Source organism: Primulina eburnea, chromosome 2 (genome assembly GCF_022965805.1).
Source record: "Primulina eburnea isolate SZY01 chromosome 2, ASM2296580v1, whole genome shotgun sequence".
Classification (NCBI taxonomy): Eukaryota; Viridiplantae; Streptophyta; class Magnoliopsida; order Lamiales; family Gesneriaceae; genus Primulina; species Primulina eburnea.
In genome coordinates, this window is record NC_133102.1 from 44,109,743 (window position 1) to 44,221,178 (window position 111,436).

A 111,436-nucleotide genomic window follows, 5' to 3' on the forward strand; every position below is an offset into this window, starting at 1 on the left:
CACTCCGGCACCAAAGACACAATGAGTTAGTTGCAGATCATGTCGATATGAATGAGCGTCCCAAGCTACAGTCCAAATGGCCAATGGAATCTCAGATGGTGACGGTTTACACGAAAAAGAAATGGTTGGAGTTTCTAGAAGAAATGAGTCAGAGTCATGGTTATTACGTGCAAACAGAATCTGTGGGAAATGAGTTTGGGATTTACAAGGTAATGAATTTTCAAGCTTCTTCTTCTTCGAAACCAAGAGTGCTTACACATGTCATACAAGGGGATGATATATTATGCAGTTGTATGAAATTTCAGTTTGAGGGCATTCCATGCAGGCATATGTTAGCATTTTTTCGTATAAACCAAGTCTTTCATTTGCCTGATAAATATATACTGAAACGTTGCACGCAAGCAGCAAAGAATGTAGAATTTTTTCCTACAGATGAGCCAAATGTGGTTGAAGCTCCAGAAAGATGTTTGATGTCAAGACATTTGAGGTTATCCTATAAAGCTTCTGCATTAGTTGATATTGCATCATTGACTGTTGAGGGAACAAATTTCTTGAATGCACAGTTTGATTATATTGGCAACAAAATGAAAGATTTGAATATGACTACAACAGTAAGCGGTGGAAGTCAATGTAGAAGAGCCACAGATAGGGCTGTTGATATCGTTGATCCTCAAAAAATTAGAACAAAGGGATGTGGGAAGAGATTAAAGTCATCAAAGGAGAAGGCAACCACACAGGGAAGAAAATGTCGTGGGTGTGGACGCCGAGGTGTGCAGCATGACAAGCGTAACTGTCCAAATTTGCAAGACGGGTATGTGTTTATCAACAATGTAAATTTTTAGTATTTTTGTATATATTTGGTTAATCATCAAAATTAATATATGGTGGCATACTCAACGTTCTTCAGGTCAACTATTAATAATAAAAACGAAGAAGAAAGCTCAGATGACGAAGATTTTGGATCGATAGATGGTAATTTAAATCTCTAAATATATGTTGTTAATCATCAATATTTTTTTTATTCATAACTGTTTTGAATTTTACAGGTTCTAACAACTGGATTTGATAAAGGTTATTATTTTATCAAGTTGAATATGTGCGATGGGGTAACCATTTTATAGTGCTTTATCAAACCTCTGTCGTGGATGAAACATCGAGCTTTGAGGTTTCTCTCACCATGAGAAGGATCCTCTGCTTAATTCAAGAATTAGCATTGTAGAATTTTCAAATTCAATATGATAACCATTCTCTGTCAAGAAATCTTGGTGTTTTAATTTTCCTGCTGCCATATTGTTGTATCGTTCTCTTTCATATGACTTATGGAACATGTATAAAAACCCGCTGTGGTCGACGTAAAACATCATGTTTGTGTCGCGTAGTAAATTATTTCTAATTTCCACCTGTCTAATGCATTTGTGGGCTGTTGGGCGAAGGTGGGACACGAAATTTGAGAACGCCCCTCTGTCCCCTCTTTTCTTTTTATAAAAAAAATTTGACGTTTTGCGACGGTTTGTTAAAATCCGTCGCCATTTGCGACGGATTTTTAAACCGTCGCAAAACGTCAAATTTTTAAAAAAACATGTGGGCTTCGCGACGGTTTGTTAAAATCCGTCGCCATTTGCGACGTATTTGTAAAACCGTCGCGAAACGACAAATCTTTAAAAAAAAATAAACTGCACATGTGGGCGACAGCTCAGCTGTCGCCCACTGGGCGCTCACCAAAGGGCGCCCAGGGTATCAAAATTTTATATATATATATATATATATATATATATATCATAAATACTTGGTGAGCTGGTGAGTTAATTAATTAGTGTGTCAGCTTCTCGTTCACATACACATGATTTCTGAAACCTTCCCTTCTAATCCATAACTTTTCCCAAATATAATATATATATGGGATTTTGTGATCTTCTTCAGAGTTGGGACCCAAAAATGGGAGTGTGCGGCATATAATCGCTCCCACAAAAAAATATTATTTAAATTATTTTCGTACTTATCGGGCAGTTTTTTCCCCTTTGATGAACTAATTAAATTATCAAGACAAAATATATCGCACCCATTGAAATTTCGTATAATTTTGTGGATAGATTGATTGGACTGGCAACTAACTTGGTAAAATCTTGTGTAAACCCGTTCGTTCGTAAAACTACGTATATTCTATGTAGTAATTCTGGTTTGAGTCGGGTTATCGAACAATCTTTCCAGTCATCTGTTTTATTCACAGGAATTGAGAAGAATCGAAATACTTACTACTAAGATTGAACAGTTACTGCACCCCAACCCTTCTGATGTAGTGAATATATATATATATATATATATATATATTAGCTATTTGATTTTGGGCTTTGGCTTCAGCACAAATGCTTGACCCAAAAAGCATGCCAAGTCGAATAATCGCAATTAAATTTCTGAAAAAGATGTTGAATTAATATTTTCGATCTTTGAAAATAAAGTTTTTGTTGTTTTTTCTTTTAATAGATGTAACATATATTATATAAATAATAATTGTTACAAATTTTTAAATTCGACTATTTAAAGCTCTTTAATTAAAATAACTCTCAAAGGAGGAAAATCATACTCAGCTGGAACTTGAATACAGATATTCAACCAGCTGAGAAATATATATTATAGATGTTTAACACAAATTAAAATCTACATATGTCATTTAACACAAATTAACCAACACAATTATGATTTAATTATGAATCCGAGCATTAAATTTTTTTTTTCATATTCGACTAAATTCGTAAATATATTGTACCATCACTTATTAACAACGTTAGCTAGTCTATTGGCAATCGTAGTTCCTCAACGATAAGGTAGTTTTGAAACTCAATACTTAAATATTATTCACTTTGAGCAGATCGAACTGTTTTAAAATATGTGTTCTCGTTGAAATAGTCCCCTTGAGATTGAAGTTGTTTTAATACATAGAATCCGTTTATAAACTCATTTATAAGTAATCTGCTTGATAAAGATAGATTTCTTTGCCTGTTTGCTAAAAATGTTTGCAATATTTACAAGAATGATTGTTTAAATATTACAATATGTGAATTACAAAATGATCTCTATAATTCAAAAATAAAATATATTAATATGTTATCAGCAGCAAACAAATTAAAATAAAACTAGATAATCTCAAGACTATAACAAATTTCTTAAAGATTGATGCATAAGCCAGTGAGAGAGGACGTGTTTGGCAAGTCGAATCGAAAAATCTCATAAGATGGAGCAAATCCTGTTTAGAATCAAGGCAAGCAAAGTTCTGGATACCAAAATGTACGACAATGAATTTCCAGACAATATCGAGTTCACTACTTCACATAATACATGATGAACAATGATTTCCTCATTGTAGCGACACCGACAATGAAAGGCTACTAGAACGCGACGCGGGCGCCTCAGGTGTCTCATCTGCTGGAATCCTCCTAGAGAGGAATCTCCTTCACAAAACTGTAGAGAATGAGCAATTTAGTCCAATAGCTAGGAGGTGTAAATGAAGAAAGCACATTGGAACTATGCTTCAACACAAGTTTGTTGTCCAAAGACTTTGAACTTGTTCATGCACTGATCAATATGTTAGATTACATTGATTTGAGTAAAGAGAACAAAAGAGTTTTATAATATCATTGGATATATTAGTTCTATATAAGAAAATTGTATTTTCAGTCTGATACATTTGTCTTTTTGCGATTTTGGTTTTCTATGTTATTTATATAATAATCTTAGTCTGTTTTTTTCCCCATAATTTTAGTCTCCGACGTGACATTAATGTGACATTAATATGGCATAGTGCTGATGTTCCAATAATAAATAAATAAAATTACCAAAAATTAGAAGATGCATAAATAAGATTTATATTTGATAACACAAAGTACCAAAATTGCGGATATTCACAAGAGTTTTCATGTGTGTCTCGTGTGTGTATCTATACACTATATAGACACGCACGCATCGTGTATGCTCAATTGCAAATAATAATTAAATCCTCTCTTTGTTTTTATAATTCAATTATCAAATTAATAAAGACCTGATTTCACACTTGGAAACAAACCAAATTAATAATTGACAAACCCCAATTTTTCATCAAAATGCAAATAATTTCACATACTAGCTGATTCACGAGAATTTTCTTTTGAAAATTAGACACTGGCATCGTTTGCAAACTCCTTATCTTACCACTCATATATTGGTCCTATTTCATCATCCTATACTTTTAAATATATATTTAAAAAAATACAGAGCACAAACTACCTCACAGATCCACCATCATTGATACTTCATGACGTGTCGTTTGAAGTTGAGGAGGAATACCCCGACACCCACTCTACCACCACCACGCGCCGGCGGAAATTACGGTGGCAGCCACAGGTAGCGCAGGTGAACTCATCCACGATAAATGGCATGAATTCTCTGCACCCATCCACGGCGTATCCTCCGATATCTTCTGCATGATTTCTCTGGCACTCTCCATATCTCACTGTCCTCATAGCGAAGGCTGAATTCCCAGAAGACTGGTCGTGTTCAATGATTATCGACCTCGCATGACGCTTCTCCATTTATTTTTTAAAATTTATCCTTTGAATACTAGTGTATTTTGAGAGAATTTTGGTTAAGGGCGCATCTGAAAGACGTGAAGATGGAAAATATTAGTGGAAACCCTAAACCTAGTGTTGTTGGTCACCTAGCTACGAGGCTTATATAATATATACACCTAATGAATTTTAATTATTCTGAAATAATATTAATAATTGAAAATTTTGACGATGAAATCCGTAACGCGTTAACGAACGAGAGGAAATTTATATATACACACATACATACTTATTGTATATGTATGTATGCATGTGCATGCAGAGGCGGAGCTACAGCCTATTGTACCTGAGCTTTAGCCTGGGTGGTTCATTTTTTCAAAAAAAAATTATATGTAAATTTGTATAATTTTGGATAAATTTGATATTAGATAGATAAATTTAAAATATTAAAGGAAATTAGAGTTTAAAATTCTAGCTTGGGTAGCGTCAGATTCCTGGCTCCGCCACTGTGTGTGTATTGTATGTTCGGATAATACCTCGAGTTCGGTTCGGTGAGCAAAATATTCTACACTCGGGGATCGAGTCTGTAAGCACGAACAAACGTCAGGAGCCACGGTATTTATAGAGGCTGAAATTGCTAATTCCTTTATCGAAGAAGCACTCCAGTTAGGATAGTTTCCTTTGAATGGCATTTTGTTACGAGATTAACAATGATCAGGACTTATCACTGGATATTCTTCATTCTACAAGAATATACGTACAATGCATAATTAATATTTTTATTTTTGGCAAGTAAATCTTATATGCAACTAAATTTTTTATACCAATTTGTATATCAATAAATGATATACAAATTGGAACAGATGGTTTCTTTCTTTTCAATGAAATTATTGCCTAAAATATACCATTTCGAATTTAAAAACTTTCCAAATTTTATTTATCGATTTTTTAGAAAATATTAAATAGTTCTTTTAATAGAGTGGGTCTCATGTGAGACCGTCTCACGAATCCTAATCTGTGAGACAGATCAACCCTACCGATATTCATAATAAAATGTAATTCAAGATGCTAGGGAAGCATCGACTTCAATAGTAGAAATGACTATCAGTGAACATATCAGATTTCGGATTTCTAGAATTTCTCGCTTGAAATAAAAAAAATAAAAGACAAGACGCGTACTATGCATTATGAAATGATTTAATTGATAATTTATGTGATGAATATGGTCGTTCAAATATTTGAAGTTATATTTGTAATATGTTATTTAATTTAATGTCATGTATTAATTTTATTTCACCATTTTTAATAATTTCTATTTCAATTTATATAATGTAGATTTCAATAATATATATATATAATAATTAAATTAATCCTTATAGTAATTAATATTATCGCAATTATTAATAATATAATATTAATTATATCTAATTTAAAATGTAATTATAATTATATCACAAAATTTAAAAATACACATTTAATAACTAATAATAAAAAAATTAAACAAATCAAATAAAAAAAATATTCTTACCTTTTTTTAAAAACAATATTCTCGCCTTTTTTTGTAATAAGATTTAAAATTGATAGGTTGAAGATAAATATTGTATTTGGTTCAGAAACTACACTATTTAAAATAGGATTTTAGGTTGGAGATAACCTTATCTCGCCTTTTCACACTCAAAACCTAGTCCACGTACTTAATTTTAGGACACAAATTCATTCAACAATACAACATAATGACTTTGTTTTGTCATATATATATATATATATATATATATATATATATATATATATATATATATAAAATTTATAGATTAAGTTCAAGCTTACCACAAATTAAATTATTGAATCCATGGGTGGGCTCAATTGTTTGGTCTGGGCTTTTTTATTAGACTAGACCCGTCCAGGAAACGATTGGATCCTTAATTATTTATTTTTCTCGAACAATCTCCAGTCTAGTCCATTAGCATCGTAAAAGAGTGTCTCATAACCGTTTTTCTTCTTCTTCTTTTTCCTTTCTAACTTTGATCGATAATTATTTTTAAAAATGTCATTTTCTGTATTGTATATACTTGGAGAAGTTATTTTTTAAAAAAGAATGGTTGATCGGGTCTATTTTCCCAAATATATATTTTTTTAACATATCCTAGGTCTTTTTCCTCTTCTCATGGTCTATTTGATATCAAAATCTTAAATTTGGGACAAAATATCATTTGAGATTCAATTCTAAGGCATTGTTTGGTACATGGGATAAGGGTGAGATTGATAAATAATCCTCCTTATCTCATGTTTGGTACATTTTTAAAAAGCCCATGATATTGATAAATAAATTTTGAGAAGGATAAAACATCCTTGGTAAGAGGTGTGATAATTTTAATAAAATACATTACAAATTACTTAATTACCCCCAATTTAAATACATTTAAGTTAATGTTAAATGTTTATTAAATACATACATACATATATATATATATATATATATATATATATATATATATATATATATATATATATATATATAAAACGTAATTTAAGAATTGAGATATGCAATTACAAGATCTTGATAACAATGAAATATAAGTTTTTGTGATAGGGTTAATTTTGTCATTACAATTCAATATATAAATTTAATCGCTCTTATTATAATCATACCAAACATTCAACATATTATCTTATCATTATATTTATCCTTGATTTATCCTTATATTATATATCCCTTACTTATCATATCCTATGTACCAAACTGTACCTAAATATACAATAGGAGAGGCATATGGTTAAAAGAAAAACAAAATTTTATAAATCATTAATAATCCGTGATAATATAATCTTAGTTTACTTTGAAAATATTGTTTTAGCTTAATTCCCTGATAACTTAGTTGAAAATAAGTGTGTAAATAATCGATGGGCAAGTTGCGTTGCTTTGCAGGCGAAAAAGGTTCAAACACTGCACATGTTTGCATTTATGTCTAATCCTGGATTCATGCAATGTATGTACGTACGATCATCCATCATGCATGTGATATATATGATACCAATTACTACAAAGGAAGAGATTTCTGAGCTGCCATTTTACTGCTCGCCACTGCTGCTCTTTATCCATAATAACAAGTAAATTTCATTTTAAATATCAAAGAAAGAAACAATATGAATACAAAATTATTGTACGTACAATATGTTATATCAAAAATAAAACTAGCGGGAAGATGATTGAAACGAATCATATCATCTCGATTAATTACATTGATTTAACGCCAAAAAAAAATGAAGAAAGTTACGTTGAAGTTAAGTGCTAAAATTATATTATACCTTGATCTTCATCAAAATCGAAGTTTGTCAAATATTCCTTAGCTTGATCATCGAACAGCCAATTCTCCAGCACTGCGAATTGATCCGGGTCCGGTTCGCTATCCGAAACGGATCTTGAAAGTTCGGGACGTGATGATTCATAAGCCAGACCGAATCCGAAATGGAATAAAATCACATTTGGACGAATTTGGAGTACTTGAAGGCTTGGAATGATTATTCTCCTCAGCTTTTGGTGTCTTTCTGACCCAATCTTTAAGCAATCTGGCGATGTTTTCAGTGCTGGATGCATAAGAAAATGCCTGGCCAGGACAAGAATGGCTGGCATTAGTACTCTCGAATGATAATGCATCAAGAAGGGCCTTCTTGGCTGTGTTTATATCAGCTTGTAGCCTCCTCTCCCACTGCCCTCTCGAGATGGAGTGCGAAAATTCGACGAGGGTGGACGGATCGCCGGACCCAATTTCGAGTTTCCTGAGTTTCTTCTTTAAATGAGTGTTCCAGTAGTTTTTGATGTCATTATCTGTTCTTTCGGGGAGATAAGAAGCTATGGCAGCCCATCTGCACACAGAACAACATGGTTGCTACAAAATGTAAGGGAAATCCAATAAAGATTTAATTAGTTTTTGTGGTCGATATATATTACTAATGTAGCATAGCATACTTGTTTCCCAAAAGGGCTTGAAGCTGAATAATCATCTTTTCTTCGTCATCAGTGAAGCTACCTCTCTTGATCCCTGGCCGAAGATAATTGGTCCACCTTAGCCTGCAACTCTTGCTGCATCTCTTCAACCCTGCAAAAACAAATTTCCTTTTTCAAAAGTTAAACATTTTACAAAGTATATATATTCTTGCTGCAAGAAAAAGAATAGAAACAGTGGGAAAGATCAGCCGTTCATATGTAAACTTTCATCTATAAAATTTTCATAATTCCAATGTGAAATTTTGAAGGAACACTACTTTTTCCAAGAAAAAATGAAATATATACAACCCACCTGTTTTACTGGGAACAGCCCTCCAATTTCCGGGGCCATTTTCTTGAACAAAAGAAACCAATATGATATCTTCTTCAGGAGTCCATGGCCCTTTCTTCACTCCAATTTCATCACAGCAAGGCGGTCTTCCCATTTCCCCCCGCCACTAGTTATATTTTCTTTCTGAATCTTCTTCTAATTTATAATATTGTTTTTCTTTTTTGCCTCAACTTCTGCAGTTCTTTAAGAACAAAAAGTGTTGGCTCTTTAATCAAATTTTCCGCCCTATCTTTTGAAAAAATCTCTCTCTTGTTTGAGACAGCTGAGACATTTTGTATGAGACCGCTTGTATTTGACTTGTTTAAGATTGACAGAAAATCGAGCTCGAGTTCGACTTGTCTTGAAATTAATAAATTAGCGAAAAGCTTGATCTTGACTCGTTAAAGGCTTGTTTATCATGGTAATCAAATCGGATCTCAAGTTTAGTTATTCAATAACTCGATTATCATTTTAACTCGTATATATATAATATAACAAACAAACTTTTTATAAAACCAAACTCTGACTAACTCATGAACCGTTTGATTTGTTTACATCACTGACCGTGACGCATTACTCTAAAATCACATGAAATATCCAATAAAAAATTTGACTAGAAATGCATTAACTCTAACATGGTGAAGGTAAAGTCAGCTTTGCCCACCTTCTCTTTTCTGCTGGTTCTGCAGAAGCCTCGATACCCAAAAAAACGTGTGGCATTCAATGCGAGCTTGCCCCGCTGCCCAAATCATAAACCCTAATTTTGCCACCTTCTTCAATTATTTGCCCTAATTTTGTCTCCCTTATTCAATAATAATTAACAAAAATACCCACACTGAATTATATATCTACGTTGAGCATTCAAGTTTTGCATGCTTACTGCAGTAATTGTTATGTCTATTTTAAATGGTTAAGATTGAAGTCTGGAGAGTTTGTTGGTCTCGAGTTTGAGTACCGCGATTGTGAGTAATTTTTCTAATTTTATTTTGGTATATTTAATTGTTTCTTTGTACTCTTTTTTTGTCCGAGATAAGCAAACCTCGTCAATTGTGCAGACAATTACATTATATCTTTGTACCTTGAAACAATATATCATACTTGAAGCATAAAAAAATTTATGTGTTTTAATTGAAAAGGGGAACACAAAATTGGATTATTATTCCCTCCGTTCCATATATAAGTCTTTTTACATATATATAAATGGATTATATCAATTTTCTCACAAAATTAATTTTAAAAAATGATTTTAATTGGGGAAAATTTTAACTAATAATTTCTGCTATTCCAATTATAATATTTTTTATCATTAAAAAAATAAATTATGAAAAAAATAAAAATTTGTTGATAAATCATATCATTTGTGAATTTTATGTCGAACAAAATACTCGATTCTGCCTCACATGAAATCTGCCTGTACTGGGAATATTTCATCCTGCCCCTGTAGGCAGTGCCTGCAGGGGCAGGTCCAAGGGCCAGAATTTTTCTGGCCCTTATATATATATATTTTTTAAAAATTTCCCCCCATGAAAGAATCTTGGCCGTTGATTGGGTGTGGGGCAGGATCGACCAAACCCCTGTACTGAGACTGTCCTTGTAAATATTCCATCATATAATGTCATCACAAAAATTTATAAAAATTTAATTATACAATTAAGTGTAGGAAAAAAAATCCAAAAACCATGATAGGACTTAGATCTTTTCATTATTCAAAATTTGGTCGTAAACTCATAATACATTAAATTGATTTTGTTTTACAAATTTAGTTAAATTTGAAGGAATTAATAATTACATTACACTAGACATTGCTATTATGTCAACTAGTATTTAACCCGTGCGATGCACGGGATGATATTATTAAAAATTAGTGAAAAATGAATAGATATTTAAATTTAAAAAATTAATACAATTATAAAAAATAAAAACTATTTTTTCGCTAATTTTGAAAAGTTTTTAAATACAACGCATGTTGATTAATATTTTTGGCTAATAATCACTATCATATATCAAAATTTTAGATCGTGTTAGCCTAAGACAATGACATGATGCTTATCGTGTCTAGTGTATTGATATCGGCCACTCAACCTTAATATCTATTTAATTCTTTACTTTTCGAGAAGTTATATATTATTATTTATTAACATGTGATACAAAAATATTTTAAAATTACATTCAATAAAATTAATGAGAAATATTTTTTAAAAAATTCAGTAATTTCGTCTAAATCCACATTCACAAACAATTTTGTGACATGACACGTGTTTGACACATTTGAATGATAACAATAATTTTTTCATCAATATTTTTATCCAAATGAGTTGTGATTTAATTTACAAAATCTCTTCGTAATACACACAACAGCCTTATTCCGAAAGAAAAATGAAACATGTGATCATAAGATTATGTATAAATCAGAAAAGTTATTTTATTAACATTTACTATGTGTATTCCCAAACAATGTCAACAAATTTTATAAGGTGTCTTCAGATGCTTGCTTTCTTTAGAATTGGTTTAATCATTTCCATTACGGGACATTATACAATCATGTATCCGTGAACTTCGTAATATAGAAGAAAATTATCACATTAGTAATACGTAATAATTAAAATTTTATACAAATAGAAGAATAATATTTTTTACTTCTTGATAATAGAAGATAGATTTCAAACTTAATGTCTCGTTGTTTCTATATGTAGGTATTTCATAACAAAGAACAAATCTAAATTTAAATGAACATTACATCTTGGAATGATTCAACTCATATATGGTGCTGAAAAGAAGAGTCATTTCAGAATTCAATTTTGGAATAGATAAATCTAATAAGATAAATAGAATAAAATTGGTTTCTAATATAATATGCAATATTGCATTATTTATAATTTAAAATTCAAATAAGACATCTCAAGGGACAAAAGTATACATTGGAAGCTTTTGAAAAAATTATATCATACATGAACTCTTTCCAATTATGGAAATCCGAATTGCATGCATTGAGTGTCAAACATATCTGATTATTGAGGGTAATATATATGTTTATTTAAAGTAATTTAATGTTCATTTGAAACTCTTTTGAATCTATTTATTTTAATTTTCTTGTGCTCTCTTATTTGAATTTTGAAGAAAAAAATTCAAGATATACAATATACATAGTTTTCGAAAAAAAACTACAATGCATTAATTCTTTTGAATTAAGATAATTTCGAAATAAAATGTATTTGGGATTAAAAATTATGATTATTAAATAGTAAATTAATGTCTATTGGAAAACTTTGTTGTAATGATTAAATTAAATAATTAAATATTGTATTTTTTTTAGTAAGTAATTTGAGCAGTAAATTACTTAAAATAACAAAATTTATTTTTGAATGATTTACCCCATAAGTGATACTGAACATTGCAATAATTTTTATTTTAAATTTATTTATACAATTTTTATTTAAATTGATTGATATAATCAATACAAAATTTTTTATATGATTTACTTTTTCAATATAGTTTAGTTTTAATTTGAGTAAAAAAATAAAAAAAAACATATAATGCATAAATTATATTTGAAATAATATAAACATTAATTAAATTCAAAATTGAAGTAAATGAATTGATATAATCAATGCAAACAATAATTGAAGTAATCATTTATTGCAGTGCACATATTTCAATATTGATGATAAATCTTTCCTTTTTTAGAAATATCATTTTGGCGGGAAATTACTATTTTTGGCAAAAACTCTGCTTTTATATATATATAGATATAGATATAGATATATATATATATATATATATATAGATTTTTAATACTCAACCAATTTTATTTTTATAAAATTTAAATAAACTAATTAAATATTGTATTTCTTTTTAGTAAGTAATTTGGGCAGTAAATTACTTAAAATAGCAAAAATTATTTTTGGATGATTTACCTTATGAGTGATACTGAACATTGCAATCATTTTTATTTTAAATTTATTTATACAGTTTTTACTTAAACTGATTGATATAATTAATGCAAAATTTTTTAATATAGTTTAGTTTTAATTTGAGTAAAAAAATTAAAACATATAATACATAAATTACATTTGAAATAATATAAAAATTAATTAAATTCAAAATTGAATTAAATGAATTGATATAATCAATGCAGACAATAATTGAAACGGTCATTTATTGCAGTGCACGTATGTCAATATTGATGATAAATATTTCCTTTTTTAGAAATGACATTTTGGCGGGAAACTACTATTTTTAGCAAAAACTCTGCTTTTATATATATATAGATATAGATATAGATATAGATATATATATATATATATATATATATATATTTTTAATACTCAACCAATTTTATTTTTATAAAATTTAAATAAACTAATTAAATATTGTATTTCTTTTTAGTAAGTAATTTGGGCAGTAAATTACTTAAAATAGCAAAAATTATTTTTGGATGATTTATCTTATGAGTGATACTGAACATTGCAATCATTTTTATTTTAAATTTATTTATACAGTTTTTACTTAAACTGATTGGTATAATTAATGCAAAATTTTTTAATATAGTTTAGTTTTAATTTGAGTGAAAAAATTAAAACATATAATACATAAATTACATTTGAAATAATATAAAAATTAATTAAATTCGAAATTGAATTAAATGAATTGATATAATCAATGCAGACAATAATTGAAACGGTCATTTATTGCAGTGCACGTATGTCAATATTGATGATAAATATTTCCTTTTTTAGAAATGACATTTTGGCGGGAAACTACTATTTTTAGCAAAAACTCTGCTTTTATATATATATAGATTGCTATTATGTCAAATCGAAAATCGAGAAAACAGGAAAAAAAATTGAACAAAATGTGAAAAAAAACAAACAAGTTTTGTAAATGAAAACAAGTCTTTATCTTTATGGGCCTAGATGTGAGATCAAATTTAGAATTTTTCCTTAATTGTATTGAGATAAAAATTGGTGTGAGATGGTTTCACGGGTCGTATTTTGTAAGACATTTCTTTTATTTGGGTCATCAATGAAAAAATATTACTTTTTATTATTAATATCGGTAGAATTTACTCATCTCCCAGATAAAGATTCGTGATACTAGGGGTGTGCAAACTTTCGGTTAAACCGAATTAACCGACCGAACCGAATTATTTAGAAAAATCGGTTCGTTTAATTCGAAAGTTCGGTTTTGAAATTTTAAAAAATCAATTAATTATGTTCGGTTTCGGTTTTAATTGGAAAATTCGGTTAAACCGAATCAACCGAATTAGTACATATATTAATTAAATTCTATATGGTCATTAAAAATACATTAAAATGAAACTCAACTTTTCATGCATTAGAAGGAAACTCATTCATCCGATTATTTTATCTTCAATATTTTTATTTGTTACTGATATATTTTGTTCAATGTTTCTAGTTATTTATAAGCTCTCCATTGTTTTCTTCTTTTTTTATGTGTTAAAATTCACATATTTTAAAAATATCGGTTATTTCGGTCGGTAACCGAAATAACCGATTTGAAAATCGGTTCGGTTAATTTGGTTTCTACGAATATTTTGATCGGTTCGGTTATTCGAAAATTAAATTGGTTAAATCGGTTATAAGTCTATTCGGTTCGGTCGGTAACCGAATAAACCGATTGCACACTTCTATGTGAGACCGTCTCACAAGATACATATTCTTGGATTGATTAACCACAAAAAATTTTAAAATATAATTAATAGTTAAACCTATTTCTGATTTTTTTAGGAAATTTAAATGCACTTATTAATGCCGGCTAACACGGAATATTATTAATAAACGCTTTGTAATAATTGTATTTGAATTGGTGCGACAATTAATGTCAGACGGTCAATATGTAATTATGGATATAATAAATAAAAAAACAAAGTAGCTTTGTATTAATCCAGAAATAAATATTCATCTTTACATATACATAAGTTGGTTTAATATGAAACGGTCTTATATATTGCACTTGTGAGATGAGTTGATCCAATTAATATCTATATCAAGAAAATCATATTTTTTAATGAATTAGATCGAGTCGGAAATCTGTGTCATGAAATTGATTTGTGAGACAATTTAACAAAAAATTATATACCTGTGTATGTCATTGCTAATGAATTAAATCGAGTCGGAAATCTATATTTTTTAAATTAGTGAATGTTAATGGAACATACCATATGCTTTTTATGTTTAAAAATATTTTATGTTTCTAAATCACAGGCACAGCTATCCTATTCATAGTTCATTTTTAAAGGATTTATGTTTATTATTTTAAAACATAGGGTGAATTAAAAAAAATAAATGTTTTTTTAATAGAAAAATATAAAATTTTAAATTATTGTTAATGGAATTTAAAGTTTTGTATGATTTTGATTATAATTACTTTTCACGGAATAATAAATGCAATTTGGGCTAAACGTACAGTTTATGGCCCATAAACGAATCAGTGCAAAAGGCTTGTTCATAAGGCCCACAGCACCATTTATTCTTATGGGCCTGGGATACATTAAACAAGTGGTCATCTTAATATCCATTTTAATTAGAAAAAAACCTTAAGGAAAATGACATTTTCTCGCATAGTTTTTATAATATTTGTAGAAAAATGTAAGCTTGAGATATATATATTGAGATATTAATTAATATCATAATTTCTTAAATTAAAAATATAAAAAAGTATTATATTAATGTATTTGTAATATTTTTCGTCAGTTGAACTAAAATAATGAAATAAAGTTATTCTCATTTTCCATCTCAACTCTTAAATCAGAAAATTAAAAATTCACCTAAATAAAAAAATGAAACATTAATTAAGTAATGCATTGGAAAAAATTAATTTTTTAAAAAAATTAATTAAATAATTTAACAATTAAATAAATACATGAGTTTTACGTGCACCGAAATTGAGCTCTACAAAATGCGTGATCAATCAGTCACATTATTTAATATAAAATATTATTCGATTAATCAGTTAACTTATTGGAGAAGATCAGTTATGTCAGCAACTGAGTGACCAGTTATGGCTGAATCATTTCAGTCAAGGATCAACTGACTATTGTCTTCTCAGTTAACCGTTTATATTCGACATTCCCCCTCAAAAAATGCATAAAATAAAAGAAAGGTAAGAGAAACTTAGTCTGGATCAGTTAAGTATATTTTGGTAACTGATCACTTTTCGTCTTCCTTCTATCTCTTTAAGGGGTGTTTATAAATAATACCATTGTTATTCGATAATAACATCTAACCACTGATTGATTGCTCAAGCAGTTCCAGCGGGGCTTAAATGATATAACTATAGTATGAAGCAAATCAAACAAGGGGCATCATTTTGACGGTTATTAAATTTTTTTGGTATGATGTCCCTATATTTTGTAAGAGCCAAAAATTCAACTCAAGCAACAACCTCAACTATATTTTCATACACAGTATTACACCATATTGTTATACAAATACATATTCTCATATACATGCATACTTTGTATCATCATAAACATCGTAAAACTTGTTCAAACCCTGACATATTTTAGTACAATACATATGCGGAAGCTATACAATAATAAGTCCCGGTTCTTATCGAGGCACGTCACAAGCATCCATTGACGAACCATCATTCTATGTCTCTTCACTACCTGATCCTGTAATACATGAGCTACGTGAGTTTATAAAACTCAATAAATTGGCATTTGTACGTATCAATATGCGTCGAAGGAACATACATATCAAGTCGTGACAACAATGAATCTTTAAACCTTGTCATATCATAGCATATACTCATGTTCATTTTTTGTATTTGAGCCTCATTAGTTGACCTGTACTACCGTGCTTGCTTTATTATATAGCTACTAGTGTGTTGGACGTCAAGGAGCAACTTTTGGCAACCCTACGCCCCATGAACATATATTGGCCAATAGGTTTGGTCAACTTAAAACCACCCATGATGTCAACAAGCTCTATATCATGTAAAAATCAATCATTTTCATTTCATGTTCATGTTCATAACATAGCACCAATCTTCAATATTCATGAGTTTATTTCATATTTAATACATAACAATGAAATATGGTGCTATGTTTTCATAAGATCCTAACAATGTACATATAGCAATAAACAATGAGAAGTATTTGAAATCATAATATTACTCATGTATTACTTCAAGAACATGCCAACTTACTGTCCAAGCTTAAGAACACTGGTTTGAGACGGTGTTTCTCGCTCATATACTGTCAAATACATCAATAAACCCACCACTGTGTATATACTAGGTGAAAATCACTTCTCTACATGTATAACAACTAAAAAAAAAGAAAATTTACACCTCTATGATGTTCTTGTGATGGAGAATGAACTTCTAATATCAAAATGACGAAGGAGAAGAAGAAATAACTTTTTGGGAGGAAGGTTTCTTGTTTCTCTCGAGTTTATGCTGTAAGGAAGTGAAGGAAGCTGATGGCATTGCTTAGAATTTCGAAACTTATCTTCTTATGAATGGGGCGGTGCTTGGGTGGTAGTTTTATACCGCTCGAGCGCGGAACATTTTGGTGTGTAAAAGTGTAACTAAGAAAATTCACAAATCAAACTCATCTATTTATAGGTATATAGATCTGCTAACTTTTAACTCCTTACGGATTTTGTTTAACTTTCTCTGTTTTTTTTAGAATACATATTATAGATAGTTAATTTTATATCAGAATGGATCATTTGTAAATTAATATTGATGATTAATATTTTATGGTATATACATTTTTTTAAATAATATCAATCAAATAAATATGTGTAATAAAACACATATATAAATAAAATAATAAGTAAGACAAAGTTAAAAAATATTATATTTAAAGAATTAATTTCTAATAAATGAAAATAAATTATCACTATAATTAATATTTATTAAAAATTATCTTCGTTAAAAAATTATAAAGAATATCTAATAAATGTAATACAAAAATAGAAAGTAATTTTCACTCTTTTTAATTTATCATTAATTTTAATGTCTAGTTGAAATTAATCAAACTAATCAAATTATACGTAAAATAAAATATAAGAAAAATTGTAAAAGAGCATATAGAATTTACATGGTTTCAATGTCCATTTTCATTGGAAGAGTACCATAAAAAATGACATTTTCTAAAGTTTGATATGTGTATCAAGACATTAATTAAATATCACAATTTATGAATTTAAAAATAAAATAAAGTATCTTATTGATGTGTTTGTAATATTTTTCGTCCATTCAACTAAAATAATGAAATAAAGTTATTTTTATTTTCAATATCAATCTTTAGATCAGAAAATTGAAAATTCACATAAATAAATAATAAAACATTAATGAAATAATGATGAGTGAAATGATAACTAAATAAATTAACAATTCAAACTTATATCTCATCTAAATGAATAAATAAATAAAATATTAATGAATTAATGGTGAGTGAAAAGGTAACTAAGTAAAACATTAATGAAACAATGATAAGTTAAAGGGTAACTAAGTAAATTCACAATTCAAACTCATATATACACACAGATAGTATAGATTATGCATGTATATACATGTAATGATCATAAAAAATAAAAAAATGCAAGGTAGAGAATTCCATGCCCGTAAGCAAGCAAAGAAACGAGTTTTAGAGCCCAGTCGTTTGCAGGTAACCATCTCCCCTCATTTCTTGCTGTCAAAATCTCGTCTTCCCTCCCAATTAGGTCTGATTTCAACTTCTTCAGACTCTGATTTACGTGTCTTTTTTACTCAAATTCGAATGGGTTTCATTGTTTACAGGTGCCAAGTCCATTCATAATTTGAAATATTCAAAGGAGTCATGAATCGAATCACCTGCCTTTTCATTGCTTCAGACTGAATCTAGAACCCGTAAAACTTGATCCTTCTTTCAAAAATCAGTTCTTGTCAGTAAATCTTTTTCAGTTTCCTGAAAATGGATTGTGTCTCAAGCTTCATCTGCCAGAAGATAGAGTCTTTTATCCAAGGCTTTTTGTCCTTTGTTTCCATTTATTTCATCCCACTTCTCAGTCTCGTCTTCGCGTGGTTTTCCAGGTTCGTGCATGTCTTTTTCTCAAGTGTTACGGATTCGTTTCCATGTCAGTTCTCTGTGTGTTGTTTATTTCATAGTTTTCGACACAGGCTGCAGAAAATTGGCGGATCCCCGATCAATTATCAAGAGACTGAAACAGAGGGAAATGGCGATCATCATGAAGAAGAAGAACATGATTCGGAGGTGTTTTTGAATTTTAAATTCCCAACCCTTGAGGAATTTATTGAATTTCAAAAAGATCAATGTTTCTCGTTTCGTTCTGAAGTGATCCCTTGTGCGAGTATCGGTACCTACGAAGAAACCGAGACTTCACAACACGTGAATGAAGTTGATGGAAATGGAATCCGTAATACTTCTGAAGATGCAGAAGGTCTTTTCGATTTAAATCTGGAACAGGTTGGTGATGTAAGTGGAAAATTTCAAGATGAAAATTTGGCTGAAGAGGTTCCGACAAAGGAATTTCGTGCAAATCAAGAAGATTTTCTCAAGGAATCCCTGTTTCAAGATGACAAAATTTATGTGTTGGAATCTGATACGGACTTGACCAGCGACGAATTCCTATCCGACAAAGATTTGGGCGGTGGATTCGATATCGAGACAAGTGATCCAAAGAATGAGTTGTCGGAATTCAACGAGAATCAAGAGTTATTGCAGCACTTTCATGTGACGGATGACGATCCAGGTAATCTTAAGACATTGAACTCGAATTTCCTGTCACATGCCGATTTTTCCGACAAGAACGACGACACAGAACTTAGGACGAAAGACCAATCCAAAGAGCCCGAATCAAAGGACTCGCCAAATTCGCATACATATGATGCAAACAAGCTGGAGTCGTTGTGGGAACATCAAGAACTGATTGAGCAGTTGAAAATGGAGCTAAGAAAAGTTCGTGCCACGGGCCTGCCCACCATTTTCGAAGAATCCGAGTCGCCAAGGATATCGGAAGATTTGAAGCCATGGAAGATTGATGAAATGTTCCAGCATGAAGGCTGTATAGGGGAGCTTCACAAGTTCTTCAAGAGCTACGGAGAAAGGATGCGCAAATTCGATATTTTGAACTACCAAAAGATGTATGCCATAGGTCAAGTCCACTGCTGCCATATTTTTTTAGGACACATCCCATTCCCCAGAAAATTAATAATAAAACGAAATATCCCATATAAACCCATCGTTTTCTAAAATCTTTATTTGAACTTTTTTTTTTGGTTTCAAGAATACTTTTATTTTTAAAAATAATATGAAATATAAACGCGATGATTTTTTTGGTGGTGTTTTTCAATTCAACATAAACGGATTGAACCTTCCAATGTAACTTGTGTGCTCGACCACAGGCTTCTTGCAGCTCAAGGACCCTCTCCACTCAATCCCACCATCGCCACCAACGCTAAAATCCCTGGTTACCCAGAATATGTGGCGGTGGAAACACAAGATCCATGGCAGCGACCCCATGAAGAAGTTCATAAACGAATTACATGGCGACATCGAAGTCGTATACGTTGGCCAGATTTGCCTTTCTTGGGAATTCTTGCATTGGCAGTACGAAAAGGCCTTGGATTTGTGGGATTCAGATCCTCGTCCAGCCCAGCGATACAACCAGGTCGCGGAAGAGTTTCAGCAGTTTCAGGTGCTCATTCAGAGATTTATTGAAGATGAGCCGTTCCAAGGGCCTAGAGTTCACAGCTACGTCCAAAATCGATGCGTTCTTCGCAACCTTCTTCAAGTTCCTTTGATAAGAGGTAACATTGAACGTTGTTTGTGTACTTTAAATAAATGCATGCTTCTTTTTTGGTTTGAATTAAGACGTAGCTCGTGTATAATTTAAAATATTTGAGTTTACAGGTTAAAATAATCACAAGAGACGCTTGTAGTAAGATAAATGATATAATTTGTTGTGGCAGAGGACAAAATGAAAGACAAAACGGAGAGTGGGAAAAATGATATTTTGGATGAATATGGTGTGACAAGTGGTATGTTAGTGGAAATAGTGGAAGAATCGATTCGATTGTTTTGGAGATTTATTGGAGCTGACAAAGATTGCAACGTCGCATCCATCAAGAAAATGGCCCAGCAGGTTTCTAACTCTGAAGACAACAAGCTGCTTCTCCACCTCAAAAAAGATCTTCTCCAGGTACTTGCTTTCCTCCTAATTTATTCGGTATCAATCTTCTGTATGTCGTTTATTTGAGTTGAAGTATGGTTTTGTGAATATTCATGTCACATTCTATAATTTTATATTGATTTAAATTAGTGTTTTCATACATCTTAACATGTTGAGTAATGTACTTGTTCATTTAATCTTGGAATGCAGAAGGAGAGGAGAATCAAGGATATCATAAGGAGCGAAAATTGTATTCTCCGGAGATTTCATCGGAGCACGGATGAAGATGAATGGGACGAAGTCCTCTACTTTTTCTCGCAAGTAGATATGAAATTAGTGTGTAGGGTATTGAGTATGTCGAGAGTGACGAGGGATCAATTGGTATGGTGTCATAATAAGTTGAGCAGGATTAGTTTTGTGAACAGAAGAAAAATGCATGTGCAGCCTGCAGCTTTCTTGCTGTTTCCTTGTTAGCTTTGTTATGTATGATATATAAGTTAATTAATAAAGAAAATATTTCATTTCATGATTTTTGGATCTAAATTTTACTTCTATTTTAGTATGTTTCGAAAAAATATGAGCCTCATTTACCATCTTCCTCCAAAATAACGGGCACCTCCACATCCTGATTGCTCCTCTTTGTTTTCAGTACTACTTTATCTCCAATATTATACTAATCAAATGCTCTGAACAAATCTGCTCTACTCCTCACCTGAGACCATGTGTAAACCAAAAATGGTCATCCCCTACATTCGAATTATTATCAGAGAGAATCGCTAAAGTTTCACAGCAAGTTATTCAAGTAGCAGAATAAATATTGACTAGAAAAGTGCGTCAATGATTCCTACTCCAAATGTTCCCCTGAGTACCTGAAGATCCACTTTACTACCTCCCAGTGGTCTCTGTCTGGTCTACTAATGTAAAGGCTCACCAAACTCACTGCATAAGCTAGATCAGGTCGAGTGCAAACCATGGCGTACATGAGACAACCCAATGCACTTGAATAGGGGATCTTTTCCACGTCCTGCATCTCTTCTTCAGTTCAGGAGAATTCCTTAGTGACAATTTGAAATGTTTAGCCATAGGGGTTTGCACTGGTTTAGCTTGATCCATTTGGAACCTCTTTAACACCTTCTCCATGTAAGAACTTTGAGATATAAAGAGTCTGCCAGAAACTTTATTTCTCTTGATTTCCATACCAAGAATCTTGCTTGCTGGCCCCATCTCCTTCATCTCAAATTCAACCTTAAGTAATTCTTTAAACATCTCTACTTCAGGTTTGCACTTGGATGCTACTAAAATATCATCCACGCAGAGCAATAAAAAAGTGTCTGATTCCCGTTTCACTTCTCTTGAAGTAAACACAGTTTTCATACTCACATCTAACAAAAATGGATTTAAGCATATAATTGTCAAATATCTTGTACCATTGGCGTGGGGATCGCTCAAGTCCGTGCAAAGACCTTTTCAATCGACGCACTTTCTCCTCTTCACCTTCTTTAACAAAACCTTCAGGTTGTGTCATGAAAATCTTCTCCTCTAAATCTCCATGCAAGAAAGGTGTCTTAACGTCAAGCTGTTCCCACTCCATGTTTTCTTGTGCTACCAGGGGAAGAATAATTTTTATTGAGATGTGTTTAACCACAGGGGAAAACACTTCGTTGTAATACACCCCTTCACTTTGTAGATATCCCTTAGCCACAAACATAGCCTTAAAACTTACCTTCTCCACCTCTGGAATGGATTCTTTCACCTTAAACCCACCTGCAGCCTATTACTTTTTGGCTTATTGGTTTTTCAACCGAATGCCAGGTTTAGTTTTTTTCCAGAGACTTCATCTCATCCTTCGTTGCCTCTAGCCATTTACCAGAATTGTTACTGCTCAGGCCTCTTTGAAGGACATTGGTTCTTCTTCATCAAGCGAAGAGGCTGCCACAAGAGCAAAGGCAATCATATCAGCGTATCCAAATCTCTGGGATGGTGTAATGTTCCTCCTGGTTCTATCCCTGGCTAACAGATAATAATCATCTTTGACTTGTATATCAGGGCACATATGAAAAGAACAGCCCGAGTCTAATACCCATTCCTGGCTTACCTTTTCATATGCTACACGAAGGATCACTGCACTCTCATACACCTAAGGCTACATTGCATCTCCACCATCATTCTTCTTATCCAGGTTGTGTTTCTTGCGATCTGGACATTCTCTCTTAAAATGTCCCTCTTTCTTGCACAAAAATCACTTCCTCTTATCTCTAGATTTCGATCTAGTTATATTTCTTAATTTGAATTCCCTTTTCTTCGGTCTTCCCCTAACATAAAGCCCTTCACCTCTTGATTCATCTACTTCCTCTTATCTCTTTGCGAATAGTGCAGACTGCACTTCTTCAAGCGTAATTGAATCTCTTCCATAGATCATTGTGTCCGAAATATTGTCGAATTCGCTGGACAATGATCGAAGGAGGAGGAGAGCTTAATCTTCATCGTCAACTTTGATTTCAATATTCTCAAGATCCCACATGATCTTATTGAAATCATCCCAGTGATCTTCCAAGGACATTCCTCCAGCCATCTTGAAAGTACACAATTTTTGCTTCAAGTGTAGCCTGTTAGCCAAAACAAAACTAGTAAGATTGGTCAAATTTACCAGCAAGCTCTCCGTTTCTGACATTTAGTTGATGGCAAAAACTTATGCGAGACGATTTCGCGGGTCGTATTTTGTGAGACGAATCTCTTATTTGGGTCAATCATGAAAAAATATTACTTTTTATGCTAAGAGTATTACTTTTACCGTGAATCGGTAGGCTGACCCGTCTCATAGATAAAAATTCGTGAGATCATCTCACAATAGATATTATCTTAATTGATTTGCAATCAAGTATGGGGTAATTTTGTGAGCTGGTTAATTCATTCATAATTATTTTTTTAAAATGAATTTTATATTTTAGTAATACATGAAAATCTAAGTGAAAATATATGTTGTTATTGATTTTTTTGTTAAGTTTACATTATTATATGATAGGATAACTTATTTAAGTAATCAAATATTTGGTAAGAATTAATACGGTTATGTGGTTGGGCAACATCTCATTGTCACAAATTTCGACATTTTACACGTAATAAGTATAATACACGTGCCCCTTGCACTTGTATGCATAAACCTTGAGCCACTAATCTAATTGGACCATGAATCCAACTTTTTGTTTAATAATTATTTCATTTTAGAGTTTACTAAACCGTAGTTTGTGTCACAAGTAGAGTGTTTAATTTTAAAAGAGTGATTGTTGTAGGATAGGGTGATATTAAAAATTATAATTAGTGGTAATTGTGCAATTCAAATCTTTTAAATTGTATAACAGTTAAGTCTCGTGATTGGATCGCTTTATTAATAAGGGACAATTATGACATTTTAACAATTTATCACCCAATAATTAAACTTATTGCCATCAATGAGAATTGAACTAATGATCATAGCTCTGATAACAATTATAGGACCGAGTATTTGTTACTTTATCAATTACTATAGTCAGCAGCAATAATGTAACTCAAATATTTTAAATTACATGACAACATCGCAAATATGGTAATAATTATTACATCTCAAAAATTGTTCTGATCTTAAGCAGAGGTTTGACAAATCACATATAGAAATTAAATAACGAAAAACTCATTGAATATGAATTGACCGGCAGATCCCACTATTTACCAATAATATTTAGGCACGTTTTAGAACCCAACAACTAAACAAAAGTTTATATCATAAATCTTCTGAGCTATTTTTAAGATCCTTCTGTATAATTTGTTCATTTATTTATATAAACTTTTCAACCGACACCTACCCAGTCGATTTCCCAAAAATGTTCTATTATATATATATATATATATATATATATATATATATATATATATATAATAGAACATTTTATAGAAAATTCATAATTCCACAAAAATACATTTACTTTCCGCATTCTCTTAGCCATACATTCCTTATTTCATTATATTGTTATTTTAATATAGTAAATAAGTACGAATAGAATATTGTTCCCACATATATTGAATAAGCGACAAATTTACTTGAAACACAATTCTTTACTTAACTAAAATGATAAACAAATTAATTAAAAATTGTAATCGCATTAACAAACCGCGAAATCCTCTGAACTTTCGATTTATGACCATCAACATGTACTAAATATCATATACATGCAAGTCGTAGATTCATAGATTATTTAACTCTATCATGTCACACAATTTCATCTCGATTTCAATTATAACATTAAAATCATTTGATCTCGTTTCAAAGATGCAATATACACAATAATATAATCAAATATGCTTAGAAACACAAGTAAGATATACACGATGAACTATTGGACTATATTTTGTTTCATATATAGAAAAAATATATGAAATATTGTTATTTTTTTTTTAAAGAAAAAATCTGGTCAAAGGACACGCGTGGAAAGCCCGTATGGCTGTTGATGTCGCCATGGAAAGAGCGTCACTCAACGGGAAGCTCGGCCAAGCTTGCCAAGTATTCTGCACACCTCACCCCAACACTCAATTCACACACAAATATCACACGCAATCTACATCCTTCCACCACTCCCACATATGATCTATATATAATAACAAAAACCAGATTTGTCTACCTCGTTCTCCATGTATTGCAGCGTCCATCAGAAGATCAGGGTATTCTATTGCCCAGAATATTCCGGTTTAGAATCCGGGACAGCGGCCGTGGATATGGATCAGGAGAGTTGTGGTTCTTCGACGGAGGAGGTGGAGTCGCCGAGATCGGTGATGATGATTATGGCGGCGGATGGAAGAAACGATCGGAAGAGCGGCGGTGAGAAAGTGCGAGCCCATAATCAGGTCTTGCGGATCAGAGCCGAGGATTTGCATCTGGGAGACGATATTGGGGAGGGGAAATTGAGTAAATTAGGGTTTCGGGATTTTGTGATATTCTCAAGGCCTGTTTTACCAGCTTCCCCTCTCGGTGGCAAGACTGATTGATTGATGGCCACTGAATTTTTGCCTGGTTTGTAAATTAAATTTAAAATAATAATAATAATAATAATAATATATATATATATATATATATATATATATATATATATATAGTTTTTGATTTGATTTTCTTCTGTATAATTTTGTGTATATATTACTGATATGAATATTAAAATTAAAATTCAGTAAAAGTCTGTTTTATTTTTTAATTAAGTAAAAGTCTGTTTTGTTTGGCGGAAACATTAAGATCTTTGGCTATAAACACTTTGATAAAAATTCGTTGTTTATAAACATTAATTAATTACATATTTTTGTTTTTTCAGACGTTTCGTTCAATTTTTTTAATAAATTATTATATTTTATATATTAATTATCTAAAAAGATTACTCTGTTTCCTAGTGTGAGAATTATTTGGTTTAATCACTCTTTTTTATCAAGTACCATTATATTCCGAAGTTGACAACATAAAGTTCTCGACTTAAACATTAAAAAATGGATTTGATCACGACATAGTTGTAAGATCATCATCATTTTATTAAGCCAGGGTATGAATCAATTTGTAAGGGATCATTGGCCTCGTGTGAGCGTGTCAGATACGAAATCGTGTTAAATACGAAATCAGATTTCTAAAACCAAACGATGTTAGCATCGAATTGGTGTTAGTACTGACTCCTTCGATAAATCATCACGAATCGGAAATTAAGTTTAAAAAAAACAAAAGAAATAAAAAGAAATATTCATAAATAACAAAAAACATTTATGATGCTTTTATGAATCGATATTTTAGTAACTACAAACTAAAAATAAAAGCTGAACAAAAATGAAATAGTTAAGGAAAATTATAATCATAAAAACTGAAAATGAGTAAACGAAAATGAAGTATAATTAAATAATGGATATGCGGAGCATTTTTTATAATGATTGTTGCCGAATTGTTGTGAAATCTTTTTGTAATGACTCATGTTTGTTTTTGTTTCATTCTTCCCAGCAGTTTAGTCATTTTGCATGATCATTTATCATGGATCGTGGGTCAATTTTCTCCATCGAGTGCCTTCTTGATCGAACTACGGTTCTAGTGGACTTTGACATCATTTGAGTTTTCATATCAAATGAGCATTTATTATGGATGATCTTTTTTTCGTAATTTGGGTCGAACAATTAGTTTATTGTCATGTCAAATTTGTTAATGACTATTTTTGTAGTTTTGGGGTGAGATTGGATATTATTTTTAGGGCTAATCACACAAAACGGTTATACACGAGCTTCAACGTAAAATATATACATATGTACAAATAGGGTCGAGACTATGTTTTTGGAGGATTAGGAAAATACCAATTCAACTTATTTTTTTTATTTTAGATGACGAGACAAACTGACTTAAAAAAATTTGTCGTTATATATATAATTTAACAAGTTGAAATGGACTCACCAACGGACAACCTAGTTTGACATCTTGAAAATATCGTTAGATTAATGTTCAATACTAAAGCCACGTGTTTAATTAATGGTCCAAACGAAATATAATGTCGATGAAAGGTGCACAAAATAATTAATTATACAAGGTTTTTATTTTAGAATGTGTATAAATATTTATGTTATATCAGCTGATTTATGATTTTAAAAAGATTTTTTTGTAAAATAATATAATGATGAATCTCAAAATTTTGTTATAGTATAATTTTTTCCATAATTAAAATAAAGGATAATATTATAAAAGTTATGTAAATAATTATTTTCGAAATTTTTCAGAGGATATATTTGAAATATAAAAAAATTAACACACATTTTTCCAGACCAGAGTTCAATTTAATTAAAGTCTCCGTGAAGATTCAACTTTTAAAGTTTCATGCGTAGAGTAGAAGAAAACTAGTATAGCTCCAATGAGTAAACTCCATGCAAGAATCTATAGAGCGTGCCTCTTCAGTTGCCCTTTTTTTTATGGAAAAGAAAAAAAGCAAATATAAAATGTAGTTTTAACTCTTATATTTTCCGTGTCACAACTATATTTATTTATGTTTTTCAACGTAGATCAATAATATAATCGAAAAAACTAATTACATAAATGAATTCTTGTTTTAATCTGAATTTATCGAGTTATGAATATAACAACAATTCTATAATTATAATAATGTAAGTTAAATAACAATATATTAGTAAAGAATATATAGAGTAGAAATACCATTATATACATATCCATACTCTATCATTTAGACAAGTGAAAAAGAGAGCGCATAAATTTATTAATATCTATGAACATAAATGTCGATTTTTTTAAGTTTTAGGTGGGATTTCTGGATTTTGAACCACGCCCTTTACTAATTTTGGGATAGGATGATGCCACTCTACCAAACAGTGCGCAAATTTATGATATTTAGAATTTAAAGTTTCGAATTTACTATAATAAAATATGATTATTTACTAGCACAAATTTCATTTTATGATTATATTATTAAAAAAAGTTCCCGCAATTAACCCGACAACAAGATGAATACACAAATACATGGCATCACAAGTTTTGCGGCTACAAAACACGAGCACACACAAGAATAACAAACACGAGAAACACAAATCACAGAGAAAACAGAAAGACAGTCGCAAGACAAATGCTTGATCGGATTTAGTTGGGAAAGAAAAAATCTATTCGTACTCATCTTCATCATCTCCTTCAGGACCCTCGGCTCCAACTTCCTCGTAGTCCTTCTCGAGAGCAGCCAAGTCTTCCCTCGCTTCTGAGAACTCTCCTTCTTCCATACCCTCACCGACGTACCAATGCACGAACGCACGTTTGCAGTACATCAGATCAAACTTGTGATCGATTCTTGAGAAGACCTCAGCGACACTGGTTGAGTTGGAAATCATGCAAACGGCCCTCTGAACCTTGGCCAAATCCCCACCAGGGACGACAGTGGGGGGCTGATAGTTGATACCACACTTGAACCCAGTTGGGCACCAGTCCACGAATTGAATTGTCCTCTTGGTTTTGATGGTTGCAACAGCAGCGTTCACGTCCTTGGGAACAACATCACCCCTATACATTAAACAGCAGGCCATGTATTTCCCATGGCGAGGGTCACACTTCACCATCATAGACGATGGCTCGAAAGCAGTGTTGGTGATTTCAGCAACAGAGAGTTGCTCGTGGTATGCCTTCTCAGCCGAGATAACAGGTGCATATGATGAAAGCATGAAGTGGATTCTTGGGTATGGGACCAAGTTAGTCTGAAACTCGTTCACATCCACGTTCAATGCCCCATCAAATCGTAAAGATGCAGTCAGAGAAGATATCACCTGGACAAATTTCCAAACGAATAAATTCCGAATTAGGACCATTGATACACAGTACCGGATGCATTATTGTATACCCTTGACCGATGAATTACCTGAGAAATTAGCCTGTTGAGGTTGGTATATGTAGGCCTCTCAATATCAAGTGATTTGCGGCAGATGTCATATATAGCCTCGTTATCAAGAAGCACAGCAACATCGGTGTGCTCCAGAAGAGAATGGGTCGAAAGCACAGAGTTATATGGCTCAACCACAGCAGTTGAAACCTGAGGAGAAGGGTAAATTGTAAATCCTAGCTTCGACTTTTTACCGTAGTCGACAGAGAGTCTCTCGAGCAACAAAGATCCAAGCCCGGATCCGGTGCCTCCACCAACAGCATGGAACACCAGAAAACCTTGCAAACCAGTACAGTTGTCTGCAAGCTTCCGGATCCTATCAAGACAGAGATCCACGATTTCTTTGCCAATAGTGTAATGACCTCTAGCAAAGTTGTTGGCGGCATCCTCTTTGCCGCTGATCAGCTGCTCCGGATGGAAGAGCTGGCGGTAACCACCTGTGCGGACCTCGTCGATCACAGTAGGCTCGAGATCTACAAAAACAGCACGTGGGACGTGTTTCCCAGCACCTGTTTCACTGAAGAACGTGTTGAAGGCATCATCTCCTCCACCCACCGTGGTATCTCCGGGCATTTGCCCATCAGCCTACACAAGGTAGAGCATGAAAATATTTGAATAAAAAATAATAATTCAATTTCCCGATCAACCATAAGATACCACACAAGACGATAAGAACAGCGAATCTGACAGAAGTCCATTCAGATCTAAAATTGAACTTTTGAAATATTACAGAAAACAGAATTATAAAAAAGCATTTAGATCTACGGTTTCTGATGCATTCATAGATCACAAAAAAATGAATTAAATAAATAAGATTGCATAGATCTACGTAATCATATAACCCCACAAACTACAACAAATACGATCGAAACCAAACTTCCCTCCTGACCTACAATTACACACACAAAATTGACCACAGAAACGAAATCTAAAAAGAAACCAAAGTCGGACCTACGACTTATGATAAATTTTCTTTCTGTCACAATCTCCTCCAATCATTTTCAAAAAAATACAGGATGTTGATGTGAGATCTTCGACACTCTCATTCTGAAAACCAAAATAACAATGAGAAATCTCCCGAGATCTGAGAAATTCACATCATCATGTAAAAAAAAAAAGAAATTTAGAATCACCGAAACCACAGATCTAACACAAAAGAATAAAAAAAATCAAAAATACAAACCTGGATACCATGTTCGAGGCAGTAAAGCTCCCAGCAGGCATTCCCGACCTGAATACCGGCCTGACCAATGTGGATCGAAATGCACTCTCTCATTTTGTCAGATATTGGATTTTGTGGAGAAGGAACTGGAATGGCCTGAGGCGTATACAAAGACGTCTCCGGACAATGTGCGATGCAGAGTGGGAATAGGAACACTAGGGCTTAGTGTCCAGCCAATTTATAGGAGTGGTGCGCAGTAAATTAGGGGCAGTTTTCTTTTTTACTGTGCATCATTTTTTTTTCTTATTTTATTTTCCCTTTTTTCTTAAAAAATAGTAAAAGATACAGTTGGATAGTTTATAATTACAGTTGGCTCCGGATTTAATTTTGAAAATTTGAAAATCTGGAACCGACAGGCAACCCGGTTCAAATATAGGTCGGGCGAATCTGGTCCGTGTATCATGGGTTCTTTCATCCGGTATTGCCTTTCACTTTCTTTTTGTATCACAACATTGTCAACATTTAGGGATGAAAATGAATCGAGTTTAGGTTTGATATCATATTAAACATTTCTCGCTTGTGATGTGTCAAACCCGATAAAGAAGATCTTTAGATTTAGTATACGTGTCCGGTCATTATATATACTAGCCACCGAGGCACACGCGTTACGTGTGCCATGAATATATGAGACTAATATTTTATATATATATATATATATGTATATATTACAAATAATATATTTATATATTTTCTTATATTGAACAATGAAAGCCTTAATTCATAATTTCAGCTAACAATAATTGGAATTCAGATAATTTTATTATATGATGATGTGTTTGATTTTTTTTTTTTTTTGACGAAATGATGATGTGTTTGATATGAAAATATATAATTATAATTTTCTTTTGTCACTAACTGAATAAATAAATTGATAAATTTTAACTTGTGATAATAGTTTGTGTTCTAAATAGTATTAATACAAAATTTTAATGATTTATTAATTTTAAGACTTTTTATTTTGCATTTAATAAAAGATAAAAATCATATAATTTTTGCAGGTCCAATGTGTCTAACCCAAATTAGACTAACATGGTTCACGAGGTGATCGGGTTTATCCAAACTCGTCCTACACCCACCCCATTTTCATGACTAGACAATATTTTTCGAACGAATATGTCACACAAAACTTGCTAAACTGTCAATCATCCAATATGTATAGACATACAGACAGTAAAGCTCCTGGTTAATTTACTGAAATTTGGATCGGGTTCCCAATAAATTCAGGCCCATTATGTTTCAGCCCATTTCATAAAACATAAAACAAATTCTAAATGGCCAACTTTCGGTATTTAAGTATTTGGATCGGATATTTAAACTATATGTTCCGTTCAAGTATCAATTTCTTTTAGAAAAGGGATTGCTTTCAAAATAGTTTGGATCGCCGTAATTAATATCCTAATACATAAAAATAAATATTAGTACATATGGTAACTTATTAGACTCGCATCCGACAATACAAGTAATTGATCAAATAACTAGTATGCCTATTAATCTCGTCGTTTTTAGTCGAACAATTAACTACCGCCTACTCGAGATGGAGTTGACTTGAGTCGAGTCATGACACACAAAACTAAGTCAGTCTTTAAAACAAAAATAAGTTCTCACGATAAATTCGTGACAGCCAGACACAATAAATTAAAGAGAACGAAGAGTATTAATCCAACGACTATTCTCGTTTAAGATACTCATTATTAGCGTCTGTGTTGTGGTTGAATTCACATTTTCCCCGTATTTGATTGTTACAATCGAGTTTCGAACTCGATATGTATTTTTAAACATGTGATTCACATTTTGTTGAAGGTATTTCATTTCTACAAGTTGATGTTTATGTTTGGTGGCCACATGGCTAGAGTAAAAATTCCAAAAAAAAAAAAAAATCGCAAATATGGCCCATAGGCCTACATACTATTGAACAGAAATCCCTGAGCTTTAGATGGACCAAAGAAGGAGTTCAGGGTCCAGTCCAACACAACAGGTCTTGAAATAGAAAAATAAGCCCAATCCAAGTAGGCCATGGCCCGCTTATATTTTGAAAAATATTTATTGAATAAAAAAATTAGAAGTGATACTTGAGTTACGGTACGGATTAAATATTTGGATTGAACAGTTATCATCAACTATATTTTTAAGTAAAACAACAAACTTTTAATAATATAATTTGAATGAGACTCAAAGTCACGTGATTGATTATCAGAAGTTGCATATTAGCAAACTGTAGCCAAGATCGAGAATATTGGCGAGCAAAGCATAGATAGAACAAATCGTGATATTTGAACTGATGTACTCTACCATCCAACAATCTATACAGCTTAATGTTTAGGAGTGAAATTGGGAGAATTTAATGTGAGGAAGTGGGATATTATGTTGGTTGGCCATATGAGGTGGGGTCATAAAATTTATATAAGACATGTGAGGGGGTCGGCATAGGGATTTGGTTGCCTCTTACAAGAAAAAATCATTGCCTTAATAATATAAACGTACGGAGCCACGTGTCGTGTTTTGAATGGATCTGAAAGACATGTGACTTCGTATTTTCACAATTAAACACTCTCGTGGTCATGTCTCCGATCTAATTTATTGGTGGAACCTTCGTTCCTAAATTCGTTGCAAAAATCCTATTGTTGGAGATGAGAGTAATTGTAGCTAAGGAAACCTGAATGTTTTTACGTTTGTGTAGCTTTTGTTCAAAAAATTTAAATTTATCTTACAAGATGCACGATAAGTCCGCCAAAATATACGGGTTAGTTCGATCCATGAACTTGGTCCTTCGGGTCGGATTTATTTCAGAAACGTTTCCTAACATTTACCTATCGGTGTCCAATAGTCAAGAACAAGAGCCTTTGTTGTTAGGAATGAAGAAATAGAGAGATGGGCGAAAAGCTCAAGTCGTAGTGTTGTAAAACTAAATAATGAATACAAAAAAAATATGTTTATATACCTAGGGTAACCACAAAAATAATAAAATGAAGCATTGTGCTCGAGAGACTGAAGAATTTTGGTTTCATAAACGTTTATTATAGTTTACATAATTCGAATAATATTAAGGTGGTGTTTGCAATTATTTAAAAAATATTATAAAATTTTCATTTACAAAATTTTGTAACAAAAAAATCAATAATAACTTTTTCATACATTTATAAAAATAATCCAAGTAACGCTCCATATATATAATATACTTTATTTGAAATGGTTTTAAATATAGAGATCATGTGTAAATATGCGAATACATAATATCTATCTATCCATATTATAATATATAATATAATATTTGAAATGGTTTTTAAATATAGAGATCATGTGTGGATATGCGAATACATATATTTATCGATGAATATTATATTAGTACTCGAGGAGACATATTTAAAAAATTTTGCATACGATTGTCGACAAACTTGCATACAATCTTAATTACACACACATACACATGTATACATACATATATGTGACACACAAACAAAGATATATATGTACGACTAGGTCTAATGTAGATGCTCTTACGGATTTATATCCGTAAAACAGATTACTAACTCTGGTTTATATATGCAGTGAAAAATAATATTTTTTAATGAGTCGGGTTGGATTGAATAATCGTGTCACAAAATTATTATGTGAGATGGTTTTGTGATATTTTTGTGTATATTATATAAGGAGGTTGTTTCCACACCTCCTACTTTTATTTACAATTTAATTATTCCGGATATGACTTAATAATATTTCTCCTGTATTTCAAAAAATAAAATAAAAATACCTATACTACAATCCGGAATACAAAAAGGCCTTTTCCAACAGGTTAAAAAAAGCGTTTTCTTTTGTTTTCATTTTTTATATTATTGATTGTATTAATTATCATTAGATATAATTTCATGAATATTGAAAAAAGTTGTTTGTCATAAAAGTACTAAATAGGTGGATATCGTGTAAATCAAATGTAGGTGTTGTGTACAGTATTATACTATATTAATATAACATGCAGTATAAAAATATAATTTATCATACAATTAAATTTTGATGAATAAAATCAGACATAATTAATCATGTACATAGCAAAAGATTCACTAGAAAAAGTTGTTAGTTTAAAAATCAATAGAAGTGAACAAAGAAAAGTTAACTCCCTTAACAAAATGAGGGAGCATAATATATTCAAAATAATTATCAAACCAAATAACCAAAACTACGGATGCAACATTTGTGAAATCAAAATTCTATTTGATGAACAACACTGTCATTAGCCATTGTGTCTGCTTGTCATCAACGAACAACACTCTAATCAGCACTGTCATTAGCCGTTGTGTCAGCTTGTCTTCAACACTCAACGACAATACACAATACGTCTCGGCTTGAGAACTTTATCTCTTCAAATTAAATCAACAACTCTCGTGCTTGCTCTCCTGCTGTGTCTATATTCATCCATCGATCCCGGTATCTATCTTTGATTTTTTATAAGTTTCCTTTGGCCTAAAACTTATTCTTTAATAGAATCTTACAAGATATGGAAACAAGAGTTTCGTTTGGAACTAAATTCTTAAAAATAAATCTAAGATATTTTGAATTTATCAAAGATCTCAACAATATAGAAGACAGAACTCTATATGACAATATTATCAAAAAATAAAATATAATTAAGAAATAAATTATATTCCTTTCGAATACTTTGAATATTTGATTATATATTCTAAATAAATAATTGTTTGGAGCACTTTATTTTAACAATCAGTCAATTAATTTTTTGTTATATATAATTGAGAAAATTATTTAAAAAAAATTAATTTGTCATTATTACAAATATGAAAGTATGTAAATTTATTTTTTCACTTTAATTTTTTTTAAAGTAAATTTGATATATAAATAATATATTTATGAATAAATAATTGACAGAATACAATAACTATAGTAATTGAAATAATGGGTAGTATTCGAAGAATAAAAATGTTAGAGTAAAAGTTGACGTAAATAGGTAAGAACTGAGTTTTATATTTGACATAGAAACTACACTATATTATTGGTGAATGACTTGTGTGTTTTCATATATTTTTGTAATATATGTGGAGAATTGTTTTAGGTCAAATGAAACAACAAATGAAAATATTTATTCATATATTTAAATCTGAAATCTTATTTATTGACAAATATTTAACTTCTGCAGAGCCTTCAGTTCGAAATTTGGGAATTCTGCATGGTGATTCTAATGCCAAAGTCAAAGTTTAAATATAATATATAAATGTTTACTGTCATGTAACCAGGTGAGCAAAATTCGGGGAACTTAAAGGTATGCGGAAAGCATGCATGGTCTAGTGGATCTATATATATATATTGTTCATATATTGTATTGGTCTTTATGTTTATCAACGAGGTGACGTCATCTACTGAATATGATGAAGCATATCAAAATTGTATATTTAATATATGATTTTCACATCATTAGTAGACACATATATCACCCACCGTGTCCACAAATGAGGTGGTCCGTGGTTATGATGAATTATATATATATATATATAATAAATTGATCATATTAACATAATGATTTTTTTCAGAATTCTCAGTTTTTAGTTGGGCATATCAAATGTGAGATCATGTCAGCACATCGACGAAAATTAGCCAAAAAATATATATATATACTTATATTGAAACCAAAAGTTGACTAATCGCATAGGAAAAACCTAAAAAAAATCAACTAACATGATGAATTTTGTCTAATAATAATAATAATAATTGTAACGAGAAAATTCAGATTGTTAGTAAGTGTGGAATGATCACATGGTGATGTATATATAGACAGGCACACGAAGGCCCACATTGTTGGTACCATAGCAAGCACGATGCATATGCTCAACTGAAACCACGAGCATGTCAAGCAGTAAAAATGGAAGACGAGAGGAATAAAAAAACTATATTTTATCGCAAGAAGTAATGAGATATGTGACTTTCTGTGTCAAATTGTCGATGATGCTACATTTGATCTGGATGGCTTGGTTAGTCGTAATAAAATAACGTCGTATCAAAACTGTCTCTGTTGAAGACATGACTTACCAACAACAAGATCGAGTGAGGCACGTCACTCTCCAAACTCATGAGCCTAGCAATCCCATCACATTGGCACACAATTAAGCCGGTGCAATAGTTCATGTGCACCGTTCGTTTAGCATTTTACTCTACGCTATCACGAATTTAAAAAAATAAAGTTGTTTTTTTTTTTAACTAACAATTACTGTAGTTTGTAGTATATAAACGTTTGATTAGCGACGTTTTTTGAACCGTCGCTGATTTTTGAAATTTTAGAAATAACATTGACGGCGTACATTGTACGTTGCGGATAATTATATTAACGCACGCTGCGGATAATAGTATTTACAGCGTGCACATTTACACCGCGAATAATATCGAACTTTTAACAGTTTGCAGTTGTGCAGCGTGCAATATTCATCGCAGAAAGAGAATTTACGCGTTGCGAAAAACCATTTTTTTGTAGTGTCTAAAAAAAAAGGTAGTAAGCATTCATTCAGCCACAAGCTACACACACAAACAACTATCATTTAGTAATTTTTTAATACTCCATTGACTTTGATAACTCACCAAGCAACAAGCATTTTCTACCCACACGTACGTAACTCAATTATTCTATGAAATTTATACCTCACTGCCAAACTCACCGAACCCCTAGAGTTTAGAGTCCATCAATTTAATAATTTTTTAAGATTATTTTTCTCTCAATATTCAAAATTATGGGAAAAAATAATTTTTTTTTACCATATAGTTCTTCCTCCCAATGCACTTGTCTTTTTCACACCCAACATCAACATCTTAATTTATTGCACTAATTAATCCCCCTTTTTTTTCTTGATATCTCTTTCATTTATGGTCCTTTCCCACTTCGCAAACTCTTCCAATTTATACTTTTCTAACCCTCAAAATTGTATTATAAATACACTTGTCTTCTTCTTCTTCCTCCGGCCACCTCTTCCTTTTGATACACTAAATTTTCTTCTCTAAAAGATTTCTTTTCTAGCTTTTCTTGCATTATATGTACCAACTTTTAATTAAACATTTATTTGATTCCAGAAATAAAGAATTAAGTTTGTGAAATTATTATAGTAATTTTAAGGATGTCTAGTAGAAGGTCAAGAACACAGTCAGCAGGGAGTTCAAGAATATCTGATGATCAGATCATTGAACTTGTCTCCAAATTGCACCAAATCCTTCCTGAGATTAATCGAAGCAATGGTCGTCGATCCAACAAGGTACGTACATCCAACATATATATATATATATATATATATATATATATATATATATATATATATATATATATATATATATATATATATATATATATATATATATATATATATATATATATATATATATATATATATTCATGATGTTATTAGGTTATACCAAAAAAAACTTACATTTATTGTTCTTCAATGTATATAATGAAAATTTTACTGGAGTGGCTTGTGAATTTATTTTTAAAATTTAAATGAATTTTTTTTCTTGTAATAAAAATGGAAAAGCCATTTTAATATTTTGGATAAGCAATTCAAAGTCCATGCAACCGTGTTAGAATTTTTTTTAAAAAAAAATTAGCACATGCAACTATATATTTAGTTATTCCACTTATTTTGACATAAATGAGACTTGTTTTTAGTAATATCATAAAATTTGAATAAACTTTTAGGGAACACTTTATAAATTATACCTGTGGAAGTATTTACCCAAGTAAGGTTTGGCCTGTGGAAGTCAAAGTTCATTAAATTTTCTTCCTTTGTAGGGAAAAAAATGTTAGCATAAATTCTTTGAGATTAAAGACATACATATATATATATATATATATATATATATTAGAGTGTCTGAATTTTCCACTCATCAATGCCATAGTCCACATATCCACTGGGTAGTTCGCAATCCCTAAATCCGAGAAAAATCAAAAGAAACTTGTTATATAAAATCACTACTCTGTCAAAATTCACGTGACACCGACTCACGTATCTTTATCTGTTATATATATCGACCCAACTCATATTTATCTTAAAAAATAATATTTTTTAATGTTGACTTGTACATAAATGATATACCAAATAATTAAAGGGATTTCATTAATTAATTTTGATGAAGCAGACATCGGCAAACAAAGTTCTTCAAGAAACTTGCAACTACATAAGGAACTTGCACAGAGAGGTGGATAATTTGAGTGATAGGCTATCCCAGTTGCTGTCCACCATAGATGCTGATAGTCCCGAGGCCGCGATTATTAGGACTTTGATTTAATCATGCAATATTATTAATAATTAATTATATGTTAGATATATCTTATTGTATGAGGGGCCTCTTAATTAATAGGCCTATCACTCATCAGATCTAGCTGGGAATATTTAGGATAATGGACCTGATCAACTATTTTTTTTTTAAAAAATGATATCTTCGAGTGTATTTGAAATACGCTAAAGACTATCTTTTTTTTAAAAAAAGAAAATGATTGACTGAGATTAGATAACAAATTGATCTGGGATATTTATTTATGAGTCGTTATCATATATGTGATGTAATTATAAATTAAGTTGTTTATTGTAAAAATGTGATTGTACTTTGCTAAGGCTGATCTTAAATGTGATTTTTGTATTAATTTAAAGTTCAAATTGAATTTCAAATACCTTTTAAAATTCAAATCTATTATCCAAACACAACCTTGATCTCAAATTGAAAAAAAAAAGTTTGATTTCGATAATAAATAGATTTGTGAAATGAAATTAAGGCCTATATTTTGAATAATTAAATATTCAAAATCCAAATAATGGTAAAAAAAAAATTAGAATTCCTAATAATTGTAAATCGAAAGTTATTCACACAAAATTATTTATTTTATCGCTAAAAATTTGGTATGTCTTTCGGCGCAAATGATAAAATCTTTCGGCGGAATAGATTTTGAGTGTACAAAAACTCTTGTGTGACGGTGTCACTAGTCAATTTAGATATTCTATTTGGTTCACGCATAAAAAAATTATTTTTTATGCCAAAAATATTGATTTTTATTGTAAATATGGACAAAGTTGACACATCTAACAAATAAAGATATGCGAGACAGTCTCATACGAGACGTACTCGTTTCTTGCATGTCCTCATATTCACACATTTCTTTTGAATAATATCAAATCCACGACTAACAAGCTTAATACAAAACGAAAATGTGTTTAACTACCAAATTAAGTTTAATTACATATAGAAATCTGCTCTCTAAGTGGGGAAGAAAGGGACATCGCTTTATTGGTTTTAATTCTTGTCTTCGACAAAATAAGTACTCGTAATTAATATCATTAATTAGAGTTGATGGATTCACTAACTAATTTTCGACCTTTTAAGCAAAAGGGATTTATTAGAACCACGGGCTTGCTGCTGAAATATATTCATTCTGTAAATTTATTTGCCATCGTGTGTAAAATGTCATTTTTGTCTTATTAACAACAATTTCTTAAAATCTTACCCTCATTTTTTTTTAAAAAAAAGTAGGGAATTTTGTTTTTCATGTATGTTTATCTTTTTACGATTTTGGTATTCTATGTTGTCAAATTCAGTTTTAATTTGTTATTTTTTGCAATTTTAATATTTTTTTTACCAACATTGACATGTATGAATGTCACGTCAACATTCTCTATGAAATATGAATAACATTTGTAAAAAATCGGAAGATACAAGAAAAAAACTAAATTTTGATAATATAGAGGATCGATCGTTAAATGACAAAATTACAAGATCAAAATTCCGGTTTTCATATGTGTGTGTGTGTTTACATAAAGTGTCATGGTGTGTGAGAGGTACTATTATTGCCTCTGCAAGAAGAACGATTGAACAGTTGTGCTTGCACAATTATATGATTTAAAATATTTGATTTACTGCAGTTAACACCAGCTATAACATTTGGTAAAACATCAAATATTGTTGTTTCATATAAACTAATGCACTTATTTATACGTTGCACCTTAATACAATTTGAATAATTATCTAAACACGATCATTTTTATTATTGCACTTATGAATGCGTTGCTGTGCTTAATACCGTTGGAATAATTGTCTAAAAACGATAACTTTTGTTATTTATCAAATTAATTATTTTTCTTAACATTAAATTTTAAGTTTTAGATAAACATGAGATTGAATTTAAAAATGACAAAAACTTGTGTGAGACGGTCTCACGGGTCGTATTTTGTAAAATGCGTCTCTTATTTGGGTCATCAATGAAAATGTATTACTTTTATGCTAAGAGTAGTATTTTTTATTGTGAATATCGGTGGGGTTGACTCATCTCACAGATAAAGATTCGTAAAACCGTCTCACAAGAGACCTAGAAAGAGATATAGATATGATTCATTGCAAGATTTAAAAAGAAAGTTATATAATAAAGTGATATAATGAGATTATTAATGTAATCTTAAATAAAATTCAACTCAACTTCAATATATTGTAACGAGAGTTGAAATTGGGCCAGGGTAAGTTGACGAAAAATTCGGAGATTGAAATCATCTGCAATCTTGAGGCCTTCTAACTTTGTAATGGGTTTAACTTCAGCAATCCCATTCAGATCATTAGAGATAGTCCATTTTCTCATGGGCCCATTAAATAATTAAATAGTAAAATTCTTTTATTCATATGCATATACAATATTGAACACCATTTTTTTTAGAAGAAAATATATTATGCAGGAAATGAATATATATATATATATTTCATGCCCCCCTCCTCTCTGTCTCTCTTCAACTTTGACGTGCTACGCAATATCTTCACGGGTTTCTTCGATATATTCTTAATTATATATATATATATATATATATATATATATATATATATATATATATATATATATATATATATATATATATATATACACACACAGAGACACACGTATGTTTGGTGTGCATGATACGACGGGATTGATTTTTAATCCTTCACTTATCATGTGTTTGGTGTGCATGATTAAGATTATGATAGGCCCGTTCAGCCCGCACCCGGCCCGCACTATATGCATTATTATCCTCTTGTGGGTGATTATATAATCCTTTGGGGGAGAAGGGATTATGTTTGATTAATTAAATTTTCTTCAATATTTTAAAGTTTAAAATAATTATAAATTCAAAAAATTTAATAATATTTAAATATAATTTTTAATTTGACTAATATTATAAATAATTTATTATATTATTTTTAACTGTAATATTATAATTTTGTTAACCATTTTTATTATTCAAATTTGTATTAATATTTTAATTATCACAATAAATGCATATTTTTATTATTATCAAAATTTAATTATTTTCTATAATATTAATCGCTTTTTTAATTTTTTTTCGGAAATTGGAATTATTGAAAATTTAATAATTAATATAATATTTTAATTTTATTTGTAATTTTTTAAATCAATTAATTCTAGAAATTTATTTATTTATTCAATCATTTTAAGAATATATCACTAACTAATATATGATGAGGACATTTTAGTAAATAATTAACAAAAATAATCAAGCAAGTTAAACTCATGTCAAACATCATATAATTTATCATAATGTATTGTTTATCCTTACTTTTTATTTTATAATCATTCTTATTATATATCATTTACTTATCCTATCACACGAACCAAACGGTGCCTGAATGCATAATAATTCAACAGTAGGTTACCTCAGCGGTGGGTGCTTATATAGATATTCACAGTATGTGAGAACAATATACTGATAGCGTGCCAAGTTTATTCAATTGAGTGTGGTGTTGCTAATATGCTTTTGTGTTGATGAACCAATATTTGGTTTTTTATTCAAAAGATTTTGTTGTGAATGTCTCTTGATTTTAAGTACGTATTTTCTGTTTTTAAAAAAAAAAATTCGGTTAATTCGATTGGGGACAAAAATATCGGAATTTTGATGGAGTCGGTTTTGATGAAAGAATCAGTCGGTTTGATGATCTGCCTAAAATAAATTGATTTATTCAGATTCAAAATGTCTTGGTACAAAAAACATGTCAAACAGTATAGCATCTTTAACTATGTTTAAAGTATACATGGCATAACCTTTTTCTTACACACATTCCTCGGCAAAACGACCAATTTCTATACAAGAAAATCACAGCAAAAGAGGGACAATTTCTATACTTTAAGAACAATTGAAACTCAATCACAACATATCGGACACCGTATAAGCCCATTTTCATTGCAATCGGGACATTTATGAAAACCACATTCGTGCTCGACTCCATCTTCGTCGTCGTAGTATATTTTACAGCTCCCCGAACACGTCTCGCACGGCACAAATCTTACATCTCCACAAGCTTCACAAATGTCACCACTCCCATTACCTCCTCCTCCATCATCTACCATTTCACAACATTCGAGTATCTTTCCGAGCTTCCCCTCATCCTGCAACTGCCGTATTTCCTCAGCCCCACCGATATAATTTGTGCCGACGAAAATTCTAGGCAGGCCACTCCCACCATATCTGTCTCCTAACAATTCTTTCAACTCTTCCTTGAACCCCGAATCCATGGATACGTCTCTTTCGTCAATCTTGACGCATAATCCCTTTAAAATCATTCGAACATGACAGCAATCCTCGTATGTCTTTCTCACGCCTCTTAGGCTCGTAAAATACACAATCACCTTGTCTGTACCACGTTGCACGATCTTGTTACCCGAACCAAAGCTATTCGCATACTTCTCATCTGATGCTTCCAATGCACAACCCAATGGGTGGAGGTAAAATGAATTGTCAGGTGGGAGCTGCTCTTCTAGTGCCCTTCTGAATGAAGCAATCACTTCAGGATCAAATTCAGATACTATTGAAGCATCGTTCGAGTTCGAGTTTGAATTGGAATCACTATCGGCCAAATCTAACCACATTGGCTTAGGCGAAGCATCGCCTTTCTCCTTCACATTTTGAGTTGGTTGATCATAAATCGAAGATAAGCTAGAGTTGAACGGAAGGTGAAACGAAAAGCTACGAAATTTATTGGCCGACCTAAGAGGACTGTTGTCCTCAAGACCCTCCATCATTTCCCAAGCATTGATCATCTCCGGCTCACCAGGAGGGGTTCTAACCGGAGTTCTAGAAACGATTTTCGGGATTTTTCCGTCGATCATTTTGGACCAAGTCTTGGCCTCAATCATCCCCATTTCAAATTGCTCTCTGGTTGCCTTTTCTTTATTATTTCCTCCACTTTCATACACTGCCTTACCACCATCGATACTGTGATTCTGATCCAAAGAAACCTTGTTGTTGCCTTTATCTTCGATAAGATGATTCTGAATCGACGGATCAAGCCTCAAGGAACCCAATGTGGATGAAGTAAGAGCCACCACATGGAGGCTATCCCCCGTCCTTCCAGGATGGCGGCGCGAGTGAATCGAGTAGCTCCGCCTCTCGGGCGAATACGATGCCTTGCAATTGTGGCATACTTTTTCTTTGGACGAAGCACAACCCATTTTCCAGATTCAATGATCAAATACCAAAGCCAGGTAAAACTTTTACGAAAAGTGAGCACACGCACACGCACACGACAGCAAATGTAAAGCACCTCGAGCGTCGGAGCAGAGCAGGAATTGGAGTGGACTAGCGGAACATTCTCAAATGAAAGAGCTTGTCAGCAAAATGGATTGCTTGGGGAGTCCAAGATTTCAAAAATCCAGAAATCTAGTAATAGCTAAATAAATGGGAACAATTTGGGTCTGCTTCTCTAAAACACAAGTAGCACAAATAAAATAGTAATAAAGAGATAAAACAGCTTAGACCAATCGACGAAGACACAATTGGGTGTAGAATTATCTGCAAAACATGGCACTGAATGACGGATTCTCCGAAGAACACCAACTCGAAGCTCGTAAAATCATCTGCCAAATAAAGACACCAAAATCTGAACGGTTGGAGGAATATTAACAAAACGACAACTGTTGAATAACAAAGATCCCTGATTTCAAGAACAGAAAGTTGACCCCCCAACTCTCCCAAGAGAAATTTGAATCTGTGGAGAAAGAATAAAACAAGCGCACGGTTACAAAGAAAGAAAAAAAAAAGACCCTTTTTCCCCGTAGCTTTTGCTTCACCAAAATCTCTCTTTCTTCCCTTTTCTTTTAATACAAACGGGAAATGGATCAAATTTTAAAAGAAAACATCCAAGAAAAGATTTCAAATTGGAATGAGCGGTACACAGTAGCATATTAGAAAACCGAAAACCCCTTGTTTATGAATGGAAATATGTCACGTAGGGGTGATCAAATTTTTTTATTAATCGTCCGAATCGAATTGCACCGCACTGTTTTTCATAATATTTTATAAAAACTGCGATTAAAAATATTAATCATAAACCGTACCGCAAACACGGTTCGGTTATTTTTTTGCCAAGAACCGCACCAAACCGCACCGCCTAAACCGCTTGCCATAATATTTGGTCTAGAATTATAATAATTTGTAAACAACATATTCAAATAAAGAAGTCATCATTCATTATATTCTAACTCTCTTTAAAATTATTATTCTTATAAATAAAACTTATCTTTTTCTTAATTATTCTTCATATTAGTCATTTATTAAAGTATTTATTTTTTTTGCTACAATATTTTGTTTGTAGTCTGAACGTAAAAAAATGATAAAATAATGTAAATGTCATTTTTGGTGTGAATGTGTTGTGTTGTTAAATTATTAACTTAGTTTTGAATCTTGATTATTGTTTAATCTATTTTAATCTTTATATGCTTTGAACTATATTTTATATTTAAAAACAATATATATTGTTGTTGTTTTCAAATAAATTATAATATATGTTCTAATATTTTTCATTTAAAAAACCGTAAAACCGACCGCAACCGTATGAAACCGCTCAAAACCTCAAGGATGATTTTTTACGTAAAACCGCGATTAATTTTTTCAAAATACTAACCGACTGCATATGGCAATTTGGTTTGAATTTTTTAAAAAAACCGCAAAACCGCACCGTGATCACCTCTAATGTCACGCTAGCCTTTTAATGGGAGTGTGAAAATGTATTATTATAGTTAATCTATCTATATCGAGAGTGTTTTTTCCTTATTCTAATTTTATTACATGATGTCGGTTTTTCGTATTTTATGAAATTTGACAAATGACTTACATTTGACTTCACGACGGAGTCGAAATATTATGTGAGATAAAATAATCCGTATTATTATTGTATGCGCAAAAAGTTAGGGACGGGAAGAAAAAAGTCGGCAATGCAGGAATTATTGCTTGAGTGGCTCAAACTCCGCACAATTGTATGCAGGAGTGCGCTCGCACGAACATAATGGCATATTCAAACTCCAAAACTAACATTTTTTTATTTGTTATAATATTATTGATAATAAATATGTTTTGTTTTCCTTTCGAAGAGAACATCTCCTGAAGTTTTAAAATCATAGCTAGGTCCGAATCTTTTAGGTTGCATTTGGATCGATGAGTTATTAATATATTTTTGTAGTTTTAGAGAAATAAGATCATAAACTTCAAATTCAACCCTTGCATGTTAAGTTAAATATGATTGATTTTAAATTAACTTGATAATAAATACATTTGAAATTCATTCTACTTTCTTGTAACTAATGTGTAAATAAGTAAGACATGAATTTAAAATTTCATCTATTATTTCATTATAATAATAAAATATAATCGAAAAACAAATACAACCTTAATGTATTCACATTTTTTCTTGGAACGGTGAGGTTATAGTCATATAAAATAATCTTTACATACGAGTAATAAATATTGAAAATGTTGTTGGTCCTACATGCGGTAACTTGAGATAATAATATGAAAATAAAGTAAAAACTGGACATCGATATTTACGTGAAAAATCTCTTAAACTTATTAGGGTAAAAATCACGAACAAGATGAAAATAATTTCACTATATTATTTTATGGTCAGTCACTTTGTTTCCAGATAAGATACACACTCTCTTAATATAGGACAACAAACACATCACAAATATTATAGAACTAATCATTCAAATGCTATAAGATGAGAGATAACTCGATGAAGGATGATTTCAGAATGGTGGGAGTGAGCTATATTTAGAGAGCTCATCGTCTGTGTAAAAACGCATATAAAAACACGCCTGCAGTAAAATCTGAAACGTGTTCTTTGAATTTAACAAAATGCGTTCCTCATTAATAGATAACTCTGAATTTCCGCGGCAATAGATGAACATGTCTTTTTCTTACAATTAATGCATCCATCTGCCGAAAAATGTTGGCATTTGTGTAAAGCGAGTACCAATCGTTGTCGGACGTGATCGTGTATGATATCGTAGTATACAGACATGGATGCATAATAAAAACATACGATACCGGGAAAAGATTTGGCCGTATGCAGAAACGAATCGGCCGGGCCGATGATGAATATCAGTTAAACGTTAGAATCCAAATAAAACGGTAAAAATATGAGTTGATCGATAAAGACAAGCTCAATGAAAGAGGCGATTGGCATTGAAGATAATCTGTCTTAGTCACATGTAACATGTGATGTCAATTTTCATTCAAATTTAAAATATTTACACTATGTAATATTGTTGTGATACGAGAAAAATGATTACATAAAGAATATAATATGTGTAATATTTTATGCAGAAAATACTCACGTCGGCATTCTTTTAACAATAAAATGAAGTCAAATATGAAATGGTATTTATGTTGTTCGGTTTTGTCAAGGCTATGTTTGATTGCCAAGATAAAGGAATAATTATTTAATAATCACTTCTTATCTCGCGTTTGGTTCGTTTTTTTATTAATCTATAGGTCCTTGATTATGATTGAAAGCCCACACTTAAACCCACGGGATACCCTCAGCAAGCCTGCTGGATGATTGATTACATCCTACATGTAGCCTATGGATATACGCAACTGAAATTTGACATGCAGTAATGGTCTATAAGAGCGATTTACAATAGCGTTTGAAGTATTAAATGGTTAAAAAAGATTTGAATTGCAATGTAGTTATAATTTTTTATAAAACGATAAATGTTTAAATTTATATAATTGACGTAAGAGTTAATGTCACTTGTTCGATTTTTATGAACCGCAAAGTGTAATTATTGAGAATGGATTTCTTTAGAAACAATAATTTTCCTATTAGAATATTGGCTGAGATGTGATGCTCGGATGATTTACGATTTGAATATTCAAGTTGCACTATTATCATTATATATAGTTTTTTTGAATGTACAATATTTAACGTTCGATTGTACGATTGTTATCAGAACAATTGGCATATACTTCATTCACATGGATTGCGTGAAGTACAGTTATTATGAGAGTGATTTTTGGATAACAATAATTGTTCTTACAAGTAGAGCAATTAAAATGTGATTATCGAACTGTTGTATAATTTATAAATGTTGAGTTTCAACTATAACTTCTTTAGTCGCAATCGTTGCAAGTTCTATAGATTGTAAGGAGTACATTTTTTTAAGAAAGATGGTTTGAGTGCAATAATCACGCTATGCTAGAAAAATGATCGACGCGTTACGCATGAACTGATGTATAATTTAAAAATATTTGAGTTACATTATTATCATACACACATATTTTAGTAACATAATTCAAATTGATTATTTATTATTTTTCTATGAAAAATATTAAATAGCTAATTAATTTATACATATATAAAATATAAATTGATGCATTCAATAAATTGCTTTTATAAAACATTCATGGCTATTCACATGATATAACCTCATCAGTCTCTTGAACCCCAATTTAAGGCCATGTTACTATCTCGTAGTTTATTAATTATTTTCTTGTATAGCCTTCAAAGCTGTAGATATACGTAATTTTCAGTAATAATTAATGTTTTTTTTTTGAGTAATTATATTTTTCTCATCGATTTCATAACATTTACCAAGCATTAATTAAGTCCCTTGTGTGAGGAGGTGAATATTCGCTTTTATTTTCATATTAATCACCCGTTCAATTTTTATTCCTCCTAAATAAACATCACACTTAAGAATATTTTTTTAAAACATAACTATATATCTTTCTATTATTAAGCTTGTCAGATATACATTTTGATAAAGCGATAAGCGTTCGATCCTACAATTTGTACTAGATTTAAGGTCATATGTTCGATCTCATTGATTGCAAGGCGTGCAATCATTGAGAATGAGATTGTTGATGAAGGTCATATGTTCGATCTCATTGATTGCAAGGCGTGCAATCATTGAGAATGAGATTGTTGATGAGCAATAATTGTCCATGTTAAGTAGAACGGTCGAACCATAATGTTTTCGCTACTATGCAATTTAAAAGATTTGGGTTGTATCATTACTATCAATTATATCTTTTGATAAAGCGGCAAATGCAAGATCTTACTCTGCATAGCAGGTCAAACGTCGTGGTTCGACTACTCTACCTAATAAGGATAATTATTGATCATCAATATAGATGATTAATGTCACATGATATATTGAGCTAAATACACACACAAAAATAATCAAACATAATGATATATGCCTTGATGTATATCACAATCCAATTGACACGTAATGCACATCGAAATGTAATGGATGGCTGCAAATTCTCGCTCATTAAAAAAATATAATTGTCACTGAATTAAATGATTTACACATACTAAAAAATATAAAATTCGTTCGCAAAGTGCGAAAATAATATATAGTAAATATATGTTGCAGGAGAACCAAGGAATAGGACGAGAAAACATTTCACTGAGGATGCAAGTTCTAGGATTTTTAGGTTGTAAATCAAATATAATTAAAAAAAAAATTGATTTTATGATATATGAGGATAATATATATATATATATATATATATATATATATATATATATATATATATATATATATATATATATATATATATATATATATACAGTTGTCATTGTAGGCTAATATACAAAGAGAGAAAATCGTGGCCCATCATAAATTTATTTTTTCACTTTCTTAATGACAAAACAATATGTATTTTCCAAACCATAATTCTGAAAAATGAATGAAATAATTTCATGAATAACTCGACGAGCATATTATTACAATATATCATATCACAAATTTTTTATTCAAGTTTGATTTTTCTAAAAAATGAAACTTTTTGAAATGAAAAATACCAGAAGAATTTCATTTTTAATTTAAATTAGTTCATAAACACCCTTACATTGCAAGAACAAAGATTTAATCACATTACGTTATATGAACTTAAATTCAACCCTTCTACAATGGCTAATCTGTTTGGATGGATCACAATCAGTATTTTTGTGTTTATCGATTTATTCAAATGTATGTTAGTCCGTCATATGATTACAACATTTCTTGATTATCGATGAGATCTCGGTCCTTTATAATATAAATCGATAGCATATCCATGCTCGTGATATCGGTAGAACAGTCACCAGTACATCGTTGACGGTTTTTTTGTATACATATTATTTCTTCAAAAAAATTTCTTCCTTGAAATGGGTATCCCTTGTGTTTTCATATAGCATTAACTTCCCTTTATCATATGAAAAGCTTGTTGCTCTTTATTGTGTATCATGAGAGTCTTTTTTAGGTTATAACTAACATGTGCCAAACATATAGGCTGTTCGCTTTACAGGTCACGGATATCCAACTAATTGCATTAAGAACCCCATATTTCGAGGATTTTAGTGAAATGACATTTACGCCCTTTATCGAATTATTATTTCATTTTTGTAAATATAAACTTTGAGGAGTGAGTCTCATGTGAGACCGTCTCACGGATCATAATCTGTGAGACGGGTCAGCCCTATCCATATTCACAATAAAAAGTAATACTCTTAGCATAAAAAGTGATTCTTTTTCATGGGTGACCCAAATAAGAGATCCGTCTCACAAATAAGACCCGTGAGACCGTCTCATACAAGTTTTTGCCAACTTTGAGGGACAAATCAATTTTGTCGGGAACAACAATCATGCTTGCCGAGATAGCAAAAGAAACATGGTGTTCAAGGGTCTAAAAAGATCTGAGTTGAACTAATGATAATGAATTGTTTATATTTGATTTGAGTTGCACAATTTGCACAAGTGACAATAAATCATATCCATGATTTTCTTGTATTCATCGTATTGTATTCTTCATATATTTTAAATAATAAGAATATTTAATTAATTGATTCTGAAAACTAGTTTTGAACTAAACTTAGAATCCTGATCAAAGTCTTCTCTCTCTCGGGTCCAAGCCCTTTCTAGTTGGACTTCATTAATCGTGAGGCCCAGTTTACAATATCCAACTTTTTAAATATAATTTTTGGCTACGTCTATATTGTAAAGTCGTTAGATCACGTAAACGTTACGTGATATTCAGTTGATTAAGCAGCGGTGCTGTGCACAATGCTAGATCCAAATCGCTTCGAGTAAGGTTTAAAAATATTAAATTTAAGATTTTTTTTTAAAAAAAACTAATTTTTCAAAAATAAAAAATAAACAAATCGAAAAAGGGGCATAGCCGGTTGGACTAATTCTCGACATGTTTTGACCACTAAAATAATTTTTGAGGGTGTTTCGGACCGGACCAATGACCGATTTCTAGTCGAATCGGCCAGTCCAATCCGATTTTGAAAATATTGGGGAAAACTAAGCCTATTTGATTATTAAGTTTTGGATTATGCTTTTAAAATATGAAAAATAAAGCTTTTGTTTCCACTCACTTATCCCATTTCAAGTTTTAGTTCACTAACTCATCGAATTTTGGAAATCAATATTTTTTTTCACCATGTCACACTCCAACAACAACCAATAAAAAACAAAAATGTAAATTAAAAATCAACTTTCACAAATTAAATAAAGAAAATAAAATCATGACAACTGTTTACAGTTCACGAATCTTTACCTGTGAGACAGGGTCAACCCTACTGATATTCACAATAAAAAATAATACTCTTATAAAAAGTAATACATTTTCATGGATGACCCAAATAAGAGATCCTGTCTCACAAAATACGAGCCGTGAGAACGTCTCACACAAGTTTTTGTCTAAAAATTTGACCAACCACATATCTCTCTCACCTTGGGTTTCAAGCTCATGTCTTCGCTTATTTTTCCATCCATCTCTGTAATTTCTTCTCAAAATTTCGTGTTTGCATTCTAAACCATACTCATTATTCCTCGTAATTCAAGAAAACTTGTACAGTTGTACTAAATTCCTATGTTCCAGCAATCATAAGAATTCATCCATGTTCAGAAATCCCGAAGATGGCGGTTATTTGCCCTCAGCTTCATCCCGTAAAGCTTCCAATATGGTAGTCGTTATCACATCTTAATTACTTTCTTAAAAAAGAACAACGTTTTGAATTCTCGAGAATAATGAGTTTCAGGTATACCCCAGTTCTTCATAAGGAGATTCTCCGGGCTGGAAGGTGGCGATGAGGATTTTCATCTCGACGACGACATGTCAGACGACGGGTCACAGATGCTGGGACAGATAAGAGGAGGAGGCTGAACCTGGAACAGGTGAAGGCCTTGGAGAAGTGCTTTGAATTAGGGAATAAACTGGAGCCCGAAAGGAAAATGCTGTTGGCTCGGGCATTGGGCCTGCAACCCAGGCAGGTTGCGATATGGTTCCAGAACAGAAGGGCCCGTTGGAAGACTACGCCATTGGAGAAGGACTATGATGTCTTGATTTTGAAGAGACAATTCGAATTACTCCAATCGGATAACAATGCCCTCGATTCTCAAAACAAGAAACTTCAATTACAGGTTCATTAACTTTCACAATTATAATGTTATCAAGAGAAAATAGCCGTTTTTTCGTCTTATAATTTGTCAAAGTCAAATGTTAGTTCTATAACTTTGTTTTTTAAATAGTTTTTAATCAATAATGTTGATGTGTTGTCGGATGGAAGAGTAATTTTCTGGTGTTACGTCAGTATTTCCGATATAATGTAGTACTCGGACGAAAAAAGCAAAAAAAAAAAAAAAAAGAGTTAATTACATGACTTCTAAGACCCAATGACGTTGTCAGTTTTCCATGTTATTAATTATATTTGTTTTATTATAATCAAGGTAATTAAACCAAGTTATATATATTAGGTTTCATTTGAATTGACAGATTATAAAAAATCTAAATGTATTTTATTATTTTAAATAAGCATGACCACAAACTTAAAACGAACTCTCCTATGCTTATATAATTAATGTTTCATGTTAATTATGTAGAAACATTTTAACTTCATTTTACGTAACTATTGTGTAAATAAATAAGATATTTAAGATTTGATCTGTTGTTTCATTGTTAACAATAAAACAGTAATCGAAATTCATGGACTTCTAATTTATCGATCCGAATACAACCTTAGTTTATTTAGTTGTTACTGTTTTATTGCAGTCATTAGCCTTGAAAAGCAAAGAACCCCGTGCTGTCTCAACTGCATTAATTTGCACAAAGAATTCGAAGCCTGTTGGAGCAATGGAAGTGCCAACAACCTCAACTCAACATCGACAGACACCAAATTTTATGTCAGCGGCAACAACAACAACAAAAACATCGTCATTTTCCCATCACTGACAGAGATTTCATCATCGAATCTACCGGATCACTTTCAAAATCAGAAGTTAAACGATGATCATCACCCCCCTTCATCGAACCACCAAATCTTCAACCTTCGGAAATATCGACGAAAACCAAGACTTTTGGCCATTGCACGAACAACAGAATTATCAGTAATTTTTCTTGATCATGTGCAGAATATGTTGCTGCGCCATGTGAATGTCAGAAGTCAAAATTGCAAAAGTTTTATAATTTCACACCCTTTTTTTTTTTCCTTTTTTCGCTTCTTGTTACAATATACATAAATATATATATAAATATAATCTGATCACCGTGTCGTATCATGAACTAATCATGCATCAATGTATATAATAATGAGATCCATTTTACATGCAAAATATAAAATAGAAATCTGTCATACATCAGTAGGGTTGATACTGATCTGTCATGGCCATAATCTGCGTTGAAAAAAAAAGATCCTTCCTTCTCCACGTTTAACTTTGAAATAATATTGTCGAATTCTTGCTAGCTAAGCTGTTGGTAGTTTACTCTGTATACGAAAAGGGTCACGATTTTTTTAAAAAAGAAACAAATTATTTTATTGGAATTTTCGGATTAATATGAAGAGGAAAAAGAGGATTTGAAATACAAATTCCAGTGGACGAAGCCACGGAGATGGGAAGGAGAAGAAACAGAATCAGACTTTTGCTTCGGGAAATTTTTCCTTTTTTCTGGGAAAAAATTAATTTTAATCGCGTAACTTAACTTACATTTTTTTTTTTATTTCAGTTCACTATTTTATCAATTAACTTGTATTCTTTTTTTTTTTTTTTTCAATTTTAAAGTTCTTACATCACATTGACGCGTCAACAATAATATATAACACGCCAATATTTCATCATTTTTCGTTATTATGTCAATGTCATATTAGGATTCCGATAAAAAAGAATCAAAATTGAAAAAAAAAAATGTGAGCAGACTAAGGTTGTTAATTGATCAATAATATGACTAAACATTAAAAATTGTAAATTACACTACTAATTAAATTAATCGAAAAAAGTTCTTAGTGCAATAACTTATTTTTTTTTTGTACTTTTAGTCATTTTAATCGTCAAAATATCGATACGATGGCAGAGAAATATGCTAGAGTTTGATACAATGTTTGGTGTCATATACTCATATTAATAATATGACAAAAAAACAAAAAATGCCAAATATATATATGACAAATTATCGCATTAATACGTCAATGGACGAATGATAGGATCAATTTTCCTACATAATTAATTAGATTTTTATCCAACTAAAAAAATAATTAAATAAATATTAAAAACAACTCATACCTCTATAATCTAACCTTAATCCTCGTGTAATAAGTCAAAATTTCAATGAATAAAGTTCCAGGTGTAATAATTGTTTATGATGGGTAAATCAATTGAATATTATGACGTTTGTGGTACCGTGCGGTTTAAAAAATTTGAGTTGCACAATTGCCATCAGTTATAATTTTTTGTAAAATGGCATACGTTCTCCGCTAATCTAGTTACCATTTTTATATTATTTGAAGTGAATATGAAGAAAATGATGAAGATTTAAAATCCGCAAAGTTGATATATGAATTTTCAAGTTAATTAAATATAATCGAGTACGAGGTCCGATAATACCTTAATCCCGAAAAGATTAAATGACTAAATGAGAAATTCTCGATTAATTAGGAAAGACGGGGATGGGAATACAAGTTCCAAATTCTTTAGAATTCAAAGTGGATCCAATCGATGGCTCGTGTTTGAGAATTATTTATTTTTAAAATATAATTAAATATATTTTTTATAGTTAAATATAAATAAGTTTTGAAATAATTATTTATCTTTATTTAATTTGATTTAAGATTCTTATGTTTTTTTTTTAATCTAAGAATTATTTTTATTTTATGATTCTAATATATTCTTTTAAGTTTCTTGAGCTTTTATAGTTTGATGATGATGATTATAATTTTGTACAAAAAATAATTAATAAAGTCTCTAAATAAATGAGTGGCAATCCGGTGAATGCGTTTGGGTGTGCATTAATGAGTATTTTTGTATATAAAAATTCTGAGTCAATAATTTATACATGAAAACTAGAGAGACTATATTACAATTTAAAAAGTTGGAGATTTTTTTACAAATTGTTTTGATAATCAATTGAAAAATTATTTTAGTAGAATAATTTAATATATTTTAAAGTTTATGGTGTTCCATGATAACTTTTAGATTATGAGTTATATGATATTTAATTGGATAAAATGGTAGCAATTTTATTAAATTTGGATAAAATTATATATTTTGTATCTTTCTTGAATTTACCATAATCGATTTTTTTTTCCAATTTCAAATTATGGAGATGGATAATTTTGGCCACTGAAAAAGTATCATTCCATTCCATGATTGATGATATCAGATTTCAAACTCCAATACCTCGTTTTCGATCATACAACGTAAATACAGATAGGGGTGGGCAACCCGATCGGCTTACCCGATCAAACCCGAATTCGATCGAGTGCATTTCGGATAAATCGGGTAATTTATCATATTGAGTTGGGTCGGGTCGAGTGGTAAAATATCTACCAACGTTATCTTTTTGGGTACCCAAAAATCCGAATTATTTTTTTTAAAAAAAATTATAGACTTGTTTTTGAATTACACAGAAAGATAGTTTATCTACTTCTTTTTATCTTAAGTGGCCTTGAAAGCCCATTAAAACTAGATGACAAATTCTCATGTCTTGCCCACTAATGACAACCGAATTCACACCTATTTTTTCTCGTTTAATTAGGTGTGAAAATTAGATATGGTTATTTTGATATACCTATTTTTTTTTTTGATAGATTTTTTTGTAGCACAATATGAGAAAACCTATGTTTTTTTAAAAGGTGAATAGTGGGATCCGAACCTTATATTATCGGATACCGGAGTAGTCGAGTAGTTACCAGAGTCAGGTCAAGTTCGATTAATAAAAAAACACATCCAAAAAAATCAAGTACTCGACCCGAAACCTAAAAAATGCGACTCATGCCCATCCCTAAATATAGATATGTTCATACAAGTTTCACACTACCAAACAACACAAATTATATTTTTAAATAAATACGCTTGTGTGTGTGTTAAGTGTATCATTGGATCACATTGTGGCCTTTATTTTAAGCCTTAGTATGTTGTTAAACAATGTTAAAAATCAAAATCTATGACATGAGTCAATCTTATATCTATTTATCGAAATAAGTAATACTTTTGACATAATTTGTAAAGCAATCTTACAAAATTTTATATATAAAATTAATTTATCTCACAGAATTAATCTGTAAAACAATTTTAAAAAAAAAATTGAATTGCTTTAAATTATATATATATATAAAATAAAACAGAAACTTTTCCATACATCTTAGAATAATACTTGCTGGGGAATGTTCCACGATTACAAAAAAAAATTATAGCACATAATATTGGAAAATATAAAATTAGAAATCATCTTTCTTTATTCATAACTGTTTTGCAGAACCTAAAATAAACACATTGCTTCAGAAACGGAAATGTTGAGACGGAAATGAATTTTGTTTCAGATAAAAATATAAAATCAAAATACTTAATTTTTGTCTCATTTTCAGCACTTAATGCGATACACTAAAATCAAATTATTTCATCAATTGTTGAACATTTGCAAAAATTATTTTCGGTAAAACTCCGAAACGATGATTTCGTGTGAGTATGTCACAAAAAGTTTGTCTAATATGATTTATTTGACTAATTGAGTTTACAAGCTATTGCATTAGTCAGTTAGTTTACTTAGTGCAAACCCCATATTATAAAATAATTGAACTAAACTATTTTGTAGATAGATTTTAAAAATATATAAGAATTTTAATTTTTATTCAAAATAAAAAAAAATTAAAGCCCAATTTAATTCAATAGATTTAGCAGTTAAGTTATATAAAATATATATATTAAAATTTTAATTTTTTTAATAGAATCAATTAAATATATTATATAAAAAGGAAAGAAAACATAGTATTGTATAAGACAAATAAATCAAGAAAGGAAAATGCTTATCCGATAGCAGTAAATCCTAGCGGTTCATTAGTTACCATCACTGCATATTAACTAACCCACTAGCCAATCAAGTACGAGGATTTGCGGAAGCGGGGCCCACTTCTGCGGCCAATGATATCTTACTTTGGCTTTTCTTGTGAGACAGCCTGTGAGTTTAGAACTTTACTTTCTCTGTTCTTTCTAATGTTCTCTCCTTTTCACGCAGAACGCACTTCCTCTCTCACACACGCTAACTTAACTTTGTTCTGCCTCGAGAACAGCTCGTGTCCCCATTGCCTCTTTTTGACAAACCATTTTTGTTTCTTGTGTAGGGATTTGAAATTTGGAGTGCATTGTGGGTGAGAGTGCGTGCGAGTTATTGTTTCTGAATCTGAATGTACATTCTAAGACAATGTCTTGATGTGGAAATGTGGATTTAGGAGTCATGTGTTTGCGGTTTAGTGTTTGTTTGCATGTTCTTTGAGTGACCGGGGGTTAGTAGTTTTGTGGTAAATTTGCCTTTTTAGTCCATTTTTATCGTCTGGGCTTGAGTCGTTTTCTTTTCTTGGCTTGATTTCTGAAGTAAAGTTTTAATCTTGGTAGTTTGATGACATTTTGTCTTTTTCTGGGTGTTGCTTGATTTCTTTCATTTTTATTTATTTTTTGAATGGTTTGTCGTATTTGATTAGTTTGGTATCTTTGTATTGGAGGGTAATCTCACTTGCTCTTAAAAAAATGTAAAAAAGAAGAATCTCTGGATAAGGGCTCAGCTAAAAAGAAGGGCTTTCGAAATTGAGTGCTCGTTTCTTGATATATGGGATCTTGGCTCTAGGGCTTGGAGGATAATGGGTCTAGGTCCTGGAGCTATCAATGGGAATCCTATGAATGAGGGCACGTCTAAATCAAAAGGAAGGAAACAAATACTTAATGATGATGAACAAGGTGATGGTGGGGAGAGTAGATGTTGGATTAAGTTCAGCTTATTTGGTAGCTGCTTGTCTACAAGATCCAAGGTTGATAGTTCTGTTAGTGGGTCTAGCTCACAATACGGTATGTACTTTGTAGTAAATTTCGTATTTCTGTAGTGTTGTTTCGAATGACTTACTTTTATGTGCGCTTCTTTGAATGCCCTTTCGATTATTTATTTATGCACGCCAATGCCGATGGATGTTGCTGATTTTCACTCTATGATTGGTGCCAGTTAATATGTTGGAGATTATTAGTTACCATATCACACCTTTGTGGCGATTTTCCATATCTTCTTGTCAACTTCGCGGATACATGTCTAATGTTCCCTAAGAACTACTATTTGTTGCTCTGTTCACAATTGAAACTTATATTCACTTAACCAACAACTTTTTTGTGTGTGTAACAGCTGAAAGTGAATCTACTAATGATACTAGTAGATGCCAACCAGTTGCTCGAGCTGTATCATCTTCAACAAACAGCAATATTGAAAGTATCCCATCAACTCCTAAAATAGACGAGGAGCTGAAAATAGCTTCTCAGCTTCGTAAGTTCAGTTATAGTGAATTGAAACTGGCCACAAGGAACTTTAGGCCTGATAATCTTCTTGGTGAGGGTGGTTTTGGCTGTGTTTTCAAGGGTTGGGTCAATGAAAATGGCAGCACACCAGTGAAAGCTGGGACAGGCCTTGCTGTTGCCGTGAAAACACTCAACCACAATGGACTTCAAGGCCACAAAGAGTGGCTGGTATGAAATTACTTTATTTTTAGTTTGCTTTATGCATTTTATGTCTCTGATTTTCCATATATTTTTAATTGTAAATCATTCTTATGTGGTAGGCTGAAATAACGTTCTTATGTGGTAGGCTGAAGTAAATTATCTCGGAGAGCTCATCCATTCGCATTTGGTTAAATTGATAGGCTACTGCATAGAAGACAATCAAAGACTCCTGGTCTATGAATTCATGCCTCGGGGAAGCTTGGAGAATCACTTGTTCAAGAGTATGATTTTGGTTTCTTCTCCAAAATTTGTATATGTTTTCTGTTGTTATTTTTTGAATTGCATTAATCAGGCGTAGCTGTATCTAAAACATATAGAGCTTCATTGTTGAATAAATTTTTGTTTGAAGTGGCTAATACAAAAAATTATTGACACAATGTATAGATGATTATTAGGTTATTTAAGTGTATATTTAGAGTAAAACTATAACTGGCCTGCTGTGGAAAATGTATCAACAATTTCATTTGCGTTTGAAACTGTCTACTTTGTTAGAACAGGCTCGTGGGATTTATGACTAATGGTCTATGATTATGTAAGGACAGAAACGACTGAAAGGGATAGACAGTCTTGCACTTTTGCCTTTTAGATTGCTAGGGTACCCACGGAATTTCTGATATTACAATATTCTGCGTTAAATTCTTCAAATGCAAGTGATATTGACTGGAGCAAAAGTGTTTGCATGTGAGCATTTGGTGACCTTTCCCATTTTCTAAGAATTCTAATATTGGCAAAATCACTACTCTCCGACTTTTTCCCATTGTTTCCTGTATCCTCGATCTTGCAGTTCACATTTCAATTGGTATATATTTGAGAGACATTTTTATTTGACAGCTCATCTTCAGTTGCCTGGCCTTTTTATCTTTACTAACAGTATATTGTCTATTCCCTGTAATGCAGGGTCTCTACCTCTTCCTTGGTCTATCAGAATGAAAGTTGCGCTAAGTGCGGCGAAGGGCCTTGCCTTTCTTCACGAAGAAGCTGAAAAACCTGTGATATATAGAGATTTTAAAACTTCTAATATCCTCCTAGATGCAGTATGTTGCAAGATATCCTCAATATATTTAAGGTGCATTCTTTTTGCTTATTCTGATGGCCTTTCATTTATTTCTGTTAATCTAGGATTACAACGCAAAGCTTTCAGATTTTGGACTTGCGAAAGATGCTCCCGAGGGAGACAAGACACATGTATCTACTCGTGTGATGGGAACATATGGTTATGCTGCCCCTGAGTATGTGATGACCGGTGAGCATGTTACTCCTCCCTCGTGAGGTCCTAATGCTTTCTGCTTCCCTTGCTTTTCATCGTGCCGTCTCTCATTCTGTGCTGGCCTTTTTTTAATAATCAAAAGGTGTATCTAATTTGCTGTTATGTGATCCTTTTTTTTTCTGATCTTTTACCTGAGAATTAAGGAGTCCTTTTGAACTAGGTGAAGAAAGGCCTTTAAAGCCTTTCAATGTTTGGATTATGGGGATAACAGGATTAAATAAAGATATATCTTTAATTTTTTATTTCTAGTTCAATATGAGGTTATGGATTTTATGATTGGACCATGAAAAGGAAAAAAATTGTACATCTTTATTTTTAGTCATTCGTTTTGTTATTTATTATGTTTGAAAATTCATTGCTATCTTGCTCGGTAACCTATGCTATTTCAGGACATTTGACAGCAAAGAGTGACGTTTACAGTTTCGGGGTGGTTTTACTCGAATTGTTGTCTGGACGGAGATCCATGGACAAAACCAGGCCTAACGGAGAACATAACTTGGTTGAATGGGCAAGACCATATCTAGGGGAGAGGCGAAGATTCTTCAGACTAATTGATCCACGTCTTGAAGGTCGATTCTCAATAAAAGGTTCGCAACGAGCTGTTCAGTTGGCTGCTCGTTGCCTTAGTCGTGAGGCAAAAGTTAGACCTCAGATGAGCGAAATTGTTGAAGCCCTCAAACCACTGCCTAATTTGAAAGACATGGCATGCTCCTCTTCTTATTTCCAGGCCATTTATGCTGCTCGTGACAATGTCAACATAAATGCAAGAAATGGAGTTAAGTTGCAACCTGGTTCGCTCAAGAATGCACTGCCAACTCGAAGCCCTTCCATTCAAAATCGCTCTAATGCCTCTCCATATAACCAGTTCCAATCACCAAATCCTAAAAAATCATAAGAGGAGCATTCAGCCTCCCCTGCCTCCTGATCATTTTTTTGTGATAGCACCTGTTTTCTCTCAAGGAAAAAAATTGTATTTGCAGAGTTGAATATTGTTTAATACAATTTTGGTGCAGTCTTTGCAGAACTTGGCAGATTTTCGGTTTATTTTTTGCCGTCCAAGGAAACTCACGATTCAAAGTGATGAGTTATGCGGACAGTATCAAATTTGTTATGAGTTGTGTAGTCTGTTTTCATGAATTTTAATCTATCATTCGAGTGTTAAGACCTCGAGTTTCCAACTAATTACACAGCACCTCACAACAGTTTCTTCAAGCAATAGAAGTAAAAGAAACATGGATCAACTGAAACTACTTAAAAATCACACAATTGAGTATAAAATTAATCAAAGAAACTATGAAGTACACAGATGAAGAGTATGGAGTTAGTCAACCAAAGAGATACTCTCAATCCATGACTATACATTCCCTAAAAAACCAACAAGAAAACAAAGGTTCAAATAGTTCTTGATCATTTGTTAAATTTTACTATCATCCTTTAAAGTAGAGATTTTGCACGAATCAAAGAAAGTGAGCGGCAGCATCGTCGGTCTCACATGAGGCTTCCATTAGTATCCAAGATTAGCATGTTGCCACACTTTCATCTCCTCCACCCAGGCTGAAGAACCTTGTCTGAAAAGTCAGGAACTTAAATGATTAATTGCACTTAGAATACATAAAACTGGAAGGAATTAGAGTCATAGTGCATATTGATGGTTAATTGTACAAAAGCCAGAGAATGGCAGAATCTAAGAACAGGGGATCATCAAGTTAAAAATGAAAATGATGCAAGTGATTTAAGTGTACCAAAATTAGATAACTAAGAAATAGGATAATGGCATCACAAATTAGACTGCAGGTATTAGTATATTTACAATCCTCACCATCTCTAGAGGTGGTCAGTGATCGGTTAGTTTTGGTGCCTCCCTTTCCATTAGCTTGCACTGGCTTTTGTATCCGAGGTGACATTGAGCTCAATTTGCCATTGGTTGAGGCTGGCAGAGAATGACGGCGAACATATCCATAATCAGCTCCGTCTTCATCAAATTTAGTAGATCCTTGAGCTCTAAGCTTTGCTCTCGCCGATTCAGTGGCAGCCATGTAACTTGGCAGACTTGGGGTTTTCTGTGATATGTTTTCAGGATACTCCGGCTTTACTGGAAGGGATCTCCTTTTCTTGATTTTCTGATTTGATTTGCCACTCTGATCTTCCTTAAAGCTGGATTCCTCATTCAAAGTCGAGGGACTCTCTATCTTCCCACCATCTTCCGATGAGTGAAGCTCAACAACAGGATGATCATCATGTGGCAAAGCTGCTGGTTCATCAACTACTATTGTCTTTGAAGGAGCTTCAACTAAAGACAGTTCATCAGCTACAACATCTGGATTGGTTGGGTTTTCAGAAGGTATCATGTTTTTCTGCTCAGGAACATCAAGAGTAGCAGAAGACAACAACGTTTTCATACTCTGCAGGGTTTGTGGCTTCTTCATTTCCATTTCTGACTTTTCAGATGCTGCAGCTACAGATGCAGAAACCTTTCTCAAATTGAGCTTGATTCTCTCAAGTTCACTTTGGGGCTGTTCTCGCACAGGATCTGTTTGATGACTTGTGACTTTGCTAGAGTTGCGTTTGGACTTGTCAATTTCACCAGAAGCTAAAGCATCAGCGTCCCCATTAACTGTTGTTGAAACCTTTCTGATACTTCTTTTTGACTTTCCAGCTATGGTCTCAACAATTTGTGAGCCTCCCTGATTTCTCTGAGGCTTAACGTTCAAAGGATTTTTCGCCCGCACAGGTGGTTCCCAAAAGTGACATAATGACCAACGTTCAAGCCAGTTACAGGCAGAATTTGGTTCAGCTTGACTGTAATGCAAACTTAAAGGCATAGAAGCCGGCAACGTGACAAGAAGCTAAAAGTAAAGAAAGTCCATAAATCAGGTCCTCACTTCAAGAGAGTAAATCTTCGTTGGTAAATAAATGGCTTTATGATATCACATCTCTTCCAACATTCAGAAAGATCTTAAAATGTGCCATTTCACGAAAAAGTTTCAGTTTAACATGGAGCAGATAGATAATCAGAGATAGGACCACCAAAATATTGTTCTGTATTTCGTTAAAGGCAACCCAGCTGAGGGGATCTGTAGAGGTGTATCAGTGTTTGATGATTCATTATGTTATGTGAGTAAGTAGTTCTAATTCTTCGACAACTGATGTCGATACTTCTGTTTCGGCCGGAAGTGAAAGGAAATGAAGTAAAACCCTTGGAAAAGCATACAGCCAAAGACCTTCATAAATTTAAGGGTTTGGATGTAATTGTTCAACTTTTATGTAAAAAGATAAGGCACTGGCAAGTTCCTAGCAAACTAGATGAATAAATCGAATCCAACAGGGTATTAGGGGATCAGTGATTTAGTAGCATTTGATTGAAGTATGAAGAGAAGACAACCATGAAAAGAAAGTCCAACAAAAAGATTAAGTCGAACCAGCTGAATTCTTAGAAAAGACAGGCAGATCAATTTCTTCTCCATTCACAACTACGCGTCCACGTGTCCAATATATAATTGAAGGCTGGGTCTTTACAAGTGACTGAGTGAGTGATACAAAGAAAGATAACATTCATTCTCATAACTTGATCATTATTAGTTCAATCAATAATATTTGACAAGGCATGAAAAGGAAGAATAAGGTAAATGTTATTTGGTTTACCCAAATAGTACCATCAAATGAACAAGTAGAAATGTTTTAGCAACTTAGGGTGTTGATGAATATAATACCTTACGAATATATGTATTTGTTGTTTCTCCCATGTCCACCTGTTTAGAATCCTGATGAAGTACACAGGGATGAATATGAATACATGCACCAAGAACCTTGAAAAATGCAATACAAGAAAGCTAGTATATGATACAAAAAAGTGAATTGACATATCATTCTATTATGAGCAAAAGCAATTTAACAAAAAAAGGACGTTAAAACAGTTTATGGAAATCAGGCATTCAATGTGCTAACTAATAACTTAAGGTGACAATCTAAAACGATCCAGCAATAATCCCCCCCCCCCCCACCAAACACTCAAAGATTGTCGGAGAAGAGATGGGAGAAAAACAAGAGGCAAACACTAAAGTGCCGACAAAACGAAGACATTTCCATGTTCTAAGGCTCGGGGGTTGAGAAAAGGAAAGACATATTTTTCAAATAGAATCCTCAGTCCGCGGACCGCATGAGGCCAAACAAATTTGGAGTCAAGTTGGGTCGAACCATTATAGGTTCTCTCATGACCTATTTCTTCATTAACGAGACTTGAAAAGAAGAGACTTTAATAAATTACGTTATACGGGTCGAAGTTACCTGACGCATTGCAAAAGTATACTTTTTAAACTTTTCAGGCCTGGTGTCGGAAAGTCTAACTCTTTGTCCACGAACCAGAGCCTGGATCTTAACAATTGCCCGCACGCAACGAAAAGTAGAAACTGCCTGTCTCCTGACCAGATGTCCCCTGACAAGAGCCTGCAGTCTTATGATACCCTTGAGAGCCCAAAATGCACGTCGAGCCTATGATTAAAACACAGTCACAAGAAGCCAAGAAGTTGAAGAAATCAATTGAAGACAAGAAAAGAAAGAATTATATGCATAACTCAGGCTGGTCAGCTAAGTAGCAATATTCCACATGCAATTTCACAGTACGTTACCATGTATCCCCTAAAGGCTGCTTGTGCTATTGTGGCAGCATGTTCTTGCCTCCTCATCTCAGCATCATCGACTGGAACCATTAAATTACTTTGTGAATGTTGATTCCCATAATATTGGGTGGCATCACAAGGAGCAACAGATGTACCATTCTCAATTTCCATATCTTCAACATTTCTATCAGTCAACTTGGGGGGCGGATCAGTAATGACTGCAGATTTACCAGCCTGATTCTCAACAGGGGACTTTGCAGCAGCCTTTCATGAGGAGTGACGTTGTGACACCCAAAGAAGTGGAAACCAGCATTATAATTTTTTATACCATGCGGAACCATTTATTGAAAGATATAAAGTCATATCCTAAAAACAAAACTATCAACTGATCTAATTCCAAATTTTCATAATTTCCGAGTTCAAGAAGCATAATGAAAAATCAGAGAAGTATAGTTAAATAATTCAAGACATTGGTTTTAAAATATAATTTTCATCGCGTAATTGGATTTTGCAGAATATAATTAGGTATATGGCACAGAAAAGGTAATCCTGATCATAAATGGCTTCTAGATAGAGATGGCAAGTATAGCAAAGGAAACATCAAAACATAACGAAACATAAATTACAGAGAAACATTACAATATGTAGGTGACTAAAACGCCCACATATATTTCATCATAAGTCGATCCAACATTCATACAACACCAAAGAATCGTGGAAAATATAAATTGAAAGTGGAATATTGATGACTTAAACAAATCATAGAGGACGTTCTAAATTCCAGAATTATCTTCATATGAGACCAAAATTGGACTACAAACTAACTTTAAAAAATAATTTAAAAAATTAACCACCCAGTATGTATCCTGAGAAGGTATAAGCAATAATTCTTTGATGGAATATTGAACATTGGGAAACCATACAAAGGAACGTCATTAATGGAAAATGGAATTAAGAGCAGGCAAAAGATTTGTCAAACATCAACGAGAAAATTTCAAAACAAATTAATAAAGCAATAATAGCTCATCTTACCTTGGATAAATTAGACTTCGAATTCTTCTTCCCGAAGAGCACAGTCTTGATCCATTTCCCAGGAGACTTACCCATTGAAGAACGCCGCTTTAAAAGAACAGTTGTTCAATTCAATTAAAACCTGCAACATTTCATTAAGTGAAAGTATCAGGAAACAATGTAGCTAAAATAAATTAAATTTTAAAAGAAAAAAGAGCAATAAAATCTGGAAATAAACAAATTTTTAATTTCCCACAGAACAGGGCAAAGATAAAGTCCTATTGCCTATCAAAAAGTTATGTTTTCTAAGTTACAAGGTCAAAAACATTAGAATCGAAGAACAAATGATTCAAGAGGTATATATGTTTTCCAAACACAGTCGTGGCGGTATCGTAGAGGAAGATTTAAATCAAACACAACCGCTCACAAGGAATCACAAACCACCACAAATACAAACATAAAACAAGAACCAAAAAGCATACAAAAAACAGGTAAATAAAAGTGGGTTTCACTGCAATGCAGCTCAGATCTGCGCTTTTTCATGCCTGAAAAACGAAGGTTTTATCTCACATCAGAATCCCGCAGCTACAAATCTTGACGAAGAGAGAACCCACAAACAAAAATGGGCATAAATGGAGGAAACCCACCACACACAAAAACAGTCAAGGAGTTAAATTTCAGGTGAAAGACTGATTGATATGAAAATTTAAAAAGAAGGAAAAAAAAACCAAAAGTATAAAAACATCAAAAGCCCGTATACCTGCAGAATTATTTCATAAACTCATGGCAAGAAAATGGACCCCTCGACACCGCATCACTCCACCAGCTTCTTCACCATTTCTGGAGCATGTATTCATCTTCTCCCAGTAAATCCTGTGCCCGCATACTCGACAGAATTGGCCGAGGTAATTATACATACAGTGGAGTATAATTAGTGTATGTATACATCTCCAGTCTCCACCTTGCGTATACTGATGGAGGTCGGCGAGTTGGTGTAGTTATACAGTCGCTTTTAGTAGAAATGGTTGAGTGGATCCAAGGCGCTGATTGGAGAAGAGAATTTGAAATTTTTTGGGTATCGGATACGACGACGTTTGGCCATTTTGCTGCAATTTTAAATTTAATTTCAGTTTTATTTTATTTTAGAGTGAGTCACATGTGATACTGTCTCACGAATCCTAATATGTAAGACCGTCTCACGAATCCTAATATGTGATATGGGTCAATCCTACCGATATTCACAATAAAAAGTAATGCTTTTAGCATAAAAAGTAATACTTTTTTCATAGATGACCCAAATAAAGATCTGTCTCACAAAATACGACACGACCGTTTCTTGTGCGTCAATGTCCTAGGCTGTCCGGTTCTAGACAAAAATAGAGTAACTCGTTACGTATTAATTATTTATTGAATCAAGGAATCTTATTATGATAAGTATAATAATCCAAAAGTTAGATTACAAGTGATTATGGTTAGATGAGCGGAATTAATAAATCATAATCTCTATCAAATGAATATAAGAATTTTTTTAAAATATAGTCTATTTATCATATATGTAATCATATTTTATTTTTAATATATCATCTCTATATTCTTTTTCTAAAAGTTTTTTTGTTAGTGTAGCGTCAATGTAATCATATTTCATTTTTAATATATTATATGTAGCGTCAATGTAATCATATTTCATTTTTAATATATTATCTCTATATTTTTTTTCTAAACTTTAGTATTTTCTTAGTATAGTGTCAATGTAATCATATTTCATTTTTAATCTATTATATCTATATTCTTTTTCTAAATTTTAGTCTTTTCTATATATTATCTATATATATATATTTTTTCCCAACTTTAGTTTTTTTTAGTGTAGCGTCAATGTAATCATATTTCATTTTTAATCTATTATCTCTATATTCTTTTTCTAAACTCTGATCTTTTATTAGTATAGCGTCAATGTGACTCTAATATGTAACATAGTGGCGTTGATGTATGTAGCATTATGTCTACACTATGATAAATAAATATTAAAAATATCAAAATAGAAGCATGAAAGTCTAAAATTGAAATTTAATAAAAGATGATCAATTAGAAATGCACATGCACAATCAAAATTATAATTTTTAATAAATAAATTTCATGTTTTTTTCTAAAATATAATAAATTGGTTCAATCATGCCTCTCAAGTCCGAACTAGCGGTGTAAATGAAACAAATATAGTTGAATATGACAAAGTTTGAAGGCTTGAATTAAGATTGAATTAGTTTTATTCGAGTTCGAATTCCATTTGAAGTTCAAACATTTTAAAACTTTTGGCTGAATTAAGTTCGAATTAAAGCTTGAGTTCGAGTTCGACTCGAAAGATTCGAACATGTTTGTGAACTATTTGGATTATTGATAAAATAAAAATAAAAATAAGTACTCGAAATACTAGAAATTTATTTATTCAATATATAATTATATTATATTAATAAAATACTAAAACCCGTGAGCGTCTCGCGGATTATCGAACAAAATAGTTTGGGCTCGAGTTCGGCTCGAAAAAAAATCGAGCATGTTCGAGTTCGGTTCGAATTCAATAAGCTTGAACAAATTAAATATTTTCCGAACTGGCTCAAAAAACTTACGAACCAAATCGATTCGTTTGCAGCACTACTCCGAACACTCTCTCTTGATTTTTTAAGGGAAAAAGACGTTTGTGATAACATTTTAAAAAAAAACTTTATAGAAATAAAATTATATATAATAGGTCTGACTAACAAAATGAAAATCCCGGCCCAACCCGAATCCCATCACGTTCCCGTCAAAAAAAAATTCTCGACCAGAGTTGTCGGGATTTTTTCTCGTCCCGATCAATGTGGAGAAAGAGATTAGGAAATTAATATCCACCCAACGAGATTCCGAGCCAGACTTGATTATTTTAATAATTATTTTAAATATTATAATATTATAAACCCATTGAGTTGGAAGATTGTAATTTATGTAATATTGGTTAATTTATGTAAAATAATATTGGGTCGAACCCAATAGAGTATTGACTAACATATTTAAAGAGGTAAACCAATAGATGATGATTTTAGGACTTAAATTAAATGGTCAACTAATCCATCCAAATACAAAAAAAAAAAATTACTTAAACAAATATTATACTTAAAATAAAATTATTCAAAATAAAAAGATAGTTTATCATAATTTTCTATTCTTTAGCTAAACTTATAAGCGTGAAGGGAACACGTTGTTGTTCATATCCTTTAGTTGAAGAAGTAATAAGAATAATTGTTTTTTAAATCTGCTTTTCTTTTAGGCAAAAACTTGTGTGAGATGATCTCACGGATCATATTTGTGAGACGAGTCTTTTATTTGGGTCATCAATGAAAAAGTATTACTTTTATGCTAAGAATATTACTTTTTATTGTGAATATGGGTATGGTTGATCCAGTCTCACAGATGATGATCCGTGAGACGGTCTCACATGAGACTTACTCTTCTTTTATGCTGACTTGACCCGTAGAGTTGAATTTGAAACACCTCCCTTGTAAGGCTTGGATTGAGCCTTTACTTGTAGTAAATAAGGAAGAATCAATCTTTTCAATCTCTAAGACTAGTTGAAAAAAACAATCCCCCAAAGTCGCTAACAAGACTTCGATGGTTACAAATATTTAATTTGATGTAGGTGAATTCGGGATTCACTTACAATTTAAACATTATAACAAATCAAAAAATTTCAAATTCATCATTCAATTATCAATGCAAATACAATTTAATTTAAAAAATTTAAGGCTACCAAAATGTCTGATTTTTGAATTCGTTTCTTGAATTTTGGATGACTGTATTGAATGCGAGAGGTGCACTTATTAGACAGGCGTCAAGACGCTTCTCAATGGAAACACACTTTTTCCCTCAAAATTTTAACTATGTATTTGCTAGAGATGAACAAAAACTTAACCAAATCGATGGTGTGTATTAGTTTTTAAACAATCACAGAAATTCAAATTTTAAATCAATTATTGTTATCGAACCAAACAAGAACCGAAAATTTAGGTTTGATTTTTGATTTTGAATGATTTGATTAGTAGAACCCAAAAAATCAATAGCCGGGTACCTTATTAGGTTACGTAAATAATTATATGACAAAAACTCGTGTAAGACGGTCTTACGGGTTGTATTTGTGAGACATATCTTCTATTTGAATCATCCATGAAAAAGTATACTTTTTATTGTCAATATGGATGAGATTGACCCGTCTCAAATATTAAGATCCGTGAGACGGTCTTACATGACATTCACTCTAATTATATGTACACTTGTACACACCCACAAAAGGATACAAAAACAAAAGGCACCATCCCACACGCAAGGTATATTTTAAGACACCCAAGTCCCAAAGAAGCCTACCTCTCATCTTCATTTCTGCCGAGGGTCCCCCTTGCTCCATTTATTTTCCCATGTATAATGATTGAAACTTATATATATATATATATATATATATATATATATATATATAATTTATTATATCGAGGCATGTGGATGTCTTATACAACTCACGAATAATAAATAGGAACTCCTTAAATTCACAATAGAAGTGAAACATTGTAATCTTGTAGAGCACATGATTCCAACAAAACCCATGTGATTTTAGACGTGGTTAGGTTAGTTGTGCATTCTCCAAATCTCCGACACCTCAAGAATACAATGGAAACAACTGTAGTCAGAAAATAAAAAGTTGTCTTTATTTATTTTTCAGATGCACGCTTTCCATCCTCAGCATTGCCCTTGACCATTTTTTCTACAATAAGCTCATTTGATCTAATGATTCTGAAGCGACAAGAATCCTAAATTTCATGTGCCAGGCACTTGAGTCGGTAAATCGGATTCCAACCTGATCCCAAACTCAATAATCGGTTTCCAGATTATTTCAGGATCAGGTATAAAATAATATACCCAAAACCCGAATTACCCAGACTCAAAACACCCAACTCATGCCCCCTGATTACATTGGCTGAATTGATGGGGTCGGCACCACTTCAAACTAGAGGTCCATCCCATGTTTTGTGGGGAAAAAACCATAAATTGCAGAGAGTGACGTATACCCAATGGAATATAGGATGATCCCAGGATACCCATTCTAGACTAAGATGATTTTACAACGCAAGTAACGCATATTTTACTAGAAGAACTATACAACGTAAGAGACTCAAGCGGGTAATATCAATATATATGCATTACGAAGGAAGAAACGTGAATCAAATAAATAATGAGAATCTCTCCCACATGAAATTGACAGCCTAGCAGTAATGAGGATAATGTAGTTTTAGATATGGTCGCTGACTGACAAATAAAAACAAGATTAGGAGGGGTTCAACACGCTATTGTAATGATTTATGACCCCTCCGATGATGATATTTAAACCAACTTTTAATCAGTAAAACTTACTTCAGACATATTACAGTCGTGAACAAATGTATCTAGTCGACTATTAACTTGTAATCAAGAAAGAGAGGTACATATATCACGCCTAACAAGTTCGGGAAAAAAGATTGTCATAAGATACGATCTCAACAATGGAATTTGACGACAACCATGAATTCCTTAACTCAGGGAAACATTTTCAACGATGATCAAGTTGAAGCTAGACACTTCATATAAATTTCTAAAAAACACTGAATCGAAAGCTAAAAACCAGGGAGAATGGGTGATGTGCAGAGTTGTTTTCAAGACATAATTAAAGGGAGGGGGGGCAACAAAAGTTTAATACATTTTCACAATATATGGTACAAGATATCAATATGTACAGATACTATGGCACATTCGAACACCAGAAAAATTTCAAGAGAAAGACCCTTCAGAGTCCTGAAGATTAGTATGTGATACAATAACAATGTTTTCTCAAACTATAGGAGTCACTCGCGTAGAATGAAAATAAAACAAAGGTTCACAGAAACAGAGATGATTCTACCGGGAGAAAGGACGTTGGAATATGAAGCTTCTTCATCAGTAGCAATCTCCCATTATGCAGTCTTTAGGAGTAAACACTAATCTGCTGTCCAGCTCTGCTCAACAATTTCACGCACCTTCCTGTTATATTCACGCTTGTTTTCACTAAACAACCGCGCAGATTCAGAATTTGCGGGTGAGTTCGGATTTGGATCACACAGCAGCGACTGTAAATGAGAATAAAATAAGTGATTGACTCTTGTCATGGCGCTATCAGGAGTAAACATGATTCCACCATGGTATGTTACACCCAGAAACAGAACCTATCAATCAAACAATAATACCGACAATCATGGCGAAAATTTACTAGTCTTTGTCGCACCACCACGACTTCTGAAGAGTCTGGCATACACAGTAATATTGGCAGCCTATAATATTGTTAAAGTTAAGTGGGCGGTGAAGGGAAAATAATATTTTTTTTTTGAACTTTGAAGTGGAAACTAAACAAACTATCCAGCAGTTTCTGAATGTCCAATTCTCTATCATGCATTTGGTTTAGATATATGACAAAAATTCAATGCACTTGTTGACGTGTTACATGCATCTGTAACACAAAAATAAATTGATATCGTTACTTAATTTTCTAGTACACCCTGTCATACCTCAACTCCTGCTTGTACTCACCTCTAGCTATTTTAGTTAAATCATGTTAGTTTATTCTTCTTGAGAACTTAAACTATCATAATTGATGTTCCATTCTATACATGTAGAGAAAAGACATGGTATAACATTTCATAGCCATAATCTACCTGGATAGATGTAAGAATAGCAGCTACATCATATATTGGACTCCACTGATTTTGCAGGATATCCAAGCATATACTTCCATCAGCATAAACTAATAAACAACAGAAATATAACGAGAAAAGAAAAATTGTAATCAAATGTTTTTCCATTTAGTTGGAATATCTCGTCGACGATGAAAATCTATAATGATTAATGCCATTCACCAATCATCTCTTGGAAATAGATCTAATACCACATCGCGCCAAATGTAAGCTTTAGAAAACAATGTAAAAACAGTGGTAAAACATAAGATTAATAGCCAATGACCCAAGCGAGCGAGCTTAAAATATTACATGTGTGCACATCTAAATGAGTTATCCATGATTCACAGCATTTATTACGATATTTATAGCCACAAATAGAGAATGGATAAAACTACATGGGCCCCGTAATATCAAATGAAATGCACAAAAATTTGCAAACTCAAAGATGAATGTTAAGAAACTTCACATGAAAATGGTCGAGGTGCTTTTAAAAAGTATATACTAGCTAAATTTGGTTAGGCATAGAAGTTTCACGCTTGTGGAGACAAAGTTGATGGAAGCAGAACTATACAAATTTTTAGTACAACACTGATGGGCTAAAGCAGATATAAAGCCCCTCCTCACAATGAATCAAACATCTTTAAAGGAATGAAACCTTAGAACTCGAGAAATCCTTGCTACCAAGATATGTGATACTCCTTAGCAATCATAACAGAACCATGTCACAAGTCATGTTGAGCAGGGTAGTAAACATTTTTGATTCAAAATAAGCAGTAAATGAAATAATTAAATAATTTGTTGTGAGATTCTTGAGATGTTATGTTTGGACGGTACATAAAAGAAATAGCATCACAGTGTCTAAAGGTGGCACTTTCAGATAGCTTTAAGAATAGTGCATACTGACAATATGCTAACATAAAAGCATATTGTTTGGATGGAACAACAAGTAACTTACTGTTTGGATGGAACATCCTAGACACAAATCGCACTGTTGGGGGCTTATTTGGGTAGTCTTCTGTAAATTGAAGTGAGAGCTTAAACGTACCTAGCAGCAAACAATATATATACATATAATATTAAAAAACTGAACGATCGAGAGAACCAGATTCAATGTCAACAAAACTTCTAATGAACTTTTCAGCATGTCATCGTCGTGCTTTTCATCCAACACAAGGGAAGGGTAACAAATTAAGCCATCAAAATTATGCACCAAATATCATAGGTTCACACATCAAATATTTGCATTTGTACATATTTTCTCATGCAATAACACCTTTGGTATGAATAACATGTGAGATAAATAAATTTTACCGTTGCAACGAAATAGCGTAAACATAAATTTTATACATCAGTAACACATAATTTCGAATTTAGGGGGAAGTAAAACCACTTGGAATGAGCATAGCAAATAACACTTATTTCCCATTCAGCAATAGATGAGAAAATTTAACACATCTAAGTTAAAACTATAAACTGCAACAAGAAACATTCGTGATAGTTCATCTATGATTAGCAAATCCAAACTAAAACTTGATTCTAAGGAAGAACATTCCCACCCCCATCCCAAGGAGTGTCATCCGGCCTGCAATTTCAAAAAGAAAACCCCAGTTATTTAGTAAATCTCAAAATAAATAACCAGCAAACAGGCCAACGAAAAATACCCGAATATAACAGCATTCCAGAGCATGATATTGTTATCATAAGGTGCGCCACTGATGCCAGCAGGAGGGTCCTGCTGTAGCCGCTTGAAATCCCTCATCAGCCGCTTCCTTGCTGGCGTAGACATCCTTACCGCCTACAATCACCACCAACACAACGTAAATACCAATACACCTAATTCACACTAATAACGAGTTCCAATCTAACAAAATTGAGCACGAGATAACATATTGGGTCAGAATCTGTAAAATCCAATCGTTAATATTCAATTTCCCAGCACAAAAGCTACATTACCTAACCACAGAATCAATCAACAACACAGCCAAAACCCTAGATTCGCATGCATAACCATAAATCACGCCACAAACAAACAAGTCAAAACGACAAACTAGAGTTGGTAAAAACCCACATAATCGCTTCAAATATAGATCAGACAGAGAACTAATAACCTGAAAATGAGGCGGCTAGAGATTTTTTCAGCGTATTCCTCTTTCTATTATTGATTATATATCTTAATTTTTTATAATAAAAAAATGGTAAATTTCGGACGCGCTAGTGTGTGTCCCACCAACCATTACAAATACAGTATTTTTCGAGATGAAATTTAAGCCTACGACTTCGCATCCTGTACAAGCTGCCGGTTTTTGTGGTGGTGATATAACAAAAATTTGTATCGGATGATTTTACGAGTCAAATTTGATGAAAGTTATATTTTTTTATGGTTAACCTAATTCTCATAAAATTTGATTCGTGAGATTATTTTATTCAATTTTATTTATTATTCTAATATAAATATAGTTGACTCATTTTACGGATAAAGATCTGTGAAAATGTCTCACAAGATACCTATTATAAAAGTAAATATTGAGGTTTTAATTTGATTAGGTCTGGGTTAGAAAGTGTTTGACTAAATTTATTTCGCAAAAACTTTTGTGAGCGAGTCTCATAGATCAATTTTATAATATATATATTATATATATATATATATATATATATATATATATATATTAATTATATTTGAACCACCATGAAATAATTTTATTTTTTATTTTAAAAATATTACTTTTTATTGTAAATATGAGTATTGTTAACCGTCTCACGAATAATTATCCTTAACACCGTCTCACATTATACCTACTTTATTGTTTAAAACAACTTTTGAGATCTCATGTTTTATAAGCTGTTTTACGAGTTCATAAGCTACAAGATATTATTTTAAAAATAAATTATCAAAATATTTGGATAAAATAATTTGATAAATCTTAAAGTTGTTAATGCATTTGATATTATAAGATTTTTTTTATGATAATTATAAAAAATACGACATTATGAAATTGACAAAATATGATTATTTTTAATATGTCCATATGTCATATATTTTATGTCAAAAACTTGTGTGAGACGGTCTCACGGGTCATATGTGTGAGACGGATATCTTATTTTGGTCATCCATGAAAAAATATTACTTTTTATGCTAAGAGTATTACTTTTTATTGTGAATATGGGTAGTGTTAACCCGTCTCAAAGATTAAGATCCATGAGACGGTCTCACATGAGACTCATTCATATTTTATACTAATTTTTATATTAATAATAATATTAATTTATTAATATATAAACGAAAATATTTAGGATATAATTATAATATTAATAATCACTACGTGTTGTTAAAAAGGAAACAACATTAATAGTATTCGTAATTATATTAATTAAAATATAATTTTAAATTAAAAAAATAATATATATAATTTTAAATATTATTATTGGCTATTAATCAATTTATATATTATGTAGAAGAGAGTATATTTGAAATTTTATAAAATATATAGGATAACTTGATCTTTAAAACATATTTAAATAAGATTTTTAAAAAGGTGGGTACCAAATTTTTTTAAAAAAAACATTTTACAAGATGTCTATTTTGATAACTTATAAGCTGCGCTTTTTTTAAAAAAAAATATCAAACATAATTGGGTTTTTTTTAAAACTAATTTAAATTTTAAATTTTTTTTTCAAAAATAATGTAAAGGTTTGCAATTTTACGACAAACCGTGCTTTGAAAACACGGACCCTGCACACGTGGAGCAGCGTCCGTGCTTACAAAGCACGGAGCATGCTCCACGTTGGAGTGTCCGCGCTTACTAAGCGCGAACGCTCCAACGTGGAGCCGTTGGATCGTGCAACGTCTGGAAGTAGCGACAGTTTTTAAAACTCTGTCGCATTTTGCGACGGTTTACTATATACCGTCGCCAATTGCGACAGTTTTATAAAAACCATCGCAAATGCGCGCCCGATCGGTATTATTTCACCGCTCGGGCGCGGTATGTTCAGGTGAAATAAAAGAGGTGCGAACCTAGTATTGGTGGCACGAAGAGAGAACGGGTTGTGGGGAATAAGTGAGAACGCGAAATGCTAAGCCGTGGCCTTCAGCTGATTTTTTTTTTTCTCTGAAACCGTGGGAAGTTTGAAAGGAAAAGGGATGTATATCGGCTGTGGGGGAGTTACGGGAGTTTAAGGTATAGTTTGGTACATAGGATAAGGGAATGATTGATAAATAATCTTCCTTATCTCATGTTTGGTACTTTTTTAAAAAGCCCATGATAATATCATGGGCCCTTGATAAATAATTTTTAGAGGGATAATATTTCCCTCTATTAGGTGTGATAATTTTAATTTAATGATAAAATGTACTACAAATGACTTAATTATCCTCACTTTACAAATGATTTTTTATAAATCTATGATAGTAGGTAGAAATTAAAATCAAATAAATATTTTATTTATTTTATATATTATATAATATGATAATTATATAAATGATTTCGTAATTATTTTATATTAATAATTTTTATAAATCTCAATAAAAATATTAGTATCACTCGGTAAACCTTAAAAATTGATATTTGACTTGACTCACAAAATCAAGAGCTCAATTATCATATTATATAATATATAAAATTAGGTAAAAATAAATAAATCATGCAAGCACTATCGGTGCAACTAGTAAAAAGTCTTTCGGTTCGATAAAATTCGCGTACCGTTAAAAATAAAGTCATGCGAGTAAGAATACCCGGTAAAATCTCATTATTTGAGAAATCCACTTAAAACACCATATATTAATTTATAAAAATTAATCATGTATTAAAATAAATTTCCTGAAAATTCTCCGGCCTCCGTTCCTCGTTCGGGTGTGAAATGCATCTTAAAAATCATAGTGCATTAACTGATAAATTTCATGAAATAAATCCCTTAGGCATAGTTTGGTACACATGATGGATAAACATGTGATATATAATATAAGGATAAGTTAATGATAAATAAGATGTATGATATTATATTTAATGTTTGGTATGATTTTAATAAGAGTGATTAAATTTATATATTAGATTGTAATGACAAAATTAACTTTATTATAATAAATTTTATAATTTCAAAGTTATTGCTTGAGTTCGTATTTTTTATTTGTTCATGTGCCGATAGTACTTGCATGATTTATTTATTTTTACCTAATTTTATATATTATATAATATGATAATTGAGCTCTTGATTTTTTGATTCAAGTCAAATATCAATTTTTAAGGTTAATCGAGTGATACTAATAATTTTATTGAGATTTATAAAAATTATTTATATAATTATCTCGAATTCATTTATGTAATTATTATATTATATAATATATAAAAATAAATAAAATATTTATTTGATTTTAATTTCTACCTACTAGCATAGATTTATAAAAAATCATTTATAAATTGAGGGTAATTAAGTCATTTGTAGCATATTTTATCATTAAATTAAAATTATCACACCTTCTATTAAGGATATTTTATCCTTCTAAAAAATTATTTATCAAAGGCCCATGATATTATCATGAGCTTTTTAAAAAAGTACCAAACATGAGATAAAGAGGATTATTTATCAATCCCTCTCTTATCCCATGTACCAAACTATGCCTTATCATGCAATAATTATGTATAAAATGCATGAATACAGTTAAACACAAATTAATAAAATAAACATGCATTTCATGCTTTAAAAGAATTTAATAAAATACCAAAGAAATATTATCGATCGGGCGCGCGTTTGCGACGGTTTTTATAAAACCGTCGCAAAATGCAACAGAGTTTTAAAAACCATCGCTACTTCCAGACGTTGGCCGGCCCTACGGCTCCACGTTGGAGCGTCCACGCTTACTAAGCGCGGACGCTCCAACGTGGAGCATGACAAAATTGTAGAATTTATAAGCTCTAAAACAACTTATAAATTGTTTAAGAGATCTTATAAGCTCTACCTAATACTCTCTCAGTATATACTAGTAAAAGATGGATACGCGTTGTATGAGTTATTATTATTTTTAATTTGATCAAATAATATTAAATAATTAACATGAAATTATTTTCAATTTATAAGATTTGTTCGATTTAAAATAAAAGTTTTGTTTAGTTCTTTTCTGTGTAAAATATGAAGTGACTTGAAGAGAGTTTTATTAAAGTAAGAAATGTAATTATGAAATTAAATATTTTGGTGTCCTCCAAAATAATTACTTTAAGGGTTTCATACTTATTAATATAGTATAGATTTATAGTGGCGAGAAAAGAAAATTGTCAAATTAAACCGGTTTAATATATAGTTATGACAGTGAAAAGAAAATGATCGGATTTTGTTTATATCGGATTTAATGCATATATAGGAGTATTAGATATAGTTTTATGTTATTATTCTCGTATGTAAGCAAAAATTCAAATCTGTTTATGTAGAGCAGTTTTCGAGGTAAAATCAATTGATTATAAATGAGGGAGAATTCATATTTAAATTATGAAATTTTTGGGGTGATTTATAAAAAAGTGGTGCTATATGTATAATGTGATTTGTACAACAAATTTCATAGCACAAAAAAACTCAATAAAAAAATTCAATTTATCAAAATCTCATTAGATAATATATATTTAAAATCTAATGATATAATTGTTGTAAATATCGATGTAAAATATATTTATTGTATATTTCTTTATAAAAATATTTATAACTTAGTAATTGAGTTTTTTGAGTAGGCTTATTTGTGTAAATACTTTGTCAATTATAATTTGTTGGAATGATTATTGTATCGTGGAATGTTGGGCATTTTAAAATTTTGGATGGTTTTAACACACCATATGTTCAAATTAGTTATTGAGAAAATTCTAAATATTCCCTATCCTTTTATACCGAAGGTAAAAATGTTTATTTCTTTGAAGAATATAAAATAAAAACCAATTTTTAAATAAAAATTCCATGTATATTTATTACTAACTGTCTTGTACACACATTCTATGTACAATTGCTTTTTATGGGCAATAACAACAGAGGTAATATATTTCGTTCAATAATCAGGAATGATTTTTTTCTAATAAAATGTCTTATTTGTTTTTATTTTTCAAGAATATCTTATTTGTTTTGTGATTTGTGATTGTGTTGTAAATTTAGGTGAATATATGTTAATATCATGAATTTGAAGTTGATTCAATTCAGAAAAATTAGTTCCGGGGATGATCTAAATTCATATATATAATTCATTAGTAAGTGGATCATAAAAACAGTTCAACACATAACAACGAGTCTGAGTTCTGATATCATGGTAAAATCATGAACTTGTACCTAACTTCATCTAAAAAACTAGCCGGAAAATAGAAGATTCTCCAAGTTTAAAAAAGAAAAAAAGAAAAATAGACAGGTCATCAATCTCTCGACCGCCAAAATAAACAAGAGGCTGTGGAATCGGCTAGGCCGCCAATGCAGCCCGTGCTGTCTGCCTTGTAGCAAGTGACCAATTCAACCCAGTTACTCGTTCTAACATCTCTGTTTAAAAGACGCCACAATTTGTGAATCTTTGTTTTGCATTTAAAGTCCCTCTCTACTAATATAATTTCCCAATTTCCATGTTACGCTTGAATTTTTATAGTTATTTTTTTTCCTAAAATTAACTCAATCCATAAAGCAGAAATATTTGGTGTACATCAAATTATTAGCAATCCATGATCAATAGCTTTAGAACATTATTTCCCCACACCCGCGTATTTGATCAATCATACAGACTTATTAATGAAGTTGAACAATAGAACAGACCGCAAACCTGGTAAACCAGCACATAACAAGCGCACCCGAAAATAAACAAGAGAATGTACACAAAGAAAAAAAGGCAGAACAAGTCTGGATAAACCAGCGAACTGAGACATTACTAAAATATAAATACGACGCTGTCATGCACTCTGGACTTCTGGTTTTGTGCAACACATTCAGATATCCACATCAAGTTCCTGATCTCTTGTTCTTTCAGTCTCATGTATGCAAAAAATACAGCGTAGTGGAACTGCAATGTTACAGGTAGTCGAATTTTGGATCAAGATGTGGAAAAAAGAGAGTAAATGGCACTCTTATTACGTGCAAAGACAGAGACCGGAAAATGGAATCCACAACTCAGATAAACAAATTGTTAGAAGCAAACCTGCTGCTCAAATGATAAACAGAGTCGTTTTACTTCCTCTTCATAAAAGGCCTTGTCGAGCATCTGGCTCTCTCCATAGGATAACTTTGCGAATATGGATTGATAAGGAGGATACTTTTCCATGGCAGCCCGAACCTAGAAAGTTGAACAAAATAACTCTTTTGTTACACAGTAGGATTCTTATGATATCATGATATAGACAAAGGAAAGGAGGAACCAAAGTTTGAATACACATATGCCACTCAGAATAGCAGAAACTAAATCCACACCAACTGAACAAACTGTGTCCCAGTAAAACTTAATTTCCAATCATCTTATGCACTTGATTATAATTGTGTAATACCGTAAACCAGATTACTAGAAAAGATAAGTTTGCAAAAACATTTCATAAGAATATAAATGGGTCGCGGTCACCAACTAATGACAAATGAAGTAAACCTTCAGCTTCCCCAAATCCCAATTCCCAGCCGAGGAAGGCAAGTATATTAACAAAATGACTACCGCTGCTATGGTCCCGAGTCATGGGTCTCGCAATGGGACGATTTATGGACTAATCATTAAGTGAGAACCTCTCGATCTCCTGGTTTTGAAACTCATTGGGTGAGAACCTCAGATCTCAAGTCAATAATGATATTTTTGAGGAAATTTTCTGCTTATAATTATTATTCCAAAAAATCCAATATATATACAAGAGATTAGACTTGAATTTCCATTATTTAATCTTGATTTTGGATTTCTAGTGGGTGAATCTTTAATAGATCACACACACGACCATGACAACCACTCCCTAAAAAGAAAATAAAAACTATAACACCTCGGTAACTCCTGATTTGAGCCTACTTGCACATTCATCTCTTGGTTTGCATATATCAGAATATAACACCTCTGAGACCACGCTAGTGAAATCGTCTTGCATAAAATTCAACAAGAGCAACAAAATTTAAGGAAACTATACACATGAACAATAAGAAAATATAAACTGAAACTGTTAACTACCTGATCAATGTCTTCACATACAGCAAGTTCCTCATGACCATAAGGGTATCTATCCAACAATTATGTAATCATCAGTGGCAGGAAAATGAACTCGAATAAGCATTTCCGATATGAGATTTAGTGAGAAAAGGTGACAGCCCTTACAGCAAGCCGAAGTTAGAATATAATTTCCTACGATCATCTCGAGTAAGCTCAGTGCCGATGCTGAAAATGGAAAAAGTAAGACGGGTTAGAAACCGGTCTTATCAAACATTCTTTATCAGAAAATTTCAAAATAACAGACTGCATGAGAACCTGTTTATTGTGATATTGACTGCTCTTCTATCAGCCTCAAATGCCAGGAGGTCAGACATAATTTCTGAAGTGGCACCACCAAGTTTCTATTTGCAGTTTCTAAAATCAGGGTAGAACACAAAGACAGAATAATTCAATTTATAGAAGTACAAGGATATGAGAATACCACATTACCTGGCAAAATCTGTTGAAATCCTCAAGGTATGCCTTGTAAAGTGTATTCCTCATAATTTCAATGTTCATATCATCCAAATCCTGTTAGATTACCAAAATAAGAGAGAAACATACACAAATATTGAAAACTACCATTTTGTAGAACCAGTTTTCACTTGGTGTTACAAGAAAAAACCAATCATAGACAAACACTTTGGCAAAGCCGCAAAGGTAATCACCTACTCAGAGTACACTCTTTTAACTCCTCTTGAACTATTCGGAATAATAACAGTTCTTTGGAACATTTAGTCTCACATGCACAAATTATAGGGTTATTGAGTCATTTTGCTAATGCTTTAGATAGCATATCTTCAAGTCAACAGCACAAGGAAAGTATAGGTACACAAAAGAAAACATTGGGTAGCATAACTTTGATGATTCTAATGTCCAAGGATATGGGAAAATAAATAGCTAAACAAACAGGACAATCCTGAACCTATTAAACTAATGGATCTTTCCGTTCTAATACTCTATCCGAGAGTTATCAGTATTTATCAACTCTGTTCCCCTCGCGGGATCGCGACCCTTTGTCCTGGCCATTGTAGCACGTGTGTCGCCCAGGGCATAAGGGAACATAATATAAAATCAGTACCTCTGAAGTGATGCATTCAGAGAAGTAAGGTGCAAGGGGAGTGTCAACAAGCACCAATCTGTAAAGCTCCCTCATATTCTGCGCAACCGCCAGGGTAGCAATGCTGAGGAATTTAACGGAAAATTCTTAACGAGCCATCAGTTTATTTACAATATTAAGTGTCCAATAAAATACATCACCTGTCAAACATTCCCAAAGGATGGCATTTCTCCAACAATTCATGAACATCCCTCTCGTGCAAAGTTCCAGTGACGATTAGGACAACATTGTCAATCATGTGACCATATCTAAAGTACAAGCAAGCTCCCAGGTCATTAATCAGAATTAAATGAGAATAAGAAAAAGTAACTAGTTTGAAAGTTCTCTACCAGAAATGCAACATGAACTCCATCAGTAAAAAAAGAAAAAGAAAACAGATGTCAAGATAAACAAGCAGACTAACTCCTTTGCTCAGCCCAAGCTACACAGTTGTCATGGAACAATACTGCCCCAAAATTTTTAGTTTAAAGATTCTAAAGGACCATAACTCTATAAACAGAAAGAGACACAAGTCACATTTTAAAATGGCGAGATATGTAGAAAGTAGTTAGGATTTTATTTTTTTGAAGAACAATTAGGATTATGTAGTTAGTTGTTACCTATTTCACGCAGCAGATAGTCTCGTAATTAGCTGAATTGATTACAAAATCTGTAAAAAAAATTATTTCTCTATAAATTGTTGTGCTGCCACCTAAGAAAATAACGCAGAAGTGTAGAACATTTATTTTTCTTCTCAAAACTAACATGGTACTAGAGCCTCATGCTCCTGATACTTTTTCATGACAATAACAGCGATGACTACTTGCACACTAAATTCAGACTTGATGGAAGAGAAAAGCAACAAAAAAATGTATTTGCAAGAAGTAGTGTTGAAGCTGAATATCGATCAATGGCTCATGGAATATGTGAAATGCTATGGTTAAAAAGGCTATTGGAGGAGCTGTGATAACAATTCACATGCCAATGAAGCTGTTTCACAACAAGAAGGTTGCATTTGCATTGTTCAAAAACCTATACAACACGATCATACAAAATATGTTGAGACCAATAGACATTTCATAAAAGAGACTACTGATGGATTTATTTGTATGCCACTCGTCCAACCTTACTACTGCTGACATCCTCACCACAACAATATAAAGGCAAACTTTGAACACCTAGTCAACAAGTCGGGAATGAATGATATCTATATACCAACTTGAACTCGGAACCAATAATTCATGATATAATTATCAGTTGTTGCCAGCACAATCTGAAGATAACATGCTCTTCAATGCTACACAGGAGTATTTGAATTTAGTTTGGTAAACTATAAGTTCGAGTTTGGATTATTTGAAAGACGGATATGAGATCACTCAATATTTTGATGAATTTGGAATTCACAATAATGTCTCAAAAAATAACTAATTGTAGATTTGAAATTCACTGTCAAGTAGATTTACCCAATCCAACCAAAGTATTAGCTATTACAGATTTGAATCCAAATGCAACCTAAGTGTTTCTAACAGGATAATACAGTAGCAATCTAAATTATTTTACACCATTCAAATTTCATCGACTCTTTGTCTACGTGGACCTAGAAATAATGGTACTTGCAGCATAATCTTTGTCTATGTGGGCCTAGAAATAATGCTATTTGCAGCATAAAAGTAGATGTTCCCACCAAGTACAAGAGAGTTTCCTTCGAACAAGTATGAAAAAAATCAATGACTATCAAGAAAAACTTGATTGCCTCATATTTCAACTATAGGAATATTTGTTTTTCCATGAATAATATGCTCTTACTTGGTAGTTCTCCGTTAAATACGTATGGAAAATATTTGCATGATGGACATGAGCAAGTTCTATAGATAACTGAATGCAAATAAACCAATGGACAGTTCATTATTCAAATCTACATACGTGATATATTCCAAGAAAGTTGACAGAGGCTCTGTGGCTTGGCACAGCATGTGCTTATACTCATCAACCAGTTTCAGGGTGCATTTTTCCACAATTGTTGTCGTATGTAATGGAGAGGGCTCTGCAATTCAATAAACAGCAAAAATGATCATTCTTGCAACTAAAAGAACCATGGAACGATGATCCTACTATACTTCATCAAGAAACCAACAAATATCCACTTCGTAAAGTATCTAATTATACTCAGATTTTTACCAAAAACAATCTATATATATAGTTAGAATTAGATTTTACCCAGCGCCCAAGCACAAGAAATTCAGTATTTCGGTCTAATTGCCATCAGAATTATTATTTTTTAAAATTCAGATGATCGACGAGATTATTCCCAATACGAACGTATACACCATTGATCCATGGATTGCACACAAGTTTCCAACAGCTCAGAAGAACAAATGTAATTCCCAAGTTCCAACCTAGTAATAGATATGGTTAATGGAAAAAATACTGACCGTTTTGGAGGTATGGTCCATACTCTGTGGCAGACAGATGCATCTTAATGTCGTCTAGAGTTTCGCACTGGCACAAATTGTTGTAATCTGCCGCCGTGAGAAGCCCCGAGCGATATCCTCGCACAATCGCCTCCAGGTAACCGCCGTGGATGTTGAAGGTCAGTGCTTCGAATCCGTACATTTTGCAACAGATCTGAAGCGAGTTGCAGGATCTTAGAGGGGGCTGAGAATTGGAGAGAAGCCAAGAGACCCGGAATTTTATAGCATCGGTAATCTAATCCGGTCTGATTGGGTTCAAATAGTTCGAACCGATACCAAATAGCATGATTTGGATCTTATTTGATTTGGATTGTTTTTAAGATTAATCAAATTTTTAAAAAAAATAGTATTGTTCGGCCATGTTTGGTTTGGTTGATAAAGTAGGATTGATTAATTTTATCCAGCCCAATCAAACGTTTGGTTCAGTTTTAAATAAACTCACTTATCCCTCCTAGGTATGATTAGGTTATATTAGGTAGGATAAAATAATACATCCTCACCCCTTAGGATTATTTATCCAACTTTTAATACCTCTTATTTTTCCAATTTTACCCTTCTCTTTTATTTAAACTTACCACCACTTCCTGCCACCGACGCCGCATCCATGACCGCCGCCGGCCGACCACCGGTCGACCGCCGACAGACCGCCGACCGCGGCCGAGCACCGGCCGAACGGCGACGGACTGCCGACCGCCGGCAGAACACCGGCCGATAGCCGGTTAGCGACGGTTTGTAAAATTCCGTCGCTAAGAGCGACGGTTTTCTAATAAACCGTCGCTAAAATTCAAATTAGCGACGGTTTCTCAATAATCCGTCGCTAAATTTCCTCTCCCCCTCCGACCTTTTCCGACCGCCTGCCGGCCACTGTCGCCGTCGCGAGGGGGAAGGACAATTTCGTCTGTTCATAAAAAATTCAAAATTATCCTACACTTAAAAATCTTACCAAACATAATATTATTTTACACCATATATTACAATCCTACCACAATCATTTTCTTATCATTTACGTACTAATCATTAGTTTATCCTATCCTTTCAACCAATCGTAGCCTTCCAGTATTCTCACCCTGGACTCGTATTACGTGTGATTAGAAATTAAACCAAATAAAAAAACTAAACAAAATCAATTGTTTCATTTGTGTTAACAATTCAAAATTTGGATCGGTTTTTAAATCAAACAAACTTTAATTTTAATTTGTCTAAATAAATTACATAGATTTGAAGCTAAAATAAAATTTTCTGTAAACTTATAAAAAATTCTTACGTTAAATTTATCATTATATAATCTCATTATTACTCGTTTTATTACAAAATGTTATTCTGAATCACTCGCAACATAAAATATTATCAAAGTTAGTTAAACTTCAATAATCAAAGAAAAACAATAACAAAAGCAAGTATGAATCAAAAATCAAATGTTTAATTAAATAAAACGTCTCCAAATAGGATCCCGTAATCCCAACAAATAAAAGTATTTATCTGCTAAACGCCATCATGAAATAATCAAAATCATAACTAAACAATGTTTCTTAATTAAAGATATCAAAAGAAGAACAAGAAATATGAGTCGTTGCAAATCTTCACCTCATTCTCAGTTCGTCGACTCCGGATAGTCATCTTGCGTGCAGCTGCTCTCCAAGATTACAAGTCTTTCAAAAGTGATGAATGAATGCCCTAAAACTCGAGTGTTAAGCTTTCTATGTAGGTAACAAATCGAGCAAAATTATATCCATATCGGGTCGTGTTGGGGCGGCCATGTTCATATGCCCAGAGCACCGTGCTCGAATTTTAGTTTTTCTTTGTTACTCGGGCGCTCTAGTGCGGTCAAGTTCATCAGCACCAACGCACCATGCTCGAACTTCTTACTTATATTCTCATGTGAGCTGGAGGAGTCAAGTTCATCAGCTTCCGCGCACCTATATCGAATTTAGGCTCTTAGCTCCCTTTTCTTGATCAAAGTACATATAAAACTCAAATACGTGATATACAACTAACACACGTAATGTATCTTTCGTCGAATCAAATTATAATTATATAATTATATTTCGACAATCAATTATTTTCATCGTAATTATGTAATTAAATGACTAATATTTTTAATCATATAATTATACAAATTTATTAATAATATCAATTATTTAATTATATAATTTTAAGTATTGATGTGATATGATTATAATTAATTAACGAAATGTAAAAAAATGGAAAATGTCACCCAAGCAAAATGGAATGGTAGACTACGTGACTGACGATATGTAATTTGAAATTCCAGTATCGCAACCACGATTTTGAGTCATCCCTCGGGCACAATTCCCACTCCATTTCCGTCAACTCGTCCCCACCCCGAGCCCAAAACCTCTTCGCCGCCGCAAGATACTCCGCCGCCGCAAGATGCTCCCCGCGGCCGTGCTTCTCCCTTTCCTTCTTCTCCACCAACTCTGCCTCGCCGCCTCCGCTGCGTCGATCTCAGGCCTAGACTCGTTCCTCACCCAACAGTCCACCAAAGATCCACAAGCCACCAACGATTCCTTCCTACTCCTCCCTTCCTCCCTTAAAAAATCCCTCTCTCACGCCTTTCATCCGGCCACCACCTCCTCCCTTCTTTCTCTGCAGCTCTCCGTGCCCTTAACCGTCCACTTAGTGGGCCCCACATTCTCCGAATCCGCCCCCTCCACCCTCTCGGCCTTCATCTCTGCTACCCTCTCCTCCGATCTCTTTCACGTGATAACTCCATTCTCCTCCGACGCCGCCAGCCATCACTTCTCGATTTCCCATTCGCTTCACCATGAAGTTTTCCTATCTTCTTCCTCTCTTTCCAATTCCTTGTCCGCCGCTCTCGATTCCCACCTTTCTTCGGCTCCCTCATCCCTCCGATCCCAGCTGTCTTCAGTGCCATACTCGTAATTGATAATATTATCAAGCAAGACTTCGAAAAGGAGAGGCCCATTAACTCAATCCACATCTACATCATTCATCTGGGTTCACAATCCAAGCACTATGCTTACAGTTACACCCCATGGTGATCCATCTCCAGCGATGACCAAATGCTTGGGATCAATTTGGACTGGAAAAGATAGGTACTTGTGGATCGATTTGGGAGCAGGGCCGGTGGATTATGGCCCAGCTTTGTCAGGTGATGGGGTTTTGCCTAAAGGTGAATTTCACCCCTTCGCGACACTCCATGGTCGTCCTAAATCGCAAAAGAGTCTGCTCTCTGACTTGGCTTCATTGGTTTGGAGTGCTTATCAGGTTCTCCTTGTTCCCTCTTTGAGGATTCCCGTTCCTTTTGAAAGTACATTAGTGGTTGAGTTTGTACACATACATGGTTCTCATACTGATGATAGTAGCTTAGGTTTGGATTGGAAGTCCATAGAGAGGATTTTCATGGATGAGGTTAATGACAATGGGCTGTTGCTAGGGGAGCAGTCTTTGAGTTTTAGGAAATATGAGGTGAAGTTATCCGAGTGTGCAATTTGTTCATTTGCAATTGCGAGGGCGACAACTTCTTACACATCTAGGTACCTTTTTGACAACTATACTTTAATTGTGAGCGAGTATCTGGATTCAAAACGTCTGCATCGAACAGTATCAGAATCAGTTGATGAGTTTAGAAGGGTGGCCAGGTTACCTGAGGAGGACCTTGGCAGGGTTCTTCCCGTTTATGTCTTCGATCTTGAAGTAAACACAATGTTGTTACTTGATCGGTATCACCAGACTGTGGCTTTTAAGGACATGGTTATTGCCGTCAGGACGAAGAGTACACATACTGTGAGTGATTATAATTGCAATGGACATCACATGTTTACTAGGACGCGGGAACTTGAAAGACCAATTGTAGGTTCTATTTTGCAGAGCATGTGGGGAATCTCACCTACACATCTGGTCTGGAGCCCCAGGCATAATACCTCTATCGTGGATTATACATGGAGTGTTGGACAAACACCGTTTGGACCTTTCTCAGAGATATCTTCGTTGTCCTTTGTTCAGAAGGATGCTGCTAGAAGGAATTTTTTGTTGACATCATTGAATTACAGTATTACGAGTGCGATAAATGTTCTTGAATCAATTAGTGCGCATGGTGGAGACAGAAAGCTTCTGAAACAGAATCGTCGTGCTGAATTTTTACAGAGGTGGAATTTGTTCAGGTACAAGCTGGACAAGGCGATTTCAGCATTGTCACATTTTGATTATGAAATGGGTTTGTATTATCAGAGGTCCTCAGATCACGATCTATATGCTATCCACTCTCTTGTTTATCATGCATCCCAAGAATTGGAAGCTCGACTTACCTGTTTCAAGGACCCACCATTCCCATGGACTTCTGTTTCAGTATCTGCTGGAGCTTTGTTTGCATTATTTTATGTCTGTGCCAAACGAGACAAATTGTTCCAAAACAAGAGGAAACAGTTTTGAAGTTTTAAAATTGTCATTCTGTGTATGATTGGATAGTTAAAAGGCTTGTATTTCTTATGTAGGGTACAACATTCTGAAAAGTTATTTGTTGTTTTCCAAAAGAAGTGCAGTTTAACTTGTTTATCTTTGAATGATTATCTGTTATAGGTAAGTTTTTGTGTATTTTCCAAGATTTCAATATGTCACATCGTGGATTTTCTTGAATTCATTAATTCATTGAGTCCATTTGTGTTTGATATACATACGAGATAGAATTTGTCAGTTATCTCCTTGCACTACAAATCTTCACGTGTAAATGAAAAAATGGAATGTTACTTGTCCAAATTGAGGATTTTGATGTCTGAGAAGCCGCAAATTGAATATTTGGGACACCAAAATTTGATGTCCCAAGTTGGCAGATAGCCAAATTTGGGAAATCTTGTAATGATTTCTTGTTCAAAGACAGAAACATCGATAGTCATTATGATCTAAGGTAAGCTTAAGGTTTAAGAAGATTGTCCTACTTTTCCATCATAAGAATCAAAACTAGGACCTTGTAATTTTCTACTCTCTCCACCAGGATAGGTTTTTGGGAGCTATTTTTATTTTTATTTTTTTTCCTTGTCTTTTCTTGTTTCTTAAAGGCTAAAAGTGGAAGCTAATGGAGGTGGCAGGAGAGAGGATGTGGCTTTCGAGTCCTGTAGCTATTTTGCGGGGGTTGGGGTTGGGGTTGGTGTTTACAGGGGGTTTTGTGGCCGTCTGGCCGATAATATTGCAGTTTTATACTTGTTTTGTTATTGTTTTGGGTATGTTCAATTTATGTTGCAATGGCTATTTTGCATAATTTCTTTGTTGAGGGCTTTCCTACTCATTTATGTTCTATAAATTTACAGCGGTTAATGTTACAATGTCCTTATGGTAATCTATGGCCTTCTGAACTTGAATAGCTCCTATTGGTATTCTTCCAGATGTTCAATTCGTAAATACCACGAGGCTTAATCAGTGTAAGCAGTGTTGAAAAACTAATCTTATCTCAATAGTATCTAATCTTGTCTATCTTTATTTGTATTTTGTATTTTAAATTCTTAAGATTAGGTTGTCTTATCTTTTATGCTTTTATATATTTTTTTGTAAATGGAATGAAACATTTTGTTCCCATTCTCCCTCTATAACTACATGGTATCAATTAGCCAGGGCTTTTAATGACAAAAAATGGTATGTCAGCCACACCTAAACCCCAAACTTCATAACCTTTCCTGCAGCTACCGGCTTTCCATCTGTACCGATCACATGTACAGATTTACTGGTAGAAACTTTTTCCATTGGTCTCAATCTGTGATGATGTTTATCTATGGCGAAAGGAAGAATGGAGATATTTGCCTTCCTTCAGTCTTATTTAGGTCTTGTCATGTTCTCAGTTCCCTGTGTATTGCAAATGGGACACTCTCTCGGGTTACCAGTTCTGGTTCTGGTGCTGTTCAATTGACTAAAGACATTTGCCTTCCTTGGGTCTTATTTGTGCCAGACCTTACTTGTAATCGGTTGTCAGCCAGTGAGAGCTCAATCAATTTGCCTCCACGACTAAGTTCTCCGTTAATTCTAATGTTTTCCAGGATTTGACATCGGGGAGGACGATTGGCGGTACTGATCTTTCTAGGGGCTTATTCATTCTCAAGATGGATGCCTCGTTGATCAAGTCTCTTGCCCATCCTTCCGTGTCTCACTCCGTTTCTGCCTTGACTTCGAATAATGTTATTGATGTTTTATTGTGGCACTACCGTTTAGGTCACCCGAACTCGTTGCATCTTAAGAAGTGGTTTCCTTTCTTTCTTATTAAATAATAAAAATTATATTCCTTTTCAATGTGATGTTTGTCAGTTCTCTAAACATACTTGTGCATTTTTCACACCAAACTATTATGTACCTTCTATGCTTTTCTCTATTATACACATCGATATTTGGGGGCCTAGAACGTACCCAAGCTTGGGGTAACTCGTTGGTTTATCTTGTCTGTCGATGATCACACCTGTTTGAACCACAGTATGGAAATGCTCGAAAATCTAGGTACTTTGGTTTTTCTTTCACGAGGAAGGCCCATGGTAAACAGGTGTGATCATCGACAGACAAGATAAACCAACGAGTTACCCCAAGCTTGGGTACGTTCTAGGCTAATATTTGGGAGTTACACACTGATAGGGCTTATGATTATTTCAATTCTGTTTTGGGGTACCTACAAACACACGACATAATTCACCAAAGCTCGAGCGTCGACACACCACAACAAAATGGGGTCTCGCATTTTCTTGAGGTTGCCCGTTCCTTACTATTTACCACAAATGTATCCCGATACCGCTAGGGTGATGTCATCCTAACAACCACTTATATTATAAATAGGATGCCTTCCCGCGTATTGGCTTTTCAAACCCCCATCCAAACCTTCCTAAAGTTCTACCCTTCCTCTCATCTCATTCATTACATCCCTCTCAAGGTGTTGGTTGCTCGTCTTTGTTCACATTCACTCTCATAACCGTGGGAAGCTTTAACCACGTGCTGTCAAATGTATCTTCCTCGGCTATTCTCCTAATCAGAAATGCTACAAGTTTTTTTTATCCCGTCACAAAAAAATAGTACACTTCAATGTATGTCATCTTTTTTTGAATCCGAGCCTTTCTACACCAAGTCCTCGGGTCAAGGGGGAGTCTTCCATCATTGAACCACAAATTTGGGAATCCACAACACCGTCCATCCCTTATATAGAACCACCAAAACTCGATGCTATGCCACCAGATCTAACTCTTGTCCCTAGGAGACTAAACCTCAATGACCCAATTCATACTTATTCTCGAAGGAACAATCTTTATCAAGAGAATATACAAGTACCTGCACAAACTCAAACTGCTCATGAACTCTCTCCGATGCAAAATTCAGGTGCAAACTCACCAGACTTAACTGATTCTGATGCACCTGTGATTGACCCTACTGATCTCGATGACAGTTTAGATGACAGACTGATTGCATTGAGGAAAGGTGTCTGAACATGTACACGACATCCTATAAGTAACTTTGTCTAACTTGAGCATTTTTCACCTACATATCATGCATCTCTTTCCAGTCTAGATCAGGTCCAGATTCCTCCCACTATTGACGAGGCCATAAATGATCCAAATTGAAAAGATGTCGTCTTTGAAGAAATAAAGGCACTGAAAAATAACAATATATGAAACATCACTGATCTCCCATCCGGGAAGAACATGTTGGATGCAAATGGATTTTCACAGTCAAACATAAGTCTGATGGAAGCATAAAACGACTGAAAGCCAAATTTGTAGCCAAGGGATACACATAGTCATACATCATTGACTACCAAGAAACTTTTGCCCTTGTTGCCAGACTAAACATTGTTCGAGTTCTCTTATCAATTGTAGCTAACTCAGACTGACCCTTGTATCAACTCAAAAGAACGCATTTCTTAATGATGATCTCGAGGAAGAGTGGCAAATATTCTGACAAAGGCTCTCTTCCGTCCAACCTTTGAAGATTTGTGTTCTAAGCTAGGCATGATTGACCTATATGACCCAACTTGAGGGGAGTGTTGAAAAACTAATCTTATCTCATTAGTATCTAATCTTTTCTATCTTTATTTGTATTTTGTATTTTTTATTTTGTATTCTTAGGATTAGATTGTCTTTATCTTTTATGCTTTTATGTATTCTTTATAAACTCTCTTTTTGATTCAGTGGAATGAAATATTTTGTTTCCCATTCTCCCTCTATTCAAACGACATGCAGGTTACTGCTTGTCTGAGGTTTCTGGGTATTATTATTTGCCAGTGCATTTCATTGTTTACGGAGTAGCATCTGGAATAGCTAATAGCTCAATTATTTTTGTGGAAATAATTTGTATTGTACAATCTGAGGAAAACTCATTTACAAAGTAAATTAATCGACCTGTATCTTACTAAAACTATTTCTGTTCTTTGCAATGAAAGGAAAGAATTCATGGCAGCATCTTGACTCTAGAGTCTGGAAAACTAGAATTATATTTCCTCTCCTGCAAGGAAATTACATTTGATGATATCTATTATTTAGCTGATAGGGGCCATGCCTATTGTGTTGCTCCCAACCATGTCTGCACAGTCGTAGTTGAAATGGAGTGGGCCTTGCAACTGAAAGTTGTTTGCCTTAGAAGAAAATACAAATGCCCTCTCTTCAATTCCATCATACAAGATCTCACCAAGTTCAGGGTTTCTATCCTCACTTTTCTGGTTTCTTATGCTCTCACCATCAATTTCTTCCTCGATATTTAAGTTCTTCTCAACCAATTCTTTAAAAACGGAAGACCTGAGGAGTAGACCGAGAGCTGTTGGAGAGGATTTGGTGCGTGGGCTAACTGGCACTTTGTCGGCAAACCTTTCTTGCTCGGTGAGGTCATCTGCACTAAAAGCTCTTCTTTTCAAAAAGGGTGACAGTGATTCCTCTCCTGTTCGGAAATTGGAAAATATTGTCGCTGAATCTTGGCATGGTGTTGTTTTCTTGTCTGGAACTGAAGTTCTTGCTCCTGGCTTTAACCATCTGATATACGTGCTCAAGTCAAAGTTCGTGACAGCGTTTATCCCTCTGTATTCTATTGCTGCAATGTCATAAGCATGGGCTGCCTCTTCTTGAGTACCTATAAACAGATGCACCATTCAGGTCGAAGAAAACATACCAGTTTACACTGTTCTACAAACGCCAATTGTGTTGCAGACTACTCACTGTAAGTTCCTAGATAAAGGTACTTATTTCCAAAAACTCTTCCTATCCTTGCTTCCCATCTTCCATTATGATGGTGCCTGTTACTTTCAAGTGCGAGTTTAGAATCTTCAATGAAGGACTGAACTTTAAAATAATTTGGGATAACATATACCTGGCAACTCCTCTATACTTTGATATCCCTCTTGAAAAACCACTGCTTTTTCTGTGGTAAAGAATTTTGGGTTAATTCTTACTTCCATAAGAAAAATTAAAAATATTTATTCCATTAAAATATATATAAAAAAATCGTACCTTCTCAGTGAGGCAAGATACTCCTCCTTTGTTAGAGTTTGCATGATTTCAATTTCCTTCTCATAATCAGAGATCTGCAGAAATTATATTTGGATTTAATAAGAATCCACGGCATTGTATGGACTTGACTAAGTCTTATAGGGGTTTAAACTGTTGACAATGATACCGGAAAATTGGTTAAAGTTGATGTCCCCCAATATTTCAGTGCTGCTAAATCATATGCCCTTGCTGCAGCTTCCTCGTCATCATATGCACCTAAGCCATATTTGAGAACCTCAGAGACAGTCTTAAATCAAATAGATAATAGACAAAACCAAAACTACGATCCAAATTGCAACGAGTGGATGTATACAGTCAAATTTTTACTCACCAAGATACACTGCCCGTTGTCAAATTCCAATTCGAAGCAGGGACCATGAAAGTGATGCAAGATTTCAATATCAGGCACCAATATTTATTTCAAGAAAAGTAACTACAGAAATTTCATAAATTAATTGTAAGAGACCTTGTTTCCCCTTTTTCTTCTGAGTTACATTCCATGTAAGTTTATCCCATAGGTGTGCTTCGTATCTACCAGTCCATTTATGCCTGCTCACCCCACGAAACCTTGAACTTCTTTTCACGGTTGTTGCTGCAGAAGTTGGATCAACTTGTTGATTTGGTGTCTGCTGGTCGTCACAGCTAAGTGCTAGAGCAACTGCATCTCTTTTTCTACGTTTTACAGGCATCACTTCAGATACTTCACCATCCATCATGCTCACAATATCCCTTCCAAGGTATGGATCACTTTTTATCATTTTCAGCGCCATTTTTAATCGTCCTCAGTTGTTTGCCCTGGTCTTTTCTATGTTTTCCTTCTTTCAGTTCTTTATTTGGATCCTAATTCATGGGTACTTATTATATAAGATCATGTTTTTTTGGGCTTATTATGTTTTTGGCTGTAATTGTCTCTACCAACTTTTGGATACCGACGGGAAGGGCGATGGAAACAATGAATTTGTGAGTTGGGACAAATATATGTATTCTTGTACTACCTTCCAGCCATTGAAACCGAGTTTACTACCAAATATTATTTATCAATGATCCATGTCCCAGCCGCAGAGACGGTGATTGTGACCTCAGAATTTGGAATATCCATCCCACGGGCCTGACTTGTTGAGCATCTATACTCAATATTTTTTTTTAAACAAATTTCATGCAACATGAACTTTTACCCCTTATAGTTTACCTAGTTTCTCTGTTCCGCTAAATTTCTTGGTCTGCTTTTGATCCCGAATATAGCTAGTTTTCATGTTGTATGAATGTACGTTGTCCCTTAAAATCCGGCCGTTGAGAGAGTAGATGAGATTCTACGACGCCATGTGTAGCGTGAGTTCAAGTAACATTACTCTTACATTATTCGAGACACGAGTTTGTGATCTGCGTATGAATGATGGGTCATCTATGACATAATTTGTGGCTTCTTTCCAAATTAACTTTGGTACATCAAAAGTTCATTTAATGAATCAATCTTATGATCATGTTTGTGCGAGCTTGAGCTCATATATCCATGTATTTATTAGGAAAAAAGAAAGAAGACGAGTTGGTAAAGCTTGGGGTGACGTGTGTTGATACTCCTCGAAGTCACATGATCGATTCTCGTGTAGAACATATTCTTCGTTGAAATATTGTGAGGTAAGCTCTGGATTTACCTTCTTATCGGGTCAAGAGACTTCTGACTGATATAAAAATGTTTACGATATACTTTTAGAGGAAAAACGAGCACATAATGCCATATGTGGGCATTTTCTTGGAGTCATCGTCCATACTTGTTACTGTTCTTGTCTCTTGTTGTTTTAGTGAAGTTGCTGAGGTTTGATTTGGTCTTATTGTTGATTTTTAACGATGATATCTATGGAATCGGCTCCTCTACTATTCTTTACTTGTTGCTTTCATCTTAAAATTATGCGGTTAAAGCATCAAACTAGGAAATGGATGGCTTAGCTTAATTAACACGACAAATAATTGTAGCATGTTTTTTGTTCCATTGAAGAATACGCACTTTCCTCCAAAAAATTTCAGACAGAGGTAATGTCGCACAATTTATGTTATTATTAATGAAGTTCGAATCCAAATTATTAGGATTTTTTATTAAATGATAACTATTTTTAGTGTCATAGTTAATTTTTATGATGTCTAAAATGCTTGGACATCGTTTATTTAAAAAATAAGATGATAGATGATATATAATAGTGACAAATTAAAATAATCTCACTCGAAGAGTCATTCTATTTAATTACAAAGAATTTTATTAAAGAATCACGTCTAAAAATTCTTTTAATATAAATTCTCGATCGTTTATGAATCAACTGATTTATATCCAAAAATCAATAAAATTATTGTAAATACATGATTCTACAAATACACGATATATGCATACAACGACTGGTATATATAGCGAGGGACGAACTGCTGAGTTTATCCACCTGAAAAAATCTAAAATAAATTTTTTAAAAATATTACTGGTTACTACTGGATTCATCACTGTAGATGGGTCCAAACTCAAATAGTTAAATTTTATCGATGGGCTTTGGTAACTCAAGCATATTAGCTTTGGCCCGTAAAAGACGAGCTAAAATTTAACGACAAAAACTTGTATGAGACGGTCTCATCGGTCGTATTTAATGAGACGATCTTTTATTTGGATCATCCATGAAAAAATATTACTTTTTATGCTAAGAGTATTACTTTTTATTGTGAATATTAGTATGATTTACCTATGTCACAGATAAAAATTCGTGAGATTGTCTCACAAGAGACTTACTCAAATTTAATTGGTGTTATAAACTCGGATCGCAGATGAAAAAAAGATAGAAAACTAAAAGTTTCGTTAGTTTTTTTTAAACAATATATATGAAAAGTTGAAAAACTTTCATTTTAAGCTGCATTTTGCGCACCTGGTTGGGTAAACAAAAAGAAGCTAGGAGAAACATTAAGAAGAGGTTGAAGAAAGGTATGCCTCGACTGTTATGGGAAAAATTTCAAGAAAGCAAGTCCCCATGACACACATTCTCCCAGCTTTGGCTATTTATAGCAAAAATTCTTTCTTCGGTGCTCTTGTTTACTCAAATTCTATATCACAGTGCTTCTTTATTCCTCCATCACTCTTCTTCAAAAATGTGTACGTCTGTCACAAGGAATAATCCATGTCAAATCATATTTATCAACAACTTTAGTTTTAATACAATGTCTGTACTGGAATTATTATGATTCGATACATATTTGTTGTCTTTAAACATGTTCATGCAAAAGACGAAATTTGGTAATGTTGGTTGCAAATTAGCTACCAATATTTTTTTCGATCTCTAATTCCGTTACAAATTAGTGGTGCATGTACATGCGATGTTGGCTTTTTTAAGCCTTACGTTATATGAAACTACCATTCATAACTAGGTGGCGTCGAGACTTGATCCTGAGACTCGCCCTCTTCCACTGCTCTGATACTACATGTGAGTGGTGAGGAACTGGTTAAGCATGTGAGACATGATATACTTATCTTCTATAAGCCTGTGTTTTGGGGAAACTGATACTGATTAAGGATGGGAAATGAGTGAGAAAAACTTCACGGGAAAGTATCAGTCCAGCCCATTGCGGTTTTTCTTTTAATACTGAACACTCAACCAGAACAGCATATTATAAAAGCTCATTCAAGACAAGACCTCACCACAACAAGAAACTCAACAATTGTATATCAATCAATCTCAACTGAGAAAAGAAATGATAAGCTTATCCAGTGTCTCTCACATCATTACTTCAATTATCCCGTTATACATTGCCATGATTGCAGCTTACATATCCCTAAAGTGGTGGAAACTTTTCACACCGGATCAATGCTCGGGGATCAACAAATTTGTAGCAAATTTCTCAATCCCTCTCCTATCCTTCCAATTGATCTCAACGAACAATCCCTACAAAATGAACTTGAAACTTGTGTGCGCAGACTTTCTTCAAAAGACACTAGCTTTCATTATTCTCTCAGTGTCTGCAAGAATAATATCGGGAGGAAATCTAAAATGGATCATTACCGGTGTTTCTTTATCAACACTGCCTAACACTTTGATTTTAGGAATCCCATTATTGAGGGGAATGTATGGAAGTGGAGCTGTGGTTTTCTTGGCTCAGATTGTTGGGTTACAAAGCTTGGTTTGGTATAACCTTTTGTTGATTCTTTTTGAGCTCGATGCTACGAATGAATCGTTAAGGGCTGCATATCCTCCTACAATAGTAGAAGGTATGCACTATTTCATTGGTAGAGTGTGTTGTATTGAATTAGTTTCTGTCAAATGTATATTTTTCCCCTGTGTTTCTTGTGATTTGAAGAATGCAAATTAACTTTCTGAAGGAGAATCGGAAGGCCCGCGAAGTGATGAAGGTGAAGTAGATGACAGAATCCGGAATCGGAAGAAGACAAAAATAAAGACGATTTTTTTAACAGTGGGGAGAAAGCTCATCAGAAATCCCAATACCCATGCATCCTTAGCAGGTCTTACATGGGCAAGCATCCATTTCAGGTATTCTCCAGTGGTTAATAAAACACGTGACGAATGCACAGCGAAAACGACTTGAAATGGCATAGTAATGTTAATAGAAGCTGACAGTACATGTGTTTACAGGTTGGGAGTAAAGCTGCCATATGTGATTGAAAAATCCTTGTCAATATTGTCGGATGGAGGACTTGGGATGGCTATGTTCAGCTTAGGTGTCGCTAAATTTGTGGCAGTACTTTCTGATCATCCAGTTTAATATCTGTGTGAAACAAATCCTTCACTTTCTTACATTTTATTACCTTACAGGACTCTTCATGGCATCACAGAAATCGGTGATAGCCTGCGGGGCTCGGAAAGCAACATTAGCCATGGCCATGAAATTTGTAGCAGGACCATTACTCATTGCCGCACCCTCAATCGCACTAGGACTGAGAGGAACATTGCTTAAAGTAGCAATCTTGCAGGTGCCTTATTAGCGACTCCCATGCACGGGGGCATCACTCATAAATTTAGTTAGCAATCCATGTTTCTAAAATATTGTGTTGGTATGTTATTCGAGAAAGGCTGCTTTACCTCAAGGATTGGTTCCATTTGTATTTGCTAAGGAGTACAACATACATCCAGACATATTGAGCACCGGGTACTTCATTCGACTAGTTTTTGGCTTCTATGTGTCATCCTTTATGCTAATCTTATCTGTATTTTTCCAAGGGACTGGCGTATGTCCCCGTACACAAGATGTGGTGTACATAATACGAGACTGTTTCTTGTCTGTAGGGTGGTCTTTGGTTTGCTGATAGCTGTGCCGATCGCGTTAGCGTACTATTTCTTGCTGGGTTTGTAGAAGATTCAGAGAAGCAGTGCAATGTGGATCACCTTTTCAGCCATTTCATTTGTTGTATGGATTTTGAAAGAAACGAAATAAATCAACACACGGTTGACGGGCAAATTGCAATTGTATGGGCAAAAATATAGAAAAATAACATAAAACCTATGCTGAATTGAATTTTAAAATTTAAATTAGATCAATTGGTTTTGATTCCCCATTGTTGAGATAGGGAAATGGTCCAAGAGAAAATGATACAAAAATTACGAGGAAGATTTGGGCAGGAAAAATATACTTTTCATCACCAATGCTTGTCCTATGCAAATTCATTATCATTTTCAAACAAACAAAAAATAAATTAAAACTACAAACAACACATAAAAGGTAGATGAAAACAAGAAGCCAAACCAACATATAAATTGAAATGTAGTTGTCTTTTAGCGTACATAGGCTGATCATAAACTTGATACAACAAGATCGCTTGCTTGCTGTAGCAGAGTCTCATCGTTTCGAAACAAAAAAAAAAATTACAAAAACGCAACACAAGAATCGATTATTGCCATACTCCGAAACTATAACTTATCAAGAAGCGATTTTTTATAAAGCCTTACTCAGCAGCTTTCAACGATTTGTCAATGTCAATGACGAACCGATACTTCACATCAGATTTCAGGAGACGCTCCATAGCGGTGTTTATATAATCTATATTGATCATCTCCACCTCCGGCAGTATATTGTTCTTGGCTGCAAAATCGATCATCTCTTGAGTCTCTTTCAAGCCACCTATTGCACTTCCGGATATTGTCTTCCTCCCTATTATTCATTTTTTTCCAAAGATGACAGAATAAACAAGTGAATGAGTTCGTATTTTGTGGAGTCGACAGAGTCTAAAACGAATGGATCGCAGTTCACAAAAAGTATATATCAATAAGAAATAGAACACTCAAATAAAAATGAAGACAATTTTTTCAGTGATATTTTCAGTTCTTTCATTAAGTCAGCGAAAATTTGTGTATTCTTGAAGAATGACTTTTTCCTTTAATTTTTTCCTAACAGACATTTATTCTCACCTTGAATCAGGGGAAAGGTGTGAAACTCAAGTGGCTTTTCTGGAGCACCAACCAAGATAAGCTTTCCATTGGGCTTTAACAAACTTATCAAAGGTACTATGGGGTGAACTGCGGACACAGTATCAAGGATTCCATCCAACGTTCCTGCTGCAGCCTATGCATGCAAAATCAAATAAATACGACGTTAGTAGTTTACATTGTACCAGAGTAGAAGAAAGTGATCCACCGGAACGAGAAGAAAGACACCTGCATCTGCTCAGGATCACGGCTGACTAAAAACTCATCGGCGCCAAGACTTTCAATAGCTTCCTTCTTTTTATTGATCGACGTACTGATGACCGTCACATGAGTCCCGAAAGCCTTAGCAAACTTCACGGCTACATGGCCGAGGCCACCAAGACCAACTATACCAACTTTCAACCCCGGCTTGTCAAGTCCAAAGAACCTTAATGGGCTGTAAGTCGTGATCCCAGCACATAAGAGAGGAGCACCAATATCAAGAGGCAGATTCTCAGGCCAACGAATGACGAAATGCTCGTCAGCAACCATGAGATTAGAATAACCTCCATACGTAACGGTCCCGTCAGAGTAAGGCATACTGTATGTGAGTATTTGTTTGGGACAGTAATTTTCGAGATCAATAACACACTGATCACATTGGCGGCATGATCCGACCAAGCAACCTACGCCTACTTTGTCTCCAACCTTGAATTTCTCCACCTTTTCACCTACCTCAGTAACTATCCCCACGATCTCATGCCTACATATCAATAATATTATGCATATGTATCATGCCCCTTTTGCGCAGTTACCATATTGTGACCAGCAAATACATCAAATTCTAACATAAATATTTAAATTAAGTTGAGGATTAGACATACTTATACAGCAACAACATTGGACCAAAAAGTCAACACTCGAGCAAGAACTATTCAAACTAGTTAAAAGCTCTTCTCGTTTTGAACTTGAAAATACAAATTCAACTTTTATGTTTTGCAACCGATATCATCACCAACCCACAAACTACAAAAATCTCGCTTGAATTCCTCCTAAATAATATCACAAGAAAAACACATAAACCCATTATACATCAAGAAAACATATCCACAAAATATTTACACATGAATACACAAACACACCCAAACAGGATAAATCTTACGCAAGAACAATAGGATATAGAGCGGATCCCCCCGAACTTATTCTTGCTCATATGAAGAACCCATGATCCATTACACATCAAGAACACATTTCCACATAATATTTACAAATGAACACACACACACACACACACACAGAGACAAAGTATAAATCTTACCCAGGAACGATAGGGTATAGAGTAAATCCCCATTCGTTCTTGACCATATGAAGATCAGAATGGCACACGCCACAATACAGAACTTTGAACTGCACATCATGCTCCCCAGTAGCCCTACAAATATGTCGCAAACTAAATTAAACCACCGAAAAAAAAACCCATGTTTAACATTAAAAAAGCTCAAAACTTTCATTATTCCCAGTTCTACAAAAATCTCGAAAAACAAATGTAAACTCGGATCTGTACCTTCTGGAGAACTTGAAAGGAGCTAAAACCCCAGAACTGTCGTTTGAAGCCCATCCAACAGCCTTCACTGGGTGCTCCGTTTCCGGTGATTTCGCCATTAGTCAACGCACTCTCGTAGGAAAAAGAAATTCAAGAAAAATGCCTGTGAATGAATACAAGAACAACGGTATTTATAGCAAAATTAATGAACTTTTTTTAGGAAAGCTTTAATGACGTGGGCGGTGAGCTCATAAGTAGAAAATTCAAATCAAACTCGTTTTACTTTCTTAAATTGTAAAGAAATTGTTACATTTTTTTATATATTATAACCATTTGCAAACATCAAATATTTATATTGTGATAGTTCGTGAAGAACATTTTTCATATTCAAAGATTAAAAAGAAGAGCTTCAAAAAAAAAAAGATTAAAAAGAAGAAGTGGGTCAAACATGGGAGAGTTTCATTCAATATTATTGATTCATTCGAATTATTTTACCAATTTTGGGGGATATATCAATTGAATGTGATTCTTAATTTTATTTCACAACTTGCACTACATGGTTCGCTAACATAATAACGGAGATTATTGTTCCAATTTCTTTGATATTTTACGATTTTTTGGCTTTTTTAGAAAAAAATTATGAAAATTGTAACAGTTGGGAAAATATTTAGAAATACAAAATTCACAACACATATTTGAGAAAAAGGCTTTAAAAAAATATGTAATTTTGAGAAAATAAATTCATTCACCTAATACCAAGAACTTCATGAAGTAGCTTTCTTAATAAGCAAGAAGACCGCTTCAAATTGAATTGCTGGGTTTTTGTATTCCGGCTCTAAACAATTAGAGGAATTTTTTACATAAAATTTTTTTAAAGGATTTTCTCGGATTCATGTTCATTGGGAGTATAATAATTACTCATGTTAGGAGAGTGGAGAGTGATGAAAATATATCGGTTGAGATATTGTACGATTTAAAATATTTAACTTATATCGTTACCATCACAATGAGAATATATATGTGTAGACAATAGCTATTTGTTTATTCAAAGCTGCTGTGTCTCTTTTGTGGCACCTTAATATGGTTCAAGAAACATTATGATGATTCTCTAGACTATGTGAAAATTTTACCTTTCATATGTTCAAAATTAGCTGCAATTAGGATGAACAACGCCCAGATTCGACGACTGTAATACTAAGATGAGTCGTTTTAGCCTGTTAATTTCCTCACTCACACGCACCTTTTTTTGGTAGCTCGTCATATAAGAACTCCAAGGTCAAACGTGCTTGACTTGGAGCAATTCTGGTACGATTTTTTTGTGGGAAGGAAGCAGAGGGCGTTGTATTGGAAAAAATAGTTTAGCATATCGGACTTGTTGAATGTGAATGAATGAATAAATAAATATTGTAAATCATTTATTGAACTAATATTTCAAACGTTATTTCAAAAAAATAAAATAAAAAAATGCATAGCAGACCTACGCTGTAATGCGGAAATGCATTCAAATATCGATGTCGAAGTAAATATTATATTTATCTAATAATACTCATTAATTTTTTTACGATTGAATCAAGAACGTAAATAATTAGCAATTGTCGAATAATTAAGGAGTTTGTGTGGTCACATATATCATCTTTTTGGAACATAACTTTCATTAATTATGTAGATCTGACACTTAACTTCTCCCTCCATCAATGCATCCATATAGTTCTTGCTAGGTTTCCGATGCTCGTTCCAGCTATATAGCCTCCCGACCAAGCATTCTGGAACAAAATTGAAGTGCATAAATGAACAAAAAAGAATGGATGATCAAATGGTGGCCTCACAAAACTTTACTGGATATGATAAATTGCAAAATTACGGCAATATAGGAGAGCTGTCCATGTCAAAAGTTGGGGTCAGTAGTTTAAAGCATCGGGTTGTCAGTTACCATAGAAGGAAAGGATCTTCAGAAAAAAGAATGTCCCGTTACCTGGAAATTGAAGCCTCCAGTTACACCATCTATATTCAGCACCTACACAGCATGCAAGTAAAGCTGAGAATCAGTATACAATACAGTCTGCGTCATTCTTGATCTATCCAAAACAAGAGACTCTTCAATAGAATCTAAAATAAGTACCTCCCCAGCAAAATATAGATGCTGCTGGATCCTGCTCTGCATGGTATTCAGTGATATCTGTATATTAAGCAATGAACGCTAGTAAAGTCATTTGATCCAAGCCTCATGTAAAGGAAAATGGCGACAGAGGCACCTCAGTCAATGGAACACCTCCTGCGGTGACAAATTCATCCTTGAATTGGCCCTATATTTCGGATACAAAGGCATATTAGTAACAGAAAGAGGATGGAAAAGGATCGGGTGATCTTACCTTTCCTTTCAAACAGAAGGAACACTGCTTTAGACAGGAAGCGATGGCTGTTATTGAGTTGTTGGATATGGAAGCCCACAAAAGATCCCCATCTATATCCTGTATAAGCAAATTGAAGTCACCAAAAACATATCGATAAGATTCAACGATGCGTGTTCCAATAGAATGGCCTTCAACCTCATGTTCCAATAAGTATCTCCAGAATCTCTTCACAAGGCCAAATACGGAAGGAAAAGAGTTGATGACCTTTTGCTTCTGCAGGGGACAGAGAATATTATCACAGGCTACCTAGGGCAAACTTTTTCGATTCAATGCACCTTACATAAATTCGGTTTTTTAAGGTACTTTTTTCTTTTATAATTTCAAACTTTGGTCAGCGTAAGTGATGAGAATCCATTTTCCTGTTCAAATGAGACCCGAATTCTTTCTTAATTTTCCTCCTACGGGATCACAGATTAACAAAATATAAAGGAAAAGAAAACAAGAGCAACAACGGCTGACAGAGGCCTATAGATCAGACCATTACCGCAAACTTATTCCTGTATAGACTAAGAACCGACTTCACTTCTTCTATATTGAGATTAGGAACAAAATCCACAAGAAGTGCCCCTGGATGCATGGCCTGTTAAAACATTGAGATAACAACGCATATATGAAATAGAAAGAAGTTATATTCTACTGTGTCTCTCACCCTTGTAATCTGAATCAGAGAGCTCACGTGCTCCCCAAGCAGATAACCGAAGAATTACTGGCCCGCTCAATCCCCAGTGTGTTACCAACATTGGCCCAGTCTATAGTTCCGATATAAATGATTAGATTTGATGTCTTGATAATATTAGATAAAGCTGCCAATAAAATGTCTTGCCTGTGTATGTTCTGGGATGCTTTTTCGAACAGTTTCTAACTTCAACTTTGCTGTAACTTTTGGAAATGTAATCTACGTTTAAAAAAATGGGCAACAACTTAGTATTGGCTTGTGGATCAAAAGTGTCTCTGTTTTGGGACATGTTTGTGATGCTCAATAAGGATCCTAAAGAAGAAAACACACAGCGGTTGTAAAAGTTAAGGATCATGGGTAAAAGCTAACTATCAATCATCTGTTCAAAGCAATGCAGCGTTCATTGAAAGCCATGGGTCACCTTCAGAGCTGGTTTCAATAAATTCTGCAAGTTAGAGGACGAAATCCATAAAGGTGGACAAAGTCAATTACCCCAAACAATTCTGCTAGCCGAATATCGTCAATCTTGAAGGTAAATAAACTGGGCACAGGTTTCACAATAGAGTGGCCAAGTTGTATAGCAAGATTATATCCCTGACTCGATCAGAATATAAGCTGCGTCAGGATTTTATGCACAAAACAATTAATAAGATATGCCCAGAACTTCTAATATTTGATACAACCTGCTGACTACTTCCACTGGCAATCATTAGGTAATCAGCTTCAACATACTTAATAGAATCAATCGTGCGCTTTTCAATCTTGACAGAGAATTTCACACTGGAAATTGTTGATACACTTGTTACGATACAGCCAGTCTGCAATACAACTGAATGAGAACTAAACAGTTAGACTGTCATATATAGAACTCAAAATCATGATAGTTACTATTTCGTGCAAAGCCGTGCAATACCTACCACCTCTCTTCTTTGCTTCAGACATAAGGCAATCTATAATGGTAGACGAACTATCACTGATTGGAAAAACCCTTCCATCATCTTCAGTCTGAGTAGCAAGTTGAAACACAAAAACTCATTTGCTCCATTTGAATTTCAATTTGAGGTTAAGATCTCACTTTTGTGAGATATATAGTAAAAATAATAATGCTTACTTTTTCAAATTGATTCTACCTTCAGTTCAACTCCACGTTCTGAAAACCATGACATGGTATCCGTTGGGCCGTGAACACCGAAAAATGATCCTCGCAATTCTTTACTGCCTCTAGGATAGCTTCCTGCTAGAGCCTATGCCAGCAACATCAGTTTCATCATCTCAAAAAGGCCATATAATTTAAATGCATCAAATCTCACCTCTACACTTGATTACCAGCAAAACTTCAAAAAATAATCCAAAATGACAATAAAATATAAATAAAATTAGACAAATTCAGATTTTTATAATATATCATCAAAACATAGCATAGAACAAAAAAGAGCTAATGACAAGACTAAAGATCAAAATACTTTTTCTTGTTTTGTGCATCAGAATTAACTATAAAATCGTGTGTGAATCTCGAAAGAAAAAGGACTCCGAACTTTCATTCACACTCAGTGACTTCAAACTACACCTGATCGTGAAATGGAGCTTGATTCTCAGTCGGAAATACCCAACTACTATTCTCTACAGCAAACGATAAACATAACATTCAAACACGACAAAATAATAGGAAAATAACACCCAAAATGTCGAACATCTACATTCTTGTTCAATAAACACATCCAACAACATACAAAATCTTACCACATTGTCCGGGCAATGCCCATTTGTCACATTGCATCGGCCACCACCAGAAATTTTCACCTGTCAGAAGGCAAGAATTTTCCAAAAATAACCCAGAATTTCTCAGGTGAAAATTGTCAAATTTCTAATGTTAAACACGACGAACCTTTGACAAAGGCTTCCCTTTCTCAATCACAACAACATGAAGATTAGGAGCTATAGTTTTAGCCCTAATAGCTCCAAACACGCCAGCGGCTCCACCCCCCACCACCACCAATGTTTTTTCACCTGACTGTTAACGAATTTCACCAAATCCCATCATAACTTTTGGGTAAACAAAGTTAAAATTTACTGTTTCTAAGTGCTCATTGAGGGTTTACCTTGGCACACAAGGAGACTGTAACAGCACAGATATTCCTTTTGTGCGGATAAAATTGAAAGCATCCATAATCTGAAGACATAATTTGCATTTTCGTTAGAAATTTGCTGTGGAGGACGAGCCGCGGGAAGGTGAAATTCATTGGAGTATCTTTTGAACTTCACAAGCTCCAGCTTGTTTGTGTACACAGCAGGAAAAATTGCAAAGATTTACGAAGGCTGGTCTTGCTTACTACGTTGTCTCAGTTACGATTGTGGGAATACGCAAGCTAAACCTTTTTACAAAAATATTATTTATATACAACTATAATTTCTTATTGTGAAGTAATTAAAAATTAAAAGTTTTATTTTAAGTTATCTTTTTAAAATTTATATATAACACCTTTCAAAGCAAAAAATTGTGTGAGAAACGACCTCATGTGTCATATTTTGTGAGACAGATATCTTATTTAGGTTATCATTGAAAAAATATTATTTTTTGTGCTAAAAATCGGTAAAGTTGATCCGTCTCACAGATAATTATTCGGAGACCGTCTCACTAGAGACCTATTCTTCAAAAAAGTAGGTAATTAAGATTAAATTTTACTAATATTATTTTCAAGAAAACATCTAAATAATAATAATTTAATTATATGAAACGAATTTTATTCTTGAAATTCAAGATCTCTATATCAAACGAGAGAAACATATAAAAATATGTTTTTAAAACAATATAATTTTATTAATCTCGACATATGTGTAATATTAATATTGATAGTGTTAATATGATAAAACATGAATCATTATGTTACTTGTTCGGGTCATATTTTTGGCAAAAACTTGTGTGAGACGGTCTCACGGATCGTATTTTGTCAGACGGATCTCTTATTTGGGTCATCCATGAAAAAATATTATTTTTTATGCTAAAAATATTACTTTTTATTATGAATATCGATAGGGTTGACTCGTCTCACATATAAATATTGGTGAAATCGTTTCACAAGAAACTTAGTCCATATTTTTAGGGTAACTTGAACTCAAACCATGATCGGATATAGCACATTTATGGATTAATAATTAAACCATGTGATATATGTACGCACACAATCTCCCATTAAGAAAAGAGAAATAAAAAAAATATGTATAAAGTCCAATTAACTAAGAATGATGTAGCCAACATACTATCAAGTACATGTACAATATATTGAAACTTTCAAGATATCAGTTATCTTCCACATTTGACTTCCCGTTAGAATTGAAGCTTAGGATAATTGTAGATCTTAAGATCCCAACAGATCCAAGACGTGGACGAATAGTAACTAAGGCATAGTTTGGTATATGAGATAAGAGATAAATTGATAAATAATTTTTTTTATCCTATGTTTGGTACTTTTTTAAAAAGCCTTTGATAATATCATGGGGCCTTGATAAATAATTTTTTAGAATGATAAAATATCCTTCTATTAGGTGTCATAATTTTAATTTAAGGATAAAATACACTATAAATGACTTAATTACCCTCAAATTATAAATGATTTTTATAAATCTATGCTAGTACCTTTTGAAATTAAAATCAAATAAATATTTTATTTATTTTTATATATTATATAATATGATAATTTTATAAATGAATTCGAGATAATGATATAAAATTATTAGTAATACCCGATTAATCTTAAAAATTGATATTTGACTTGACTCACAAAATCAAGAGTATAATTATCATATTATATAATATATAAAATTAGGTAAAAATAAATAAATCATCCAAGTACTATCATGAACAGATAAAAAAATATGAACTCAAGAAACAACTTTAAAATTATAAATTATAATATTTATTATGATAAGGTTAATTTTGTCATTACAATCTAATATATAAATTTAATCACTCTTATCAAAATAATACCAAACATTAAATATAATATGCTACATCTTATTTATCCTAAATTTATTCTTATATTATATATCACATATTTATCCTATCATATGTACCAAACTATGTCTTAATGAATTCAAATTCTTGATTCTGATCCTCTCTTCATGCAACTAAAATATACATACAAATTACAATAGAAGACTTCCAACGCAACCTAGGTTCCATTTATATAAACTTCGAATACGATTTGGTCCATTTTAACATGACAGAAAAGGGTGAAACAACCCCTGATTCCGCTGTCTGCAAGTATCAGAGAAGAAAGTGCACCCCCTCCTGCCCTCTTGCACCATATTTTCCAGCCAACCAGTCCAAAACGTGCACCGACTTTTCGGGGTCTCTAGTGTCACGAAGACGCTCTGCAGCTTGGAGTTCGAGGATCAAAGGGATGATGTTATGAAATCCATCATATACGAGGCCGAGATGCGAGATAGATTCCCTGTATACGGCTGTTCTGTGATCATCTGTCACTTGCGCCTCCAGCTGCAACAAACCATGTCTGACTTGAGGGCAGTATCGTCGCAGCTCATGGCATTTAATGAGCATCCATCAAACATTAACCAAGTGAATCCCTATTCTCGTTATTGGCCTTCGGCCCAACTCGAGTTTGGTGGCATTTGTTTTGGTCTTATGTGTGGAATTTGAGATAATAAAACTCGAAAATAAAGAATAAACGGACACCGAGATTTACGTGAAAAACCCCTAAAAATTATTAGGGTAAAAACCACGGGTAAAATGAAAAGAATTTCACTATAATATTTTGTGGTGTACAACTTAGACCATCTCCAACCCACTGCACTACATTCTGCACTATATTCTGCACTACAATAGTGTAACACTAAATTCATCTCCAACCTATCTACACTACATTCTACACTAAAAAAGAATATTCTCAGAATATTCTTATAATATTAATTTTAATTCAATAATAACTATTTATAATTTCATTACACAATTATACATAATAAATGTAATTATATTATTTCATTATTTATTAGAAAATCGATTAAAAAAAATAGAATTATACAATCTATTTAATTTTTAAAAAATTTTAAAAAAATTTAAATTATTATTTATGTTTCAAGAATAAATTATTTTAAAAATTTAAAAATAAAAATATTAATTATATAATTAATATATAATAGAATATTAAATATTTATAATTATTAAAAAACAAAAAAAAATTTAAAAAAAAATAAAATAGATGTGAGTGCTGCGCCACATGTAGAGTTGCTTTTAGAGCAACTCTAGTCCAGCACCATTTTTGGTGCTGGATTGGAGTGAAAATCCTTGCTCCACAATGGAGCAACTCTATTGTGGAGCAAGGATTGGAGATGGTCTTACCCACTGTATTTCCAAAAAGAACACACTCTCTTAATACAGGAGAACAAACACCTCACAAATATTATAAAACTAATAGGAGAAATAAGAAATCACAAGAAGAAGCTTGTGAATAGGATGCTGTTGAATTGCAAAATGAGCACCTATTTATAGGTACATGACTATGTGTGAACCTTTGTCTCCCATTTCAGAAATCAGCTGTCGTGTTCAAATTCACTTTAAAGAAGCCTGCCCCAGCTGCATTATCTCTGCCTACTTTCTTCTACCCACTTCCTTTGACTA

General features: G+C 33.0%; 15 protein-coding genes, 1 long non-coding RNA gene and 1 pseudogene across 20 annotated transcripts in view; 8 read left to right on the forward strand and 9 right to left on the reverse strand.

The window, feature by feature from the left end:
• The window catches only part of LOC140824350 (protein FAR1-RELATED SEQUENCE 5-like), a 2,536-nt gene extending 1,351 nt beyond the window's left edge, over positions 1 to 1,185 (forward strand). The window contains exons 1-3 of the mRNA XM_073185951.1: positions 1 to 811; positions 908 to 972; positions 1,047 to 1,185. The exon at positions 1 to 811 is cut by the window's left edge and continues 1,351 nt beyond it. Coding sequence (XP_073042052.1) covers positions 1 to 811; positions 908 to 972; positions 1,047 to 1,066 — 896 coding nt within the window. The 3' untranslated portion in view covers positions 1,067 to 1,185. The remainder of the gene's footprint in view (positions 812 to 907; positions 973 to 1,046) is intronic.
• Positions 1,186 to 7,981: 6,796 nt separating this feature from the next.
• On the reverse strand, positions 7,982 to 9,147 carry LOC140824351 (myb-related protein 306-like). Its single transcript, XM_073185952.1, has 3 exons — positions 8,837 to 9,147; positions 8,506 to 8,635; positions 7,982 to 8,402 (listed from the first exon to the last, which is right to left on the reverse strand). The coding sequence occupies exons 1-3, from the start codon at positions 8,967 to 8,969 to the stop codon at positions 7,982 to 7,984; spliced, it is 684 nt and encodes a 227-aa protein (XP_073042053.1). The 5' UTR covers positions 8,970 to 9,147.
• A 9,254-nt stretch (positions 9,148 to 18,401) lies between these two features.
• LOC140823498 (uncharacterized) lies at positions 18,402 to 21,526 on the forward strand. 3 transcript variants are annotated; one of them, XM_073184876.1, is made up of 5 exons: positions 18,402 to 18,901; positions 18,989 to 19,983; positions 20,234 to 20,638; positions 20,801 to 21,030; positions 21,211 to 21,526. In XM_073184876.1, the coding sequence occupies exons 1-5, from the start codon at positions 18,783 to 18,785 to the stop codon at positions 21,472 to 21,474; spliced, it is 2,013 nt and encodes a 670-aa protein (XP_073040977.1). In that variant the 5' UTR covers positions 18,402 to 18,782; the 3' UTR covers positions 21,475 to 21,526. The 3 variants fall into 3 exon arrangements, with proteins under 3 accessions (XP_073040977.1, XP_073040975.1, XP_073040976.1); XM_073184875.1 differs by having other exon boundaries at positions 18,435 to 18,497; positions 18,629 to 19,983; XM_073184874.1 differs by having other exon boundaries at positions 18,402 to 19,983.
• Positions 21,527 to 28,478: 6,952 nt separating this feature from the next.
• On the reverse strand, positions 28,479 to 30,813 carry LOC140823499 (tubulin alpha-2 chain). The gene is made up of 3 exons (XM_073184877.1): positions 30,595 to 30,813; positions 29,391 to 29,996; positions 28,479 to 29,298 (listed from the first exon to the last, which is right to left on the reverse strand). The coding sequence occupies exons 1-3, from the start codon at positions 30,685 to 30,687 to the stop codon at positions 28,648 to 28,650; spliced, it is 1,350 nt and encodes a 449-aa protein (XP_073040978.1). The 5' UTR covers positions 30,688 to 30,813; the 3' UTR covers positions 28,479 to 28,647.
• A 6,723-nt stretch (positions 30,814 to 37,536) lies between these two features.
• On the forward strand, positions 37,537 to 39,072 carry LOC140824771 (transcription factor PRE5-like). Its single transcript, XM_073186323.1, has 2 exons — positions 37,537 to 37,871; positions 38,752 to 39,072. Exons 1-2 carry the CDS (start codon positions 37,737 to 37,739, stop codon positions 38,899 to 38,901), a joined length of 285 nt encoding a protein of 94 aa, XP_073042424.1. The 5' UTR covers positions 37,537 to 37,736; the 3' UTR covers positions 38,902 to 39,072.
• A 3,514-nt stretch (positions 39,073 to 42,586) lies between these two features.
• On the reverse strand, positions 42,587 to 44,862 carry LOC140823500 (uncharacterized protein At3g28850-like). Its single transcript, XM_073184878.1, has 2 exons — positions 44,684 to 44,862; positions 42,587 to 44,497 (listed from the first exon to the last, which is right to left on the reverse strand). Exon 2 carries the CDS (start codon positions 44,090 to 44,092, stop codon positions 42,785 to 42,787), a length of 1,308 nt encoding a protein of 435 aa, XP_073040979.1. The 5' UTR covers positions 44,093 to 44,497; positions 44,684 to 44,862; the 3' UTR covers positions 42,587 to 42,784.
• A 6,954-nt stretch (positions 44,863 to 51,816) lies between these two features.
• LOC140824352 (homeobox-leucine zipper protein ATHB-20-like) lies at positions 51,817 to 53,434 on the forward strand (annotated as a pseudogene).
• A 3,990-nt stretch (positions 53,435 to 57,424) lies between these two features.
• Positions 57,425 to 61,317, forward strand: LOC140823502 (serine/threonine-protein kinase PBL34-like). The gene is made up of 6 exons (XM_073184881.1): positions 57,425 to 58,243; positions 58,569 to 58,906; positions 59,025 to 59,160; positions 59,837 to 59,973; positions 60,059 to 60,182; positions 60,596 to 61,317. Exons 1-6 carry the CDS (start codon positions 58,039 to 58,041, stop codon positions 61,099 to 61,101), a joined length of 1,446 nt encoding a protein of 481 aa, XP_073040982.1. The 5' UTR covers positions 57,425 to 58,038; the 3' UTR covers positions 61,102 to 61,317.
• Positions 61,318 to 61,464: 147 nt separating this feature from the next.
• LOC140823501 (protein IQ-DOMAIN 31-like) lies at positions 61,465 to 66,828 on the reverse strand. 2 transcript variants are annotated; one of them, XM_073184880.1, is made up of 8 exons: positions 66,594 to 66,828; positions 65,855 to 65,975; positions 64,978 to 65,086; positions 64,832 to 64,902; positions 64,491 to 64,694; positions 63,917 to 63,967; positions 62,026 to 63,052; positions 61,465 to 61,774 (listed from the first exon to the last, which is right to left on the reverse strand). In XM_073184880.1, exons 2-8 carry the CDS (start codon positions 65,927 to 65,929, stop codon positions 61,743 to 61,745), a joined length of 1,569 nt encoding a protein of 522 aa, XP_073040981.1. In that variant the 5' UTR covers positions 65,930 to 65,975; positions 66,594 to 66,828; the 3' UTR covers positions 61,465 to 61,742. The 2 variants fall into 2 exon arrangements, with proteins under 2 accessions (XP_073040981.1, XP_073040980.1); XM_073184879.1 differs by having other exon boundaries at positions 64,832 to 65,086; positions 66,594 to 66,825.
• A 4,734-nt stretch (positions 66,829 to 71,562) lies between these two features.
• On the reverse strand, positions 71,563 to 74,380 carry LOC140823504 (ubiquitin-conjugating enzyme E2 2-like). The gene is made up of 5 exons (XM_073184882.1): positions 74,253 to 74,380; positions 74,148 to 74,173; positions 73,547 to 73,636; positions 72,571 to 72,659; positions 71,563 to 71,988 (listed from the first exon to the last, which is right to left on the reverse strand). Exons 1-5 carry the CDS (start codon positions 74,375 to 74,377, stop codon positions 71,860 to 71,862), a joined length of 459 nt encoding a protein of 152 aa, XP_073040983.1. The 5' UTR covers positions 74,378 to 74,380; the 3' UTR covers positions 71,563 to 71,859.
• A 5,868-nt stretch (positions 74,381 to 80,248) lies between these two features.
• LOC140823505 (V-type proton ATPase subunit d2) lies at positions 80,249 to 85,535 on the reverse strand. Its single transcript, XM_073184883.1, has 10 exons — positions 85,277 to 85,535; positions 84,768 to 84,888; positions 83,006 to 83,113; positions 82,827 to 82,929; positions 82,196 to 82,276; positions 82,022 to 82,107; positions 81,872 to 81,931; positions 81,728 to 81,776; positions 80,732 to 80,866; positions 80,249 to 80,596 (listed from the first exon to the last, which is right to left on the reverse strand). Exons 1-10 carry the CDS (start codon positions 85,455 to 85,457, stop codon positions 80,465 to 80,467), a joined length of 1,056 nt encoding a protein of 351 aa, XP_073040984.1. The 5' UTR covers positions 85,458 to 85,535; the 3' UTR covers positions 80,249 to 80,464.
• A 2,047-nt stretch (positions 85,536 to 87,582) lies between these two features.
• Positions 87,583 to 89,932, forward strand: LOC140823506 (uncharacterized). Its single transcript, XM_073184884.1, is given in 3 exon segments — positions 87,583 to 88,214; positions 88,217 to 88,329; positions 88,331 to 89,932. Coding segments are annotated over 3 exon segments (2,019 nt in total). The 5' UTR covers positions 87,583 to 87,706; the 3' UTR covers positions 89,729 to 89,932.
• Positions 89,933 to 92,756: 2,824 nt separating this feature from the next.
• LOC140823507 (AP2-like ethylene-responsive transcription factor AIL5) lies at positions 92,757 to 96,294 on the reverse strand. The gene is made up of 7 exons (XM_073184886.1): positions 95,258 to 96,294; positions 95,123 to 95,131; positions 94,919 to 95,007; positions 94,753 to 94,826; positions 94,613 to 94,663; positions 94,462 to 94,538; positions 92,757 to 94,375 (listed from the first exon to the last, which is right to left on the reverse strand). Exons 1-7 carry the CDS (start codon positions 95,559 to 95,561, stop codon positions 93,792 to 93,794), a joined length of 1,188 nt encoding a protein of 395 aa, XP_073040987.1. The 5' UTR covers positions 95,562 to 96,294; the 3' UTR covers positions 92,757 to 93,791.
• On the forward strand, positions 94,362 to 96,422 carry LOC140823510 (uncharacterized). The gene is made up of 3 exons (XR_012116228.1): positions 94,362 to 94,480; positions 95,390 to 95,528; positions 96,315 to 96,422. It is a non-coding gene; the product is annotated as an uncharacterized lncRNA (long non-coding RNA).
• Positions 96,423 to 97,651: 1,229 nt separating this feature from the next.
• On the forward strand, positions 97,652 to 100,381 carry LOC140823508 (probable auxin efflux carrier component 8). Of its 2 annotated transcripts, XM_073184888.1 has the most exons (6): positions 97,652 to 99,022; positions 99,134 to 99,302; positions 99,405 to 99,490; positions 99,585 to 99,742; positions 99,842 to 99,918; positions 100,056 to 100,381. In XM_073184888.1, the coding sequence occupies exons 1-6, from the start codon at positions 98,509 to 98,511 to the stop codon at positions 100,120 to 100,122; spliced, it is 1,071 nt and encodes a 356-aa protein (XP_073040989.1). In that variant the 5' UTR covers positions 97,652 to 98,508; the 3' UTR covers positions 100,123 to 100,381. The 2 variants fall into 2 exon arrangements, with proteins under 2 accessions (XP_073040989.1, XP_073040988.1); XM_073184887.1 differs by having other exon boundaries at positions 99,842 to 100,381.
• A 250-nt stretch (positions 100,382 to 100,631) lies between these two features.
• Positions 100,632 to 102,894, reverse strand: LOC140823509 (8-hydroxygeraniol dehydrogenase-like). Its single transcript, XM_073184889.1, has 5 exons — positions 102,736 to 102,894; positions 102,490 to 102,603; positions 101,421 to 101,934; positions 101,175 to 101,328; positions 100,632 to 100,917 (listed from the first exon to the last, which is right to left on the reverse strand). Exons 1-5 carry the CDS (start codon positions 102,831 to 102,833, stop codon positions 100,712 to 100,714), a joined length of 1,086 nt encoding a protein of 361 aa, XP_073040990.1. The 5' UTR covers positions 102,834 to 102,894; the 3' UTR covers positions 100,632 to 100,711.
• Positions 102,895 to 104,203: 1,309 nt separating this feature from the next.
• Positions 104,204 to 108,170, reverse strand: LOC140823511 (uncharacterized). The gene is made up of 17 exons (XM_073184890.1): positions 107,901 to 108,170; positions 107,687 to 107,812; positions 107,542 to 107,601; positions 106,932 to 107,045; positions 106,719 to 106,806; positions 106,485 to 106,630; positions 106,294 to 106,395; positions 105,949 to 106,020; positions 105,775 to 105,874; positions 105,610 to 105,692; positions 105,261 to 105,338; positions 105,084 to 105,182; positions 104,967 to 105,017; positions 104,834 to 104,890; positions 104,687 to 104,728; positions 104,370 to 104,477; positions 104,204 to 104,334 (listed from the first exon to the last, which is right to left on the reverse strand). Exons 1-16 carry the CDS (start codon positions 108,039 to 108,041, stop codon positions 104,406 to 104,408), a joined length of 1,431 nt encoding a protein of 476 aa, XP_073040991.1. The 5' UTR covers positions 108,042 to 108,170; the 3' UTR covers positions 104,204 to 104,334; positions 104,370 to 104,405.
• Between the last annotated feature and the right edge of the window lie 3,266 nt (positions 108,171 to 111,436).

Bases quoted from the DNA above. Each gene is read 5' to 3' on its own strand.
- LOC140823509 (XM_073184889.1), bottom strand. From the start codon at position 102,833: ATGGCGAAATCACCGGAAACGGAGCACCCAGTGAAGGCTGTTGGATGG. The intron at 102,604-102,735 runs GTACAGATCCGA...ACATATTTGTAG, and splicing joins CCTTTCAAGTTCTCCAGAAG to GGCTACTGGGGAGCATGATG. The intron at 101,935-102,489 runs GTAAGATTTATA...ATTGATATGTAG, and splicing joins CTATACCCTATCGTTCCTGG to GCATGAGATCGTGGGGATAG.
- LOC140823511 (XM_073184890.1), bottom strand. From the start codon at position 108,041: ATGAATTTCACCTTCCCGCGGCTCGTCCTCCACAGCAAATTTCTAACG. The intron at 106,021-106,293 runs GTAATTGACTTT...TTTTAAACGTAG, and splicing joins GGCTAGCAGAATTGTTTGGG to ATTACATTTCCAAAAGTTAC. The intron at 105,018-105,083 runs GTAAGATCACCC...TCCGAAATATAG, and splicing joins CCTTCTGTTTGAAAGGAAAG to GGCCAATTCAAGGATGAATT.
- LOC140823499 (XM_073184877.1), bottom strand. From the start codon at position 30,687: ATGAGAGAGTGCATTTCGATCCACATTGGTCAGGCCGGTATTCAGGTC. The intron at 29,997-30,594 runs GTTTGTATTTTT...TACCTTGTGTAG, and splicing joins GCCTCGAACATGGTATCCAG to GCTGATGGGCAAATGCCCGG. The intron at 29,299-29,390 runs GTAATTCATCGG...AAATTTGTCCAG, and splicing joins TCAACAGGCTAATTTCTCAG to GTGATATCTTCTCTGACTGC.
- LOC140823508 (XM_073184887.1), top strand. From the start codon at position 98,509: ATGATAAGCTTATCCAGTGTCTCTCACATCATTACTTCAATTATCCCG. The intron at 99,023-99,133 runs GTATGCACTATT...AACTTTCTGAAG, and splicing joins TCCTCCTACAATAGTAGAAG to GAGAATCGGAAGGCCCGCGA. The intron at 99,491-99,584 runs GTGTCGCTAAAT...ATTACCTTACAG, and splicing joins GATGGCTATGTTCAGCTTAG to GACTCTTCATGGCATCACAG.
- LOC140823500 (XM_073184878.1), bottom strand. From the start codon at position 44,092: ATGGGTTGTGCTTCGTCCAAAGAAAAAGTATGCCACAATTGCAAGGCA.
- LOC140823501 (XM_073184879.1), bottom strand. From the start codon at position 65,929: ATGGGTAAGTCTCCTGGGAAATGGATCAAGACTGTGCTCTTCGGGAAG. The intron at 64,695-64,831 runs GTAACGTACTGT...TTTTAATCATAG, and splicing joins CAGCCTTTAGGGGATACATG to GCTCGACGTGCATTTTGGGC. The intron at 61,775-62,025 runs GTGAGGATTGTA...CTGACTTTTCAG, and splicing joins ACTGACCACCTCTAGAGATG to ACAAGGTTCTTCAGCCTGGG.
- LOC140823504 (XM_073184882.1), bottom strand. From the start codon at position 74,377: ATGTCTACGCCAGCAAGGAAGCGGCTGATGAGGGATTTCAAGCGGCTA. The intron at 72,660-73,546 runs GTAAGTTACTTG...GTTGTTTATTAG, and splicing joins TAGGATGTTCCATCCAAACA to TTTATGCTGATGGAAGTATA. The intron at 71,989-72,570 runs GTAGATTATGGC...TCTCATTTACAG, and splicing joins CTATTCTTACATCTATCCAG to TCGCTGCTGTGTGATCCAAA.
- LOC140823502 (XM_073184881.1), top strand. From the start codon at position 58,039: ATGGGTCTAGGTCCTGGAGCTATCAATGGGAATCCTATGAATGAGGGC. The intron at 58,244-58,568 runs GTATGTACTTTG...TGTGTGTAACAG, and splicing joins TGGGTCTAGCTCACAATACG to CTGAAAGTGAATCTACTAAT. The intron at 60,183-60,595 runs GTGAGCATGTTA...ATGCTATTTCAG, and splicing joins CCCTGAGTATGTGATGACCG to GACATTTGACAGCAAAGAGT.
- LOC140824351 (XM_073185952.1), bottom strand. From the start codon at position 8,969: ATGGGAAGACCGCCTTGCTGTGATGAAATTGGAGTGAAGAAAGGGCCA. The intron at 8,636-8,836 runs GTGGGTTGTATA...TTGTTTTTGCAG, and splicing joins GGCTGTTCCCAGTAAAACAG to GGTTGAAGAGATGCAGCAAG. The intron at 8,403-8,505 runs GTATGCTATGCT...TTCTGTGTGCAG, and splicing joins CAAGCCCTTTTGGGAAACAA to ATGGGCTGCCATAGCTTCTT.
- LOC140823505 (XM_073184883.1), bottom strand. From the start codon at position 85,457: ATGTACGGATTCGAAGCACTGACCTTCAACATCCACGGCGGTTACCTG. The intron at 82,277-82,826 runs GTACTGATTTTA...GTAATCTAACAG, and splicing joins CTGAATGCATCACTTCAGAG to GATTTGGATGATATGAACAT. The intron at 82,108-82,195 runs GTAATGTGGTAT...AACTGCAAATAG, and splicing joins ATTTCAACAGATTTTGCCAG to AAACTTGGTGGTGCCACTTC.
- LOC140824771 (XM_073186323.1), top strand. From the start codon at position 37,737: ATGTCTAGTAGAAGGTCAAGAACACAGTCAGCAGGGAGTTCAAGAATA. The intron at 37,872-38,751 runs GTACGTACATCC...TTGATGAAGCAG, and splicing joins ATGGTCGTCGATCCAACAAG to ACATCGGCAAACAAAGTTCT.
- LOC140823507 (XM_073184886.1), bottom strand. From the start codon at position 95,561: ATGGCGCTGAAAATGATAAAAAGTGATCCATACCTTGGAAGGGATATT. The intron at 94,827-94,918 runs GTATCATTGTCA...TAATTTCTGCAG, and splicing joins CAACTTTAACCAATTTTCCG to ATCTCTGATTATGAGAAGGA. The intron at 94,539-94,612 runs GTATATGTTATC...TGAAAGTAACAG, and splicing joins AAGTATAGAGGAGTTGCCAG to GCACCATCATAATGGAAGAT.
- LOC140823498 (XM_073184874.1), top strand. From the start codon at position 18,783: ATGGATTGTGTCTCAAGCTTCATCTGCCAGAAGATAGAGTCTTTTATC. The intron at 19,984-20,233 runs GTCAAGTCCACT...GCTCGACCACAG, and splicing joins CCAAAAGATGTATGCCATAG to GCTTCTTGCAGCTCAAGGAC. The intron at 21,031-21,210 runs GTACTTGCTTTC...CTTGGAATGCAG, and splicing joins TCAAAAAAGATCTTCTCCAG to AAGGAGAGGAGAATCAAGGA.